The 143,070-nt window shown below is 38.2% G+C and overlaps 10 protein-coding genes and 1 long non-coding RNA gene across 19 annotated transcripts; 5 read left to right on the top strand and 6 right to left on the bottom strand.

Annotated features, from left to right (window-relative positions):
* The first annotated feature begins 16,711 nt into the window (after positions 1 to 16,711).
* On the top strand, positions 16,712 to 18,387 carry LOC116251561 (ethylene-responsive transcription factor 3-like). The gene has a single exon (XM_031625901.2). The coding sequence runs from the start codon at positions 17,414 to 17,416 to the stop codon at positions 18,119 to 18,121; it is 708 nt and encodes a 235-aa protein (XP_031481761.1). The 5' UTR covers positions 16,712 to 17,413; the 3' UTR covers positions 18,122 to 18,387.
* A 16,292-nt stretch (positions 18,388 to 34,679) lies between these two features.
* LOC116249755 (uncharacterized) lies at positions 34,680 to 37,713 on the bottom strand. Its single transcript, XR_004171245.2, has 4 exons — positions 37,338 to 37,713; positions 35,808 to 35,947; positions 35,595 to 35,673; positions 34,680 to 35,162 (listed from the first exon to the last, which is right to left on the bottom strand). It is a non-coding gene; the product is annotated as an uncharacterized LOC116249755 (long non-coding RNA).
* A 13,794-nt stretch (positions 37,714 to 51,507) lies between these two features.
* LOC116249693 (single-stranded DNA-binding protein, mitochondrial-like) lies at positions 51,508 to 56,049 on the top strand. The gene is made up of 5 exons (XM_031622896.2): positions 51,508 to 51,625; positions 51,693 to 51,925; positions 52,007 to 52,233; positions 52,366 to 52,466; positions 55,571 to 56,049. Exons 1-5 carry the CDS (start codon positions 51,571 to 51,573, stop codon positions 55,648 to 55,650), a joined length of 696 nt encoding a protein of 231 aa, XP_031478756.1. The 5' UTR covers positions 51,508 to 51,570; the 3' UTR covers positions 55,651 to 56,049.
* Positions 56,050 to 59,168: 3,119 nt separating this feature from the next.
* On the bottom strand, positions 59,169 to 60,734 carry LOC116249856 (uncharacterized). The gene is made up of 2 exons (XM_031623158.2): positions 60,206 to 60,734; positions 59,169 to 59,588 (listed from the first exon to the last, which is right to left on the bottom strand). The coding sequence occupies exons 1-2, from the start codon at positions 60,281 to 60,283 to the stop codon at positions 59,340 to 59,342; spliced, it is 327 nt and encodes a 108-aa protein (XP_031479018.1). The 5' UTR covers positions 60,284 to 60,734; the 3' UTR covers positions 59,169 to 59,339.
* A 14,034-nt stretch (positions 60,735 to 74,768) lies between these two features.
* LOC116251027 (uncharacterized) lies at positions 74,769 to 76,144 on the top strand. Its single transcript, XM_031625080.2, has 2 exons — positions 74,769 to 75,153; positions 75,269 to 76,144. The coding sequence occupies exons 1-2, from the start codon at positions 75,051 to 75,053 to the stop codon at positions 75,940 to 75,942; spliced, it is 777 nt and encodes a 258-aa protein (XP_031480940.1). The 5' UTR covers positions 74,769 to 75,050; the 3' UTR covers positions 75,943 to 76,144.
* Positions 76,145 to 78,187: 2,043 nt separating this feature from the next.
* Positions 78,188 to 80,958, top strand: LOC116251278 (15-cis-zeta-carotene isomerase, chloroplastic). Its single transcript, XM_031625444.2, has 4 exons — positions 78,188 to 78,700; positions 79,783 to 79,929; positions 80,135 to 80,344; positions 80,454 to 80,958. Exons 1-4 carry the CDS (start codon positions 78,278 to 78,280, stop codon positions 80,787 to 80,789), a joined length of 1,116 nt encoding a protein of 371 aa, XP_031481304.1. The 5' UTR covers positions 78,188 to 78,277; the 3' UTR covers positions 80,790 to 80,958.
* Positions 80,959 to 81,122: 164 nt separating this feature from the next.
* LOC116251277 (class V chitinase-like) lies at positions 81,123 to 83,350 on the bottom strand. Its single transcript, XM_031625443.2, has 2 exons — positions 81,459 to 83,350; positions 81,123 to 81,353 (listed from the first exon to the last, which is right to left on the bottom strand). Exons 1-2 carry the CDS (start codon positions 82,582 to 82,584, stop codon positions 81,139 to 81,141), a joined length of 1,341 nt encoding a protein of 446 aa, XP_031481303.1. The 5' UTR covers positions 82,585 to 83,350; the 3' UTR covers positions 81,123 to 81,138.
* Positions 83,351 to 87,703: 4,353 nt separating this feature from the next.
* LOC116251153 (PLASMODESMATA CALLOSE-BINDING PROTEIN 3-like) lies at positions 87,704 to 90,173 on the bottom strand. Its single transcript, XM_031625253.2, has 3 exons — positions 89,588 to 90,173; positions 89,321 to 89,354; positions 87,704 to 88,081 (listed from the first exon to the last, which is right to left on the bottom strand). Exons 1-3 carry the CDS (start codon positions 89,931 to 89,933, stop codon positions 87,853 to 87,855), a joined length of 609 nt encoding a protein of 202 aa, XP_031481113.1. The 5' UTR covers positions 89,934 to 90,173; the 3' UTR covers positions 87,704 to 87,852.
* Positions 90,174 to 96,089: 5,916 nt separating this feature from the next.
* Positions 96,090 to 100,037, bottom strand: LOC116251033 (uncharacterized). Of its 4 annotated transcripts, none has more exons than XM_031625088.2 (3): positions 99,155 to 99,295; positions 98,167 to 98,345; positions 96,090 to 97,623 (listed from the first exon to the last, which is right to left on the bottom strand). In XM_031625088.2, the coding sequence occupies exon 3, from the start codon at positions 97,569 to 97,571 to the stop codon at positions 96,213 to 96,215; it is 1,359 nt and encodes a 452-aa protein (XP_031480948.1). In that variant the 5' UTR covers positions 97,572 to 97,623; positions 98,167 to 98,345; positions 99,155 to 99,295; the 3' UTR covers positions 96,090 to 96,212. The 4 variants fall into 4 exon arrangements, with proteins under 4 accessions (XP_031480948.1, XP_049932936.1, XP_031480946.1 ...); XM_050076979.1 differs by having other exon boundaries at positions 96,090 to 97,588; XM_031625086.2 differs by lacking the exon at positions 98,167 to 98,345 and having other exon boundaries at positions 99,155 to 100,037.
* A 3,149-nt stretch (positions 100,038 to 103,186) lies between these two features.
* LOC116250645 (FHA domain-containing protein FHA2) lies at positions 103,187 to 110,462 on the top strand. 4 transcript variants are annotated; one of them, XM_031624438.2, is made up of 4 exons: positions 103,187 to 104,101; positions 107,246 to 107,368; positions 108,880 to 109,087; positions 109,767 to 109,906. In XM_031624438.2, the coding sequence occupies exons 1-3, from the start codon at positions 103,468 to 103,470 to the stop codon at positions 109,083 to 109,085; spliced, it is 963 nt and encodes a 320-aa protein (XP_031480298.1). In that variant the 5' UTR covers positions 103,187 to 103,467; the 3' UTR covers positions 109,086 to 109,087; positions 109,767 to 109,906. The 4 variants fall into 4 exon arrangements, with proteins under 4 accessions (XP_031480298.1, XP_031480294.1, XP_031480295.1 ...); XM_031624434.2 differs by having other exon boundaries at positions 103,200 to 104,101; positions 108,880 to 109,040; positions 109,767 to 110,462; XM_031624435.2 differs by having other exon boundaries at positions 103,202 to 104,101; positions 107,261 to 107,368; positions 108,880 to 109,040; positions 109,767 to 110,462.
* Positions 110,463 to 123,298: 12,836 nt separating this feature from the next.
* LOC116250893 (ethylene-responsive transcription factor-like protein At4g13040) lies at positions 123,299 to 132,133 on the bottom strand. Of its 3 annotated transcripts, none has more exons than XM_031624875.2 (7): positions 131,937 to 132,133; positions 130,188 to 130,276; positions 127,161 to 127,291; positions 126,250 to 126,352; positions 125,376 to 125,556; positions 123,749 to 123,870; positions 123,299 to 123,616 (listed from the first exon to the last, which is right to left on the bottom strand). In XM_031624875.2, exons 2-7 carry the CDS (start codon positions 130,228 to 130,230, stop codon positions 123,483 to 123,485), a joined length of 714 nt encoding a protein of 237 aa, XP_031480735.1. In that variant the 5' UTR covers positions 130,231 to 130,276; positions 131,937 to 132,133; the 3' UTR covers positions 123,299 to 123,482. The 3 variants fall into 3 exon arrangements, with proteins under 3 accessions (XP_031480735.1, XP_031480736.1, XP_031480734.1); XM_031624876.2 differs by having other exon boundaries at positions 123,300 to 123,608; positions 125,376 to 125,562; positions 131,937 to 132,132; XM_031624874.2 differs by having other exon boundaries at positions 123,307 to 123,616; positions 125,376 to 125,562; positions 131,937 to 132,131.
* Between the last annotated feature and the right edge of the window lie 10,937 nt (positions 132,134 to 143,070).

The following is a 143,070-nucleotide window of genomic DNA, read 5'->3' as shown; positions in this document are numbered from 1 at the left end:
TGATTGGATTAATCAGATCTAACCTCCCATGGGATTGGACTCAATCAAATTCTTGAATTCAAAAACAAATCCAAATTTTATATTTAAGATCTAAGTAAATGGTATAGTATGGTATCGTCATGCCGATAATGTAAAGCAGGTACTTGGACATACTTGGATACCTTTTATATTAAAACTAATTTAAACTATTTAATTTTACTCTATTTAGTTTGATTCTAACTTTGTTTTCATTCTATTTTTAAAGTTATTGTTTGATAACATGCAATGTTTTATTTGTATCGCTTGTTTATCATAATGTCATTTTTCATTTAATTTTTATGATATATCGTTTATCATATTGTACCTACATGCTCACATTTGTTTAGGATTGAATTGAAACTGGATCAGCATAAGGTCCAACATTTATATCCAATTGGGTTAGATCCTTATTGATGTTCAATTAAGTATTTAAGTCGAATTCGAGTTCTGATGCCAAACTGCAAACCAAATTTAAATATAGACTTAAATGTAAACGGTAGTTTAATATAAATTTGTGTGGTATTGAAAATTGAATAGGCAATCAAACACGATTGTGTCAGTTAACGTCACTAGAAATGTCAATCATTTGAGTGTGACGATGTCATGTGTCTCTTGCAACCCTCAAAACGCACCTCATAATGATGAGAATATATATATATATATATATATAGTTGTGATGCGAAGAAGGTCGCACATGGCTTTTTCTTTTGACCTGCCTGCCTGCCGACGTTTCAACTTATTCTCCTCATAGAAATTTAATAAAATATTCCTAAGAAGAGACCATTGAAGCCATGTGGTTTCTTGATTTCTTTCTCTTCTTCATTCCTTTTCTTGGTGGCATCATGAACGAAAAGAGAGAAGTTAGTTTGAGGCATCTAATGCCTGGCACCAGCTTCCGAAATCTCTCAAGAACAACTCACCACCAGCCAGCCCTTGCCGCTGATCTCCACTCAGGGATGTCAGTGGATTGGACATACTTTTAATGTTCAAATATTCATATTTAAATCCGAACCAAGAAAAATATCATACTATATCTGCATTTAAATCCATATTTACAATCCAAAATCGATCCAACTCCAAAATTTTAACTTAACTAGACAATCCGGTTTTTAAACTAAATCCGGACTTTAGTTCAAGTTGTTTTTAAGACAAACATTGATTGTTGTACTATTAAAAATTTAATGTCACGAGCCATTCAGTTTAGGATTACTGCCAAAACATGCTAAACTCAAAAAACGACTCTTAGCGCATGATTCTTGTCAAAAAATTCCTATGATGCATGGTTAGATTATTTTTTAAAAAAAAGGCTTTAACAATCAATTTAAAACAGTCAGGTTTTATCCCGGACCTAGTGGTCTGGGATTTACCAATTGCTTCAATTGCTTATATATATATATACACACAAAAATTACTTTAACTTCTATCACTAAGAAATAGTGGTTATAGAAGCATTAGTGAATGTTTATGATGTAGTAATGACTCAGGAGACTTTTAGCAATAGTTTTAAGTTTTAGCCATCAACAAGATCCGACATCCGAAGGGTTTGAATCCTTACGCACACACTTAGGTCAGAGACAAAACCAGACCCTTTAATTTTTTACTAAAAAGTTATTTTAAATAAAATAAAAACATCGTAATATATTTCTAAAAACTATTTTGACATAAAACATGTTTTGAATCAAGTTGCTTTTATGAAAAATGTTGATTTTTCTATTGCCAAAATGTTGATGCTATGAGAGCCATTCATTTTTCCTTATTGTAAAAACACAATTAGAACCCAAAAAATGGTCAACTTGATATATATTTTGCATCAACTTAAAATTATTTATATTATCCTTTTGTTGTGCTTATGGTAGGTAACTAAAATATTATAGTTTGATGCATTTCAATAAGGGGCTAATTTTTATAATATTGAGAACAAGATATGGGCTCAACAGAAGTTACATACACTTTCTATAAAACCCATTGTAAGTTTTGGCCATATGCTTTAACCATCAAATCATGTTAGATTTGATCGACCTTCCTTTTCCGAGCAAAAGGAAGTAACTGCATATAAATAACTAAGGAAGAAGACATGTGGAGATTAAGCACTAAAAGTATCTTCTTCTTCTTTTTCCCTAATGGTGCAATAGATAACAAGTCAAATCTAGGCAAACAATGAAGGACAGAGACAAAACAATTCATTCACTTCTTGTATTGTATAAAGAGTACTACTAGGGATGTTAAGAGATCAGATTCGAACCTCATATACCTTTTCGGATATTCACATATTCATATTCAAATACACAAACAAAAATGACATATCCGAATCCAAATTTCAAATCCAATTTTACAATCCCAATCCGATTTTTACATCCATATCCAAATTTGAATCTGAATTGTGAACTGAATCAGGTTGATTTTCAAAATGTAAGAGCATTGAATATATGATATTTATTTAAAACTAAATCCGATCTGAATGTAATTGGGCATTTATGTATATATTAATATGAATTCGATTGGATGCCACTTCTTAAATCTGTAATCTGAAGTTGATCCTATTTCTTAATCCCATTTTAAAATAATTTGGTCAGATATCCGACCAAATTGGATATATTGACATCCCTAAGTACTAGATATGAAGGGGAAAAAAGCCAACCAATTCTTCAAATCCTTACTCAGATCCATGCAATGAATAAGCCCTCAACGACTCTAATTAGTTAATCTGTGTTTGATTGGCCTAATAAATCATATGCAAGGCCTGACATGTCTGCACTGTACAATACTCATTAATTCAAACACAAAACAATAAATCTTACATATAATTTCTAGGTTCAAAAGCACAACGGAAATAGGTTTTCTGGATTTTGTGTCAGCTCTTTCCTTAATATATATAGGAAAGAACTAAGAGCAAGAAAAATATAAGTTAACAAGTTTAGTGGTAGAATAAGGTTGACAATGGTCGCGCTAGAGGGATTGCTTACCAGGATCTCACATATTCAACCGTCATAGGTGCACACGAAAAAGCCCTAAAACTTCCTTGTCAACAACAGCTTCATCCACTTGGCTACGGTCTTCGACTTAAGACTTTTAAGTTGGATTCCAAAAGCCAATAGTTTAATATTGGTGAGTATTTTACCCAAGCACTTACACGCAAATACAGTTTTAATATGGAAAAAAATCTAAGAAGCAACTGCGTTGGATGAATAGGAGGAGTACTTCATTCTACCGACTAACAGGAGAGCCGAAATTCTTGTTGGAATGTGGAACTTGATCTATGCTTTATAGACTTTCCTAACTTCCGCTTTATAAGTGAAAATTTTGTAGGATCTTTTATGTAATTTGCATTTGCCCTAATCTCCATATTTAAGAGTGGCCCAGTGGGGCAGTTAATATTTGTAAAATGACTGAGCATCCTTCAAAGGAAAAGAGTATAAATGTCAAGACTCAAGGAAAGAAGGTGAAATTATTTTAGCCCTAGCGTTTGATTGGAAAGCAAGGTGCTTGAACCAAAGCTAGCCCAAGGCTCGACAAAGCTGGGCTCGCTCAAGGGTAGTCTGCTTAGTTATCAGGCCAAGTCCGACCGTCAACTTCATAGCCGTCGGGTGCTTGGTTCAATGTCTACATAAACCCTTACTATTTTATTTTTTAATATCTGAAAAACCCTCAGCAATGTGGCAAGACTTTCTAATAGAACCATTGGTAACACACAAAGGGTCTCAAAGAGAGATATTGGCCACACACCAAGAGTTTTTAACTAAGCCGCTAGTTGGTTCCCTTTGTGTGTGTGTTTTAAATATATGTATCGGGCCGAACTCGGCTCAAAATACCCAACACGGGTCAGCCCTACCTGGCAAGTTTTTTTTTTTTACCAGGTCGTCATGAATGTCAATTAACCAGCCAAAAAATTATGATATTTTTTTTTCTTTCTAGAAGGCTCTTTTTCCCCTAATTCTCAAGTAAAGGCCTAGACACTCTCCAATTATGTATAGATTTGCAGTTCCCTTGAGAACTACTCAACAAGGATCCGCCATGCATTGTGATTAAACTCATGTTAAGATCGCAAAACCCTAATAAGCCCTCGATGTTGGGAGAGATCTTTTCAACCGCATTATATCCATGGTGTGCTCCTGCAATGTTGGTTGTCGACTCTTCAAGGGCAAGAGCCAAATTTTGGCAACCTGAAGGACTTGAAACAATGAACTAGTGGGAGTTGGTAAGCAGTCAATTTCATTTTTAACACTTATGGGTGTCAACTCTTCGTGCTACAAAAAGGAAAACACTGATATGCAGGTTGAAGTATAGCGAAGACATCACTCCGAAGTACGTACTGAAAGCAGACTTAGTATTCCAGGAGGATGGGGGAAGAGTAGGGGCTTCTGCTCTCAGTTAGGCAATAGAATGAAATACTCTGCATGCTCTTCAGAGAGCCAAATTTTGGCATAATAAAATTGGGTTAAATTGAAGCAATTAACAACGTATGTATCTGTTTTCTTAATTTAAAAAAGGAAAAATTAGCTTGTCCAAGATTATAAAAATGTGCCTAAAAATCAGGCATGCTGCAGCTCACAAAATCTCTTCCAGGAACAGAAATTTTTCAACAAATTAATTTTTCAAAGGGAAGGCCGTGATCTACGACTTGCGTAGTTCACTATTTCTGAATTTGAATAAAATAAAATTCTCAAAATGACTGTTTGAGTGCTTAAAGGAGGCCCTCATCAAACATGAAAGCGTAACAATAAAATCAACAAAAAGTTCCTTTAGAGACCAAGACCATTTGGCACATATTGTTACTTTACTGTCTCATGAATCCATTCCAAAAAGGGTGCAGATTCATAGAACACTTTGTTATATTAATGTTTAATGAATCTATTTCATTTTTTTAGGCATGTTCATGGAAAAGTAACACAATGTCACTATTGACAAATAGCCTCTTATGGGTTGTTTGGACAAACTCACAATTTGTGAGATCTCTGACCGTCGTAATGGTAGAGAAGTCATCAGCCTTGTCCCCTGCCATCCCCTCAGGGAGACGCTGGGCTTCCTCGAAACCCATTTCCATGTCCTCTAAGGAAGGACCCTCCTGTTGGCCCTGGACTAACCTGCCATAGTTAGGTTCTCATCCTCTTTAGTCCTCCTTTCGACCGACTCAGAATTGTCACTCACGGTGGGAGGACTGGTTCGCTTCTTGGCTCCAACAACTTCCTTGTGCTTGAGTGTTCTTTTCTTGGCCTTGTCAGCCAATTGGGCATTGATGGGAGATTTCATGGATTTAGAATGACTCCTTGTATCAGGTAAAGCCTGAGAGGGTCCCTGTATGCTTTTGCTTTCCAGTTGCATTGGGTTTTGTTGAGGACCTGTCGCGCCCTTACTTCTACTCTGTATGTCTTGTGTGCTTGAACGATTACCATCCGTTTCGTTGTTAGCGGCAACCAACTTGCTTGATTCCTGCCCATGATTGTCTTCAGGGGCTGTTCCCCTCTTTTCAGAGCGACGGAGATTCCTTTCCTCAACCTCTGTCCCCTCTGTCCCCTCCACCATATTTGAGAGAGCTTCAAACTTGTTGTGTTCCGGGTGAGAGTCTGGTTTTCCTTTAAAGGATTGGGATCTTCTCTTGGGAGTTCTAACTTGTTGCCAGGCATTAAGGGTGCTCTTGTCCCCTTCCTTGGGAGCCTCTGTCATCACGCAGGAGCCATCAAAGTGGGTTGTGGATCCACATTTATGACAGTACTTGACCTTAGTTTTGTATTCAATAGATTGAACAAAAGTTTTACCACCTGTTACTTCTAGTTCAATTTCTGGTGTTGGCCTAAACCCAAGCGGGATGTCGATTTTTACGTGGGCAAAACCAAACCGGTGGAGGTGCCTAGTATATTCGTCAGCTTCCACGAATGTACCACCTATTAAATCAGCAATATCCGTGAACACCCGAGGATTCCACCATTCCACTGGCAGTTCAGGCAAGCGAATCCAAATTCGGACACGATTGGAATTCTCAATCCGCATAGGCATTCAAGGATGCCATTGGTTAGCAATAAGCAGTCTTCCTCCCACAAACCATCGGCCAGGCGACAAAATGAATTTCAAATTAGCTTCAGAAGTTGTGCGGAGAAGGAACATACCTTTCCCAATGGAGGTGAACTTAAGGTCTGTGATACCAGGCCATAAGCTGCGAAGGCTCGCAAAGATGAAGCTATAGTCGAGCCGACCTTTCCCAGCCCCTCCCGCTAGAGTGGCTATGGCGCTGAAGCGAAACGGCTGGCATTTGACTTCATATGATTGTTGAGAGATAACCAGGCGTTTCTTCCCTGCCACCTCTTTCTTCTCCAGCGGGGGCATGTTCATCTCTGTCTGAAGGCTATCTCCATCCACAATAGCCGCCCACGATTTCCCCATTTTCGGACTGTAAGGAGAGGGCAGATCCTTACCTCTAACAGCACCATCTTCACTATCACCCAAAATCATGGGTTCTCCGCTTTCAGCTGGTTCTCCCATCCTCGGGAGCATCTGCTGGGCCAGAGGCCCGCTGCAGCCAGCAACTCCTCCTTCCAATGTTTCTGGGTCGCCTCTGCCCTGTCTTTGCCTTGAGCCCCCTATGGAGGATATCACCCATTCACCCATAGAAAGTTTATCCGAAAGCTTTACCTTTGCTCCTTGCAATCCTCCAACAATAACATCTGCAGTACCACCCTCATCCATGGGTTCTCCGCTTACATCTGGTTCTCCCATCCTTGGGGGCGTTTGCTGGGCCAGAGGCCCACTGCGGCCGGCAGCTCCTCCCTCCAACGTATCAAGGTCGCCTCTGCCCTAGGAGAGAGAACGTCTCATGAAAAATCGCGGATCGAGTATAAATGTCAAGACTCAAGGAAAGAAGGTGAAATTCTTTTAGCCCTAGCGTTTGATTGGAAAGCAAGGATCTTGAACCTAAGGTTAGGCAGCAGGTCGAGCTGAGCCGAGCTAGCCCAAGGCTCGACAAAGCTGGGCTCGCTCAAGGCTAGTCCGCTTATTTATCAGGCCAGGTTCGACCGTCAACTTCATAGCCATAGGGTGCTTGGTTCAATGTCTACATTTATTTGAAATCTTTACTATTTTATTTTTTTAATATCTTAAAAACCCTCAGCGATGTGGCAAGACTTCTAAGAGAACCATTGGTAACATGCAAAGGGTCTCAAAGAGAGATATTGGCTACACACCAAGAGTTTTTAATTAAGCCACTAGCTGGTGCCCCACACACACGCACACACACACACATATGTGTGTGCGTGGGGGGGGTATGAGTTGTAAATATATGTATGGGGCTGAATTGGGCCCAAAATTCCCAACACGGGCCAGCTCTGCCTGGCAAGTTTTTTTTTCTTTTATCAAGTTTTTTTTTCTTTTATCATGTCTTCCTAGTATCAATTAACCAGCACAAACCCGGCCCATAATGAACCGATGCCCGCCCTTATTTGAACCTACATTGTTAGAAAGTTTTTTTTTTCAGTTTTAAGAAGAGCTTAAGGGTTGAGTTTAAGGGTTATTCCCCAAATTATGCTCACAGTACATGTGATGGCACCAATCTCCATTATTTTGATCATAAGGTTCCTTCTTTTGTACAACGTTACAAGCAAAAGTTAAGAACAACCTCATAAAATTATAATTTTTTTTCTTTCTAGAGGAGACTTTTTTTCCCTAATTCTCAAGTAAAGGCCTAGATACTCTCCAATTATGTATAGATTTGCCGTTCCCTTGAGAACTACTCAACAAGTATCTGCCATGCATTGCGATTAAACTCATGTTAAGATCGCAAAACCCTAATAAACCCTCAATATTGGGAGGGATCTTTTCAACCGCGTTCTATTCATGGTGTGCTCCTGCCATGTTGGTTGTCAACTCTTCAAGGGCAAGAGCCAAATTTGGGCAACCTGAAGGAGTTGGCACAATGAACTGAGTGAGAGTTTGTAAGCCGTCAATTTTTATTTTTAACACTTATGGTGTCAACTCTTTATGCTACAAAAAGGAAGACACTGATATGCAAGTTGAAGTATAGCGGAGACATCACTCCGACGTACTGAAAGCAGACTTGGTATTCCATAAGGATGGGGGAAGAGTAGGGGCTTTCGCTCTCAGTTAGGCAATAGAATGAAATACTCCTCATACTTTTTCGGAGAGCCAAATTTTGGCATAATAAAATTGGTTAAATTGAAGCAATTAACAGACGTGTGTATCTATTTTCTTAATTAAAAAAAAAAAGAAAAATTAGCTTGTCCAAGATTATAAAAATGTGCTTAAAATCAGGCATGCGGCAGCTCACAAATCTCTTCCAAGAACAGAAATTTTTCAACAAATTAATTTTTCAAAGGGAAGGCCGTGATCTACAACTTGCGTAGTTCACTATTTCTGAATTTGAATAAAATAAAATTCTCAAAATGATTGTTTGAGTGCTTAAAGGAGGCCCTCATCCAAACATGAAAGTGTAACAATAAAATCAATGAAAAGTTCCTTTAGAGACCATTTGGCAACAGAAACATATTGTTACTGTCTCATGAATCTATTCCAAAAAGTGGTGCATATTCATATAACACTTTGTTATATTAATGTTTAATGAATCTATTTCATTTTTTTGAGGCATGTTCACAGAAAAGTAACACAATGTCACTGTTGCCAAATAACCTCTTGTGGGTTGTTTGGACAAACTCACAATTTGTGAGATCCTGATAGATATGGCCCAAAAATTAAGGCATATTCTCGAACATTGGGTTTTAGTGTTCTATTAATTTACCTCAATTTTTAAGGGCAGATTCATTAGACACTAACAAATTGTTCCTTTATCCAAATGATTAAATGAAGAGACATAAAAAATGTCATATATCAACAAGGGTGATAAGTCTTTAATTCTGGATATTTATTTTATCCTAGAAGAAATCACTTGTTGGGCAACAAATATGCTCTTGTTTGGCACCCATTGATCAATGTCTTAGTTCTTCATATCTTTCTAGGAAGCAAAGCCAAACTGAGACATCATCAGCCAAAGCCAAAATTGCACCTTAGTTAATCTTCCTTGACCCAAAATCTATGAGTTATTAAAATGGTCCCTGAGTAAGAAGTCCAGCCATCCTATCTTCTTCCTCTTAGAAACCAAATTCTGTGATATAATAAAATTTCCCACTTCATTCCTAGTCCACTGAATATAATAAAATAATATATGATGACTTTACAAAATCATGCACAACTTTTGAAGGATTAACAAAAACATGCTGAAGTATGTATTTCTTATAAAGTTTTATTCAGACGACTACCTTTGCTCATAGTTTAAAATGTAACTCATATGTTTCTTGATGAGCATACATAACTCATAAGAGTTTACTTTCATTATCCTTAAGGATGTTATTGGATGAGATTTTAGTCTGACGTATCCTTCATAATGTCTAACTTATAAATGTTCATGTATTCAAATTCAATTTCATATTCTAATACGAATAAAAAGAAAAGTTGCTTTCTTCAGTCTTCCGTCGGTTTGTGACAATATGTTGTTTTTCCAGTAGGAAACTAGCAAACTAAGTCACATGGGTGCGGGTGCGAATACGAGGATATGAGTACCGACACGGCAATTTTCACAATTCTTGAATACGCGGATACAACAGATATAATATTCTCAAAAATTATAAATGGTCTCTGTTAATAGTGAGTTTACTCTTCAAGTGAACAACAGGGAAAATCATGCAAGTATTCCCTAATTCCACAAGAACTCATTGATATGTGTTGTGCAGTTGTGAAAATCATGCAACAGGAAATCATAACTTCTCATATCAAAAGAAAAACAGAAAAAAACCTCCAAAGAGAACCTCCCCAAATCGACAAATCCAAAAACAAAAACAAAAAAAACCCGCAAATGAAGAACATGAACCCTAACTTATAATATCAAAAAGAAAAAAAAAATAAAACCCACTTACCTGTCCATTGTCGGCTGCCACCAAACATGACCAGACGTCGCCTTGGGTTGCCCGAAGTCGTCACCGTCGCCTGCCATCGCTGAAGATTCTCTGCTGCATAAACTCTAACGAGAGACCTCCTCAGGTGAAAGGGAGAAGAGCTCGATGTAACTTAACATCGGGTTTTCAGACCCAATCCAAAACATATCCATGCCGTATTCGTGTCTGAATTCTCGTATCGACGTATCGATATGCATACATGGGCTTAGCCCATGTATCCGTGTTAACCCATGTATCCGTGTGACTTTACTAGCAAAAAATCCAGTGAAGTCGAGCACAAAATTGTTGTCGGTCAACCGGCCCCTCACTGGAGGCAAAGATTTGTTTTTTTTTTGCTTTTTTTGCTAATAGGTAGTATTGTTAAAATTTTAATTTTTTATGAGACACAATATATATAAATAAGTAAACAATTATAAACATCTACATAAAAATAAAAAATAAATTGTTTTTGGCATGAACAACTGCCCGTGCAAACCCAGAAGCCAGTGCAACTTTTCCAAAAACTTTTAAATTTATTTGATGAAGGTGATTCTGTAATTTAATATATTATTTTAATAGTTTTTTTTTTTGTATGCGGAGCCGTTTTTGAGAATTTCATGGAAAAGCTGATTGCCTGTTCGATGAGTTCAAAAAGGGAGCGGAGTTCAATGTTGGCCCTTTAATTGGGCGAGTTTTTTTTAATATTTTTCATGTTAAAAATAAGGTTGGATCTAGTGGGGTTAGACCGACCCAATGTTTAATAAAGTCGGGCGGTGTAGTTGTCGGTGGCCTAAGCTCATGGCCTAAGCTCAGCCCATTTATTTATCAAGATTGACATCCACTACTTCACCCATATTTAAAACCTTTAATATTTTATATTTTAATATAAAGCTTTTAGCGACTTTTGAAATTTTTAATATTTTATATTTTAATATCTCAAAAACTTTTAGCGACATGCTAAGAGCTTGTAAAAGTGACACATAAAGAATATTTAAGTGAGTCATGCAAATGAATATATATATATATATATATATATATATAACTGTCGAGCCGAACTTCAATGCCCGAATCGAGCCCCTTGATTGGTGAATTTTTTTAATTGTTTTGGCCTAAGTATAAAAAAACCAGCCCAAGCATCGGGTGTTGGGCCCATTGCTGTACCCTTAATTAAAAAATTAAAGTATATTTATTTAATTGATATCTTGGCATATTTTAAATTTCAAAGAAGAAAGTATTATAGTCTTTATCTCCGGAAAAAAATGTGTGCGACCACATCATTCAAAACTCACTCGTTAAAACTCATACTTGGAGAGTTGTATTTTGCAAAATATGTTCTATTTTATGCTCTTGACAGTATTATTGTCGGGATTTTTTATGCTATCGAACGAGCGACAGTTTCCTCGTGACCCAAACTCTCTCTGCAAGGATTATGATTACACCCTATAAGGGTAAAATAGATCGATCGGTAGCTTCTTGTGGCTCTCAAATCTGGGGAGAAAAATAAGAAAAGGAAGCATTTTTTATTGATTCTTTTAAAAACACATATGTAGAGGGTCAATTTTTATGGAAAAAATAAAAGAAAATTGGAATATTATATGAATTTTAGATATAAACGGAACTCACACAATTTGTCACAGGGTAGAAGCAAGGCCTTTTAATTTGGGAGACTATTTCGCTAAAGGCGTGTTTGATTGTCCAAAAACATAAATTGTCCAAAAAAATAAATTGTATTCAATGGTGCTTGTTTTTTTTGTTCATCGACCCCTACCCAAAAGGCGTTACTATCTTGCCTCGAACCCGGAGAAGGAATCCAAGATCAGACAATAGACGTTTGATTAATGAACACTATATCCTCAAGACACACCAACCATCCTAGATAATCGATCTAAGCAATCAAACACACCCTCGAGTTAGGAAAGGTAAGAACCATGCTAAAATATACGGATTATTTTTGTAACAAAGTAAGGACCATTGTGCAAAAATAAACTTTAGAATATATTTATATAAAAGGGCATTCCGAAGATGGGCTTTAAACGCATACGATTGGAGGGGATAGGATGGTCCTTGCATATAAGAATCGAACCTTGCTTCATTATTAAGCCAAAGAACAACAAGGAAAGGAACGCTGCCCTAATTTTCTGCTCCCGATTCCAATGCACTTGGGTCCGAAGGCAGGCTTTTTATTGGGACCCAATTGGCCAGCTTCCTCCTCTAAAGATTCATTTGTCCACCCACCTTTAAAAACCCATCTCCGTTTACTCCAAGTCGGTCGGAGCCGGCCTACACCTAACCTACCCCTTGCACATTGGTTCGAAACCAAAGGCAGACCGACTCCAGCCTATATTCTTGACTAAGGTGGTCTTGCTTCTAATTTCACCCGGTCAGTTGGAATTACTATTCATTAGCATGGGCTTCCTGTTTGCCTGGTTAGGTGGGTGTGCTTTAAGACAATCAAGTTAAAGTGGGACACGAAGCTCGATAAGGGCCTATTTGGCAATAGTAATAAATTGTTGTGATTTTATTAACTTATGCAAAAAATTAGAACGTTGATAAGGGCCTATTTGGTAATAGTAATAAATTGTTGCGGTTTTAACTTATGCAAAAAATTAAAACATATTCATAAAACACTGTATTGATACATGAATGTACCTCATTTTTTAAGAAGGTTAATAGGAAAATAACAATTTGTTACCATTGCCAAACAACATCCAAGCGATGCAGAATCAAACATACTCAAGTGGGATGCGGCTATTAATTTGTTTGGCTGATTGGGTATTTTGCTTAATTGGACAGGTCAAGTCCGAGTCAAATTATCAAAAGTCAAAACCAAATTCAAATTTTTTACTTGTAATTAAATTTGAAACTCTTTTGGGGCAATACCCCAAATTGAATTTGAATTTGAACCGGATTTGAATGTTCTTTTGAAATCTAAATTAATGTATAGTTTGTGCTTAAATTTAAATTTACTGGTGGAGTTAGAAAAAGAGTAAATATCATTTTTTAAAACTTAAATATCAGGCTAAAATAAAATAAAAGTTAATTATACCAAGACCTCTTTTCTTTCTTGTACCTTTAATAAACATGAAAATAATAAAAAAAAAGTCTCATGTTTTTTTTTTTTTTGCAATTTATACGGCGAGAGAAAAGGAAAGAGATGGAAAAGGGCCGGAAGACGTGGCTCTTGTAGCCGCGGTTACGCCTCTCCACAAGGGGAGCTTTCAAAGCGGCGTGTTAGTGGACTAGAGTCCTGGACCCACATCCCGGATCTGGACCATATATCTGGGTCCCATCTGGCCTCGCAACCTTTGAATGGACCTACAGCTGAGTCCAGGTTAGGAGCATATGAGTTGGACCCATGTGATCTGGATCTTACTCATTTGCTTCCAGGTTGGATTAAGTCTTGTTTGCGTCCAGGTTAGGAGAATGTAGGTAAGATAGATCAACATGATCTGGATCTTGCTCATTTTCTTCCGTGTCAAAACCAGTGGACTTATGCATGATCTACTCAGGGTGGATTTAATTGCTAATGGAGTGTTAATGTAATCTGGGTGCGGATGAACCGGATTCGGGCCCCGGGTTTTGCAATTGCTGCTTGTCTGGATCCATGCTAGATTTACTTCCCTCGATATTCCAGACCTGACCTGACCTGGCAGTTTTACATGAGAAAATGTTTCCTAAAAAATAACTTTACTTTCATTGAGTGTTAATCAAAAGCAAAAGACTTTGAGTATCATTTGCAATTCAAGAAAAATGTGCAATGAAGCCATTGAGATGCTTGAAGAAGCCGTAACTTGCCTAGGCTCGTTTGCAGAATTTTTTTTTTATAGGAGCACTCATTCAATATCTTTAATTTGTTTATGGCACTTATATGTATAACAATCAAATATATCAAAACATTAACATGCATATCAAAATAATTTTATGAAGCTGGTGTGGGCAACTGCCCACACCAGCGACCATGTGGCTTTTCGTATCTGACTACCCAAGCAAGAGCTGAACAATTACTTACATGGTATTCACGTCTTGAAACTTACCTTAGGTATCCAACTCTTATAGCTTCCATCAACTAAAAGTCCATAACTTGAACTCCACACATTCAAATTCCCTTTCTCCTTTCTTAAAAAAGATGAGTATTTCAAACTCATGTGCGTTGTATGCTCTCCCCACACTGCAAAACTCCAGGGTTAGTATTTCTTGCAAGGCACTGATTTGAGACTTTGATGGATACCCACTTACACCTAAGCTTGTTTGGAGGTATTTAAACAACGCATGGCTCCAACATAGAGATGTGAAATGAATGAGTGAGCCACATTGAATTAGTTAGATATATGAAAATCAAATTAAATTTGTATTTTGAAAAACTTTTTTTCCATTAGAAATTAGGAAAATTTGTTGTGAAGCTTCGTATTGGATCTGAATTTAATGTTTAATTTTTTATCAGATCTCGATAAATTCGACTGCTTCAACAGAATCCAGATAAACTAAAGATATCTGGATATGATATATTCAGATCCGAAACCGTAAGGGCCACAATGGAAATAAACATACGAGTGCGTCGACCTCTCGAGCCAAGCAAATAAGACTGAAGCCGAGCCGAGTCGAGCCGAGTTGGCCAGGTCATCATCTCCCGCCAAACTCCATTTCCCCCCTTTTCCCGAGTCGGTTGACGTGGGGCCCGATTCCTCGTGCCACGCGATCTGACCTTGCCGTCAGGGAGAGAGAGGGGGACAGGAAGGAGCGCGGGAAAGAGCGTGTGAAAAGGAAAAGGGGAGTGGAGGAAGACCGGGTGGGCGTGTCAGTTAACGGAGACGTAACGGCGTCAACTGCAGGGGCCGACCTTCGCTGCGCCTTTGCCTGCCCTCTCACGCCGTGTCGCATTCTCCCTCCCCTCGACGCAGTATACAACGCATCTTTTCCTTTCTTGACACCTCCTCCCTTGCCCGACCCCCTCTGCCCGGCCTGCCCGTGCTGCCCCACTCCTTCCCTCACCATCCCTCGTTTGGAACTAATATGTTAGACGTCCACATCTTTTAAACTAATTCCAATAGGCGACACACTTCTTGCATTCAAAGTAACCGAGAGAGGGTTTTTTCTTATTTGTGTTCAAGCATGTCGATAGCTTGGATTTGGATAAATATCTTGCTTCTAACAAGTCGGATAGAGAGAAAATTTAACATCCTATCTATCCATAAATTAGATAGGATTCGGACTTGAAAATTACATTCTATTATTTATTTTGATTTACAGTTAGTTTTACATAAAATATCATATTGAATTTGAATTTGGTCTTAAATAAATATCTTGCATTCAATATTCATATGTTCTAAAGGTGAGCCCTTAACATGTCATAATGCGGCTCAGTTTCATTTTTTTATTCACATATGTATATAGACCTTCGTCATTCATAGCCGAATCCTAATATGCATACACATGAAAAGTTGAACATGGTAATATCAAAAGTTCAACATGGTAATATGATCAGTTGACAATCCTATTATTCTTCTGATTGGTCATTTAAGAAACCAAGAACTTGTTGAGATAATTCTAAGTTTCTTTTTTCTCAGGTAACACCCTTTTCGAGTAAAGAGAAGGTTAACAACTCATCATCCCGATCTCTTGCTGACCTTGGGTTTTATAAGAAGCCAGGTGAGGTATGATACACCTATCAACTAGAGTATTATAATTTTACTTTTTATTGTTGAGGGGTATAATAACAATATGAATAAAACAGACGATGTACTTTTTATGCACCTGCCTACCAACTAGCTATGCTACATCCTTTCAAATGTACCCTTTTAAGTGTGCAATTGACAGTTTATTTTAACTCAAAAACTCCAGGTATAAAATTTGAGCTTGTGTATCTTGTTATTAGGGTCTTCAATAACTTAACCAAATAGTTTGGTATTGGAATCTTTAAAATGAAGGAGATCAGTAACTCATTATGTTAATATGGTTGTACTGTATGTTAACAATATAAAAAAAAGGTTAACAAAGCTATTGATATTTTGTATGCAATAAAACAACACTGGACCAAAAGAGAACTTTATTGTTCCACTAATTGAAGAATCTTGAAGTTGAAGTAATCAAACTTAGAGAGACAAAAACTAATTATGGGTAGTGATGCCAATGGATTGGATTCAGATCTAAAATGAAACTTCTTAAACAAGGTGTGACATGAAAGGAAATTTTCACATTCCTTTTAAAAATCAAATCATGCTTGAATTTAAGAAATGACAAGCGGTCAGATTCATATTAAACTAGGTTTTAAATAAATACAAAATCAGTTTTAAATAAATATCCTGCATCAAATATCCATACATTTTGATAGCGGCCTTTTAATATTGCATAATGCAGTTCAGATCCAATAGTCTATTGAAAAGTTAGTTTCAAATTCAATTGTAAAATTAAAATTCGGACTCGATTGAGAATTTAAAAATCAGATTCAATATAACATAGACTTTTATTCACCCGTATTCGAATTGGATTCTAAATCAAAGAAATGAACATCCAAATTGGATATAAAAACGGGTGTATCAGGTCCCAATTAGATCCATTGACATGGTACACCAATGGAGGTGAGATAGCAAAAAAGAAAAACAAAATCGTCTTAAAAAGAATAAGGTAAATAGTAGGGGGTTTTGGAGAAATTTGGAGGAAAGGGGTCTTTTTTGTCATTTAATGTGCGGACGCGCTCCTCCATCCTCATTCCTCCCCCTGCCATCACTCGTTTCTCTCCTTCTTCTGCTTTATTTCCTCCCCCTTTCCCTCCAAACCTCTCCAATAAATCCCTCCCCTCTCCCCTCTCTCTCTCCAAGCCTCTCCTCCTCCTCCTTCCCTCCCTCCAAGCCTGCCCAATAGCGTCCTGCAGCCTCTTCTCTTTCGATCTAGTTTTGTTTCGATCTCTGCACAACGTATTTTCCTGGTTTGGGACAAGAAGAGAGGAAAAGGATAAAGGCTTCTGGTGGAGCGAGCATTTTCCCTTTCTGTCGGTTGTCTTAGTGGGTTCCTTTTTCCTCCCTATTTGGAGGAGAATTCATGGAGTTTTCTCCGATCTAGGCCCTCCAGCAACGCCCTTTTGGTTCTTCCTTCCTTCCCTTTTTTTCCTTTTCCTGATATTAGATCTGTATTTGTCCCGTGTTGCGGAAATCGTTGGCGTTTGATCCTTCTTAAGGGGTTTCCGCTGTTGAGAGAAAAGGGATTTCTATAGATTTGGTTGTATTTTTTGTTGCTCTTTTATGATCCTTTCTTCCCGTTTTTGGGGTTAGATTTGGTTCCTCTCTTTTCTATTATAAGAAAAATTGTTTTCCCACGTTTTGAAGAACTAAAGAAGGGAAGATCGGAGGGTCTGCATCTGTGGCCTCTATTGAAATCGTTGTTTCTGGGTGTTTCTCTATCTGTGAGTTTGGGCGGTATTTGCTCCAAGGATTTTGTTGGATTTATCTGGTATTTCAACACATCCAGACGCAATGATTCCTCAATCAAAGAACGGGTTTAAGGAGGGTGGGGCGCCCCTCACCAAAGACATTCATTTCAGGGGGGTCAGGAAGAGGCCATGGGGAAGATTCGCTGCAGAGATCAGGGACCCGTGGAAGAAGAGCCGCGTCTGGTTGGGAACGTTTGACACGGCGGAGGACGCCGCGCGGGCCTACGATGCGGCCGCCCGGGCTCTCCGGGGGCCGAAGGCGAAGACCAACTTCGCCTACGTCCCCGTTGAGGATCGCAGCACCAGCATGAGCAGCACCGTAGAGTCATGGAGCAGCCCCAGAAGCAATCACCACGCTAAGGCCCCATCTAGCTGTGAGGTCGATCTGAAGATGGATCTGAACCTCGCTGGAGGGCGGCACCGGGGCGGTTCACCGGGCGGCAACTTCGCGAGCGGCGTGGCAAGGAAGCAGAAGGGCACAAAGCGGAGCTGTGCCCCGGATCGGAGGAGCGCTTGGGGATGTGATTGGCCAGGCCGTGGTTTGATGCAGAACGGGTTCATCGGTGGTGGTGGTGGTGGCGTTGATCCGAACGAGTGTCACAGCGATTGTGATTCATCGTCTTCGGTCGTCGATGATGAGGTGACGAGGCCTCCCCTGGCGAGGAGGCCTTTTCTAGATTTGAATTTGCCACCTTGTGGGGATGGCGATGATGACGATGATGAATTTTGCAGCATATCTTTGCGGCTATGAATTTTTATCTTTCAGAATAGGTGAGAAAGAGAAAAAATGCGATTGAAGCGTTCGGTCAAGTTTTGTTCTTGATCTTAGAGATCCTTCAGTCGTTTGGGGATGTTTGGAAGATGACCAATCTCCCCGATGAGAGTGATCAGAAAATTAATTTGTTCATAATATGAAGCAGAAAAAGGATGGCCTTTCTTTTCTTATTGTTTCTGTTTCACCTCACTTTGTAATTTAATCAATCATAATGGTATACAAAATCGTGGATTCGAGAGTTACTTCGTGAATCAGTGTGGTGTTGATTCTTCTTTAGTAGTGCAGGAATTCCAAAAAAGTAAGAAGAATTATGGTGACTATGGTGGGTATTTGGAATCATAATACGGTTCTCCTCTTTATTCTTTTTCCCCTTGTATTGGAATGGTGAATATGAGTGGGTTTGGTCAAAGAGGGATGGCTGTGCTTTTTGATTTCATCCCTTCCTTTCTTTGCTTCGTTCCCGCTTTCTTTGAGTGGTTGGCTTCACTGGTTGGTTCTTTTTAGGTCGTAATTCCTACAAAGAAGGTGGACCGGTATTCTAGGGTAGGAGAAAGAAAGACTTCAATGGCCTATAGCTGTTCACCTATCTAGTTTTGCAATTATTGTCTGAAGTCATTGAAGCTATTTTTCTTCTGTTTGTACCATTCTTCATGGTCTCTTTCTTTCCGTTCCATCTTAATTAATGGAAGTACATATGGATTCTTCTGTATGGAGGACGGATCCTCAATTGATAATTGGCTAATTTAACCCCTTTTTCTAATTTCTGCGCCATTTCTTTCTGGCTATTTGCTCTTTACTGTTTTTTTGTTCTCTTAACAATGGTTAGTTTGTCTTTCGGAATGGCGAAGCTTCCTCTTTAGTTCAGTTTGCTTCCTTGGATCTTCCTTTCTGTTTGTTATTGGGTTTGGACCGACCTGCCAGATAACTTGCCTTGTTGTTCCGTGGAAGATGATTAGATGCCAATCGATAGTAATTGAATGCTATCCTTTCTTTCTTCCTTCTCGATGCCAATCGATAGTAATTGAATGCTATCCCTTTCTTTTCTCCTTCTCTGCTCCTGCCTTTGTCTTTCCTTTTTCTTCCAATTTTGATGCTTGCTTTTCTACGTTTCTTGGTTACTTGGCAAATCATGTTTCAGTTTCATATTCACATTCATTGATAACATGCTCGCGTACAGAATTATAATAGACCCCTAATTGCTTTTTTCTCGAATTTCCGTCGTTTACTCTCTCTCTCTCCCTCCATTTGTGCCCCGAAAACATTTAGATTGACTGAGTTTATTGCGGACCTGTGGCCATCTTTCAAAAGCAATTTTTTTTTCCTCTAACAGCGAACCAAAGGAAAAGAAAAAGCAGACTTTACTTCTTTGAATGTGATTAGTGAGATTACCCCCTTAATCGGTGGGGAGGTGTCATCTCACACGTTGTCTTTCCGTCCCTCCTTTGCTTTTGTTTTCTTGAGATTGTTTTTTGTTTCTCTTTTCGCTTGTGATTCCTTTAAAGCACCGGAAGAAGGAAAAGACTCATCAAGGATCCGCCTTTGATGGCCAGTGTCCCTTAAGTCACAACTTCTTTTTTGGTGATTGGATGCTGAAAAGCAACGTGGTCATATGACCAGATTTATTTGTCTGTACCCTGTGTAGTTTTTAACCATTTCTCACTGGCATTAATCTATGGTCTCATGGTTGATTGTGCAGGAGAGAGAGAGAGAGAGAGAGCCATGTGAGAGAGAGAGAGATGCCATGTGATGGCTCGTTATTTCATCTGTTGGCTCATCTCTGTATGTTTTTAGCCTTTTCCACAGGGGCATTAATTAACTACTATGAGAGACGGGTTGGGGGGGAGGTGGGGAGAGAGAGAGAGGGTGCTGAATTGCCTTGGGAAAGATGGAGAGAAGGGGTGCCGCATTTGACTGTGAATGTGGTAGGGGTAGCTTTCTTAAAAGAATTCAGAAATTATTAATGGGGGCTCATGAATCATCAGGATCCAGAAAGTCTCTAGCACCGCGCTTGTTTGGTTGTGGACGGTTGTGGCCGAGATTTGCTTCTGGTCGCCCACCAAACGCGTCTTGGCAACTTGGTGGGGGTGTTGCAGGCCCTACTTCAGGAATTATGCCCCTTTACAGAGCGAGGGAACAGTGGCAGTTGGTCAAAGAGGCAGGCTCTTAACCTTCCTCCCTTTTCCTTCTTTTTCCTTTTCTTTTCTCGTCTCCTTCGTCCTTCTCAAGGCCGGCCGGCCCCCCGGCCTTTTTCTCTCATGAAAAGAATCGCCAGCCTCTCAATCCTAGTGCGAGCTACACCAGGCATATTCTTTGCTAGAAAGTCGGAAGGAAAGCTGCTTGGAGTCTTCTCCTCCTCCTCTCTCTCTCCCCACCTCTTTCTTTCCATATTGCTAGAAATTGCTTCTTTTTATGGGCTTTGGTTAGTAGCTTTAGACACCACCATGATATATGGTAGGCCACAAATTTTAATTCACTTATGGTATAGGAAGAAGATACGCATACTCATCTTACACCAGTAGTTGGTTGGCTTGAGTTAAAAAAGAAAAAAGTTCGCCGTGTATTTGTGCAGTGAACTGTAAGCAAGCCACGAAAGATGGCCTGATTCATGGGTGGGCATGAGCAGAATTAGCGGATTCTATGCTTTGTGGGCGGCATTGAGTTTTGACCCCACTCTTTCATGACACAAGCCCCCTCGGCCACCAACATCGAACTAGATGTGCTCTCAAATATTCAGTCTTCCCCAGACATCAGCTTGTCAAATTTGAGCTTAGCTGAAGTCATGCATTATCACGCCTGAGCTTGAGACTCAACATCAGCAGTTGAGCTTGGTTAGATGAACAGAAATAGCACACAAGGGGATCATTATTGCCCAAGGGTTGGTATTCGGAGACATTTCAACCTAAGGGCATAAAGGACGAGGGAGGCTCACCATAAAAGAGATCTAAAATCTCGAACTAGAGACCTCTCTTTTTACTATTTTGTTTGAAGGCAATGATGGCAGCATTATATGTTTCAGTTTGGCTACTGCACCGCACACCATTTAAGACACAGAGTCATAGTACCGACCATAATCGAACTAGAGACCTCTCTTTTTACAATCTTAATATAGAAGAAAGATAACTAAATATACTTTTTACATCATTGGCGGTTCCCAATTTTCTCTATTATGTTGTAAGTTAATGTGCCACCCAGATGGTAAACGAATAGAAAAAAATGCATTTTGTTTTCGTAAAAGGCACAACTTCTTTCAATAATGAGGTGTTTTCCATTTGTTTGAAACTCCAAGATGAGGGAACGATCCTGCACGGGTTTGACTGCCCATATATTTCTTTCTGGGTTTAGTTGAGAAGCAAAAGTCTTTGATTCTCAGTCGAATCCCTTAAAGTTCAAAGCAAAATCGCTGCATGTATTAAACCTGAATAAGTTATCCCAAGATTTTTCCGAAGAGTCTTCAAATAGCTCTTGCACGACGCTGACATTTCAGCTTTGCAGACGACTTATCTGAGCAATCAAATTCCAATCCGTGCCTTAGAGATAGAGACGCCTAAACGGTGTGGAGCTTGATCCTTTATGGGCAATGAGCTGCTTACTATGAATTCTATTTGAAATTATTATTAGGGATGTGAAAGGATCAGATTCAAATCAGATGTACCTGTTTCCATGTCCGATCTATCAGTTGTTTAGATATTCAGATTTGCATCCAAATTATACAAATGAAGAAAAGCCTAATACGATATACAAATCTGTTATTCAAACTCACAATCCAAATCCAGCTTTTATGTTCACATCTGAATTGGAGCATGAATTTTAAATGTACAACAGAATCCAAATGCCATTACGATATTGTTAAGAACTGAAGTGCAAAATAAATAGATACTTGGTATATGACCTTAACAGGAACAGAAAAAGAGGAAAAAAAAAATCAGTGTTTATGTGGTTCCACAACAATGTCTCCATCCATAGGAGAGTACTCTCTACCAGAGAGAGAGAGATAGGTTCCATTAATGTCATCCATGATTTACAAGATCTCATCCCATAATATGAGGAACGTTAACAATTTTAGCTGTTACATTATTTTTGAAGTTACAACCCATAGATTTGGTGTTGCCTTTTCTATTGCAATCTCCACACTGATCTCCACTATTTCTTTCTTGAGTGGATGCTTCAACCATAATAGTCATATCTTCAAGATTATTGTCTTTAGGCATTAGCACTAACTGAATAGCATTGTCATCTCTTGCCACAATCTCCCCACACAAACTCAGCGGCCTTTATAGGGTGTTGAGTTTGCGCTGGAGTAGATGAAAACAAAATCTAGAGAGAGGTACGATCATGATGTCTGCAAGTTGATCATTGATATGAATGTGATTGTAACAGTAAAATCTCATCGTTGAATTGATCATGAATAAAGTGCACATCAATTTTGAAGTGTTTAGTGGTGCGGTGCAGTTTTGGTTATACATACAATTTTACAATATAGTTCAATTCAAATCTCTCTTCACATATATAAAATTAAACAACCTGTTGCAATACAAAGTGAAACTACACACCAGTTATACTTTTACCAGATTTCACAAGTGGTGAGTCCAAGTCGAACTTTGACAACAACAATTGAGTATCATGACTTATATAATCAAGACAAGGCGAATCTAAGAAGAATGTAGATAGAACAAACACAAAATTACTCAATTAAAGTGCTTCTATTACACAAAATTAAAATCCCACAAGATGATTCAATGCTCAATGGTGTTGCATGGACTCTTTTGAACTAATACACATGTGTATTTAAAATACAACAAAATTCTAATACAAGAAATTCAAATCTTAAATCTAAAATGGTGGCTCTCTTGAAGATGCGTGATGACTCAATCTTCAATGGCACCTCCAATATCCAACAAGGACAATTTTTCATCCTCCTTGATGCGTCTTGCTTTCCTTTAAGCTGGCTGCAGAATGCATGAATCAAGTTTCAACTGCACAACAAGTTAGAGTATAAAATGGCAGTAATAAAGGCTGCCAAAACATAAAAATAAGACTTCTCATGTATATGCATATGTGTACTAACCGGTTGTTAATGCAGAATACAAACGTCTTTTAGTATCTTTTATGTCAAAAACATCTAGACTTAGTTAATGCCGGCTAACCCAAGTCTAGATTAGTTCGATCGCATTTTATGCATGAACTCAAAATTACACAACCCACTAACCTAGATTTCTAGAATACAAAAATGATCTTAAAGGTAACAACTAAAGACTACGAACTAGAAGTTTGAAAGCATACTAATCTAAACAACTAAACTAGAAGGAGAAATGCACCAAAATAACAAATGTTCAAGCAAACCATGTACTTTCTCTCCCTAGAATAGCTATTATTTAAAAACTAGGTGCATCTACTAATTAAAAACTAATTTTCATCTAAAACTATTTTTTAACAAAACACAACTATTTTTCCTGCTAAATTGCACTATAAACTATAGAAATTACAATAAAAATAAACACCTAATACAAAATTGGATACTTTTTCTATCTAGAGTGTAGAAAATCAACCAGTAGCAATCCGCAAGCTAAAAATAACTATATCCACTAGTTACCAACTAATATTTATCTACAAACTAATTGGAATGAAAGATAATCAAATATACTAGAAAAAGGTGATTTAAACTAAAAAATTACAACTTAGCTACTAAAATTAAATCTACACTAGTAAAACTACCAGCGAGCATTATAATAAGCTAAACTAAACTAAAACATGAATACAAGTTTCTAAAAATCAAATCTACAACTAACCTAGATAACAAGCATTATTACATCAACTAAAACAATGGAAATTAGCATGTTGTTTACTAGGAAACATTAAATGACACTAATTCACCATTAACAAACAATAAATTGAGACAACTACAACTAAAAACAAAAAAAACTGCACGAAATGGGAAAGTACTAGGTGCTGGCCACGTCCAATCCTAAGATCTCCACTTTAACATACCTAAAACAAAGTGAAATGACTAAATTCAAACAAAAAATGACTTATCTATGCTATATCAGTAAAATGTCAATAATTATGCTGTAATTCAAAAGGAATCTAAACAAAATAAAAAGGATCAGTCCTAGTAATAAAATTACTGAAATCACTCCTATTTATACTAATGCACAACACTTAGAGCAATGCAAAACTAGAATTTTACTACATGAACAAATAAAAGTCCAATTTATACCATACACTCTAAAGTATGAATAATAAATTTTAGACTACAACAAATAAAAGTGATTAACAAAAAACAAACAACACCTACCTAAACCAAGATAATCACAGTAAAACATGATTAACCACTAGTTTTTGCTTAAAAACTAATCTAAATAACAAATAATTATCTAATTTACCGACCTATAGCAGGAATTGAAGGAAACGGTGCTAAGGAACAACATAAGACACATATGCATTGCACTCAAACTAAAGAATACAAAGCACAACAGTTTACAGTATTAAATTAGCTACAAATATGGATTAACAACTATTTTATATAAAAACTAATATAATTGAAAGATAACTATTCATCCATTCTACAATAAAAATTGCAGTCAAAACATAATAAGCAACAAACTAATATGCATACACACTGATATAAAATTAGAAAATGCAATAACAGCACACAACTAAATTTAACATGCATCATTGCATCTAACTAGGAATTTATACAACTAAAAAAAGATCTTGAAGTAAACATAACAATTAATTACTATAAATTAATTCTATACTAATTGGAAACCTATAAAAATGACTAGTGAACAATTATAGCAACTAAACATAAAGTAAATGTCATTGACACCTAAACTCTATCGACTTTAACTAGTTAACTAGTGGTATAACTACAGTCGCTACCTAAGACAAGATAAAACACACTAAATTCACGCTTGAGAATTCAAAATTAAAAGATACTACACAAAAGTTATTGTCCAAGACCAACACGCTCCACCTGGCTAAAGAGGCTAGTCTACATAAATGTTAGATCTACTCCAACAAAAAATAGCTAAAAACTAAAGCCTACCTGCTAGAAAACACAAATGGTGGGCAGTACATGATGGAAAAACAACAACTATGATGTATACTTATAAGCTACTCGACCCCTTTGCCAAAAATGCATACACAATCACTGAAATACCAAATGCATATCAATCTAGACAACCCAAACATTGATTTAGCAAAAAAGTAACTAAGAACAAATATTCATTTACTGCAAAAAAGGAAATCCTAAAGCCCTATGACTGAAAATCAAGAAAAAATGTGTAATCTATGACACAACAAGCAAGAAATCATGAAGACCTACCTAAAGCAGGTTTTGAGCTCTTTGAATCCCGGATTGGGCACACCATCCAGCTTTTAGAATCCTTTGTTGGCATCAATCCTTCACCCCACCGAGTTTGGCTACTAGGTTTTGAGAGAAATAAGGCATGGAAGAAGAATGGGTCACGACTAGTTGAGGGTTCTCCACCAAGAGGTGTCACCTAGGTAGTTGGATGGAGCTACTACTAAGACGTCACCAAGGAAGCTCCAAGAGGAGAGCGAGAGGGAACGGGAGCAGTTGCGCCCATCGTAAAATATGAGCTAGAGTTTGCACCCTAGCTCCAACGTTTTGTCATTAATTTTTCAAAATGCGTCTCTCAACTCACTTTTTATAAAAACACTCCTATCTCCTTTATTTTCTACTTGATTCATCTAGTTTCTACATAAACCTAAATTCATTAAAACAAAATGCAAGATCTAAACTTAAATAAGTGTGAAATAAGACTCAAGGGCATAAATTCAATAAAAAATATGGAGTTTTAAGATAGACAAAAATGATTCTACCTTTAGGTGGCAAATTTTCACTTTTTTGCACGTAATTTCTTCGTTTGAGGTCTGATTTCGATCAAATTCAAACCGCAACTCATTGAACCTTACCCAAACACAAACATGAGGATTTAAACATTAAATTACATCAAAATTACATGAAAATAATATTAAAAATTAATGCATTTCATGCATTATGACTTACTTCATTGATAATTAATGAGGTTGACAGACAAACATGCAGCCAGGGGGGGGTGTGTCTAGGTCATGGCCCCATCCCAACTCATTAAAACAAAATACATTACATTAATTGAAATTTTTTTTGTTGCATAATGTATTTTTTGGATTCGAATTTACTTTGGCTACCTAGATATGTTCATTGGACCGTTTGGCCCGCCCTTATAAAAAATCTTCACTTTGCCCCTGCATGTAGCATTGATGTACACAAAGGAATTGTAGAGTGAAATGAGTTGTAAGAGCACAATGTTATGCTTCTATACTAGAATGCACAATAGTAGACAAGATAATGTTCAAGAAAGACAACACAACTACCAGTTGCTTTTTTTACCATCAAGATTCCCAACCTAGTCGGCATGAAAGAATGCAATGAGATAAGACTTAGATGTGGGTCTCAAGTGCACCCATAGTCAATGGTAGAGTTAACATACCATACAATGTGTTTGACAGTAGCACCATGAACATCAATAGGAGAGAGTCAAAGCCCCATGAACAAAGAGTGCATAAATTGGCAGACCTTGTTAACAATGTATGCAAGGTCAGACTTAGTCATTGTGAGGTACTGTACGACTTCCATGATGATTCTTGGTAGGATTGGCCAAAGGGACACCACTAGTTTAGATAAATGAGTACCAATGGCAAGAGATATGGCAGTAGCTTTGACATTTTTCATCCCCATGCATTGAAGAAGATTGATCATATACTACCATTGGCTTATGTGGAGACCATCTAAAGAATACCTCAATTTCAAGAAAGTAGTGTGGGGATCTAAGGTCTTTAAGAGCAAATTCATCGCTAAGTCTAGTCATAACTTCCTCAAGATATCTGTGTGAACTTTTAGTAATGAGAATATTGTCCATATAAATAAACATAAGAATTATATCTTTGCCCTCAAACAACAATAATGACATGTCAATCTTGGAGGAGACAAAAACCAAGCTCAAGAAAAAACTGATTGAAGTGCTGGTACCAAACACATAGTGTCTGCGCAAGCCCATATGAAGACTTTGATAATTTGCAGACATACTAAGAAAATTGAGTGTTGATAAATCCATGCGGCTGATGCATATAGATATCCTATGATAACACTCCATTAGGAAAACACATTGTAAACATCGAGTCGGCAAATAGGGTACCGACAAGAATATAACGATAGTGACAACAAATTATACTTAAAATAAACATCTGCTTCTTATGTGAAATCTCAAACAACTAATTGTGCTTTATATTGCTCCATAGAGCCATTTGAATTCATTTTGATCCTCCAATTGTTGATATTAAGATGGTATGTAGTGGGGTGAGGGTCCAAGTATTATTGTGCATGTGAGTTGAATATTTTTCTTTCCTCGCCTATTGCCAGGGAGCATATTTATTAGCTTGGGTGAGGGATAAATAATCAACACCATGAGGTTTTTGGAATGTGTATAGTGAGAAAAGTTCAAAGTTTCTTCTTTCTAAACTGCAGTGCGTGAGCATTATATGGACATAGATATGGATAACATGCATATCGAAAAGCCGTTAACATTTATAATCTAGATGTGGATCAAAATGTAAGAAATATGGTCATTGCATCTTAGTAACAAGAAAGAGCATTTTATTTAAGTAAAACAAAAAGAAATAGTCTCAAAACTTGTGTCGTATGTATGCATGAGCGAGAAATCAAGGCCGATTTCAACGTTAGTGTTCGGCCTTTCTTGCCTGCCTGTTCATGCGCATGTGGACAAATGATCTTGTATTTTATCCTATTTTCCTTTAAATATGTGACAAGAAACTTATAATCAACAACCAATTGATTTGAACAACCTTTATGTGTCGTTCAAGTTCATTTTCAATCATTGTTTGGAAATATTTAAATATATTCATTCTTCAAACTTATATTTCAGAATGTAAGTCAATCTAAAACAAGATAATCCATCAACAAAGGCAATACATTGATAATGTCCATGCAAAGAAGAGACCAGTCTGAGTCCCCAAACATCAACAAAAATCAAATTTAAAGATTGTTGAACATGTATGAAATTTTGTCAAAAAGTAGAGCATAAGCTTTCCGTAATTGACATGCTTCACATTGTCTATCATCATTGCTTGCACTATTTTGAATGATGAATAAACCTTTCTATCATGCTATCTCTCAAGAGAAGCACACTCACCAACCATAGCATTGGCTGACTGAAGATCACTTATTTGCATTCTATTGAACTGCAATTTGTATGATCTATTTGAACTAGTTCCTTGAGCAACACTTTTCTTGGTGTGGATGTCCTTCACTTAGCAATCATTACGATCCAACTCGAGAAAACACTATTATCTCTTGCAAGCTTTTGAATTGATATCAAGTTTTCATAAGAAAAGTAGAGAGGTTTGAAGAGAAAGAAGAGTTATGAATGCTTCTGATCTTCAAACCTACTCCATTCCCTATCTTCACTTGCTCGCTGTGTGATAAGGCTCATGCATAAATAACTTACTCATTTTAGATGTAACATGATGTGTTTTCCCAAACTTGGGGTATTAGTTGCCATCTCTCATGCTGTCAAAAGCCACATTATATTATTTTGGCATCAAACTTGGGGTGTTCAAGGCCATTCACAAGGAGCCATATTCATACATTGGTAGACAAGCTAATATGTAAGTAATGAATTCATCCTGAACTCACTTTGAGGATAAAGTGAGTTCCTGAGTGATATTTTTAGTTGTACAAAAATATTTTGATATATATTTATTACCCCTCTTTAGTTTTGAAGTAACTCTTTAGTTGTTGCATATATTCATCACCCCCTCTTCAATTCTGAGGTTGCCCTTTTAGTTGTTGCATGTGTGTCGTAGATCATGCTACATACTTCCTCTTCATGACAATCTATACTTCATCTGATGACTTTAATCCAACTATGTGGTTGTGAACTACATCTGCAAGTGAGGACTTGATGCAACTTAATAAAAGTAGATTATGTTGCTGCTTTTTTATATTTTGGACTTTGGATTTTTGTACTATTTGACTTGGAAATCCATTCTTTAAAGCTCTTATTGGAACCATCTACATATCCCATTAGATTATAGTCTTCCAAAAGTGAGATGAATTGACTCCCTATAGAAGGATCAATATCTATCCTATAATAAAAAATATTGAAGATCGTTGGGAAAGAAAGTATAGGAAATTGCACACCTATCTAGGTGTTGAATGAATGTTTCCTTAGAAAGATGCCATGAATGTTGATGCTACTCAGACAAAAAATTGATGTTGTGCAACTACCCAGAATAAAAAGAGAAAAAAAAGACCAACGTTTACATGGTTCAACAATAATGTGAACATCCACTAGAGAGTATACGCAAATAAAGATGTTCTTAATATCATTCATGATTTATAGTGTCTCATCCCATCATATTAGTGTTGTTATCAATTTTATCTTCTTAACTTACGAAGTTACAACCAAATAGATTTGCTACTGTATTTTCTTTTGCTATCTTTATGCTTGCTTTTATGATTTCCTCCTTTAGTAGATCCATCAACCAGTTTATCGACTTTAGGCATTAGCTCCAGCTCGATAGTGTTGTCAACTCTTGCCTTAATAGATATATTAATAGTTATTAATTTGAAATTGAATCAAAATTTGAATTTGATTGAATATTTACTTAAAATGGATTGTAATCAAAATTCAATTAGCCATTAGTTTTGAAATTCAAATTTGATCTCATTTTTTGATCGGACGTTAAACTTTTTCATATCCAAATTTTTTAAAGTATTTTGTTCAAATATTTAATCTGAATATGATCACTTGACACCAAGTACATACTAGTGTAGATTTAATCTAAACTTGTATTGCAGTAGTCGATCAAAAACTTGTGTGGACACCCCAATATGGTATTCATGAGTCTTGGATTGACCAGGATGTCATCAATGTACGCATCAATGTACTTGTACATCTGGTCATGAAGGATGGTGCCCATAGCTCTTTGTTTGGTAGTTCATGCATTCTTTAACTAAAATGACATTATAGTGTAGTAGAAGGTTCCCCAAGGGTAATAACAGAGGTCTTCAGTTGATCCTTGGTTGTCAACTTGATTTGATTATATTTAGAGTAGTTGTCTATATAAGTGAACATTGCATGACTAACCATATTGTCGACAAGTAGGTCTGTATTCAGCAGTGGGTAGTTATTCTTGGGTGTGGCATTATTGAGATCTCTAAAATCTACATAGATTATGACTTTTCAATTCTTGGCACAAACACTATGTTTGTGAGTCATTTCAGATAAGCAATAGCTCTAATGAACTTAGCCTTGAAGTGGTCCTTCATTCATTTTTTACTTTTCCTTTGACCCATGAATCTGGATGTTTTTACTTCTTCTTCACCAGACAACTTATTGGTTTGAAATTGAGTTTTTGTTCTACAAGTTTCGGGTCTAGGCTTAACATGTCCTCGCAAGTTAGGGCGATCACTTCCTTATAATCATTCAATGATTATGCAAGCCTACCTTCTTCTTGTAGGCTCAAGTTTGCTCCAATTTGTATGATTTTTTTGTTCTTTAGTTATTCCAAAATTGACCTCTTTGGTGAGGCTGTTCAATATGTTTGAAGCAAGCCATGATTATACAATTGTGCTTACTCTATGAATTCTGCTAAATTTAATTTTTGCCCTTCATGCTTTACCTCTCTTATGGACTGCTTGGCTCTTACATATCTCTATTCCTTGTTTAGAGCATCATTGACAATAGAAGTTCTACACAACCAGTGTTGTTGTAGGATTTTGGGATTGGACACCAATTTGTAAACGGGTTGGGATGCCATCGTGATTATGTGAATATAATGATGAGAAAAAGAGAAATTGGGCTAAAAAAACTTGACTTTATCAATTTAAGAGAAAATGACTCAAGAACCCTATTGTCTCTACAATACTAGAGAAATAAAACAAGACAAGTTGGTAATAACAAACATTTTAGGACTCTAAGGGCTTTTCGATTGAACATTAAACCTCCATGTGGCTGATAGCCTAGCATGATCATCATACAGAAGCCCTTCAGTTGCTCAAAAAATCTTTGGTACAATGAGTGGTCCTTGATGGCTGCTTCCTTGATTCTGCTATCCAACTTGAGGAAAGTAGGGCCCTTTCACTCTATTGTGTTAGCCTGTTCAACTGTTTTTTCCAGTCACAAGCACTTGAGGCTATCACTTAAAGTCACCTCCCTTGACTGTTTGATGTTGGGGACCAGAACAATATATACCACTCAGGCTTCTCAACTAAATTTTTAGCTAGGACAGTGGTGAGTATTCATTCACAGCTCCATTTGTTACAAAATTGATGCAATGTTGAGGAAACAATGTTGGCTTCATGGATCAACGGCCACATGAAGAGCAAGTTATAGGATAAGAACATGCCAGTGTGCACCCTCCCAAGCAATTGTCCTAGGCTCAGCATACTCTGTCGTTGATCTCTCGCACCTGACTAAGAAGAAAACACCGGGTCTGAATAAAAACTCTCATATATGTGTTCCAGAAGAAGGATGTCAGTTCTCTAGGAAAACATGTATTGCTCCTTTTGCTCTTTCCTAGAAAAGTAGTTCCAGACTACTTGTTCCTTTGTTATATTATCCATCATCTGCCTGTACGTACATAGTGATAGATGTTGTCCCTTAAAGGTTTGAAAACTGTATTCTTACTGAACAACATGTCGATAGAACCACTTATGTAGAAACCATGCGCAGTTTTTTAAGTATGACTGAATCATGCATAGTGAACTGCATGAGTCCTCTGTACAGGAAGGCTAGGCCAGCCACTGCAAGAAAGTGACATCGATTTTTGAAGCTACCCCACATCTTGAAAAGCAGTAAAGTGCGAAGACCGTGTGCCTCGTTTATTGGCCAAGATCATGAGTCCAACAATACACTGTCATCACCTCGCTTGTCATGTGCTGAGCCTTCTAAGTCGAACTCTTATCTTATCTGCAGTGTCTTCAAAATGCACATAAAAATTTACCAAATGGATGTGATGACTGTCTCCCTCCTTCTTCAAGTACCAACTCCTTATGTCAGTCAGGTGGAACAACATGTCCTTGTGGTTGCATGCACTCGTGCTAATCACAAACCGTTTAATCATGGGTTCTCTAAGCCGGCTTGGGAAGAGCAAGGATGTCTATGAAGTCATCCATGAGTAGTGCCGCCTATCCCCATGGGAACCAAAAGTTGGAGGTAAATGGGATCCACTGCTCTGTGAAGGTTTGAATAAGGTTGTCGTTCACCACCTCACAAGGTGACAGAGCCATGGTTTCCAACCCACAATTGTCTAGGCGATGGGGAAACACCAGCAAGAACTTCTCTAGCCAGTTCACGTACCACTCTGGCAGAATGGACCTAGTCAGTGGGTCTCCATGACGTGGTGGCCCAAAGTCTTGTAAGGATGAGAATGATACTAATTGAGATAGTTTTTAGACAAGTCTTAGAGTTTTGAAGGTTTTCTAAAGTTAAGCGTCTAAGACTCTAAAATATAAAATTGGGGGCAAAATGGTCATTTGGCAAGATGATGACACCTAGTGTACTCTAATTTCCTAGGCTTTAAATGTTGCGTGTCTAAATGACATGGTTTTGACCCTAGTTCAAGTGGACGGCCCTACGTTTAAATGTCTTCAGAAAGTTAGCCCAAAAATCACATTGTGAAGGGGTAAAATGGTCATTTTGGCCAAACCAAAAGTTTGAGGTAAAATAGGGCATCCCTGGCATAATTGTGAATTTTCAGAAGAATGCAAAAAAATTTTATTTTACTAAAAATTGTGTTTTGATGCATCTTTCTATTTGATCAACAAACACGAGCTAAATCGATCTTGCCGAATCGATCCGGTTGAAGGTAGGTGTTTGACGTGTAACCCGTTCTTGGCGGCAATGCCAACTTAAATTTATGGCGTGTCAAAGAACTTGACTCAGTCATGGGTCAACCCACAGCCCAACTTGGAGCCTTCTCTAGCAAAATCTGGAGGCTCATGACCAAAGTCAGAGTTAACAGACCAAGTCAAGCAGTTGTTTGGATCGGGTCCAACCAAGAATAACTAGGTCCAGTCCACAAGGAGGCGATGGTTGGCAAATATTCTGTGGCGATGATGCTTGATCATTGTCATCATCATCATCCTTGTCAATCATCATGTGGCTGTCGTTCAGCCAATCAAAAAGGGGAGCCAATTAGAACTTAGAAGACCATCTATTTAATTGCTTGTACCAGTACCTTATCAAAAGCATCTAAGTACTAAAAAAAAATCATCTATTGAGGAGCTCTCATGCACTGGTCGTGACTCATGCTTCAATTATTGGATGCATCACATTCTTCCGAATGTATCACACACAGATATAACACACACACATATATATATATAACCCAAATTTCAAGTAAATATGAGTATCTCAGTGTCTTGGAAGAATTTTTTCAGTATAATTTTGATGGATTCCGTCATTTCGCCATAAACCTTCAAGATTCAAAATTGAGATTTTTATGGACATGGTCTAAAAGACTAGTTTCATCAAATAAAATATGCTAAATGCATATTTATAAGGTCTAATCGCAATAATGCGGTCATGTGATCTTTGTATATACTTCCACAATACGAGTGTATGTATTTCGAGAGCAATATTATATAGCTAAAGTAGTAAAGTCCATGCACACTAACTCTGCTGCAGCTGCCCGACCCCCACACAACAATACGAGTGTATGTATTTCGAGAGCAATATTATATAGCTAAAGTAGTAAAGTCCATGCACACTAACTCTGCTGCAGCTGCCCGGCCCCCACACAACAATACGAGTGTATGTATTTCGAGAGCAATATTATATAGCCAAAGTAGTAAAGTCCATGCACACTAACTCTGCTGCAGCTGCCCGGCCCCCACACAACAATACGAGTGTATGTATTTCGAGAGCAATATTATATAGTTAAAGTAGTAAAGTCCATGCACACTAACTCACTAACTCTGCTGCAGCTGCCCGGCCCCCACACAACAATACGAGTGTATGTATTTCGTGAGCAATATTATATAGCTAAAGTAGTAAAGTCCATGCACACTAACTCTGCTGCAGCTGCCCGGCCCCCACACAACAATACGAGTGTATGTATTTCGAGAGCAATATTATATAGCTAAAGTAGTAAAGTCCATGCACACTAACTCACTAACTCTGCTGCAGCTGCCCGGCCCCCACACATGCACATACTTAGCTCCGCTGCTGGTTACAAGATCCCCTTGGATTTTCAAAAATTTTGAAGCCTACTTATTTTTTCAGAAAATTTTTAGTTGTAGTAAATATGAGTTTCCAGCCCTTCTAAACAAACGATTTGGCATCTTTCACAACTCCATGTTCGGAACAGCAAGGCACGCACACCGCCTGTGTAAAATATGGGTGTCCGACCTGCTGCATGCAAAGAAACACACGCTAGGAAAAATATCTGTGGCTGCGGCACTTCTATGTTCTGTTCTGCAATTTTCTGAAGAATGTAAAGAAAGTAAAGAAGGAAGATAATTGTATAGCTAGAAAACTAAGTATAGTGGGAAGGACGCTGGTACAAGTTCCTCTTGCAGCAAGAAAATATAATGGCTTGAGTTCTTCAGATTGTAACAGTTTTCTCTTTATCAAGGTGCTTTTAACCCCCTATCGTCTGTGTCTCTTTCCTTCCCAAACATTTCTTCCTGAGGCTTTGTCATGAAGACCCAATTGTATTCCAGGTACAAATTCTGGAAAAGAGATTGAATGTAAATCTCATTGTACTTGCAGACGTGGAGTCCAACGCACAGCTGAACTAAACGAACAGTGAGTTGCATGATTTTGCAGGCAAATTCCCATAAAAGCTTCCATGCCCAATTGTTCGGCTAGGACAAGGAAGAGATCTTTCATTTTCTAGTGCGCTACAGAACCTGTTCTCTGATCAAACATATAGATCCTCTCTTGCCCAAATTTTCTGGTTTTGCCTACATTGCTCATTTGTCCACCTGCCATCAATCAGCTTTTAGATGTCAGTGCCTAATTCTGAACAGAAAGAATTACATTGAAAATTTTCTCTCTAAGCAAACTAGGGGAATTGAGACTAAATGTTCCAAAGTTTGTGAGCAGATCGTAGATCAGGTCATTGGGCATTGTCACTTGTGAATGCAGAGGACCAACAGAGTCACATAATTCATGGAATATTGAAAAGTACACGACAATTATATATGTGCATGTGGTACATGTTGCATGAAGCACCAGGTGACTTGATCTCAATTTACAGCTGTAAAATGTGCAAAAGAAGTAATTCTCATGGAAAAAAACACCAAATACACTCAACAGATATCCTAAAACTTGACTACTCTATATAGTTATTACTGGGTACACTAATCACATTTATGTGCTCAACATCTAGCAGAGTTCACAAGTGAATTAAGTACCGCGCAGAGGCACAATGTTGACAAAGCGTGCTATCCTGCTGGTCACTTCTTGGAAAGGAAGCATACAAGTTCCAGTTCCCTGCATCAAAGAGGCAAGATTACCTTTAGGGAATGCTATACCATTTTGTTCATTATGAAAATGTATCTACACAAGAGAGTGCTTTTTCTTCACTAGTAGGAAAATCAAATCTTTTTCTGGCTTAGAATACTCACTATGTCCTTGAGGATTAGAAATGCAATGAAGAACAACAACAAGAAAAGAATTTCAAACTCTGCCCATCTAGCAAATGCAGAAGCTGAATATATTGCTCTTGTAGCCCTTCCGCGCATTGTTCTACAGATTTGAGATGGTCCTGTTCAAATGAAAAGCACAAGAAGATTCTGCTCAGAGATCCCTCTGGAGTGGAAAGATCAGATAAAGATCATAGGTGATCCTCAGCAGCTAATAGCTTTAAGAAGATGCCAAACACATGATGTGAACTATGACCTACATGTTCAACCGAAGCATATACAGCAAACATTGGGACACGATTTGGGGAGACTATGACCTTAGCAGTAATCTGTTATGAACCTTCCACGGCAACAATGCCATTGTATATTATATACACCCGATCTAAACCATGACTAGTATCTCTCAACATTAATTTGTTTCTTTTGACAAAAAGAAGAAAAGGAAGAATTTTGTTCTTCCAAATTAAACCAAGTGAAACTATAGAAGCACAGGAAAACTGAAATTTGAAATATCAAAGATGCAGGAAAACGTCTGACCAATGATTCTTCATCAACGATCTCAATATGATCATACCATTCACTTCCACATCAAGGAACAAGAAGATGGTAGTAAGTGTTTTACTGCAAAATGCTATTTTTAATATTTTCCAAGGAGAGCATAGACCACAATCAGCAATTAATGTTGGAAAATAAAGAAGATTCTTCTTTTTTTGTTTTTCTTCCTCTGCAAATTACAGAAAACAAAACCACCCTCTGTCAGATTCAGCTTGATCATGGTTGACCTGAAACTGAAATTGGAGCTGTATGTTCACATAAAATCGGATCACAACCGAAGCATTCTCTAACGTAAATGCCACTAAAAATGAATAGATCTGACACTGTGTGTATAAATCTGATAAAGACAATATTAATCCCATTCTGATACGATCAACTTCTAGTTAGACAAATTTCATGTGGCTCAGAGCTGTTAAGGGGACCGGTTACTTGAACCCATCACGGTGCACCGAAACTGTCCCAGAAAAATACATTGGTTCCTGCTAAGTGAAATATCTGGAACATAGTAGTAGGAGTTTAGGTGAAACAACAGAACATTGGGGTAATCAGTAGAAGTCCGTCAAGTTCATCACTATGTGGTCTCAAGGCAAATCACCTAATTTCATTGCTTAAATGATGCGCACTACCAGAATATCTGGGAATGTTCAATTAAAGGCATGTAGCAGCAGAAAAGGTTAAAACTAACAAGCGGAAAAATAGAAGAACATATTAGTCTCATCTGAAATTGATGATAGAAGAAGCCATTCTGTTCCGAGCCATAACAAGGAAGACAATAATAGGAAAACTTTAAATGTCTCCCATTGTGTCCACGAAAGCCGGGGATTACTACAACGACGCAATTCGTTGTTCCATGTTTCCTCTTTAACAAGGGAAAAATAAACAACCAAACAAGTAAATGAATAAATAAAAATTACATGTGAACATAAATGGCAGGAGAAAAGAGGGAGATGCAAGAACCTTATGCTCTTCAGAAACCACATGGAGGAACAACAATGCTGTAGCAGATTGGAGCTGGTTTGGATTTCCTGTGTGCGCAAGTGATTTGGAGATTCAAGGGGAGTGAGTTAAAAGAGCAGGGAATTAGATAGCCGTCTAGTAGTCAACATGAGGTTCAAAGAAGCTTGAATGGTAAGTAGGGGATGACAATCGAACTACCCACTTGGGGTTTGGTAGCAATTCTCTGATCCAAACATCCACCTCGAAAAGTTACATCACCCTTTCCTTCTTTAGCCAGATCGGCCAGACAAGTGTTAACTTTCAGGCGATTCTGGTCGTGGAGAATGCCAAATGGAAAGGTAGCTTAAGTGAGCAACGTGACTTCGAGAGGCATAGCAGCTCCCACCTACCGACACCACATATGTTGCCGATAAACGTTTGCTGAAGAGGCAGCAAAAAAAAAAAAAAAAAAAAAAAAAACAAAAAAAAATTCCGAAGTTTGTGGATGACCAAGTCCAACCTCAATCGTCGTTTCATTTCATGTGGTTTAATAACTAGTGGCTAAGATAGAGCAAACCCTCATTCACTTTTTTAAGACCTAACGTAAATCCTGAAATATAATGCACCGTGAAGCTAAAATTGTGGGAACTAATTGTTCGGAGAACTCTAACTTGTGAACCTATTCGCTCTCTTTCCACATTGGATATTCGACAAAAAGAACGATAATTGCAAGACTAAAGTCATAGAGATGGTAGCTAGATCGGTCTGAGATTTCCCGTCGGGATGAGTCGGATCTGGAGCGCCTGAGCAGATAAGCTCAACGCATTGTCCCAAACATGACAAATAGGACCGTGTTGTCAAACAAGAAATTGGTGGGTGCTCCTATCAAGTTAAAGAGCTAGATATGGTTTGGAAATTTTTATTTTATTTTAACTGTAATGGTGATTTTGAACTTTTGATTTTGTGCTTCTTACGAAGGATATACAGTGCATCATATCGGCTGCAAAGGAGAAACATGTTGGCAAATTCCGAGGTTGAAAATATCAGTTTTTTGGTTTTCATAAAAACTTTAAAATATATATTAATTGTTTTTTCAAATAAAACTAGGAAATATCATGAAATAGATGGGTTTGGACGATGGATAGCGGTCAAAATGCATCTCTTGGATAAGCAGAAAGAATATTTTATCCTACCACCCAAGAAAGTAAGCAAAGCCTCCACCTAACCATTCGTCCCCCTTAGGTGCCACTCTTATCATGCTTAAACTTCTATGTTGGTGCCCATCCCTTTTTTACAACATAGAGCGTTGACACCTTGAGAATTCGAAAATGTCATCTCGATCAACAAATGTATGCAAATGTATGCAATGCACCTGTTCATACTGACAGGACCATGCATTTTATTCCACAAGAACTCCAAATCATTCAACTAATGTTAAATGATCCGTTTGTCTCAAAATGACCCTACAAATCATTCAACTAATGTTAAATGATCCGTTTGTCTCAAAATGACCCTACTCAATAGGGACGTTCCAATTTATTGGACCTTTTAATGAACATCAAATTGATTGCCCTGCGGGCACCGTAGTATAGGAGCCCAAAATATGTGACTGAATTAAGAGTAAGAGGTGCAATTTCTAGTCGTAGTTTGGATATACATGGGAATCTTCATGGAATCACTTAGTTGATTCATATTTAAAGGGCATTTTTCGGTGCCTCTTTTTAAGAGGTTTGGAGGTGATTTGAAATCTACAAATCACGTCCTTTTTTCCAACAGAGATTATAATCAAATTTGAAACCCATGCATCTATTAATGGATGTACATGAATTCATGAATAATGGATGATGAGAATTGTCTCTAAAGGGTTGACGCAACAGTCTAGGCAAGAGCTGATAAACTGCCAATTCTCATTTTGAATCTATCGGGGTTCAACCCCTTGTGTTGCAAAAAGATTCACTAAATACAAGTTGAAGTGTGGTGAGTACGATACCCTAACACACGGGATGTAGGTCCTGCAACCTGATGGAACATGAGGTCAGTTGAGTGCTTTACTGTTTTAGCACTTTTTTGGGTGGTAGGATGAAATACTCATTTTTACCTCGAAAAAGAATGATGAGAATCATAATTAATTGGTGTGAAGTATGAGTTGACATGAAGAGTTCATCAAACCCGTATCAAGACTTAGAATGCAACAAATATGGATTTGAAAAATGCATCAAACTGCCTTGGTAATTTCCAGTTAATTTGCATGGCTTAGTCACTTATTTATATTCTTATCGATAGGAAATCAATCCAATTAAAGATTTGAAAGTCCTATATGGCCACAGATGGTGGCAAGAGTAATGTGCAAAAGTTCTAAGAAGATGTTCTATAGGGTTCAAATCTTTCGTCGCATCACAAGGCAAGATGGTCCGGGTTTTACTTCAAAAATTTCCTTTCAAAAGACAAAATTTCTGTTAAATATTTCCGTCATAAAAATAACTAATTAGTTATAAGAATGGACTAATTAAATGAGCCTTTTGATAAGATGTTAAGGAGTAGGCCAACCATCTTAATGTTATAAAAAATTGAAAGAGAATGTACTACAAAAAAAGGATCTCGTGTCAAGATAAGAGCATTACATGAAGGTAGCTATGGGATCCCAAATTAAATGGACCAAACTAAACAATGACATAAGTAAGTAAAAATTCTGCATGCCAAGGAAAAAGGTGGCCAGATAGCCCAGATCCAGCTACATGGGCAGCACGGTTGGAGGCCAGGAAGGAGCCTTCCCAAAGTGAGAGGGTAAGTAAAAGCCATGTTTCTATGGCTAGTCGAGCTGATCAAGATGCTCCTTACTTGGGTCGTCTATGCACTCTTAGCATATCATCAAACTAGGAATAACTGGGATTTCCCTTTTTGTTTGATAGTAGTCAACAAGGTTGGAGAATTGACATTTGTGGCTTTGAGCTCATCATTCTTTGCAGCCTTACCAAGGTTTTTTTTTTTTTCTCTTGAAATAGTTGTCCTCCTCATGTTTAAGCCTCTTGCACACCCTAGAGTCAGACATTTCTGCTGATTCCTTGCACTAATCAACATGACTTAAGAGGCCAAGGGGATAAAGAGCCAAGTGGTGGGGCAACCTTCTAGGAACCTTTCACAGTCCCCTCTTACAGACCACTATGATAAGATTAACTTCGTAGGGATATGAGGGTGGAAATGATCCTTAGCTAAACCATTGGTGGGCTTGCTTGACCAACATCCATGATGGATTCGGATATAGTTGAACAAATGTGAGGCATACATAAGAGTGCCAACATGGGAAGGGAACCTTGCTTTGAGATTTGAAGGGCTTCGAAATCAGCAACTTGAATCTACTGGATTAGTTAGGCTTCACCTTCATAGATCTTACCTAGGCACTCCTTCTTCTTCTTCTAAGCATTTTAACCAGAATCCAACCATTGGTTGTACGTTTATCAGTTTAATCCTTTCTAGTAGTTACCTCACATCACTCCACTGTTAGGCCATTACTTGACTGGTCATATTCTATGATTTGAACCAATCTTTTCCACTTGAAACCACAGCTCTGCAATAAATGGGAAATTGTAAAACTTTGATTTGTAATTCTGAAAATCCTAGTATGTGTATCTCTTGGTATGAGAGTTTCCCTCTATAAATATAGTTCCAATAAGAGAGGCGAGGTATGTGAAGACCTTGCTATTCCAAAACTCAACAAGAAGGTTCGACAACATGATCTGGATTTTCGATAGATTAGAGGCTTTCACTTTTAATAGTCCTCTTAGACACCATCCATTTCTCAGCTAGAAGACATCTTGTAATCTTTGTCTTCCTAGATTTATGATAATAACAAATTCTGCCTCCCATGAAATTTTAATAAGGAAATGTCTCTTCCCAATTACCATGAACCTTAAGTTGTGAATTTCAACCCACAGCTTCAAGGCAAGCTTACCTCAAGTTGTTCCTCCCCCAAATCGATGATAGCCATGAAGCCAACAATACGCTTGTCTAGGCCTGTGTTTGGATGAATATTTGTCTTCAACAAACTACCTCATTGGTTTAGAGGATCAAGCTAGATAAATCACTAGGAACCCCATGCCCTTTCACCATCACTACCTAAGATTAGCAACTCTTATTTGCCAATATCAACACTGAGCATGACCTATCCTGAATCCCCTTATAGATACCAGCAAAGTGGCCGATTGTGTTCACCGCTATTGTAAAGAGAATGAGTTTGAATGATGACCATTCAACCTTGGGTGCCTCCTTTCCCCTGTCCTTGCCAACCCAAGCAAATGATGCAAGTCGTGGACATCTTTTCCATTGGAAATTGACACGATGAATTTTGAGAATTTGTTAGTGCCATATCTTGAGCTTGCTCCCATGAGGGAGAACCCTTGCCAAGCCCCATTAAGTTTATTAGATAACACCTGTAATACATTAGGATTCAACATTCCACCGCCAAAAGCATCTAATGCTTCCTTTGTCGCCATGTTTCTACACTACCTAAGATTAGAATCCATGACCTCTCTTTGGTTAGACCATGTTAAATGTGAAGATCTTTGCCATCACCTTATCTTTCTGGCTCCCATTAAGCACACCTGCTTCACCAGCAGCCATCACATTGCTTTTACCCTTCCCCTAGATGGGCACCACTTTTCCTTTGTGGGTCATGCACTTTTCCAGTCACCTGATGCTTGTTTAAGGCTAGGCGTCGGGCTAAGCACTACAACTAAAATAAGATTCATCAACACCATTTTCACATTGGAGTCCAAGTTGTTTCCACAATCCTTGGTGCTAAAGTTATTGAGCTTGACTTGGCTGAATAATTTGATGGCCGGGTTGGGCTTGGTCATGGGGGTCAGCTTAATAAGTTCAAAAAACTAGAAATCCTAAAAATTTTAAAATATAGCACATATCCTATAGTTCATCGTCTTCCTTTTTTCCCTATCCTCATCTTTCCCAGTTCTTTGAAGTGCCTAATCCCAAAGAGTTTCCTCCTCCCACTTCTCTTCATCTTCTGCATTGTTTTCTCTCTCAGTAATGACAGCAAGGCTGGTGGACCTATGGCGAGAACAAGGACAAAATCTTCAACAAACGGAGTGCTTAAGTTTTTGGAGCTCTAGGAACTTACCGAAGTAGTAGATGACCACTAAAAAAACCAAAAGGTCCTTTTTTAGACACACACAAAAAAATATATATATAGTCCAACAAGTTATTGGAAACTTACAACATTAGTAAACAGAAAAAAAAAACAACCTAGTAAATTGGATGAGCTAACAAGCCAATTGCTTGCAATCATACAAATAAGATAGATCAAGCATGATGCCAAAAGCCATTTTGTTGACATCCAATTGTTTTCCTCATATACAATGTCATTCCAAGTGAGCCAAATGATACACCGTCTGGTGAATAATCAACATTTCCATAACTGATACTCTTGTTTATTGTGCAATTCAGTGGGAGAAAAGATTATATTTTGAAAAAGTGATATGATCGATTTTCAACATGTTCCATGTCCTTATAAAGATTAACTATGATGAGACATTCCTAAAATAAGTGAGTAACATCTTATTTCGTGACAAGTACCTTGTCATATGAAGCCTAATTCTTTTTAAATTAACTACTATATGTTTTTATTCTCTGTTGAAAAATCAACCATGCAATATATTTAGTCACATGAAACTTATAAGCAGCCATAAATAGATGTAAAGAAGCTCTCCATGGTGGAGCCTGATGAGGATGTTCATCGGAAGAGGCCTGATTGGAAAAGGAGGGGATAATGATGCCTGGATGTTTAGCACCTATAGAGCATAAACTCTGATGTTATGAATGAAGGCTCAAACCTCTTCTGCATCATAAAAGAAGCCTCAATTAATATCTCATGACAGATACCTCCCCAATGCTAAAAGATGGTTCTCCATAAATGTAACCGAAGGATAAGCCTACACTTGAAAACTGCATAAAATATATAATATTCGATATAAGAACTTCCTTTAAAGCTATCAAGTTAGTTTCAGTGTCTGCATGATGAGAAAATCCCCAACAATGGAAGGTTGCGCTATTCCACATGGCACTATCTTCTATATCAATGTTAAAATAGAAGATGACTCAAACATCTCTTCAGAACTTTAACACCACCTGATATATATATATATATATATATATATATATATATATATATATATATATATATATATATATATATATATATATATATATATATCACCTCATTTCACCAAAGATGCATCTCATAGACTCTTAAAAACCGCACTGTTGAAAAACTTCTTTGTCAGATTACATGCACCTCACAGGATTTTGTATAGGTCATAATGAGGGAAATTGTGTACTGGATGAAGAAGGTAAATAGGTGAGTTGGGTTTAGATGGGTGTGGGTAGTGTATACATCCTAACCTTGCCATCCACTTAATTTTTTGGCTTAGCTTAGAATTGAACAGGTTGGCTATCGGGCAGGTTTCAAGCCTATATGGGTCATTTGTGCCTTCATGCAATTGACGAGGCTGGTCCAACACGATGTTTGACTCTAAATTGCCTACCACTCCACCTCATTTCCCTCCACCAAATCACCAAAATGTAGATTTGCTACTGGTTTTTACCAAAAAAACATTGTGATTTGGTCAATAGGAATGTGGTGAATGTGGTAACCAATTTCTTTACAATAAACTAAATTGTAAAGAAGCTGAATAGATCGAAAATGCTCTTCAGTCAAATGCATGAGGACCTTAGGAATGAAAGGGGTTGGGGCCCACTGCCACAACTCATTGTACAAGTTCATCACTAAGCTTATCGTGGACATGATGAAGGAAGGCATACGAAGAATTTTAGGGTACGAACGAATGGTTTTTTTTTTTTTTTGCTCGGGTAGTCCTTTTATGATAACATGTTTTTTAGGAATGAGATAATGCACTATTTGGAGGAGTTAAACAGTCCATCAATGTGTTTAGAAATTGATATCTCTTAGGCATAGGATATTATTACTAAGATTTTCTTTGGAAGGCTCTTCTTAATTGATGATACTTAATTCTTTTCTGAGACATTATGCCTCAATTAGTAGGGTCAAAAGGGTGGTGAAAGAAATGCCCATGTATTTAGGTTTGCATGTTAATGAGTCAAAATCATTCTTGATGTATCTTCATTAAGTGAAAAGAATGCAAGAAAATGTTGCAAATAAAATTGGATGGTCTTTTAAAAAACTCAGATTAAATATCTAGGTTTGTTTCTCTTTCAAAGTAATTTTAAAGTGGAATGGTATGAAGAACTGGTCTTTAAGGTGGAAAGATATTGACTTGAATGGAGGATTTCCTCCTCTTAATAGCAGGTGAATTGTATTTGAAATTTGTTATTATGAACCCATTGGATTTTGGAATTATGTTTTCAAGCTCTCTTGTATAAGTGATTGCATTCTTTCCTAGCTAAGTACCTAGGAGAAGGAGGGTAGAGACAGTTGGAAAATGCATCCTATTGTTTGGAGGAATAGTTGTAGGCTTGTTCTAGAGAACATAATGGGAATCCCTAAGAACTTGGGCTAAGTATGTTGGTAAATTGGCTCTTAAAGTTTCTTATAAAGAGCACGTTTGGACTTCTTCTATGAAGAAGAAATACTTATTGATTTTTCAAGGGTTCTAGACAAGAGTAGGGGGAAGTTGCATATGAAGTTCGGTGGTATATCGTTGAGGGTAAGCTGAAATTTTAGCAAGAAAGTGCATCCAACTGCCCTCTGGTTGGCCTGTTGAAGGCAAAGAAAGAGGCCTACTCTAATATAGCCTCATGTTCACTTTTAGGGAGATTGTAGAGTCTAACATCATTCTTGACCCATTTTTATAACCTTATTGTCATGTTCGAAATTGAACACCCGCAACTTAAGGATGGTCCGACCATATTGTGGCTCATGTATGAAGATTTGGATAAGGTTCGCTTATGTAAAGTATGAGATGTTTTCAAGCATAAAACGTTGGAAAAGATGGACTGGGTGCAACAAAGTGAACTCGAGAGTACATTAAATGTTGAAATTGCTAAAATTCTAATTAGATTGAGTGGCTAAAATGTTTGAGGACTCAATTGGAAGGAAGGAAGTCTTGTTGAATAGGTCTGCTTGGGTTTATATGTTTTTGTCGAACATGAGGATATCTAGTGTAGTGTCGGCCATTGAAGTTGTTTCCTTTTCAAGTTCTTTTCTATATGTTTCTCCTTTTTTTTTTCTTTCTGATTTTTTCAATGTAAATACCTCACCTCTTCTAATAAAGTGGAGAGAGCCATAGCCTCTGGTAGGTTTGCTTTAGAAATGTTGTATTTTAAAATTTAAATTAACTACATAAAAAATGAATGTGTTATTTTATTTAAATATATAATAAATTTATGTACATTATTTTAATTCTAATCAAAGTGCGATGAGAGATAGCCTCCCTACTTTTTATTAACAACAAATGATATTTTACAGAAAAGAACAACAAATGATATATTGTGCAGCAAGACCAACATAAAAGAAAAAAACAACCTAATCTAGGAGCTACAAGGAAAAAAGAATCTCAATGCAATAGCTGGAAATAAACAACCAGACAAAATGACCTAAAAGAATGGATATAACTTGAAACAAATAAATTATCCACATTCATTTCTACAGTCGGCAACTTTGTAGTTTCTTAAGGCTCTTCCTACCTGAACAAGGATATCCTTCTGTTTTGTTCTTTTCTAATTCTATCATTTTATTTACCAATCTAATGCCACTTAGGATGGCAATTTCTCTACCTATGAGCATTCTTTTAAGTGTGCTTTTCCGTCTCTTATGGTTCGAAATAACTGACACAAAAAATTCCTTTGTCTCTACAGTCCATTTTCATCAATTCAAGTTTAGTAGCATTCCTACCCCTATTGTTATTATCCTTATTATCAAATGAAACATGTCATTCCCCTCTAGTCTTAGAACAACTCCCACATATCTCCTTATATCATTCAAATAAACCACAATTGCAAGCAAATTAAACTGCTAGAATTCTGTAATTGCTAGAACCAGTTCTATTAGATGCACATGCATCACTTGTGATGCTTGCACATCTACCGCATTAACCCCCTAAACACACTAAAAAGGGGGTTTGATGCATCCTCACCTTGTTGTATGTGCATCACCATGCACATGGTTCATGCCTGATGCGCACGCATCAACCACAAATGTTTTTAATTTTATTTTATTTTTACATACGTTCATCATTATTTTCATGACTTCAACATTATTAGGTTTCTCTTTTCTTCAATGTTAAGAGGTTTCTTCCTTTCTCTCATATTGCCTCAAAATTTCATGGCCGGTTGTTTGTGAAATCTTCCATCATTACCACTCAGCCACCATTGCCAGCTAGCTGTCATGCAATCAGGATCTGCATCTTGATCTACAAGTTGATCAAGTAGAAGAACTATGTAGGTTCTTCATGTTCCTCCTCTTCCTATATGCCCATCCTGCTTGATCTCAATCGTATTCTAAAGGCACACCCATTCATCTCTTCTTCTTTTCTTAATGTAATCGAGACGTGTTTCCTTTTAATGTTATAACTGACTGCTTTTACAATGTTTGCCATTGAGATTTACCTTGTTGATCATGGTGTCTTGGGAAGTTTGATGTTTTTGATATTGACTTTTTGTGATCAGTGGTGCTGGGAATTTTGTTCCAAATTTTCTCATCTTTACCTCACGTGCTTGATGAAATGGTTAAGTGAACCACCATACTACAAAGACCAAGTATTGAAGTGCACATGCACATAGGTACATATCAAAATCAAAGTTCATACACTTGAACGACTGCTAAGATGTGGGAGAATGACCACCTCAAGCTGCAAATCAAGATTCCAAGATTTGCCACAAAACAAGAATTACTCCAAGCCAAAAGTTTACCATGTTAATCAAGAAACAACAAGCAAATAATCAAGTCATGTTTTTTTTTTGAGAATGTAGGCTCATGAAGTTGTTTTTGTGGTTAAGGTCCATCATCTCTTGTGCACATTAATTGTTGGTTTCATTTGTTTGACATTGATGATGGATGTTGTTTATGTTTTGCGTTAAAAACATTACTTGTCTTAAAAGCTAAATACTATAAGATCACTGATTTTTCAAAATTTAATTGTTCATATAAGTATGTTCATTTATTTATTTTGATTATTGTTTTTCACTTTTGACATTATTTTTGTTGATATTATATACTTGTCATTTTTTTGTGTTGATGCTTATGCAACATTATGCATCACTTCACATGTTTAGTGCATCGCTTCACATAAATGCATTTAACAACATTGCCAGAATACACGATACATATAAACAGCTATCACTCAACTCTACATTTCTTTGTAACACTATTACTATATTGACAACTCTATCATACAAGCATGATAATTGATTTTACATCCATATTCCCTTTATTACCTTGAGTCATTATATAGGTTTCTAATTCACCATAGTTTATAGTATACTACATGGAAAGTAATTTGCCATCATCGATCATTTTTTTAAATTTAGTCTTTAGCTAGGCTTTAATTTCTTCTCTCATCCCCATCCATGGGATCCTACTTCTCCCAAACTATGATAATGTAGTGTCACACTATAACTGCTTTTTTACAGATGACTAACACATGGTGGTTATTTCTTGTTACTTCCATACCCAACACCAATTAGCCAAACTCACCCTCTACTTCTAAATTCTATCCACTGTTGGCAGCCTTGCATGACAAACTATGTAGACATCAACATGCTCTCGATGGTGCCTTATCATACCATATGTCTTCTCTCCATTTTTTAAAGCTCCTTAATAGGGACCATGAGTAGATCTCATACATGTAGTTTTTTGACAGTTGTGTCGTCCCATTCCAATATATCCAGCTCAACACTGAATGACATATTTTGCAGCCGTTGAATTGGTTATAGTACACTAGTCAGATCAGGGTAGTGCTTTCTTTTAGGTTGCACCAAATTAACAAGTTGATATTCAGATAGACTTGCTTGCAGCCTTTGTGTCCTAGTAGGTCAATAAGAGCAGGCCAATACCAATGGTCTAGCCAAATCTAATCTTGTCTCCTCTTTTCACCTTCCACTTCATTTTCTTTAACCAAGGACCAGCCATCCAAGGCTATGCCAGCCCTATGACCCATTCCACAACTTTCTAAATTACCATAGTTACCTCCCTTTGCATAAACATGTTTTTGCATCCACTACTAAACCATTGTGTTGGTGTTTATTAAGTGACAAAATCTACTGAGAAGTAATGCATGATTTCACTTCTCCAATGGTCTAATGCCAACTCTACCATTCTTTAGGTCTATATAAAAATTTCCAAGCTATAAAATGTTGTTTCTTCTTTCCAATGATATTAGATGTCTCTGAAGACAACAGTTGTTTCTTCTTACCATATGTCTCCTTTGGCATAAGAACTTCGGCGCCTTCCTTTCTTTTTTTTTCTTGACTAAATAAGGAAACATGATAGCTTCTGTTTAGAAATTGGCAAGAAAGGTTATGTTATTTTATCAAACATAATCTACCATTGTATGAAAGAAGATATGTTTTACAAGCATTTAGTTTTTTTTTTTTCCAAATCTCACTGGTAGAGGAACCATTCTCCATTATATTCCCCATGGGTAGGGGCAATCTTAGGTACATCCTTCTCAAATATGTTGTACCCCATTCCAGCAACTTAGCTAACTCATTGGTCTTTGCTTTTGTGGTAGCAACACTTACTAGTTGAGAATTAGCTTTGTTAGCTTTTAAGCCTACTTTCTTCTCCATATTTTGCTAGAATTCTTTACTGCACTTGAGACTTTTTCAAGACTTACGATTGTATCATTTGAATATATTATGATTCTTTCACACTTTTGATCATTGGGAACTCTAGGGGTCTTTATTTTTCTATCTCAAGTTTAAGCTTCATTTGAAGCCTGGTAATAGCTTCCATAACAATTATGAGTAAGTAGGGAAAGAGGGGGGCCTTGCTTTATACCGTCTGATCTTTACATGTTCTACTTTCTTCCCCATTAATTAGGATAGAATAGGAGGCTAAGCTCACACATTTCATTATTCTTTTAGTCCATGCTTCATGGCATCCCAGCTCAAACATACTAGCTTCAAGGAATTTCCAAGACATGTGATTGTATGCTTTTGAGAGACCTATATTTAAGCAAGCCACTTCTTGCTTTCCTTTGCTGAACCAATCTATAAGCTTTTGAGACATAAAAAATTAGTCATGGATGAGTTTATCTTTTCACAAGGCCCATTGGTTTCCATCCATTATTCTAATTAGGATTTCACTTATTCCAAGCACCATGATTTTTGAGATGATTTGGTATATACGATGGCATATAGTACTTGGATGAAAATCCTGCATTTTTCCACCCCTCCAAAAGCAAGATGCTATTGTTGTTTATATTGTTCACAAGGCTGCCTTAGCTAAAGAAGTTGTTGATAGCATCGAAAACTTCCAAGCCAATCACATTTACAATGTGCTGGAAAGAAAAAATTAAGGAAACCATCAGGTCCTGCAAAGGTCCTGCAACATTTTCCTAGTCTAAAGTGAAAATTGCATTTTTAACTTCTCCATTGGAAACCACCTTAAACATCACATTGTTTTCTTGATATCTTGCCATTGGTCCCCTAGCCATCTTGTCAAAGAGTATGCCTATGGACTCATTATTACTTAAAAGAAGGTCAATGTATTGAGATGCAACCAGCAGCATATCGTCCACTTTATCAGAACATCTGCCACCACTTCCAGCTTTTCAATTCTACTCTTCTTAAATTTAGCTTTCGCAACTACTTGAAGATAGGAGCATTTTTGTATCCCCAACAAAGTGATCTATCTCAGCCTTATTTCTCCACAAGATCCTTATCATGTCAAGCTTTTTGCAAATCTGATCTGTTTACTCCTCAATGTCTCGCTCAATTTCTTCAAGCTTTTTGAAAAGCAGCTAAATTCTGTTGAAAATCTTGCAAAAAATGTTTTATTTCAATCCTAGAGCCTTTTTCTCAACATAACAAAGTTTGATTAGCAGTCTTATCGTTGGGCAGCCCCTATAGCTTCTTCTCCACTTGTTTTCTCAACCTTTTTAGCCTCTGGTGCCATTATATACGCTACACCAAACCCAAAATCCGCGACTATGCTGATCTCCTAAGTGCTGCTTAAAAATCTCCAGCGCTATTGCTTTATGACCAAATGCCTGTCCAGGGAAGGCCTCCATATGGAACCTGAACTCATTAGCCTCCTCTCACACCTTACGTACAAAAGCTCAATCCAATTTGCATTTTCCTTATATCATGTATATTTTCAATTTGGGTTTGCCATCTCCTTCAGATTGCAGCATAAATGAACTCATTGAACATCCTACAACATTAGCTGTTAGGGTGAAAGCCAAAAGCCACTTCTATCTATTGTGCTTCTCATGGCATATACATGCGATGGGGTCTCTATGGCTATTAAGCAGTTCCTGTAACTGAAGCAAACATCCACATCCCTCTTTCAGTCGGCATACATACGTTTGTTGGCCCTTCTTTAGATTTTTAGAAAATCAAAAGTTTATTTGTAAATTTTAAAAAGTTTAGTTTAACGTATAAAAAGTTTGAAAAATTATATTTCCATCAAAATTTTAGTTTAACATATAAAAAGTTTGAAAAATTATATTTTGAACATGTTAGAAATTTAAAACTGTAGTTTCAAAATTTTAAAGGAGGCCCAAATATAAATTGTCAATATATATATATATATATATATATATTCAACTAAATTTTTTTGATTTATATATAAAATTTTAAAGTTTTTAAAATCTAATAAAGGGCCAACGGCCTTACTTGCCACCCCTTCCCTCCGTCCTTCTGCCCCCACATGCCTGTCTAGAACAGACATGAAAAGTCTACCAAACTAACCAAGCATAAGATCTTCTCTTCTCTAATTTCAAGACTTCATTCAAAGTATTCAACTCTTATCTATTGTTTTGTTACAATTTGCATTTAAGAAAATTCTAAAACATACGGTTAAGTGCACGATTTTTTATCAGATAACTGCGTAGAAATCATTTATACAATCAAAGCAAATAATTGTGGATGCCATGTGTCATTTTATTTGAGAAATAATTTAAGAACTATTTTTAAAAAGTTAAATAAAATAAAAAATACTTCTTTCTAAAGGGCCGATACGACACGAAAACGACCGTCTTGGAGGGTTTTGGAAGGGTTTAAGCACGAGAGGGAGTGAGAGAGCGCGAGCAAGGGAGAGGCCATGGCGTCCTTCACTACACTGTCTCGTCTGACCCGTTCCCTCTTCAGAATCTCAGGTAACCCTGTCATCTTTCTCCCTCTCTACCCCTAAAAGGGTTACTGTTGATGGCGGTTGGTTTCCAGAGTGGTCGACGCGTCCTGCGTCGCATTGGCGGAATCTCTGCACTTCTCGTTCCGGCGATGAAGAAACCGAGGAAAGAAGCGGCTCATCATCGGACTCTTCGGAAAGTGACTCCGACGTCCCGGAAAACGCCATCGAGGAACAATCAGCGTCCCCTTCTCCGCCCACCACTGGTTTGAACCAAAGGGGGTTTCCTTACCTTCTCGACAACGGCATGGACGCCGGTATCTACAAGGTACTTTCATCCATGGGAGGCTTTGTATTTTCCCTTTTTCTGTGAGGAATGCTTAGGGTTCACAGATGGTGGGAATGGCAGGCGATCTTGGTGGGGCAGGTTGGGCAGTCGCCGGTGCAGAAGAAGCTGAAGAACGGGCGGACAGTGACTCTTTTCTCGGTTGGAACGGGAGGGATCAGAAACAATCGCCGGCCATTTGATAATGAAGATCCAAAGGAATACGCGGGGCGATGTGCGGTGCAGTGGCACCGTACCTGCATCTACCCGGAGCCATTGGGCAGAGTCGCAATGGAGCACGTGAAATTAGGGTCAGCTCCGCCCGTTCCGGTTCTCCTTCAAACATCTTGATCGCGCGTTTTGGAACTTTTGGACTTATCTCACTTTTTGCTTGATTAGGAGTCGTTGGACCTTCTGGAAGATGAGAATTTTTCTTTTTGTAGGTCAATTCTGTATATTGAAGGGAATTTGGAGACTAAGGTGTTTACTGATCCCATAACGGGTCTTCCCAGGCGTCTGCGAGAAATTGCCATTCGTGCGGATGGTATGATCTTCGCTTCGCTTTGTTCTCCCAATTTGTTTTAGTTTTTGTCTGCATGTAGAGCTCTCATGGAATCCTAAACATGGATAAGTATCTGCGAAATGGTCATGGCCAAAGCTAACTTATGTCATTATCAATAGATTCATAGGTGACAACTGTTTTCGCTTTGATTCTATTTCTTCCACACTCTGGAGTTTCTTGTAGAGAAAAGTTTTATTACGAATGCTTACTCTGACCACATTTTTTTCTGGATGTTAATCTTATCTTATTTTATCAAGTAGGTGACGTTTCTTTCTTCTTCCATGAATTATCAAGTTTAACATTCATTTTCTATATTCCAGATTTTCCTCTCTGATTTTGGTGCATACCCCATGGCTATTCTATCTGTGTTCATATTCTTGTGCTCGATTTAGAAATTGTGATCATTCTCTTCTTGGTACGCATAGTCGAGTGCAAACTCATGCATGTTTGTGTTCTTGACTATGTTGGCTAATCAGTAAAAAACCATTTGTAGACTTTATTACTTCCTTTATAAATTGGTAGTCGTAATTCTGTTGATAAACCATTTTGGTCCTAAAAAAAATGTCTGATTAGTCATTTGAAGTCTGAAGTCTGTACCTGGTTTCACTTATTACCGTGAGTATTGATGCTGCTCTCTGATGCCCCTTATCTCCTTTGCATTGCCTCTCTTCAGATGACTATCTGAGGATGAGCTATTTTTAAGAGGTAAGTGATATCTTATATCAACATCTATAAATTTGCATTTCAAAATTTTCAACTCCTATATTCCCATTTTTTTGTTAATATATTCTAGTGACTTTTGCTGCTCTCTTTTGCAAATGAAAAGAAAGTTTTCTTTTTGGTCTCAAAAGTTCTAGGAAGTTTATTTTCTTTTTTGTGGTCTAAAAGGACGTTTTGACTTGCTCAAGCATGGGGTCTTCACACTGATAGAATGTGTATCATTGAAGACTGAAATGCTAAGTATCAGTGAGAAAAATATTGGGAAACTGGCAAACATAAATATTCTATGGCGAATATTTGGTACAACTGAAAAGATGAACACTGATGTCGTATAGTGACTAATTGTACCCAGATAAACATGAAGATTATGTTTTTTATTTAAGTAGAATGGAAACAGGGATTAACAACATCAGATGTGATCGAATGGTTAAAGGCAAAGTATGGGCTTGCTACTTGCTGGAGGAAAGGCAAGGGATGAGCTTGCTATTTGCTGGAGATGACATGCCAAAATGTAGAGCTTTCATGTTGTTGCTTTGAATAGATGTGTAGAGCGAAAAGAATGTTTTAACAGTCAAATTGTTCTCATGTTCATAGTTCCTTTCTTATGCTGCACTAGCTAGAGTTCTGAAGCTGCTGTTGATATGCATGCTGATGGTACTAAAAAAAAATTCACATACCACGGTTTAATCTGAACTGCAAAACTATTTGCAGGTGATTTAATATGACTTCTTGTATGTGTATGTACTATGTAGGAAATATACAACCAAACATCGTAATCAATGGGAATATATTCATTTAGGGTAAGACTTTGAGTTTCTGCTATGGCTTTGGATAGACCATTGTTTCGTCTCAAAGGGTCTCATATGATCCTGGCTCCTTGGTTTATTGGATTGTCAACTCTTGTCATTTCCAAGCACTTTCACAGATTCTGAAATCCAGATTCAGAAATGGCATACTTAGATTGACTTGCTTTTTTTTTCTGTTTTGTACTTAAAGTACATGGTATATTATTTAGTAAAGGAACTTTGTTTATCAAAGTTCTTATATACAAAATCATTCAAATTGGCTCATAGATGCTATATAACAAGTATATGGTGAACTACACACCCGATAGGAAAATATAGCGAGTACGTGGAATTTCTAAAAGCAACTTTTTGAAGATCCCTTGCATACTGTCATTCACATAGCAGCATATTTGGTATGGCTCCACTGTGGTGCAATCTGTTAAGGCAGTTACTTATTTTCTTTACTCCATGTTATATAGCCATGTATGTGATGTTTTCTTTATGCAGCTTAAATATCTGTGAATAAATTTTCTCAGGTTAAGAGGGATTAGTCTTCATCGATGAAACATGGTACGTCTGTTTAAGCAGTGACCCTTGTTGACATGGGTTTGGGTATGGGTACAGTCTTGGACACAGCCCGGACACAGTCCAAGCAATGTCGGCTATGGTCTACATGCCCAAGCCTGTATCCATCCAAATCTGGACTCGGTCAACTTAGGCAGAGTCCATTTCAGTCAAAAAATTAAGTCTTTTTTTTTTTTTTTTACTGTCTTTACTATGGTGAACAACAGTCTTCGTTCAGATGAAGGCTGCTGTTCTTTGTTGGGTTCCTTGTGCGGCATTGGACTTCTCCACCGTCTGGCGAGTCGGCGACTTTTTCCGATGGGCTGTGCTATTTCTGGAAATCTTAATGAATGTAATTTTCCAGCCTATTTGTGTATAAATATATATACACGTATCCCTGTACCCATGATTTTTTAACTTGGTCTGCACCTGTGCCTAAACCGGCACCCATACCCGAACCCACAATCTGTACCCATGTGACATAGGTCTTCATAATTGTAGACCTTGTGATTGGTAGCCTGGATACCTTAGATATCTATTAGAAACTGTGCTGTAGGTTCATGTGGTGTAGTTATAACTTTAAGTCATTTGATATTCGACTTTACACTTTTGTTAGAGAAATGTTTTAGTAAGAGTGGCTTTTATATCGTCAGGCTTGTCCTTTTCTGCTGAAACATGGAAATGTATGATTAGTGTAAGTCCTCCTACTGTCATAATAAATTAGAACTGAAACTTTGTGACATTAGAAGGTGCACTGTTATTGCAGTCGCCTGGCAGGCTGCCAAACTTTTGTGTGACGTTTCCAGCATTTCGTGCAATCACCTTCAACACCATATTATGTAGATTCATGACCACTCGCTAGTGACCTCATCCCCAGGTTGATATGTAGTTATGTACTGTTGCCCCTGGCTTGCTGGGTTGCACAATTGCACTTATGAATATCTGCTATATTTGGTTACATTTAATTAGTACTTGGAAGTCATGCTTCATTTTGACAGTCAGTGGATTGATGTACAGGTAGATTGGTATTCTTGAGTAAAGAAAGTGATACTGGGGAGCCACCTTCAGCAGTTGTAAGAAACGTAGGCTATTTTTGAAGCTCTTGCTTGTGGCTTTATTGGGATAAGAGGAAAGTTCCGGTTCACTCAATAGTGACTTTATGATAATGGTTTGAACAGTAAAGCCTGGCAGCATGCATGTGGTTCATTCAGCAGTTGTCTAGGATAACGTCTCCAATTGAAAGCTCCTTTTCTTTTTGTGATTTGTACCAGGCAGCAACAGTGTCCTTCACCAGAATAGACACCCAGCAACAGAAAGGGAGGTGTGGCAGGTGGAAATTGTTTCCACTTTTATTCATGATATTCACAAGATTAAGGCTTCTTTTAGCAGTTGGGTCAATTTGAGCTTTATCATTGGTCAAGCGTTTGGCTGTCTTCTACTTTAGTATTGCATTTCCCATATTTATTATCTTATCTTCTACTTTAATTTGCAATTCCCATTATTGTTATCATATACGTAGTTTCACGTCCTTTTGCCACTTAATCTGCATAACTTTGTGAAGGTAGTAAAAGATTGTTGTCAAAACATTCTAATTGTCGGTCACGTCATGTGTCCTTCCGTGTTTCTGCTTGGCACCTTTGGAGGAATGTGATCTTTACTGAGTGCTTTCATGTCCACCCCCACTTAATCTGCATCCCCTTGTGATAAAAGGCGTAAAAATTGATGGCAAAATATTTCAATGATCCGTCGCGTGTCCATGATGCCGTTGGGCATTGTGTTGAGGAGGAATGTGATCCTTATATGTGCTTTCATGTCCTTGACCGCTGGTTCTCGATTTGACATGGCAATATTTTCTTCTTCAAACGTCATTTCATTCTTTTCTAATAACCGTTCAGAGCCTTGCTCCTCAGCGTTCCTGATTTCATAAACTATGTACAGTAGATGCTTCTTTGTTGCAAAATTTTGGGATCCTAAATGAACCATCAGCATCTTTATCAGATCCAAGGGTTTGAGTAACTCTGGGATGATCACTTTACCTCTCATTTTACTGATCACCTTGTACACAGATCTCATGAATGGCGCTGTTAATTGCATTGACTATTGTCAGTTATACCAAACGATTCACAATGCCTTTAGGTTGCGGCAAAATTAGGAATGCTTAATCATTGCTGTTGCCAAAAGCTTAAGTTTGCCATTGCAGAAACCAAATTTCCGAACGGTTATCACGGGAGCTAGTTGTTCCTCATATCTGTATAGAACATGTCAAGGAAATTTAGCATAGGGAGGGCTCTAGAAGATTCTACGAAAACGACGAGCAAGCTTTGGACTTTTTGGAGGCACTTCCTCATCTAGGGACGGTGCCAAAGATCATGATCTTTAAATCAGTTCAGCTCTCAAGTAAACATTTACTAGTCGCTTGATGTTGAGGCACTCCATAGACAGAGAGCCAAGTTGAGAAATCGCATTGGTCTGAGTTCACAGAGCTAGACGTCATGAAAACTCCATGACCAAAGCAAGGGGCTTGCTTTATTGTCAGTAAAGTGGAATGCAACAAGTTTTAGTGCTTTATCGGCCAATTTAATGTGCATTATTATTATGTTTGTTCTCTTGAAGGCCAGCAACTGCATTGCATATCCTTGCTTGTTTTATATCTGAGTCAGGGATACCTATGTTTGCTTGTGTATCTGAAATTCTGGGATATCCAAGTGTATATCCTGGAAATCCATGAGACTTTCCCCCTGAGTAGGCTTGTGATGTGATGCACTCCTGGAAGCAGCATACGTGTGCAATTAGAAGCAAACTCACAGGGAAAAACTTGTTTAACTTATGTGAATTGCATTAGAATTAGAAATTTAAAGAGTTCCAACTAGTTGGTCTTTTACAGAAATCCATTTTCGAAAACGCACGACCTAATTGCCGTAATTACAGCACCATAGTCAATTTCACGGTGCAGGATCCAGATTGAGGAGCATTTTGGTAGCAGAGTGTGCATGGGATACCCAGACGGTAGATTGAAACTACTTGTCAATGGATTTCAAGCGCGATCTCAGCAAGGACTTGTGTCTCCATTTGGTCATCAAAGAACAGAGGAAGGCATGTTTCTGCAATTTTATCCCTTCATAGTGTCCAAGTGATGGAAAAGCCTTTGGGTGTGAAACAGAAGGCGTTAGAACTCGGTAAATGCCACTGCAGTAGCAGCCTTTGTTACAAGATGTAACCATCAAACTCTTTGTCGTTTACATCTGTTGAGGAAACGACGCTTTCATAAGGCAAAGAGAGAGTGGTTTGATGTCACCACTTACAGGCGCCGAAACTGGCATTGTCACCAGATTCACATGGGCAGATTCAATTCAGTTTGACAATACTGTGGCTCATTTTTCCCGAATATTAAGATGCCACTGCCTGCCAGCAAGCAGAACCAGTAAGGCAATAAATTTGAGCCCCAAATGAACAATAGAAATTTTAAATACCACTGCCGCTAGCACCTTTAACAACCCCACCTCTCTCTCTCTCTCTCTCTCTCTCTCTCTTGTACACACACACACACACAGAATTTTAATGGTCAGTTGGAGCATACTGCTAAAGTTGCCAAAATAAAAATTAATAAAAAATTACATTCGTTAGTGGGAATTCCCTCAAAAGAAAAGTTTCCCCTCACCGAAAATCAAGATAAGTGGGCACTCAACTGCACATCCTTGTCCCACGAAATTAATATAACATTGAATCAGTGAGATGCATACGTCCTCAGAGCAGTGCAGTAGATAACTTGAAATAGTGGGCCACATCTTCTAATGAACAATATATATATCTTTTCTTTTTAATAAACAATACTATTGTACATCTATGTCCAATTTACAAACTACTGTAACCAGCAAATTGGTAAGGTGCAATATGGTCTCCGATAAGTCCCGGCAGATGTCCTTAATTTTTAAGCCACATAAGATACCACTTATGCCAGTCGTCCTTTTCAGTAAAACAACAGGGTACCAAGTATACCACTATCTGTATCATTGGCCATCACATCTAAGACAAATACGCCGTCATCACAAGAACCCCAGAATCTGTGGGAGGAGATCTCATAGAAACAAAGAATAACAAGCGAAGAGAGAAGACAGATCCTCTCTCTCAAAAACTTTGGCCATACGGGCACGGGCCTACCATGTTCTGCAAGAATCTACCCTTGGAAACCAACTCATGGTCTGTATCCCTCTTTTTTTCCTGTGGACGAGTGATTGCATTTCACACTCTTACGACACATCCATGCGGTAGAGAAAAAGAAAGTTTCAGAGGAAAATTACAATCTAACAAGTAACAACAACGGCAACCACACAAATAATTGCAGCCAGTTAAGCAACTCTTCAGTGTTTTTAATGCCACACCCAACTACCAACCTGCCACCCACCTTAGTTTCCTTTTACATGCTTCCGCACTGAACAGGCAAGCAATAATAACAAATAAAAGCTTCCAATACACTTGAAAAACACAGGAGGCAAACGGGAGGGTCTTCACACTCCTTGACCAAGAACTGTAGCTCAGAAGTATAATATCTTTTCTTTTTCCTTTTTTGTTGTCAAAATCAGAACGACATTAAACATTCAATAAATACAGTGAGTGATTAACCAGGCCAAGAAGAAATAAATCTTGTATTAAGACTGCAGCAACACAATGCCAACCCTTTATGAATACCAAACAAAGACGAAAAAGAGGATTTCATCAATCGATCCTTACAACAACACCATCACAAATTCCCAAGATCAAAAGGGAGAAGAAAGAGGGGGAGTTGAGATCAAAGACTGCATCCGAAGCAGTTACAGGTTTTGGGGACGAAAGAACAGAACCCAAATGGTCTGTTGGGGATGTTGCAGGTAATCGCGTAGCAGCAAGGAGACACTAAACAGAGGCGCCTTGGCCCATCACAGCATGTACAGAGTGCACAAATCTGAAAACTCCCAAGTCGCCTCCTGCTTTCGTTGAAAAATGGTCTTATTACTTGTCCTCCAATTGGTACAAGGGTTGATGAGACATTTGAATCCACCTTAAACACGACAGAATTTGTCAAATTTTGTTCAGATTCAAGGGCAGTACACCACAAAAGGCAAACTCCACTCAAGGTAAAGATAAGAGGGAGAGTAAAAAAAATCCCCACCAATGTGCTGACCCCAACAAACATCCCAAAAAGAAAAAGAAAAAAAAAACAATTTCAAGAGCCCATCATTGCTTTATCGGAGACCCAATTCTGATTTCAGAGAAAGCAAAATGTTCCTGGTAACAAAAAGTACAAGCAATGGCTTCCTCAATCAAGAATTAATCGACATTCAATCATCTTCAAGCTACAAGGCAAGGGAAACAAAAGCCACTCTCACAAAACCATAATCAAAATCTGGCCCCAAATCACCATCAGCCCACAAGTTCCCACTGACACCGACAAGAAGAAAAAAAATGGAAGAAAAGAAGAGAAAAAGAAAAGGACAACCCAATAAAGCCAAACAAGAAAAGCAAAAGCAACATCAAATCCTCATATGCTCGTCACTATTTACCAAAACAACCAGCAATTTCACTAAGAGAGAGAGAGAGAGAGAGAGAGAGAGAGAGAGAGAGCACCCATCCAAGCAAAAACACACACAAAGTTCAAATCAAACATCTAGAACTCACAGGAGAGCAGCTTCCATGGTTGACAACAGATGCAGCAAGCAGCACCAGCAGCAGGTGTACAAAGACTCCAACGGCCATGGCCTCAACTACAGAAACCACCAATACTACAAAAAAGGGAAAAACAAAAGAACAAATACGCGTTGCTTCTTGGGCTAAACGGCCACAATGGCAGCCTTAGAATGTGGTTGAGAGCAAAGCAAGCGGACAAGGAATGAGAGATGGGAGTGGGAAACGTGGGCTATGAGAGGAGGGACGAAGGAGGTCTCCCCTTGTGGGCTTATTTTTTTATTTTCATGTTGCAGTGGGGACAGCAAAAAGGGATGTCTTCTGGTTGAAGATGGGGAGATGGAGGTGGAGGAGGAGGAGAAAAGCCGCAAAAGAGAGGATCAATCGGTGGCGCTCTGCTGATTGGGCCTGTAAAACCAGATTCCCTCGGCAGGGACTGAGGCCGCAACTCGCGTCAAACGAGCCGACGAGCAGGAAGGCGAGAAGGCAGGCGCCCTGGCCCTCCTCCCTTCCTTCCTTTTATGTGGCTCACGCCACACCTGTGAGGCTTTGCTTCACACGTGCTCGAGAGCATGACAAATCGAGTAGAGCAACTTTTGTTTTTCACAAAGAAAGCAAACGGTATGGATTTGAGCTTTACTACGCAAAATTTGTGTTTTTTTTCTTCTTGTTGCTAGAAAATGGAGATGTTAATAGATCTTAAACTGCTGTAAAAAAGTATGACATGAAAAGAATTTGATGTCGAATTAAGAAATTTTGGATTTAAAAGATGAGATCCAATCAGATTCAGATTTAAGTAAATAGATGACGGGATCTAGTTTTAAACAAATATTCTATATTTAAGGTTCATATATTTCAAAAGTTATATGTGGAGTTTAATTGAAGTCTCCCTTGCTTGGTTCAACTTCATTAACATAAGTGAGCTATTAGAACTAGTGACAAGCCACCTATGAACTACGAGTTCCAGCCGTTGCACCAACCCCCTTCGAAACAAGTTCGGGTCTCTGAACGTTTCTTGACAGGGTTTAATCTGACTCCTTCAGCCATTAACTTAGGTTAGGTCATGAACCTTTGACTGAGTTTAGTTCTTAACTTTTATACGCCTATTTCGAGTAGGCTCTGACGGCTCAGTCTCAATGCTGAGCCCAAGCCCTGGTCAGTCTATGCACAACCTAATTTGGGCCCGGTTCAGTTTTTATCGAATTCAACCATTCTTTTTTTTTTTTTAATTCGTTAATATCTGGATTTACTTTACAAGACCAAATTTGGATAAGTTGATTGAAAAGATTTCTTAACAACCCAAATCAGGTACCGGGCTCTGGTTTTAAAAAAAACTGCAAATTAGATCCAAATCTGGCTTCCTCCTCTTTTGGTTGCTTTGCATGTCGAATATTTTGCAATTCTTTGATTCTTTCTCAATAAAAGAGAGGGACGGTTTTCCCCCAGCAGGTCTGCATCGGAAATCCAAATCTGATTGGTAATTGGATCCATATCTTTTTTTTTTTTTTTGCAAGATTAGACTAAGAGAAATCAAAGTTGTGTCCATGATTGGATATAGATCCCTGCTTTTTATTATATTTAGATTGTGTTAAAGCTTAAAATGGGATTTGGAACTCATTGTTTCCTAAGTGTAAGATTTAAAGAATAGGTCTAATCAGATGGAGTTTCCGAATGAGAAAAATATAAAGAGCTCAATATAACTTAATTTATATTTCACTTTTATGTTCAAATCTTGCCTAAGGCTAAGTTTATCCGGGTTTTCCATATAAGGTCAAGGAGATCAGAAAGCTCATTTATTTTTATAATCAATTATATTATACTTAAACATGTACCAGTACCGAGAAAGATACAAACAACTAAAAACAACAAACTGGAGTGTTTCCAGTAAAAGCCTAGTTAAGGATGTCGATTGATTGGATTTGAATCGAATACACCCTTAACCATATTCACTTTTTAGGATATTCACATACTCGGATTCAAATATGAACAAAGAAAAGTCATATCGGAATTCGAATCTGAAAGCTGATTTCACAATCTGAACATGATCTGAATCTATTCTTTTACATTTGTATCTAAATCCAAACTTAAATTTTGAATTGAATCTGACCGATTTTCAAAATGGACAAGTATTGAATATAGGATGATTATTTAAAAACTAAATCCAATCATATATATATATACATATATATATATGAATCCAAATCTGGTCGGAAGTTGTTTCTTAGATCTAAATCCAATCTGATTTCTTAATCGGATATTAAACTTTTTTCTACATCTAACTTTTTTAGAATGGTTCAATTAGACATCTGAACCAAATAGGTATATTGACATCCTTATGCCTAGTGCATCCTGTGTAGAACACTCTCAAGCCATTCTCAGCATTTTCCTTTTCAATTCATGGTATTTTTTGTTTTCTCAAGTTTTCATCCTTTAAAAAAAAAAAAGAGTACATAAGAAGGTAGTGGGGGTAGAAGCATACCTCGAAGAGGCTAAAGCCCCTCTACCTTTCTTTCTGCTTATAGAATCCAGGCTGTGTTGGGGACCCAGGTGAGGAATGAGACACCTATCAACTAAGCATCAAATAGTTGATGTTTGTTGTTCAGATGAGTAGCGTCTATAAGAATTGAGTTGACAATCAGCTTTTTATCGCTTTACCAGTCCAACCAGCTACATTGTACCCCTCAAGACCATTCTACGAGGAGAAACCAACCGGCTACTTTCGCCAATAGAAAGAGACAAGATATCCTCATCCGCACACCTTCATCGTATCGTCAAGTTCAGATTCCCCCTTCTTAGTCGGACAGCTTTCTTTACAATAGACTGGGAAATTGATATCAACAAAATTGTGGTTGTCCTTACCACTGGTTCCAAACCCTCTATTCCTTAACTACTTGTGAACTTCACCAAGTTGATAGATACAAAATTCCAGCCTTCACTCAAGTCTTCCTATCGTTCCTCAGTGAGCGATCAAGGCGTTCCTAACTTCCTTGTTGACACCTGCAATAAAAAAAAGCTTTATCTGCTACTTGGAGTCTCAGAATCAGCAGTCTCGGTTGCCGATGCGCTTTAAAAAATTCTTTCAACTCGAAACTTGTAAAGAAAATGATAAGTAAAGGTGGCTCTTGCCGAGAATCAGGAGGGGTTTGATTGCTCGAATAATTCGTTTGCCATGAGGATTAGCTTTATGCCGTATAAACACTTAATAGAAATTATCATTGTGTGAAACTTTTTTATTTTTTTGTTTCCGACTTGAAAGAGATTGCCTTGAAAATCCAAAACTTTACGGAAACTTTCCAGTGCTAAGATTCTTAGGTTTTGAGATCAATATATTTAAGATTAGGTCTTTCTCCTTCGATCTTGTGCTGAGAATAGAAAGATAATCCCATAGTTTGATGGAAGACCAAAGCTTTACCAAAGCTTTTTCTTCTGCTATTTATTTTTCTAAGGTTTATAGTTACTTTTAATGCTTTGAGACGCACTATGCTTCAACTTATATATTGGTACTTCATTCCTTCTTCTTTTACAATAATGTCATGAGAATTCGAAATGAATATTGACTACCCATCAACCTCAGACATATCCGTTTCTCCAACCCCTTTGGGGATTCTGCCTCTAATTTTAACTCAACGTTTAATCAAAGCAAAAAACCTAAAATAATGATTTTAAGTGTCGATGTTAGATCTGAGCTAACATCCTCTTTTTGATAAAAGAAAGAAAATTTACAATGAGCCTTTTGCTACATGTCACGTCATGGATTTTAAATCTAAATTAATGAAGAGAACGGGTTTTTTTTTGTCACCCAAAGCCAAGTGCCTAAGAAAACAAACTTGAATAATGCATCTGAACTTAATGTTATCAAAATTAGTTTTTGAATTTGATTTAACAAATTGAACTGGAACCAAAATCATCTATGAAACATGTTGGATAAAAATTGTGTTTTTTAGTTTAAAAATCAGATAAAAATTTAAATGAAAAGATAAAAAGTTAAAGCACAGGACTAAACAACTTTGCTAGAGAAAACAAAATAAATTAAAAATGAAAGGGACAACCCATATTAATTTATAAATTAAGCTTAACCGAAATATGCAAATCTAGTACCTAAATTAAGCATAACAAAAACAACTTTTATCTATACTTAGTTGGAACACTTATAAGTTTTATTTGTAGAAAATAAAATTTGTAAATATCAATTTTATTGCCTTTTTTTAGAAAATCTATAAACACCTAAACAAACCACTATCTTTCTCTCTTAATCGATATACATATATATATATATATATACAAGACCCTCATGCGTTAGACATTGATGGTAATGTCGAGATCACCTTGCAAATGTAAAATCCTAGAAACCAAATTACTTTGAGAAAAAGAGAAAAAGAAAGAAAATAATAAAACAAATGAGTTTCATTAAACTCAACCGGGTGTCTCTTTTGAGAATATTTAAGACTATTCTTTTATATTTGCAAATTCATTACTACCACCTTTTAATCTTTCTAGAATCGATGGCCCCAATGATTCCCATCATTATGGGAGATATATAAGAATTGACCGGTGCTAATGTATGAAAAGTAATTAAGATCTCACAAATGGTTCCCGGGGCCGTCCCATTTCATCTAATCAAACTGCCACGATTGTAAAGTCGAAGAAAGAAAAAACTGTTGGAAGGGGTCTTCGTGCCCCGCTTTCTCTTTGCTGACCTCTGTCTCTCTTCTTCTCCCTCCCTTTCCACTCTTTCCTTCATTCCTCTCTCCGCCAATGACGACCAGCACAGTTGATGGCCTCCTTCTCTGATCTCTCTCTCTCTCTCTCTCTCTCTCTCTCTCTCTGGGCTGCTTCGGCAGCAGCTCTTTTCAGCTTTTTCTTTAGTTTTTTTATGGAATTTAAGGTGCCCATGTAAGCAGCGCCCTTTCTTGCAGGACTGTTCGACCAGCTCCCAGGCTGCTTAGGTAACAGCCCATTTTTCATATATATATATATATATATATATTAGGTGGGCAGGTGAATGAAGGGAGGGGCAAAAAGTAGAGAATGTAGGCACGAGCAGGCCACTGACAATTCACAGCGACTGACGAAATGAGGGATGATGATACCAGTAAGAAGCAGGCCATTGTGGGATGAAGAAAGAGAGAGGGCAGGGGGAGAAGAAGTGGAGCTTCACACAATTGCCAGCATAACAGATGGTTGTCCATTTCATTATTTGAGAGATATGTGGGAACCGATGTTATATATATATATATATATATATATATATATATATAATAGCTTGATAGTATAGCAGGATAAAAAAAATTGTTTCTTTCTGTAAATTTTCTAGGAACAACAACAAATTGGGACAAATGATCTTTACTTCCTATAAATACTTATGTATGTAAAATTTCTAACCAAGGTCTACAAATTGTTTAGAACACGTCTGCACATGTTTCTTGCACTGCTTATTCTTTTCATTATTTTTTTGCATTCTAGTTTGTCTGTGTTTCTGTTTTTATTATTTAGTCGTCAGATAACATCTGAGAGCCAGCTAATTTGAATTATCTTTTTCTATTTATTTCTCTTTACATATAAACATAGTGAAACAAGTAGCAATTAGACCCTCATATACTAGACATTGACCAAAATCATATGGGTTGTTGATTACAAGGATACCAGATGTTGGGATTAAACTACAGTATATTATTTCAAGAGTCTGAAATACTCCTCAAGAGAGACAAGGGGTTTCATCTAAGGGAACTCATTTTCTCCCTCTTTCTCTCTTTCCTCCTTTAAAGGATATTTTAAACTATTGATGAACGGCTTGACTTTTATATTTACAACTTAATCTCTGTTGATCTCATTAGAATCGATGGTCTTGATGATTCCTAAAAAAAAAATCAAGTCTAATATATGAGAGTTTGGTATATATCAGCTATATATCACAAGAATAAATAATCATAGGAACACCAGGAAACCGTTCCTAAATTATGGATGGTCATTCTTAAAACTAATTAAAATAGTTGGGTGATCGTTCTTAATATATTGCTAAAAGTGGTATTCCTAATGATCTTTAGAAAGCAGCATGGCCCCTCTTAATAATGACGCATTAAAAACGGTTATTCACATGTATTTCTAAAAGTTAAATTCTCAATTGCATATTTAATATGCATATAAGAATGGTTATTATGGCCGGTGCTCATGCAATTGCTTTAGGAAAAGTAACCCCTATCTTTCTTAACACCTCATATGAATATATATATATATATATATATATATATATATATATATATAGAGAGAGAGAGAGAGAGAGACGGACTTCATATTTCATCAAAATAAAAAATATTGTGCACAAAGATGTGCAATTCTGCTGGACTTGTAGAGAGATGGGGATGGTCTAATCACATTCTCCCTCTATGCGCAGGTTAATGGGTTGTTCCATTGTACCACAAACCCTTATCACATTCCCTATACAACTAGACTACTTCCTTCTTCCTCCTGACGCCTCTTCCTCCTTCTTCTTTACCTTCATACAACATATTTAAAGCAAAAATGACATCTATTTCTTATATTTATGTTACTTTTTTTTGTACTGCCATACCAAGATTGGCGAAAACGCCATACCCGTACCCGCACCCGCACCTATGTGACATAGACTACTACACATCTGCTGGCATTGCCATCTATCATTTATAGACACTTTGTTGCACATATTGCTACAATGATATGTATTCAATAAATGAAGCTTCGTGCTGCATATTTTCATTATGTTATGAAAAGAGACTATTAGTTTGGATTTCAGAAAACATAGATAAATATTGCTGGAAGCAAACTAAAAACTAGTCCAAAATGATATCAAATGTCAAACAAATCACAAACTAAAGAAAAAATCAAAATACAAATCAGCCTGAAAGTTGTAAACAAAATCCTCTACTTTTACCAAAAAGAAATAGCTTTGGTACATAAATGGACTTGTAACTCAATCCTCAAACCATTATGAAATTCAAAGTCAGACTGTACAATACATCTACACACGGTTGGATGATCACCAACAACTTGGAAAGGCTAAAAAGCCAAACTGGCTTATTTGTAACTATCTACAAATTATTGACTTATTGACTACAAATTGGACTGATGGCAGGCAAGCTTCGTTCCAATGAAAAGAGGAATTATGCATGGAACATGAACCACAATATGGTTTTGCTTTAGAATTGTAGGCAATTACAAAAGCATGTTCAAGAAATTGCAAAGAAAAAAAAGAAAAAGAAAATTATGTCTATTGTTTAGTGAATCATTTATTTTCATTATTCAACAAGTCATAACATGAAAATCTTAAAGAAAAATAAAACTGCTTAAGATAATTTTTAAAAACCATTAATAGATGCATTTTGATGTAGTCTTTGAAATTTTGCTCCATTTAGTTGTAAGCAGGGGAAAAAATATATAGACAAGACACTCAAGCTTTTGTGAGCAAAGAGCAGGAGATAGCCTCTTCAGCACTATGAAAGTAAGAACTCGAACCAACACTGATCACCATGTTATAGATACCCTCACCATGTTATAGATACCCTGAGTTGATATTCTACTGCAACCAAAGTACACCTCTAAAGCACTAAGTGAGAGTACATTAGAAAAGCCAACCAGTGATGTATTAGCAAATGGCAAGAAGTCTAGAAGTATCAATTTTTGAATAAGCTGTTGGTGAGATTATACTCAACTATATTGAATAATTTCAAGACATTATAACGGCCTCATTTAGAGCAAGTTTCTGCAGCACTTACGGTATGCATTGTTTGTCTACCTAAATACACTTTTAAACCCTTGCAAAATTCTATCTATACATATATAGTATGTGATTAAGAGCCAACTCCATTTTTGAACAAGTTCTCCCTTGCCCATTTTGCAATCAATATAAAAAACAAAATGACAAGCACAAATTGTTGTAGCAATATTACCTTTGCATGTATTTTCGTAAACAGGCATATACAATGGGAAGATAAATAAAAAACATAATATATTCATTTGCTTAGAGGAAATAAATGATCTTAGGAAGAGGTGGAACAATCAAGTGGTAGTCACAAGCATAAAAAAAGAATAAATGAATATGTAAAACTATGAACAAGGAGTCCATACTACTCACCTAGCAACTAGTTTGACTTCACATCACTTTGAGGTCCCTCAGATCTTTTACTTGGCATATGTTTGGCTGCTACTTTTATAACTCACAATTTTCCTTCTTTTGATGAAGGGGGAGGTTGAGGGTTTGAAGGGGTTAACAATCTTAATTGTTGATTGTCAGACCTTTCTTTTTTATTCAATGATATGAAGTCTTCAATTTCTAAGATGATTTACTGTGTCAATTTTTGGTCTCATTTTCTCTCATGTCTTCCTTTTTGCGTTGCAAGGCTACAAAAAGACATTTGACTCAAAGGATTGAGAACTTAGATGGTAAATTGGACAAGGAAAAAATCTGACCAAATTATTGAAGCATGAGGTGACCTTAATTGTTTTTGGTATTTTATCTTAATTTAGCAACTATAGAGTAAGATGTTTTTTTCTTTCTCCTTCGCCTATTCTATCTTTTTTGTTTGGTCTATTATATCTTTTTTGATTTACATAAATCAGTTGCCATGTTACTAAAGTGCATCAAGATGTTTCTCAAATAGGCATTGACTTGGATGTTCTACAAACATGGTTTGTGGATTGGTAGGTTCATTTGATAATTTTCATGTAGCTGATTTCCTTAGTTCTGCATCTTCTACATAACCTACTTCATGAATGAAGATATCAAAATTCACCTTTTTATGGCATTATATTTAGCTATACTATAATTTGTTATTATAAGTTATAGAGTTTGCTTTGTATGTGTGAGAAGCATGATTAGCCTTATTATATTTTAAAAGATACGTAGAGCTAGTGCCGTTGGAAATACAAATTTGTGTTTTATAATGAACAGAAGTATAACATGTTTTAGTCGCGCTTTAGAGAATCAACATATAAAATTGTTACAAATCATATCATAAATGCTACTTCTATGTGATTATGGGGTCTGACTGAGCCATATATAATATTTACTTTCTAGCTACTTGTATACTGCTTTCTAGGCCTGCACCTTGTTGTCATTGCCAATAACATCAGGCTTCCTTTAAAATTTCATAGTTGATAGTGAATAACATGAAATTAGGAGAAGCAGTAACAAGCTACTTTCTTGTTTTGTTGTTTCTATAATGTCATTATGTTCACTCAATTTAAATTGGTGTGCAAGATTTTGATGGTGCTAGAGTATGGTACTTGTGCATTTTTGTTGCAGGCACAAAAGACAAAAAAAATGCTAAAATTCCTATAGGTAAGATTACAAGCATGGAAGTTGTTTATTATGCCATTGACATAATTGTGTTGCCTTGCATTTGAGAAAGATTTTCCTCAATTCTTGTATCTACTAGCATGATCGAGGATGCTAGTTGAATTGGTGTGAAAAATTATGATGTGCATATATTTTTATCTCTTGTACAAACATGAAGTGAGCAGACAGAGACTCTCAATCACCTCTGGGGGTATTTAAACATCCTAGTGCCAAGGTTAGCTTCAAACTCATCTCCCAAGCTACACAATTAATACCCTATACTCTTTGCTGCTTGAATAGAAAGTAAAGTGATGAAGCTCCAAAAAGATAAAATTGTATCAATCTATAACTGACACCATGAAGTTAGGGACAAGTGAGAAGTCAAAGACAAATGCAATCTTCCAACATGTACTGAGGGATTGGAGAAGTCAAAAAGCTTGACAGGGTATTGTACTGTACTTCTACTCTTAGGTCGTCGCCTAAAAACCAAACCTGCAAACATTGCTTTCACTCCATTGAATTTGAGAATTTTAATTCTTTCTGTTTTAACTTTTCATTTCAATCAACAAGAAAGAATTTAATTGATTACTTTACTATAAAAAGAAATGGTGACAAAAGGTTTCCTAATGCATACCATTTCCCGAACAAAAAAATAGACATTCACGTCCATTGATCACCATAGCATATGGTACTGTTCTAACACAAACGATTATCCTCTCATTCATTCCCAACCAAAACCCAAAATGGAGAAGCTAGATTGCAAATACCCTCAATGCACCCTATCATATGCTTTAGATATACCTACTTTCATAAGAAGAGATCTCCCTGTATAATGCACAAGGATATTTAGCAATTCATAGTACAATATATTTTGATCTTAAATGACTTGTTTAAGGAAGGAGGAAAGCCCCTTAGTCCATTCTAATTAACTTGGCCAGAACATTCTTCAATCTTCCCACCATAATTTTTTATATTAACTTGTACACAACAATATAATGGAAAATCAAACTGAAGTCAGTCACACAAACTACACCTTAAAACTTGGGAATAAGCACCAGGTGGGTTTGGTTAATTTTCTTCATAGTTTCTCAATTCTAAAGAACTCACTAACCAGCAATGAAATGTCATTTCCCACAATTCTCCAATAGCTTTTGAAAAACTCTAAGATTGAATCTATCGACTATCCAAGCTTGTGCCTTTCTGTTGCTTATTTTAAATAGAGCTTCCTTTACTTCTTCTCCAATTGGTCTGTTAAGTACTCCCTTTCTTCCTGTGCCACTAATAGACCTGCCTTTAGATTACATAACAAGCTATCACTATTGTTTTCTTTGGAGAAAAATTTCCTAAAGAATTCATTGCACAAGTTATGAATTACCTAAAGTTCCTCAGCCTTAACTCCTTTACCTCAATAGTATTCAATCTACTTTTCTAATTCTCATTTTGCACCATCACATGAAAGAAACTTGTATTCTAATCCCCATCTTCAAGCCATTTGTTTCTAAATTTTTATTTCTAGAACACCTCTTCCTTTCTTAAAGTATCTTCCAATCCAATATAATCTTACCATCCTTTCATATTCCAGACCATTTCCATCTACATTTCCATCTACAGTTGAGGGTTTGCACCCTTCTTAGGTCAAGTACATAAGGGTTCTCTTTACAATTTTATAAGGTTTCTAGAAGTGTTGGGTCCATAGTGTTCTTTCATATGGCAGATAATTTGCAAAGTGAGCTTTTGCCAATAGTGGGATGGTTTGAAGTTAATATTCCTCTTGTGTACTTGGGGTTGCTACTTTTCTATGGTAACATGAGTATAGGCTTGTGTGAAGGCTTGGTAAGTAAACTACATAGGCATCTAGCAGTGTGGCAAAGTTGATTACTGAATGATGCTGCACTTTGTTAAACATGTGGTGGAGCAAACTATTGGATATTAGACCTTGACATTTAAGCTCCTAAGAAAAGTAATTTTGTTTATCGAAAGATTATGCCACAGTTTTCTTTGGTGGTCCTTAAAGGACAAGAAAAAAATTCACTTACTAAAGTGGACTTCCTCATGTATGTTGCATTGGAGGAAGGGATTGGTTTCAAGGATTTAGCATCATATAATAAAAGTTTAATGGCATACTTAGCAGTCAAAGCTAGGCTGCTTGACTCAACTTGGGCTAGGATTGCAAGGAGCAAGTATTTGTCGAGGGAAAGTCTTTAGACCTGCAATTTAAAGGCAAGTAATTCATGGAGTTGTAAAGGCATTATTCGAGAATGAAGGAAATTACATTTATAAGGCATTGAAATTTTGGAAATGGAGATAAAAAATCATATTCTGGATAGAGAATTGGGGTTGGGGATTGCTTTGCATTTTAGCTAAAGAGGAAGATTTACTTTACCATCTGCACTCTATCAAGTTATCAGTGAAGTAGCTGCTTTGGCCTCAGGCCAACTTGCTTAAGTTTGCAGCTAGGTCACCTTGGTTGGCTCAAATGGCTAATTGTGCAACTTTGAGCAATCTGAACATATTCTTGCTTGGAAAATAGGGACTACCCTTGCATCCGCATACGATGTAGATCAGTACGGCAACGTAAATGAGAAGAAGAGGTGTTGTCACTGGCTGGTTCGTTCATTAAATTTCCTCCGTCTCTATCTCTCTCTCTCTCTCTCTCTGTGAGAGAACGACAGACAGAGGAAAAAAAAAAACAGGAGAATAAGTTATTCCCTTAGCCATTTGAAGAGAGCAAACTTTTATAAGAAGATTAGGAAGAAAGTGAAAGTTGAGTCATGGTGACTTATGATATGGAGAAACAAAGTAGTTCTAAGCATGCAATGGTGCTTGTTTGTTGTGGTGGTAGAGCATTTGTTAACAATGGACAGACTTTGAAATGATCAAAATAGCATTGGCTAGCTTATCTATTTTCTACAATGCAAAGAAGAAACTAATTCTTACATGTTCATCTATTGTGAAACAATGAAAGAATGTTGGAAAGCTGTTGAATTGAAATTTGGAATGCAAATAATGGAAGAATGGTTGCTAAAGGAGTTGTAGTCTGGTGGAGAACAGGAAATTTTGATGAAATGGTTGAGTAAGATTGGCAAATATGTGTCCCAAGGATGATACAATAAATATGGAAGCTAAAAAATAATATGATTTATAGGAAGGAATCGGATTTCTTCCGAAATCACCTACAATGGCCCCGGCCGCTCTTGTTTGCTCCATAGTGTTGTTGTAAAATTGTGCAAATCAACCTTTATCCTCACTCTTTACTCCTTCACTATTCTCATATGCAATCATGATCTCTATCTGCTTGTGATGAGAAATCAGCCACCTGCCATCTTGGTTCCCCACCTAAAGGCCTCCTGCAACTCCTCTTCTACCATTCTTTATAATTGAAAATTTCAGATCTGCTACCTTCTTCCATTGTATCGGTTGGGGTTTTGACATAGAATGGACTTAGAATGACCCAGTAGATCTAGATTTCCAAGATGCAACTAGGGACTCGTCCCCAATGGGAGCACTAATCGAGAGTGTCGATGTAGATCCGTGTGTGCATCGTTACTCAGGACAGACTAAAGTGCAGGTGGGATGAAAGGATGGAGGCGACATCGGTTTAGTCCTTCATAGGCTTAAGCACCATTTGGAGACTTCAATCACTCACAAACTCACTTGGTCATCTATGTCATTGTTATTTTATTTGGATTTGGATCCTTAGCTCTTTTCTTATTTGGACTTAATCCATTAGACCACATGTTGGTTCTTTTTTGTTTTGAGTCGATGGTTTTGGAGAAAACGGTTTGTTCTTTGTTCTTTATTATTTCATTACTTAGTTCTTCATTAGTTTCCATTCTTTCTTTTTATTGATATTGATAGTGAATTAGAGAAGAAATCATCTCCCTCACTTCATCAACTTTGCTATCAAAGCCTTCTTTTGTATTTCCTGGATTGATTGTGATGGACACACAATCCAAGAAAGAGTTATGAGGACTAGTAAGAAGATGTTGGCAATCAAATATCTTCGTTGGGGGATTTGATCATCACAATGCAGGTGCAGATGACATCAATGTATGATAATTTGCAAGAAAATTGTCTACCATAAAAGAATGCTTCAATGCAAACATCAGATCAATGGAAGAAAGTATGCAATGACTGGTATAATCGGTTGATGAGCTGCACACAAGGTTCCACTAACAAGAATGAGTGTCAAAGAACATGCATAAAGAACATGAAATATGGCTCGTGAGGCTCAAAGAAAATTTTGAAAAAAAGAACCTGCTTGAAGACAATGAAGATACTGCTTTCAAAGCATAGAATAATGGAAAAAGCGTGCTCGTCTGTTCAGTCGGGCTAGGGCTCGACCCTCAAACCGGGTCTGGGCTCAGTTTTTGGGCTAGAACCCAGTTTGGGATCCAATGGTCAGTTTTGAACTTGATTTTGGATATTTTGGGCCCCAATTTGGACCCAAACCACACGAAGCCGAGAGCTAGGAACCAAGACTGGCTCGGAACCATCCTTGAGGCTGAATCGAGACCAAACTCAGATCTATGCTCGGTTCAAATCTATTTTTCTTGTTCAAAAGTATATTCAAATGCCTATAACATGTTGAATCAGACTCGGCAAGAGCCCCACTTTTGTCATGATCCTGGCCAAGAGCAAACTTAAGGTTTTGGATCCCAAGTTGGTCTAGACCAGGCCTATATCATACACAACTTGTTCAAGGAACCCACCTATACCAATCTGGGGCCAATGACTCATTTTGGTCCTAATTCAATCAATTTCAAACTGGATCTAAATCTAAACCATTTATCATGACCACCTAGGCCAGCCCCAGATCTTGGGACTCAAAATTAATCATGATCCCTGTCCCTGTAGATAGTTCCTAAATCCAATACTTAATGAGAATATTAAAGCCATTTTTATGTTTCATGAATCTGCCTTAATCTCTAAGATAGGATTATAAAATACTAATACAATATTCTGGTTATCAGATACTAAATTCATAGGTTTAAGGCTCATTTGTGATGAGCGGCAACCTTTCTGAGATTAAGGTGTAAGAAAGTAAAAGAAAAGGATGAGCGTGGATGAGGGGTTTTTCCCAGTTACATATTGTTACGTACTGTTAAAACTTTACTGTCATTGTTTGTTGTGCAGTTAGATATTGAAAAATACCTGAAAAACTCTGATATTATATGTGTACAGACAGGTTTCTTAGGGAGAGAGTTAAGGAAAAGGCATCGAGAAATTGAGAGGCATAGAAGAATTAATGGAGAATCAAGGAATGCGTACAGATACAAGAAAAAACTGGAGATGCCCTTCACGCAGAGATGGAAGAGAAACAAAGAGTGGTTGATGCCAAAACTCTGGACGAATCAACCTTCTTCCCGAGTCACACGATAGCCCATGTGAGCAGAAGCTATAAAATCCAAGCAGCAGAGACCAGCATGAAGCAGAAACTAAGAGGCCTTCCAGTTCACAAACGATTTACAGAAGAAGCAAGGAGCAGAGAGAGGAAGAAGAAGAGAGAGGTTTCAAGGCTGAATTGGTATGGCTTCCAAGACTGCTGCCGCCGCATCAGATGACTACCAACCCACGTTCGAGTGGATTCAAGACCAAGGAAACCATATTCTTCAAGTCAAGCTGCGCCCAGGTGCTCCTCTCTTTCCTCCTTTGGTTGCCAAATTCTGAACAAGGGTCAGGTTTTGGTCGGTGTAATTCTTCTTGGATTCAACACTACAGAACTATTGCTCTCTTTTTCTCTGCAGAATTCACCAAGGAAGATCTCAAAGTTCAGATAGACACAATGGGGTCGATCAGAGTCGGTGGGGAGCACAAGAAGGACGGGCAGAAGCCGATCGCTTTCCGGAAATCGTTCCGCCTACCCGATAATTCTAAACGCAGCGAGATCAGAGCCAGGTTCCAGGACGGAGTCCTAAAGGTAATCATACCGATGCAGGCACCACCCAAGAAGCAGCCGCCTGTGTCGGAAGAGAACGCACCGGCCGCCGGAGGAACCACAATCGCCAATAAAAAATCCGAGGACGAGTCCCGAGCTGCTGGAGATGCCAAGCCTCCGGCCGGATCCGGTGGAGAAGGTGGGAGACCAGCAGACAAGTCGGAGACCCCTGGAGATAAGGGGACTGCGGAAGAGAGCCGGAAACAATCCCAGGACATGTCCCGAGCCGCCGGAAAGGCCGCTCCTTCGGCCGGTTCCGGTGAAGAAGATGGGAGACCAGCAGACAAGTCGGTGGACCGTGGAGTTCTGGGGACTAAGGACGACCGCTGGAGCAGATCCAAGTACATAAACCGTCTCAGTGTCGGACTAAAGACTCGGAGGAAACAGATCGTATCGGTCGGTATCGGCATTCTTGTGCTGTCTGTGGCGCTAGGTTTCTACGCCGCGTACCGTCTCGGGGAATCGGCGGAAGATGGAAACTAATGAAAATTTATTGTAATAAACCCCGAGGGGGAATATATACTCGCTTTCAATAAATGAAAACGTGGCTATATTTAACCGATACGGTTCGAACAAAGCGAGTCATATGAAAATGAGAGAAACAGTTTGAGTTACACGAGCTGGACTCATTTAAAAACGACTTGGCTTGTATCTTCTATGTTTGTTACTTTATACAGGTATGTCCTTAATTTTATGAACTTTAATGCCCTCATCGTTTTGACCCATCGAAGCTTTGGGTCTTCCTCGCTGCTGCCACCACAGCATGCCATGTTAAAAAACTTAGTTTACATATATATATATATATATATATAAAAGCTTCTCTTATACATAATATATATTTTTTAACGACTGGAAAGGGTGTTAAGTTGATGATCGTTAACATTGATAGTCATCATCTTTGTAATAAGAGTTGAGCTAAATTATTGTCACAAAAAACGGAAACGAGTATTAAACTGCAAGAAAAAAAAAAGAGTATAATACGGCAAAGTTTTATATATCGGGAATAAAACAGGAAAAGTTCAGCAATTTTTTTTTAAAAATTAAACATTTAATACATCTTAAAAATTATAAAAAATAATAATTAATAAAAAACAGTAAAAACGAGAAAATAACGACAAAAAACGGAAAAATAACGTATTATACGAGTATTAAACAGGTATTATACGTGTTTTTTGTTTTTTGATGTTTTAAAAAAAAACAAAAACAATACAGGTATTATACGACAGAACTGTTTTTGACGTTAAATACGCGTTTTTTAAATAAAGAACTCATTGAGTTAAATAAATGCAAAGCTCCAGAACAAAGAAATGAGTATGGCGAAAAGTGCAAAGCTTCAATACTGATTTTTTTTTTTTTTTTTTGGAAGCTAGTAATCCTTTTGGTCTTAATTTCAGTCGTTGTAGCAGGTGGATTTTTCACCTTTCTTTTCACGTTAAAATTAGAAATCCAGGAAAAAAAAAAAAAGACGGAAGAGAATTCATGTTTGAACCAGAACACCATTTGACTGTGTTTCTTATTCTCATCTGTCAGGTTGTTGTATGATTAATGCAACAAATAGTTAATGCCATTTCACTTGATCATGCAATTAAATCTCTTCCTGGGGCTCAACATCCAGAAGAAGCAGGTTTCTTCTGCAAATAGTTAATGCCATTTCACTTGATCATGCAATTAAATCTCTTCCTGGGGCTCAACATCCAGAAGAAGCAGGTTTCTTCTGGATTATCCAGACCAGGTTTCAAAGAGGATTATCAAAGGTTTCTCATTAAAATCACAGGGAATCACTCCTTGCATAAGGTTTGAATTTGGGAACAAATTGAAGTCTGTGTTTTCCTTTGAACTCATATAGTAGAAAGCCTAGTTGTTGGTTCTTTACACAAAGGCACAGTCAAATTCTCATGCAAAAAGAATATCAAACAAGTTGTAATCTATGGCCAGAATGGTAGAAATCCATGGTGTAATACCACAAATTTCACATTAAGATTCATTTGTGAAAGGTAACATTAATACCTCAGCTTGTAAAGGTTTATTATCAATATTTCGCTGAAGCCTTCAAACACTTTCTCAACCAAAAGCTGTTCACAATTTTTTTCTCAACTTTTTTGCAATTTATTTTGTTTTCTTATGTTTCGTTTATTTCTGTTTAGGCAATACATGTTATGTTACTGGTTGATGATGGGCATCCCTTGTCCCTCTTGATTTATCACAGTCACCTTTGTAACTTTTTTGCTTCAATTATATGAGATTTTGTTCTATCTTTGTTTGGGCATCAAATCTAACTTGGTTTCTCCCACATGCTGCTAACTTAGTTTAAGAAGGCAAACACAACATGTCTTTTGTAAAGGATGTTGATGCCAATGAAAAGGAATTCATCATTCTAAGCTATCTCTCAATTCCAAGATTTTCATTCCATTTTTATGAAACAAGGAATTTTCTATTATGAAATTATCATTCGAAGCTATCAAACACAAATATAAATTGGAATTGGAATTGGATGGAATGGGAATCTGAAAATTCCAATTTCATTTTTAGGTAGAATTTTGATTGTGGAATGAATGAAAAATTCTAGACCAATCAAATGCCCCATAACATATAAAATTAAAGCATGTTTATTATATTATATTCTATTCTACAAAAATGAAGAAGCAAGTCAGTCGTCCTAGTGGAGCTCAAGAGATAAGCACCCTTGTCTTGTTAAGTTCGAACAGGGATTCGCCCAAGTCCGACCCGTTTCAAGGCACCGGAATTATCCGCACTCGCATTCCGTGGCACTCCTTTTATTGTTCTGCTCTCTGTCTCTTGTCGCTCTGTGCAGAGGGCGATGGCGGCATCCCTTCTCCTCTGCCGTCCCGCCATCCCTTTATTCGCGGCTAAAATCTCAAATCAATCTCCTCTTTTCTCCTTCAGTACCCCCAAAACCCTGAGACCGTTGCCGGAGTACCGGACATGTCGCTGTCCGACGACTGTCTCCTTATTCAGGCCGGAAAAATTTCGCGGTTACTGGTGGAGGCGACCGGCGGGAACTTCTCTCGGCGAGGCGGAAGAGAAGGAGACATCAGCTGCCATCATCGGCGAGGATTCCGCTGACTTTGAACTGGACCAACAGAAGCTGTCGTCCTGGGTCGCTTTCACTGTGATTCTGGGGGTTGTCCTCGCCGCTCTGAATGTCCTCTGGATTGACCCTTCGAGCGGGTTCGGCAAGTACTTCATTAGTGCCGTATCTCGGATTTCGGAGAGTGATGAGGTATGACGACGAAGAAAAAATAAAAGTTGGTATTGTTCTTTTCCTTTTTTCGTGAGTTTCTATTTCTTCTGAATATGAGTTTCTTGCAAAAGAATATGCATATGATGGTGCTTTTATTCTCTTCTTAAAGGAATCATTGGAATTTGAAATGGAAATGGTGAAGTTCTCCAGAATTTTAGGGCAAATATGTGTTTCGGTTTAATCTGGTTCTGGTCTTCGCCTTGGGAATTTCGGGCACCGAAATATGTTTCATTAACTTTCAAGGATTTTTGGTGCTTGTTTGCGCTTGATTTGAAGTCCTTGTGGAATGTAGGTTCTAGAACGTCCTTGAATTATGGAAAAGAAAAGTATGCAGATTTTAATATGGTGAAGGTGGGACTTGCTTGGGCTGCTTACTGCTAAGATAAAATTTCTGAAATCACGAGCAGTATGTAGTTTGCTGAAGATGCACATTAGCTAGCTGAGTTGTAATTTCCAAATTTTCAACCAATTGGTGTATGCAGACGAGAGTTTCAGTTTGAATTGTTTTAGCAGAGGATTTCTCCTTAAGATTGGTGAACCACACCAGCCACTGGCGAGCAAAACAACTCAATGTTGTCAATGGTGATCATGTCATTTAGCCGAAGGTTGCTCCTGGAGACCTGTATACTACGAAAAAATTCATGAGTTACATGGTGTTGTCATTTTGCGCTTGCAATAAGAAAACGATCCATAATTGCTACAAGGTGCATCGCTTTTTGGTAGATTGTAGAAAGTGAGAGCTACGGTAGAGCACCCAAAGCAACCGCATTTTGGATGAAAGTGGGAGATTCCAATCTATCAACTCACCCTTCCAAATAACTGGGAGTCTCTTCCTAAGTGAGTACGTTCTGTACCTGAGCCTATGGTTTGTGTAGTCAGTTGGCAGTGACAATGGACGATTTAGTAGTCGTAATTTCTCGTTGTACCTGATCATTATTACTCTGAATACCATCTATAAACCTCACTGCTGCCTGTGAAAATGGAAATTTGTGTGCTTTGTATTGCTAGATTCTTGGTTATTTTGTCCAGTCCTTCACCAATCCCTTCTGCCCAAATTGCAGGTCGTAATGCTGCTTCTGGTTTTCATTTTTGCTGCTGTCCACAGTGGAATGGCAAGCTTCCGAGATGCAGGCGAGAAGCTCATAGGAGAGCGTAGTTATCGCGTTCTGTTTGCAGGAATTTCTCTTCCCTTGGCAGTTAGCACAGTTGTAAGCAGATTGTACTTTTTTTTTTCCTTTTAAGGACGAGCAGCGCCTTTCATTTCATTCGGGAGTCATGTCTGCCTGATATGTTGAAAATTGTATGGGCTACATAGATTTTTTTTGTCAGAGATGTTGCTTTCTATGTTCAGGCTTTCATTTGCCTGATAGGGAACACTAGATTCTTCCTAATTTGGACCTTTGGGAAATGCAGGTATACTTCATCAACCATAGATATGATGGAGTGCAGTTGTGGAATGTTCAGAGTATCCCTGGCGTCCATCAGTTAGTATGGTTGTCATCTTTCCTGTCGTTTTTCTTTCTTTACCCTTCAACTTTTAATCTATTGGAAGTGGCAGCAGTTGATAAGCCAAAAATGCATCTGTGGGAAACTGGGATTATGCGAATCACCAGGCATCCTCAGGTATGTGCTGCACCTTTGAATTCTTCACCTTTTTTCGTGTTTGCAACGTCGTGGAGACAAAAGTCTTGAATTCTTAGTCTGATCATATCTGAAACTGATATCCCTACAGATGGTAGGGCAAGTGGTCTGGTGCATGGCGCACACACTGTGGATTGGAAACTCGGTGGCCTTGGCTGCTTCGGTAGGATTAATTGCTCACCATCTGTTTGGTGTCTGGAATGGTGATAGAAGATTGGCTGCACGGTATGGTGAAGCTTTTGATGTTGTGAAAAGCCGCACCAGCATCCTCCCTTTTGCTGCAATAGTAGATGGCCGCCAAAAGCTGCCAAAAGATTACTACAAGGAGTTTCTTAGGTTGCCATACTTGACACTTACTGCAGTAACATTGGGTGCCTATTTTGCTCATCCTCTTATGCAGGCAGCAAGTTTTGGGCTTCATTGGTAGCTTAATATAGGGACTAGGGTTGAACGCGTTATTCCTGGTACAAATCTTACGGAGCATAAACAAGAAGGTTACAGTTTAACCATTCCATAGGTTGGCAAACACGTGCACCTGCTTGTAGCTACTAATTTTTAGAACTTGATGTAATCAATTATTGAAATTGTATTTGTCATGAATTGAATTACATAGCAGGTTCTGAACTTGAAGGTGCAAACCTTATTCCAGAAAGAACGAAGAGAGACTTACTGATACAATCCTTTCTTTTTGGGTAGTGGACTCCGAGTCTGCCATCTTAATCCTCTGTAATGAGTAATCGCTTGGGATTTTGTAAGTGTTTATGCCGATATTTATCTCAAAGGTTAAAGATCAATATGAAGGATAATAGCAGGAGTAGATGGAGGTAGCAGTTGAAATGAAAAATGAAACTCTCTGAGCTGCTCTCCGTTACACCCACTAGGGATAATAAGCTTGGGGGAGAAGCTCTTCTTGGCAACTCAGAGGGAGCTGGGGCAGGTTCGTCTAGATCTGTGTTTGTTGTGGGAGAACTGGTCGTCCAAGAATGTGAAGCTGAAAGCAAAAACTCAGGTTAGGTTAAAGAAATTTGACCAACCTTCTCTTTCTGGTTTAACTTCACGAGTGGAAAAGTCATGCTTGAGTCTGGAAGGAGCTAACCTGTCATTGACAACGAATAATTAGAGTCGAAGGTTATTGGCCACAGGAAGTACCCAATAAGTCTGTTCTGCTTAGCGAAGCTGATCTTTTCCGCTACAACCCGTTGACTATCGAAGCTGACCCACAGATCACCAGCATAGCCATAAGCGGAAACAGTAGAATTATCATACATCAAGGTTGCGTCTTTGTCCTGCAAGAACTTTTGAATCTCGGAGTAAGCCATGACACCGGTTTGGTTACTCAACCTCTGCCTTGGTCCGAATGCCACTGCGGCCGCTCCAATCCCATTCTTCTCTTTGTTCTTGAGGATCCAAGACCTGCCATAAAGAGGTATGCCCATGACTAGCTTGTTAGAAGGCAGACCCGCGTCCATCCATGAATCGATGCCATAGCTGGTAGAAAGTTGGCTGTTGGGATTAAATAATGCAGCATGGGTTTTCGTGTGGTCTTGCTCCTCTCTGTTACTCCCTTGGTAGTCGAAGCACATTGCATTGACCCAATCTACACTCTGCGCCATGGCTTCCACTGGGTAGTAAAGATTTGATGTCGGAGCAGCAAGGAGGTGGTTGGAGAAGTAAACAGTGGCCGTAAGCAGCAATGGCGACCACAACGGCGGACTGTTCTGTGCCTCCTCTTCAATTTCTCTTTTCCATTCATTTAGCAGAACACCCAAGTTGTCCATGTCCTCTGGTGATGCTGGGAATTCCCAAGCGAAGTCCAGACCATCAAAACCATGTGCTCTGGCCAAGGCTATGGCGGAATCGATGAATGCCTTTCTTTGGTTTCTGTCTGCGGCCACCGCTGAGAACTCGGTAGAGTTAGACAGCAAACCCCCTATAGAAAGCAGTGTCTTGATTGATGGATTCTTTGTTTTTAACGTGGTGGAGAAGGTGGTGAGAAGCGGAAGCTCTTCCCTGGAGACTGTGAAGTTGGTGTCGATGCTCTTGGTGCCAAGGAAGGCGTAGAAGATGTGGGTGTACACAGATGTGTCGATCGAAGAAGGAGGTGCATACGAATTGGAGAATGGTGGCCAGAACCCGGCTCGGATTTCTTTCGTTGCAGAGGTGGCTGAACTGAAGAAGAAGAAGAAGAAGAAGAGAAGAATCAAGGAATGGGAAACTCTCATGTTGGTGCTCTGGTCCTGATGGTGCTACAGGAGACTGGCGTCGTCGCTTCACTTCTGTAGAATCAATAACTCAGTGGAGTGTATACGGCAGGGAAGTGGTTGGGTATTGCATGTGAAGGATGGCAAAAGCCTGACAGTTGGGGAGTAATGGCATGTGCTTTCCCGGTCTATATGCTTATGGAACTTTCTGCGCCATAAGAAAAGACAAGATTACGTACTGTATTTTTCTCAAAAGATTCATTTTTCGATGTCTAGCCTCTCTTTTTAGAGAGAGAGAATGGGAGAAGTGGGGGATGTGCTGGAGTGAAAAACAGTATTGCTTTTTTAGCTGGAAAGTGTATGACTGTTTTGAACAGTCGCTACTGCGTGTCTCCAAGGGCAGTGGCCAATTGGGGGAAGCATGTTTTGGGAGTGGCAGTGGGAGGAAATGCATTGTCTGTAAGTTGAAACCAGTTCTCGTCGTTATTAATGGTGCTTGTCTGTCGCTTTGCATGTTTGTCCTAAACAAGGTAAAAAGATGCCTTCCGGGCCTGTGATCATTGGTCATTCTTTTTGGAGCTCGTCATCAATCATATGCTTCATGGCAACAAATGATCAATTGGCTTCATCAATGGAGAATATGACCCATCTTTCTGTTGTACTTGGGGGAGGAAGACTGGTTCCCACAATCTGCCTCCAATGTGGGCAAGAAGAAATACGAATGCCTACTTTGGGTGGTTATCTTTTACACCTTTGATATTTCTTATGAAGTACGACAGATGGTGCAAGTGCTAAGAAGGGAGTGTGAGCGGTGTCATAAGTTGAAGGCTTTTATTCAAGTTGCTATCCTGCATAAGGTTATGCATTACATTCAACAATAGTTGTAACAACTCGACCCACTCTTAAGCTCGGGCCTTTGGTTCGATGAATCCCAACCCGCCCCATAGCAGTTTCGGTTTCAATCCTAAAAAGGCTACGAACTATGACAATTTTCTCATCAATGACCCCCTTTATAAACCCTTGAAGATTCCTCACAATCTTCGATATGAGACTAAACATTTGGGGCATTACAATCCACCCTCCTTAAGGCACACGCGTCCGCGCGTGTGGGATCCCAGGTCCGAGTGTTGAAACTGTTCTGATACCTCTATAACAACCCAGCCCACTCCTGAGCTCGGGCTCCTGGTTCGACGGATCTCAACCCACCCTCTAGCAGTTTCTGTTCTAATCCTAAAAAAGTTAGAAACCAAGACAATCTTCTCATCAATAACCTCTTTTATAAACCCTTGAAGATTCTTCACAATCTTCGATATGGGACTAAACATTTGGAGCATTACAATAGTTAAGATAGGGTTAAATCCCAATTTTTTTGTGTAATAAAGGTGGATCATTGTCAGATTCCAATTTGAATCAGGATTTGGATATGTAACTGGTATGCTAAGTCCAAGTTCAGTTCTAATTGGGGATCTTCAGACCAAATGGATCACATTTTGGATCACATTTTAGGCCAGTAATCCGACCTTGCCAACTCATTTAGATCTCTACTTACAGCTCTTTTCCATTCCATGAAACTAACGCCATGGTCAGTTTGGTTTGGGCAAGATTATCACACATTGGTTCTGCAAGGTTTCATTTAGGGGATTCATGAGGGAGTTACAAATGACATAGCAAAACTGATAAGTGACAGCAAATTATATTAACTATGTATAGGAAACATGAACCCTGACTCTAGGGTGCTAAGTGGGCAATTGGACAGCCCATCAGGGCCGTCCGGTCACACGATCGAATGGCCCTGACTCTCCAACTTCTTTTTTTTTTTCCTTTCGTATACCAAGATCAACATGAAAATAATTCTTTCTGATTATAAAAACAACTATTTTTAAAGGTTTTAATATTTTATTTCGAAAAGACTATTAGTTGTATCTATACACATAACGATGAGTATTTATAACGGTTTTAATCTCTTCCTTTTGAAAGTATTCTCTACTTATTAGTTGTGTCTATACACCAGAAAATGCATGATTGTTACATCGATTTCCATCTTTTGCACATGGTGATCATAGTCATGTCGCTTGGTCATGTACTTGTTTCAATGGTTGCAGAAATTTGCCTTTTCTTCCTCCCAAGTTGTCACATTGTATTCATGTTTTTAGGAAACATGGTGTGTTTGTACGCCTCAGCTTAGTTCTGGAAAGGATTTGCTAATGTATAAGAGTATATTTAATTCGTTGTTTGTGGAACAGGCACAGCCCCATATCAAAAGAAACAACATTTACTTTGAAAAATCTGATTGGGAAGGGAAAGGTTTTCATGCCAAAACATCATGTTCTCAAGAATGTCAACGGATCGGATTAGAATCGATAAACCCTTAAGTATACCCACTTTTTTGATACTCACATATTCAGATTCGAACACAAACAACAAAAGTTCATATCCGAATCTGAATCCAAAATTTGATTTCACAATCCGAATCCAATGGTTACATTCATATCCGAATCTAAATCCAAAGTTTGATTTGAATCTAGCTGATTTCCAAAATGTGAGAGCATTGGATATAGGATAATTATTTAAAACTAAATCTGATGTGAATAGGATCAGATATTTATGCATATCTGAATTTGAACCTGAAAACAGTCGGATGTCATTTGTTAAATCTGAATCTAATCGGATTTCTTAATGGGATATTTTTTTTTTTTTTCATATCCGAGTTTTCTGGAACGGTTTGGTCCGATATCGGTTTCAAATCAGATATATAGCCATTCTAGTTTTGTCAAGTTGGGGCTACACAAACTCAGTTTCAACTATCACCCAAACACACCTTAAATATTGTTTTGAAGGCCAAACAATATTTTTGCCTCTGCAACCAATACACGCGCTTAGGCTTTCATTTTTCTTTTAATTAAGTACGAAAGGTGGCAAGCAAATGCTAAGAAAGGAGCTTGAGAGGTGTTATAAGTTGAAAGACTTTGAATCCAGTTCTAATCCGACCATTGATAAGTAAGTTGAAAGACTTCGAATCAAGTTCTAATCCGGCCATTGTGCAGTATGACAAGGTTATGTACTATATTCAACAAGAGGTAAGAAATGGTAAATCCCAATTTCTTGTATAGTTGGATTTAATTTGTCAGGTGGTGTTTGGCAGCACCAAAATTGAAATCCGGAGATGAAAATCCCAAGATTTTCATCCTGGAATCAGTAGAATGGGGATTTGCATCCCCATTCCAAAATGTAAGCGTGTTTGATGAACTCGGATTATAATCTACTGGATTTCCATCCAGTGTTTGCCTGCAGCATGGAAAGAAATTTGGAATATGGTATCATGCAACCTTCTCAAATCTTTGATCTTCTTTATAACAATGTACAAGGACGTTGGAAAGTCGACAGTATCACAGAGCACGCATTACAGAGAGATTTATTCCTCTTTCAAACAGTATAATACTGATTCAAAATCTTAAAATTCGAGCAATTTGGTATTGCAGCAATATACGACAAGCACGAGGATACTTCATGGTCTCTAGTCAATCTGCTAAGAGAATTAAAAACAGAGAAACTTATTAACGAACAATCTGATACAATACTGTGTAAGGAAATTCCAAGGTGTCTGCAATTAAAGATGCGTCTCCTTGGGAGCCGAGCAACTCACTTTACTTACAAAGAAGAAATCTGTTTAACAGAAGCGTAGAGGAAGGCACAAACAGGAAATCCATAATTTTATCGAATTTTCTTCACGTTTGTTACGCTCAGTCTGAAGGCCGTATCTTCCTCGCCAAAGCGGTGCCTTTCATGACCGACCTCCCAAACTTCAGACTTTGTTTGATTCTTCGACCCATTTCACTGAGGCGACAGAAGCAGTTGAAAAATACTCCTCAAGAACAGAAGGGGTGGCGATTTTAGTGTCTTCATTTGACCATGTACAAGGACACGTAGAGCACCTACGTTTGATCGCCTGACCGGCGTCCATTTCTCACAAGCCACTAAAACCCTCACGAATGGCGGTCGTCTTCAACCGGCTGAACGGACGTGGCTGCGACGAGCGAGGAGGGTCTTCAACGGGCTGTGGAGTGAGGCAGCGGCAGAAGAAGATGAAGATAGGAAGAAGACGAAGCCCTGAGGGGCAGCTTTTTTTTTTTGCAACGATTTCGGTCCTACCCCTCTGGGGTGGACCAAAATCCATGGATCGTAATCCCGGATTTGGTCCAAAAATCTAGGATTACGATCCCGTGTTTGCTGGAATGGACTCAAAATTTAAAAATAGTGTTGAGGATCCCACTTCTACAGTAGAATCCTTGCCAGCCAAACACGCCCAGATCTAAATCTGAATTGGGATTTGGATGAGTAGCTGCCATGCCAAGTTCAATTCCAGGTCTAATTGGGGATCTTTTGCCTTATTGAAACCGACTGAATGGATCCATCTCACACTAATGCCATGGTCAATTTGAGAAAGATCATCATACACTTGTTGTGCGAGGTTTCATTGACTGGTTCATGAAGAAGCTATATATATGCCATCTCAAGAGTTATAAGAATATTTATAGAAAGTAAAGAATATATATATATATAGAGAGAGAGAGAGAGAGTTAGGGAACTAATGCATTAGATGTATGGCAGTTTGATACAATTTGTCCAGGGCTTATTATGTATGACTAGCTCATTAACAAAGGGCTTGAGATAAGACCCATCTCTACCAACAACGGTAAGTGAATGTTTTAACTGTTGAAAACAGTTATTTATAACTGTTTTTCTCTCATTTCCTCTCTTTTAACCATCAAAGACCAATAAATTTCACCAGGTGAAATTCTCAAACACACTTCATTTTCTGGTGAGGTGAAATTTCACCTCTAAACCAAGGGAAATAAACAAACGCCCCCTTTAGCTATAAATTTCCACCCCCGCGACCATCTGTGCTTCTGGTTTCAAATAGGCAGAACCAGACGTCCTCATCTTGAGTAATAATGCAAGTGTCCTTTGAGATACTTCATATGTTCCAGTTCATTCTCGACCATGCTAAAAGAAGAAGAAGGATGGACTGTATGTTCTGTGCTTTGTCCATGAAGTTCAGTTGAGGAAAACCAAGAAATCGTTTCTTCTTGACATCATATAGATATAGCAGTAGAGAGAGAGAGAGAGAGAGAGAGAGCACTACAAAATTTTGATTTGAATTTGCACAAAATGTCCAAAGGGATCATGAAATTGCATGGACATCCTTTCTCTGTCCCATTTCATCTAAATGCCGGCAGAAAATCGAACTGAAAATAGCCTTTACATTCCTCTCTCCATATTGTATATATGTCAAACCACAAGGAAGAACACAGAGACCGCTACAACACAGAGGAAGGCAGCAACTGGGTTTCTAGTGCCAGTTATGGCACTGGAATCCTCTGGAGTGTTGAGCCCAGGAGGACTGAGTCCTCCCCCCACGGTCTCTGGCGTAGTGCTAGTTGGGTTGGTTGTGGGCGTGGTCGTGGTCGTAGTTGTCGGTGTCGTCGCCGGTGTTCCTGGGCTAGCCCCTCCAGCTGCACTGCACAACTCAAACCACAGCCATTAACAACACTATCTTAGCATCCTAATCAGGGCGGAGTCAAGGTAGGGCCCCCATGGACTCTGGCCCACCTAAAAACAAATATAAGATTTACATGTAAATTTTAAAAATTTTGCTTATTTTATATAAAAATTTTAAAAAATAATATTTCAATTTTAATAAAAATTTATAAACTTTAATTCGGCCCGACTGGCTCAACCCTTGATCCCAACCATGCTAGAAAGAAATAAGAAATAGAGTAGCGAAGATAACACCAAATTGCAGCATTAGAACTTGGCTCGGCTCAAGTAACTGAGCCTGAGCTTGCAAGTGATTCGGACCTAAGGTCAGCTAAATGGATGAAGCACGGAACGTGTTGTCCACGTTCGAGGGAGCCCCTCAAAAAGCTGAAGAACAGAGCTTCCTATCTGTCATTAGCCGTGTTTGTTCTCCCTGTTCTTAGGACGTGGGGAACGGGCTAGCATTGATGTTTAGAATAAAAATCAAACACTCAATTTTGGTTTAGAGCGCACTCGATAAGAGTTCCTGGGACAGGAAGAACTGGGACGTCCGGTTCTCTATACGTTATGTATCATGTCCCAGTGGACACAACAGTGAATCTGTCAGCCGGTTGATGAAATTAGGAGCGATCGTGAATAACAAGATATATATATATATATATAATGAATTAAATCAGTTTTCATTTGAGACCGGTTTTTTTCAGTCAAATGTTTTTCCTTAAAATCTCCGAAATGTAGGCCGTAGGGAGAAAGATAAAATAAGTGAAAAGGAAAAGTTTTGAGTGAAAAACTGCTTTTATTTTAAACCGGATCTATAATTAAGATTTGGGATTTTTTTTTCTTAGAATCATAAAAACAATCAACTATTACTTTATGAACTGGATTTTCATTAATTTTAGAAACCAAAAAAGTTAGCTGCAATATTTATCAATATAATTCCTCTCTATCATTAACTCACATTTTCAAGTATCTCACTTGTTAATTTTGCCAAAAAATGTGAATTTCATAAAGAAAATTAAACATGGTCGGTTTTAACTAAATTAAAGTATAGCACGAAAATTTACCATTGTATGCAAGACAATATAAGATACATTAAGATTTTATAAACGATTTTTTTCTCTGCATTAGACCTGCATCTAAAGATCTGACTCTGAAATCACCATATCAAAACGCAGAAAGAAGGAAAAAAAAAAAAGTAAGTTTATGACTATCTTCTTACCTCACTGATGCGGGATAAACACACGACCCATAACCTGCAGCAGAAATGGCGCCACAACAATGCAACAGAAGATGAATGAGGTTAAAGGAGGAAAAGAAAAAAAGAACAAATAGAAGAAGAAGGTCGAGCTAAACAGTGAACAGCTCGGTTGATCGCTGCAGAAGAGTTTGATTTTTGAAAAGAGAAAAAAGAAAGAGAAGTTGTTCCAAAACTAAAAGGAAGGAAGGTGGAGGAGGAAGACAAGGGGGGGGGAAGGCGAAGACGCACTTGGGTCGGTGGTGGCAACGACGGCGGTGCCGGCGAAGTCGCAGGAGCCGGGGGCCCTGGCCTTGCGCTGGTAGTAGCTGTTCATGGCGTAGGAGGCGTGGGCCTGGACGGTGTTGGGCAGGTAGCAGAGGCCGTTGCTCTGGATCGGCGCGCAGTCGGCGCCCGCCCCGCACGCGTAGTCCAGCGCGATCTGCAGCGTCGCGTCCACCGTGTTGCTTCTTGCTATGCACCACGTAGTGCCGTCCGCCGCAACACCCACCATCACCAGCCCCCTTCTTCCGCCGCCTCCGCCGGATACTAAGAACAATAGCAGCAGCGGCAGGGCTGCCGCCGGAAAGGAGCGCATTGACGCCGGCGGTGACTCGCCGAGCCAGGAACGCAAGGGAGAGAGCGAGCGGCAAAAGGAGGGCGAGAAAGGAAAAGAGAAGTAAATAAAGAGTGACAGATTCAGAGGTAAAGAAGGAAGAATTGGTGGAAAAAGCAGAAGGACGATCTGAACGAATGCGAAAGAAGGAGAGAGGAAAAGGAGAAAAGATGGAGAGAGAAGAAGAGAAGAAATCAGAAGAAGAAGAAGGAGGTGAGAGAGAATGCTCTGGGTCCAGTAGACCACTCTGTTTTGCTGTTTTTCTGCAATTTCCGGAATTTCAGAGGCTTTTTCTTCTTCGTGCTGTAACGAATACTGACGGATCGGATCAGTGAATCGGGGTTCTCTTGTAACTGCGTCTCAGTTTTCGACTGCTTTTAAATTTTGACTAAATGTTGAGGAATTTATGGATATGTTCAACTTTTGCAATTTTACAATAAGCGTTTAAAGTTTAATTAATGTAAACAGCTACTTATGCTTTGAATAGAGGTGTTAAAATATATTTAAGAAGACTATTTATTTCAAATATAATTACGCCTAGAGGAAAAGTGAAATGGTTGGGATCCATGTGGATTGTGAAAAACTATCAAATCATTTTTTAACAAGAGTAAAATATCTTTTCAAAGTATATTTTGAAATATACTTAGTCCAGTCATATGTAACTATAAAGAGAGAGACATAAATCTGAATTTGAGATTAAATCCAAATATTCTCAAAACAAAAAAAAAAATCCAACTTGTTTATATGGACACCCTCGAGTAGTTGATCAATGATCAGGACCAAGCTTGGGCATCCGGTTTAGGTACTCAACGGGTACCCGGTACTCAATCTGGTTGAGCTGGTTTGGGTCTTCGATTTGATTTATTTTTTATATTATATTTATTTAATATATTTTATTAATTGTATTTAAAATTTTTTATCTTATATTTAAAAATTTATTTTTTATTTTAGCCAGACTGGTCCAGTTCAGGCCAGAATTCGGATGTCAGGTATCGAGTCGGGCCTGACTCAATTTTTGGGTGTTGGCCCTGTTGGGCCGAGCCGACCTGGACCTACTCACTACTTAGGACTTGGTTTCAGTTGGGGGGTCAGGTCCGAGTCGCACTTGGTTTAAGTCGGGCGTCATGGCCGAGTTGCACGTTTATAGGATTCTTTTGGATTTTTGGAAAAGAGCAAGGGTCACATAGGTAATTAGCAAAACCACTGCATTTGACCAGACCTATCAGTGCTTTTAGACAAGGGAAAACGTGCAGGAAGATTTTGGCACTTACCCCAAAGAAAGTGTCTCACTGTCCCTCCTTTCTTTTAATTTTCGTTATACCCAGATTACCCCTTAAGCGCGCTAAATTCACGGGAGGTACATACGTGTCTGAACCACGGGCTGTCCTGGACAGGCGGCCTCAAACCAGCGAAGGCCCGTGAATTGGCCATCGGGCCCGGGCCGATATTGGGCCGAGCCGGATCCGGTTGGGCCTAATAAATTATATTAGTATTTTATTTTTATATTTATATACAACGCCAATTTTTAATTTAAAAAAAAAAAAACTTATCAGATTCAAATTCTAATTGGGATTTAGAGAGTGTTTAGATGAGACCCATACTCACCCAAGTCCAATTACATTACATGATTCAAAAATGAATACATGAGCTTATGACTGTATTATTTTTTTTTTTTTGCTACAATAAAAGCGCTACACTTTAATTCATAGGTATACCGTTTGCTCACCCAATTATATGAAATCATATAAAAAATAAATGATAGTTTTTGAATAAAATGTAAGATGGGTGCTGTAAGCTTTTAAAAAAAAAAACTATTTGATTTTTGTATTTATGTAAAAATCTTATGAGCACATCGAAAGTATAAATTTTTAACATATTGCTAATATTGATTATACGAAGATCCAATACTGCAGAAAATGGTATCGCGTTGTATCGGTTTGCTCACAAATACAGCAATATCGGCCGATTATGTATCTGTATGCATCAGCAGGTAACACATTATTCCTCATTTTATAGAATTTAAAAATATTTAAAGTATTTTAAAGGGATTTTAAAACAATAAAAACAAAATTGTATAATGTCTATTCTTCAGCTAAAAAAAAAATAAAAATACTTTTCAAAAATCAATAGATGTCATCTAAATATTAAAAAAATTAAAACAGCCGACAAATCATGCTCTTGAATCGGCCAATACAATAATACTGTTTCTATTATTTTAGTTCTCTGCATATTTGGTACACTTATCAAACGCGCTCTTTTAAAGAGTTAAAGCAGCGTGGAAGGACAAGATGCATTGTGGTAGTACACTTATCAAGCGCCCTGCCAAGAGCAAAATGAAAGGACAAGATGAGAGGAACATGCTGCCCTAAGTAAAAATTAGGAATCAATCAACTGTTCTATCTTTCATATTCCTTATCATGCTCCAAAAGAAAACAGTTTTTATGAAATTATTCTTGTAGGGATCCAATGGACCACTTCCGATTTAATTTTTTTAGAAGTCTTCACCCTTAACCATATTTTTCTTAGAAGAGAACAATATCTTTGATTAATTTCATTGCATGTGGAACCAGGGGCGGAGGCAAGGTAGGGCCTGCATGGGCCTGACCCCACCTCAATTTAAAAAAAAAAAAAAAATACATGTAAATTTAAAAAATTTTATTTATTTTATATAAAATTTTTGAAAAATAATATTTCGCCCTTAGTCAAAAATTTAGAAACTTTAATTTGGACCCCCTCATGAAAAATTTCTAGCTCTGCACTGTGGCACCTTTTTTTTTACATACGACTATCCCTTAAATTTGTAATTTAAAACTAAGGGCACCCTTAGTCGGAATTTTCTGGCCCTTAAATTTGTAATTTAAAAGTAAGGGCACCCTTAGTCGGAATTTTCTGGCTTTGCAACGCCAATGAGTATTAACTAATACATTTGTCTGCATCATTGCCATGGTGAAGTTGATGCCCATGTTACTCGAACCAGTGACCGGCTGCCTACCCGTCATTGGCCCAAGCCAGTGTGCCAAACCCTTTTGAAGCTATGTTTCATTAATTTCATGAGGATGCAGCTGACTTAATATTTAAGCTTTTCAAAACCCTAATACAACTGGAAAACTTTGGTCAGATACCCACTCTGAGGAATTTCCTCTTTTGCCTGTGATTCTTCTGCCTTCCATGAGCTTCACTTTTGAACTGACATCCTCAAAGATGAACCTTGATGCTTTACAAGGATTGATGCTAAGCCCTTTACAGCTATTGAGAGTTAAAATGTGTGTTTGCTTTGTCTATTGCACAAAGATGAACTTGTACTTTTCAAATATTCCTTGTGAAAGTTGAGAACCCTTTCAAAAGTTTGTGATGATGATTAGTTTTAGAGTTAATTAATTGTATTTGTGATTGTTTAATTAGTGAAGGGAACAAATAGGTTATGTAGTTGCAGGTCTTTGATCCGTGGCCGATACAAATTTTGATCCGCAAAGAGAGCTCAGGAGTAACGGATTTTCTGGTTCGGACTCATTGGAGAATAACTGAGAGCTGTGGTCTAAGTGGTTGAAAACTTGGTCCACCTCGACCTTATTTTGCGTAGACTTGAAGAGCGTTTGGTAATAGTAACATATTGTTATTGTCTCGTGACTTGCGACTTGCTCAATAAAATGTGATAGATTTATAGAACAGTGTGTTATAATATTCAAAAAATGTGCATTATTTTCTAGGGTAGATTCATGCGACAATAAAAGTGTATTACTATTGTCAGAAAACCCCCAAGTTCAGCAAGTTAGGTTATTGACATTTGAGTTCTTTCAAGATAAAAAAAACTTCCTTTTCTTTAACTAATTAGTTGGGTTGCAAATGTGCTGGGCCCTGGCCTAAACAAACTCAGACCCACCTTCACAGTATCGGACTGAGCTCGAGCCAATCCAGTGAACATTGAGCCGAACTGGGCTCATGAGTGCAGGTGGGTTGCTGCCGACCAAAGCCAGCTTATGTTGGTTCATTGAAAATGTAAAGTTCATATATTATCATCATTATATGTTTCTTTTAGGATTTAATAAAATTTAACTTAAGGGACTTAGATGAGGAATATGGGTCAGGATCTGTAAACATGTATGTTCTTCCAGGTTGTGTCATGGACCCTTTGACCGAGTTCGCCTTTTAGTCACAGGCTAAGGTCTGGCCATGCCTGGTGGATCCTAACGCTTAAGCCCTAACGCTTAAGCCCTAGTTAGCAGGGCTAGAAATTTTTTATGAGAGGGATCAAATTAAAATTTCTAAATTTTGATTAGAACCGAAATATTATTTTTAAACATTTTTATATAGAACAAGTGAAATTTTATAAAATTTACATATAATTTTTTTTAAAAAAAAAAGTGAGATTGGGCCAAGGCCCAATTGGGCCCTACTTTGGCTCCGTCCTTGCTAGTCAGGCAATGATTTGGTTTGGATTCCCTTATTATGTGTTCAGCATAAATCAAGCTAGAAAAGGTAAAGGAGAAGTTCCAGCAAGATTTGGATCATGCCTGGTTGGACATGGACCCAGACCTATTGGACCCAGCCAACTATGGGTACAGGCTAGCTTGCAGCAAGCCAACCTACAGTATGGTCTCTCACTAACATCAGTGTCTTGTTGAGAAAAAGAAGGCTTATTTTCCACATCTTAGTGCTTGCTGATATATGAGAAGTATCTTTCGTAAAATCAACTTGTGGTTACTCCTTAAATTTACAGTGGCAGTTGGATTCTATTTAACTTTCGTTAGTTTGTTTTTGTTAGTTCAAGTGTGTTGAGTTTCATTATTTCGGATTGGCTTGGGAATCGCTCGAGTCAGTTCGAATCACTCAAAAACCTGGCCATGAGTCAAGGTTGACCCAGCTCACCCTTGACTCGGCCCGACTCGCAGCCCAACTTGGTCAAGACTTGACCCCAAGGATATTCCCTCGACCGAGGATCATAGCATGCATGAGCAACACGCATAAGCAAAAGCAAGAGATTGACAGCCACATAACTTGGATGGAATGACTGGTTGCATAAGAAAATTCTATGAACATTTGATAGGAAGTATTCCAGCAATCCCCACAATTCGACTCCAGCTTGTTGGAAAAGGTTTGGAGTTCCAACCAGATTACAAAAATCTTGGACATTATTTATCTAATGAAGAAGGAGCGCACTTTGAAATCATCCAATTTCCCAACTTGGAGTACATTTTCAACAAGAACTCTGTGTGATCGAAACCATAATGATAAATATTGTTCACAAAACGACAAGGTTTTTCTGGAGTATTTTTTAGCAAAACTGCACATCTCATGAAATTCTTAGCAAAAATTGGGCCGTTTTTTGGAAAAGAAAGATTTTAAAAATTAAGAAAAGGAAAAATAAATGAGAAACTAACAAGAAAACATAAAAAAAATAACTTGATAAAATGATGATTTAGTTATGAAGTTAAAAAATTTAAGTATTAAACTTTAAAGGAAAATAATGGGAAAAATACGATAAAAAGGTGAAAACAACTCAACAAAAAAAAATCATTTTTGACCTTTTTTCCAAAAAAAGTTGAAAAAGGAGAGTTTTTTTGGCTACAATATATGTTTCGATTTGGCTGTCTATAACTTCACATTTTTTTTTTTTTTTTACATCTGTCTAGTTGCATCTGTCGGGTAAATATTGAACACCGGATGTCAGAAATTTTGCAAAAGTTCACAAGATGCCAGTACAATTGTAGCTGACCTTGTTGTTTCATTACATCTTTTACGAAATTAGAATAACGGAAGATTTAAAGTTAGGTATACAGACTACAGTTTGAGGAGGAAATTACAGAGAAATGGGATAGGAAACTGTAGAACGATTCAGTTATATTAATATATTGCTTTAATGATGCTTTACTTTGTGTAGGGATGCAAAAACTTCTGGTTTAGATAATCTAATTACATAAGAAATCAGACTCAAATAAATTTGGTACATTAAGAATTAAGATAAATAAACTATACCCTCCTATATGTATGTTATCAATTTTGAATCATGGTCCATTCATTCAGGGAAGAACAGAAGACGACCACTCTACGTCCAAGATGAGCACAAACCCACCACCATATCTGTGCTGTTCGAATAAAATCGTCAACAAGAAGTGATCTTTCTACTCACAGTCATCTGACTGGTATTTAACATATCAAGCCTTGAATTAATAGCCATGAACCATAAACAGTTGACATTCTCAGGATGTACAGTGTGTATGTTAATGATTAATTTGATTTCTATTTCACCTATGAAGCAACATCTTAAAACATCCATCTTGGAGACAGCTGAGCACCACCAGATCGCGCTCTGCTTTTCTGCTGCTCAGCATTGTTCCTCTTCTTCATGATGGAAGAAACGGTTGGGCTAAAGAAATCATGTGTCCTGCTAGAAGAGAATTTCCTTCCGGATAATAGGCTCTGCTGCCTCTCCACAGTTAGCCCATGGCTGGAAAAAGATTTCCTTCGGTCATTACTCCAGCGGCCATGACTCCCACAGCTCTGGCTCCGGCGAACTTGAGGCAACTTCACCTCCCTTGGGCTGCTGTAATTTCTGCTCTCCATTGTCTCAGCTGAATACATTGTCTCAGCATCACTTGTATATTCATCATGAAACCTGATACGTATCTTATGTTGTGCTGAAAACTCCCCAGGAGAACTTGATTGGACTTCACTTTGGGCATCATTCACAAAATTAATGTTGGAAACATCTGCCTCTGCATCCAAGGCAGAAAATGTAGCCTCTGATAATGGTTTTTCAACCATGTTTGATCGGCAGTCAGATGCAACTTCCTCTGCATGATTGCCATCATGATGGCTTGTGATCAACTGTCTAGGAATGCTTGCTTGGGTTGATCTCCCTCTGATCAAAAGTGGAAGGACTACAGCTTCCGAATTCTTGTGTGGAAAGTTGATATCTGAGATCTGAACCTGAGGATTTTCAGTTTTACTAATACAACCTGCGGCCAACATTGGGGACTCGTAAATCACTGGCGTTGGGATGCCCTGCTTATGAACTGCACGGGTTCGTTCTCCACGTGCTGTAGAAGTGGCTAATCCACTTGATGCATGGTGATTTACATGCTTAGAACAAATGTGAGAAGACAGAGTATCAACTTCCTCCTCCGATTTAAAAATTCTACGACGGGTGAAAGAAGCACTTGAAGGTTCACTCTTTTGTCCTGTAGACACCAAATGTATGAGTGGCAACCTGGGCTTGCTAAGCTCATCCAAGGTGCCCTCCCAATGTTGGTTCAGCCACTGACATATGATTGGAATGGGAATGCCAAATTGTGTGGAATGGTCCTTCATGGACGAGGTTGATGAGGCCGTTGACGAAGATCTTGTGGCTGGAGATGAAGCTAGCTTCATTGGATCGCAGACCATGAAAGCCAGGTTTCCCTGGGCATCAAAACCAGCAGATCCAGGAGTCCATTTTACTCCATCGGTAGCTATTTTTATCAGATTGTCAGTTGCAATCACCACCTTCCCATCACCAACTGTTAAATCCTTCTTGTTTGTACGACCTAGGAGGTAAACCATACTGCCCAATTCAAGGCATGGATGAGAACATGTCTTCAAATGATGAGGCTGCTGGACATGGCTCATGCTACAGGTTTCCATGATATCAAATCCAACCACTGTCAAATCGAGAACGGAACTGGTAATAAAAAATCTGCAGAATCATTACAAGAACATAAGGAGAAAGCTTATAATATAAAACCCAATATTGCAGAGAAGTAGATAAGAAGAAGTGACCAATTATTGCAAGAAAAGATGGAAAAGGAAAAAAATATCCATATTTACACAGTCAAAGTACTTCGGGGAGTTGTAGTCCCTTTTTTTCATTTATTGAATCAAATTGAATGTGCAAGAGAAAAGTCTCTTGAAATTTGATAACGTCAGAGGATTTACTACCTAGTAAGCATTAAAGAGTCATAGGAGTTTTGCAAAAGAATTTTCCGACCTTTACCAAGAACATCTAGCAGCAAAACCAACATAGGTTGTGTTCTTGGATGAGAACTTTGAAAAGCAGCATTGAGACTGGCAATTGGAGTCATGATGAGAACTCCACCAGGCTCGCAGCATCTGGTTGAAACACACTCTTCAGATTAAAACATCAGAATAAGAAAAAATAGTGTGCAACACCAATAACACCCAGCCTTTAAGATGGAAAAGGAAAAAGAAAAAAGAACATGTAGAGAGGAATGGGAAATACTTTATATCTGGAAGCTGATAGAGGCATTATCGGCAGAAAATATGTTTTTCTCAGTAGTCAGTAGAACAGATCAGCATTTGGGCACCTTTAAATATGTTCAAGTATAATGCTTCTGGACCTAGAGTTGAAACCCAGCATTTCAAATGCACGAGTTCATAGTCGATGAATGGTTTACTTAGCTGCACAAAGGAAATCACCTTACATCTCATCAGCATTCAGTGAAGATCAACTAAATGAGGCTTTAACAAAACAATCTTTAAAGGACTAACAAAAAGGCCAGCTAAATGAATATTTAAAGGAACCTTTTAAAAGGATCAAAAGATATACTTTTATCTCTTATGTTTTTTTGTTTTTCGTAGCAACTCTGGCGTTATACAGGGACAGTTCCATTGCAACTGAAATGTTTCTTTTATTCATCTTATAAACCATTTCTGTAAGAAAATGGTTAACCGGACACCACGAGCATCGGTTGCCAAATTTGACAGCTGGTGCTCAGCATTCCACATAAGTAAATGTCAATGGAGGGTAACCAAATTGCATACATTAAACTAGAACCCTATATTTTGTATGAGGAATGCATAGCAATTCATCTTAACCACCCATAAATCTAATTTCCGCCTGTGGGAAATATGAAAAGGGAGAAGAAGGCCTCAAACGCCATAGGTTGTTGAATGTAAGAAAGACAAACGCTCCTGTAACCATTTTATGTCATTCAACAGAGGAAGAAAAGAAAAATTAGAAATATTCATGTCCCAAGATTTCTGTTCAGTAAAGGCTGACTTTAGATAATAAAAACGACCAATTTATGTGTCACAGCATCCTGCTTACAGATTCAGTATCTCTTTAAATTTTAATTCACAATGAACCAACTCCACCAACCTAATGCCATCATATGTTCCAGTTGCACCTACCAAAATCAATGAACGATACCAAGACGGAGAGGATATAACAAGGACCAGGATGGAGGTAAAGTCTTAATGGAACTAACCTATGAGGCATCAGCTTGGCAGAACTCTGGCACTGCAGTTGGATATCCACACCCTCTGCAGCCGAGACAGACGGAAGGTTGCTGTGGGTTGTTAGCAGTAGAGCCCTGTGTATGAAGAACCCCGTCCCCCCACAAACATTCGCCATTGCTGGTCCTTTGCTACAGAAAATGCTGCCTTTCATCCTCTCTGACTTCCCAACACCAGAACAAAAACACAAACGGTGCATACCCATTCTGGAGTTCCGCCAAAAGGGGAGCAACCGACTTCTTTTTCTTACGCTTGGACCCCAAAAGTATCTCCTAAGCCATTGGGACTATGTTCCCGTTACAACATCTGGGGACGTCATTTATGGGCAGGGGGCATTCATGGGTAGAGAGATCCGCTGAGGAAATGAGAGGAAGCTCGTGAAGAAATAATGAGTGAATTAATGGGAGAGGTGAGTAGAAACCAGAAAGCCCTGCAGTGAGAGAGATGAGCAAAGGAAGATGTTATTTCGGTGAGAGGGAAAAGTGGAAAAGACCAGTCTATGCGAAGAAGAAGGCCGGCGAAGATGCGTACTTTATTTTATTGCTTGGGGGTGTGTTTTGAAATCTTTGGCTTGGTGGCTCTCCGCGGAAAATGCAAACGGAGAGGGGTTTTGAAATGGGAGTCGGTGTTGGGGCAAGTGCATGCCTCCCACGACCCTGAAACTTAAATTTTATTTCTTTTCCCTCAGCCTCATGCCAGAGATCCTGCGGGCTCTAGAGATTTGACCAGCTTTAAAGTCTCAACCTCAAGCAGTTGATCCAATGGCAGAGCTCGAGTTCAAGGATCTGATGCAAGTTTCATGGTTGCGGTGAGAAATGGCCATGGAAGTTGAGTTTGCTTTCCTTGGGGAATGCTTTTTTAGCTCTCTGAACATGGAACTGGAAGCTGTGGAAGTACCAATTTCCGGATCAATACGACTGCACCTGAGCTTATTTATGACAGGTTTTGTTCAAAGAAAATTAGTTGCGGTAAAGGCGGCGAAAGTGCAAATCAGACAAGAAGAGATATTCTAATAAAAAAAAAAAATTGACTCGTTCTCCGGATTTTGCTTCTAACTTTTCTGCAACTGTTTGAACTGTATGTGCAATTGAGAGACGCCTGCTGCAGTTCCGATTGGTTGGATTCACTTTTTACAATTCGATTTAATTGGATTCAGATTTAGACTCGGAATCAAACTTTGTTTTTTAAAACCAAATTAGAAACCCGACTAGCATAAGATCTGAGGTTTATATATAATTGGTCAGATCTTTGTCTGATCCTTATTAAATATTAGATTCAGATTCAGTTACAAAACTAAATACCAAATTCAAAGCCGATTAGCAATCAAATCCGAATCTCTTTACCAAGTATAACTAAACACATTCAAGACCATTTCCGTAATGGAATATATCTAATCCATTTAGATTATCAAGCTAATCAACCTTCAACTATATTAGTTGATATCAACTATGTTAAACAAGTTGAAGAAACACACACACACACACTCACACTCACTCATATCTAAACGAGAGAAGGTGCAAGAAATCAAGTTGTATAGGTTACTATTTGGCCAATTTGCACGTGCTAGTCTGTAACAAACAATTTTCTGTTTTTTATTTATAAATTGATCCATAAATAATTGAAATTGTTTATATAAAATAGGAATTTGCCAATTTTATATATCATATATCTGCCAACATCATTTGGGTATGTGGCCGAGCAAAAGTGACAAGGTTGGCGTGTGCAGGAGAATGATTGTGGAAGGGCTCCTTTTCCTATTTGGACAGGAAAGAAAGCTGAGGAAAAGAAGCATTGAGAACCTTCTAAATAAAATACGTGGGAAAGAAAGCCTGTACTACACCCTTTTAGGGGTCGTTTGAATGACACAGGCAAACACCCCAAGGATAGAAATTCATTGATTTTCATTTCACGGATGAAAAGTCTATGGACCAGAAATAGTTCATCCATGTGTGATTTACACTGACATCTGTCGATGGTAATCTCTCATCTGTTTGATACAGCATGGGAAAAAGTATTCATGACAAAAAAATATTGACCGTTGTATCCCACCAATAACTGCGGTCATATGAGAGCCAAAATACAGCAACTGTTGCATCCCGCCTAACAAGAGAGACAAAAACTCGAGTTGAATAGAGAAAATGAAATAAAAAGCCATGACTTAGACACCCTTTTATTAATCAAAGAATTCGTGAATGAAGAAATCAAACAAATGGAGGATGCCCTTAAGAGAGCCTACTAAAGGCGACGGAGATCATCCAAAAAAACCAAAGAAAGAGGGAACTAAGAAGACACCACTTTGCAGAGTATACAGGAATGGAGGAGAACTCTCGACAGACAGCATTCCTGCCCACTGCCCAACTCGAAAAGACTCCCATTCCTTCCATTTTACCAGATTTAATAACTTTTTCTTTATCATGTTCCTCCACACAGTAAGACTCAAGATGAAGCACAATCTTTGGTTTAGAGACGTAATCTGGCTAATGGTATAACCTGCAAATTCCTCAGCAGACTAGCCAAGGGAGTGATCTGAGAGGCGCAAACCAAGTCTACCTCTGCCCTACTCTTCTTTTCGAAGCCGTTCCTGAAAGAGAAGTTAAGTTAGACTCACTCTATGTCACAAAGACTCTTCAAAACAGGGGCCACACTTTCCATGGACTGTTAAAAAAAGGGGCCGCACTCCCGTCGACACGACGCTGGTGCTAGTGTTGGTGCTGGTGGAGTTCCGACACACACCCCAATCGTGTTCTTTGTTCAAAATATTTTTCTTCTTCTTGTCCCTTTTTTTATGTATAATAACAAAAGCAAAAAGAAATAACAGAAATAAGCTAAAATTATATATATTATGAACACATATATTTATATGTATATAAAATAAATATATTATATATATACACCCTCACCACTGGGCACCAAACTACCACAATGGAAATCTAGCATGAACTAGAAGGAGGTAAGTCACTGTTTCTGAAAGTCAGCAGCATGTCTCGCACATTCCATCTCAGAAAGTGATCATGATGTCTGTTATGTCTAAAAAGAATGCTCATCCCAAAAGAATGCTCATCCCCAATTATCAAATCAGAAATTCATTTGATTACCATCGCCCAAATTCCAGCTCCAAGACACAACTCACCCAGTCTTTAGAAAAAATTTAAGTGCAGGAGAGTTGTTCTTAGAAAATACCATTCCACTCTATCCTCGCCCTTCCTTAATGAGTCCAGCTTCATAACAAGATAACCTTCATCATGCCATCCCTGAATAATGTAATCCTTGATAGCAAGAAGAGAATGCGTTAAAGTCTACTGGGGATGTTCTTGTTCTTTGTTATGCTTTGTTGACTAATTGTTGTTACAACATCTCCTGTAAATATCATACATTACCATTTTTTAGGAATAAATCGTAGGCGGAGCCAAGCTAATGGGTATTGTTATTTTAAATTTCAAAATAAATTTAAGGGCACTCATATATAAAAAAGTAAAAACTAATGAAGTATATATATGTGAATATAAAACAACTTATGTAGGCTGGTGTGGGCAATTGTCCACAGCAGCCTGGCTCGCCACAGTGCGACTTCCGAACGGAAAAGAAACATGGTGCTCCTGAAATATGTGTTCTAAGAATCACATCTCAAATGCTTAATGTTCTTCTTACTGGGTACTCCTTCAAGTTTTAATACCTAAGTTGGATTTCCTCTTCTGGAACTCTGTAATATGGATGCACCCAAATAAACACTTGAGCAATCCCATACAGGTCAGGGTTACAAATACAATCTTCTAACTTACTCACTGGAACAACAACAAAAACCAATTTTGATCGTACCAGAATTTTCTTCATCCCACATTTTGTTTATTTTCTCAATTGTTTTTGTTCTTTTTTATTATGAAAACGTCATCTGGGCAAGGCTTTTTTTCCGGTATAATCTTTAACCAAATTAAAGGCTATCAAATTAGAGGTACATATTTTCAACTATTAGTTTTTTTTTCTTTTGATTTGAAGATGATTCCCGAGGGCAGCTTCAGAGCAAAAAATTGTCTCAAAAAATTTAAATCTGACATCGCATAATGATTCCTTTAAATCCCAAGAACCGTTTTTCACAATGTATTTTGGTATGAATGAAATCTTACAGTCTCCAATGATTCCATTAAATTTGCAGTTCCATTTTCCTTGTTTGCTTTCATCGTCATTTCTAAGCATTGAGACTCTCTCCGTCCCTCCCTCTGTATGAGAGAGGAGGCATAAATTTGGGGAAGGGACGAGGGGGGAGAAGGAAGGAGGGAAGAGGAGAGAGATGGGGGATGTGGAGGCAGGGTTCGCAAAGCTGCAGGGGGAGGACTTCGAGTACTACATGCAGACCTACTCCATCGTCCTCGGACGCAACAGCAAGAAATCGGTCGTCGACGTCGACCTCACCAGTCTTGGCGGCGGCATGAACATCTCCCGCCACCACGCCCGCATCTTCTACGACTTCCAGCGCCGCCGCTTCGCTCTTGACGTTATCGGCAAGAATGGGTGCCTCGTCGAGGGAGTCCTCCACCTCCCCGGCAACCCACCCGTCAAGCTCGACTCCCAGGACCTACTCCAGATCGGCGACAAAAAGTTCTACTTCCTCCTTCCCGTCCGCGGTATTCTCCACCCTTCCCTCCTCCGCTCCCGTCCCCCTCCTCCTCCTCCACCACCAATTCCCGTCCCGCCGTCGCACGCCCTACCCGTCACCCCGCCACCGTCCATCGCCCCTTCTGCCCTCTTGGGGAGCGGGAAGAAGGGCCATGGCCGCCTCAAGCTGCCCCCTCCCCAGCCTGATTATGACCCTATGGGCAAGCGGCCCAGGAAGGGCGACCCGGACACGGCCCTGGGGTTCGGTAGCAGCAGCGGTAGTGGCGGCAGCTCCGTGGCAAAGGCCTCCGGCGTCGGAATGCAGTTAGGTTGGTTTCCGTCTTCTTCTTCTTATTTTTTGCCTTTTCCCCTTTCCCCTCCTCTCTGATCGTTTCCTTTGTTCTGTTGATGGAATTGCAAAGCATTTCGATTTCTCATGTGGTTCGACGCATTTTTTTTCCCAATTTTTTTCTCGCTTCCAAGAACTTCATGCCATGTATTTTATGGTAATTTGCGGTGGTTTGACTTTCCTTGCTTTTCTCTCAACTTCTCCGGTTGTCAGGGGAGGGGATATCGTGGAAATTGAGCATGGTTAGTGCAAATAACAAAGGGTTTCTCGTTCAGTGATCTGGTTCTCATAATGCTTTGCACAGCAGGACCAAGTTTTAGTAAATGTGAATTATGATAGACGGAATGAATCATAATGCTGGTTTTGATGTTTCATGATTTGGGAATTAGTGCATGTGTAAGGCGTTCTTGTTTGTAATTGGAGGTTCAATGCTGATATGGAGAAATCCAAATCCTTGATATTTTTTTGGGTATTAGCTGGTGTAACCATAAAGGCTATGCTACTGGCCGAACGGTTTGAAGTGCATGGATTTTCTCACAAGGATTGTGGTGTTTTTATTTTCTGCCTTGGTCCTATTTGATTAACCCATCTGCAACCTGTTCGTTGTCTGTGCAATTTTAGATTCAGCAGCAGGGAATGGTTTAGATCATCAGAGGGAAAGATGGCAAGCTGGAGGCACTGGGTGACTAACTCATATAGTAATATGAACTCTATCGTGTAACTTCATTTACAAGTGAAATTCTTTTTATGGAAAACTATGCCACAGATAAAATGATTGAGCAAGACGTATTGGACCTGGCACGAAAGAGATATGACTGACTTCTGAGCTTGAACTTGGATTTTAAGTTCATTCCAAGTTGGATAATTGCTTTTCCTTTTCTCAATTCGATCTGTTGTGGATCAACAGATAATGACTGTTTCTTATTTTGACATACCTACTATAACTTAAAATTTAATATTGCCTAATGTAAAATGTATCAAGATAAGCAGAATGAAGGAAAAAGGTATTCCACAACTTCTCAAAGCAAAGGAAAAATCATATTTCAGTTATAATTCACCCCCGGCAAAAGAGTCGAAGCCCTCCTTTGCCCTTGCCTCCGTGGTCCATGTCTGTCTTGGTGCCTAGTGAGGAGACAAAGTACCTTCATCTTGGTACCGTGTTCCATCCATATGGTGCTGGAGGATGAAACGGGTGATGTGTTCATCCATGCATGACCAACCCGACCAGCTATGCGATGTCCCTTGAGGCTATTTCAAATGTACCTTATTTCCAGGATTGGCAATTTTTGTTACTATTTTTTTTTCTAGGTTCTACATTTTTTTTGGCCATTGACATGATAACGTCCTATCTTCTTGTAGGTGAAATAGATGCTTCTATAATTCTACTGATTGCATGAACCTGTAAGATGATGATGTTCTGATGTAGAAGTTGAAATTTCAGATGGTTAATAAACAACTGATATTAATAAATGTTTTCTTGCTAAGATGAACTTGCATATAGTTTGAGTGTTAGGTGGTTTTTAAGATGACAATGGACAATAGTGCAGGAGTCTATATTGGTAGAAAAGAACTCTGACAGACGTGCAGTTTTTTTTTTAAGGAAGAGGTTGCTGGAATGATAAAACTCTGACTGGGGGAACCATAACTGAGAGTGATATTTAGAACTTGGGCATCTAACGACTATTTACTGATGCCTTCTACCTGCATTTATACCTTCCGCTGTTTGGAAGCATGGATTTCGCCGTCAAAAATGGTATTTTTTTGGAAACGAGAGCGAAGAATGGAGATAAGTCGATAAGACAAAACAGGAAGTTCATGTGTCTTAAAAACTTAGGTTCTGCATCCAATGAATTATTAGAAACACCAAACTAACAATGCTGCAGGCTTTGGTATCCTACTGTCAATTCGATTGGAATCTAGTTTAGAACTTGTTTGCCATTGTTTCGGGGCATGGAGAAACAGGTTATTGCAGTATCTCTATGCATGTCCATTGTGTGGGATGTGCACATGAATGCTTATATGTTACCACTTCTGTCCATAGATACCGGGTCAAATGCATGCATACATAAACTGTGATGAACATGTATGCATATCAAGTAGCCTGTTTATGAACATGCATATGCACACAGATTTGCACCCACACACATACGTTGTACATTCTGGCAAATGCACAGATCTATACTAATGGATATACACGTATACACACTGGGTTGAAGCGACTTTTGTTCCCTTTCATATTGTATCTACCATAGTTGCTAATTTTCATAGCCAGCTGGCAAGATGTAAGGGGTATCTATGTGGTTTTTAACAGGCAAACATACTATTTTAGCAAACATTCTGCCCTGTGCATCAACCAAATGAAAAGTGAGCAATCTCTCTCTAGGTAATTCTCTGATTCATACAATCATAGCTAAGAACTGGGAAAGGTTTTAGCGCTTTTTGAGTCAAAAACTTCCATTCCTGGATTTCCAATTCATAGAAAGATCAGCCTATAAGATCTGTAGATGTGTTTCATGTGAAGATATGTTCTTTGCAGTTTCAGATAGATTTAGTGGAATAACTGATATGGCATCTCTACATGTAAGCTTGTAGCATATGATGGTCTGACACCCCAGGCAATTCACTGGATCAGCAAGGAAAGATATATCAAGGCCCAGACCTATGTCACATAGGTGGTGCAAGGTGCAAATGCGGGTATGGGTGTGGCTCTTTTCAGAAAATCATGGGCGGTGGTTCTGTGATCCGATGGAGAAATCCACAAATCCCATACATACATACATACATACATACATACATATATATATATATATATATATATATATATATATATATATATATATATATATATATATATTTGTCAACAAACAATAAATTTTTCACAAGCAATAAAAATAACATTAACAAACTTTGGTTTTATCAATGATTCAACGAAAAGAAAGCAATTCGTTTGTTGCCGCATCCAAGCAGCAACCAAGCTACACTAGACATGACTCCAGCGCGGCAACCTTTTTGAATAGTTAGTGTTGCTCAAGCCCAAACAAGCACCTTATGTTGGCCTATATTGCATTGGTATGGACAGAAAATGGAGATGTAACATTTCCTATTATGTTTTACATTGTGTTAGTATATAATGGGGCAGGTAGTAGACTGGAGCACTCGTATGATGATAATGATCTTACTCAGGAAGGATTTCTACGACAATTACGTCCTCAAGTGCATTTGAGGTTCAGCAAGAGGTCAATAAGGGGTGAGAATTGCAAGTGTCTCTTAATGTGTTGTGGTGATTGTATAGTAGGGTTAGCTTTAGAAATGATATAAGATAAGCCTAAGTTGAGTTCAGCTTGCAGAAATCTGATTGTGCAAATAAGGAGGAAACATGAAAATTTTCTTCTTTAAAATTGTAAAGAACCTGCTGCACATGTGTGGGTTTAGCACTTTGGCATGAAAATTTTGTTTCGTCTGGTTAGCCCCATATATTACCAATGCAGATATAGATATGGAGGCCTTTGTAGTCAATATCCTCCTTTGTGTATGCCTAGGTTATTTAACTGTGCAAGCTTGGATCCTATGCATAGGGGTTGTAGGTGCTCAAAATAATTTGTGCGGCTTGGCCCTCTTCTAATGTTCCTAGCCATTCCTGGGTGGATTCATGTGTAGGCGTGGTGATACAAAAGTGTTTTTGGCTAAGACAATAAAAGCATGGTGGAAACCCCCTTGACTTCTTCAGTTCTTCTGACCCCCTCTCTCCTGCTGTCACCTTCCCCTCTCATTTTTCTTTTCTATTTATTTAACCTGTACTTTCCCCCCCTCTTGTTTGTAAGGACATTGCCACCTCTTTTTTTCCTTTTTGATGTTTGTCTTTTCCCTCTCCCCTTTATTTTTTGCTATATGCCCATTTTTTCTTGTTTGATGTTGCATTTCTTGTCTACTTGCTGTCATAACAATTATGTTCAACCATCTTTCAATATTAGTTATGGTAATTTCTTAACATAATATACTGGTAACAATTTGTATCCTTAGTGTATTTATTAGTTTTGTTTTGTTGTTGTTAATACATGTTATGGAGTTTTATATTGTGCAATGTGCATATTCTTTTGTAATGTTTTAAATGTGTATATACATATTAGTGTTTAATCTTCGTTTACTTTCCCTTTTAGGTTAGTCATTAGTGTTAGTAGGTACCATGTTTTTAGGCCATTCCTTAGTTTTGTTGAACTGGTGTTGTATATTTTCCATAGTATATGTTTGTTAATGATTTTAGCATCTAATCATTGATTTTCTGTTTATCTTTTTTGTTTTCTTTTCTTGAATGGTCCTGCCTAATTCCTAGGCGAGCACTACCATGTATAATCTGTTTTAACACTTTTGGTGACATAGATGGACAAGTGCAAGAAGTAACCGAGTTTCTTTTAGTTGCACAGCATCTTGTTACTTCTCATGTGTCTGTAGCCATCTTAGATGCGAGTGTGTCCTGTGTAAGAAGTAACTCACAGCACCCAGCTTAGACATGGATGCAGATGCGTAGATCTTAGATGCTGTGCAACTAGATGCTTGTCATATCCTATGGGTGTTGCTTGGCTAAATGTTGTGCATTCATTTCAATATATTTAATATGGAATGTTCTACCAGTTACACGCCTGAGGGATTTATCTTTCTACCTAACTTAATTGAGATATAGATGAATGAACCCACTTCATTTATAACTTTTGAAGGCTCTAGGGTATCCTAATGTCTCTTGACAATTTTCTCCTGTCCCAGAGAGAAAGGGAGAAGAAGCAAGAGCAAGGACAGATAGAGAAGCTGAGAATCATCAATTCATGCAACAAGAAGAGAAAGATGTTGTATCATCGGTAGCTATAGTTCTTTCTGATCTCTGTGGCCCAGGAGAATGGATGCCAATGGAAAAGCTGCATGCTGAGGTTAGTCATGACTCATCTACATCAAAGCGTACATGTCTGGTATAATGGTGAGAATCAACGAGGTCCTGATGACTGTTGACTGTTCATCCTATATTTTGCTGACATCTGTATGTGCACCTGGTTACAGTTTGTTTCCTTTCTAATGTACTTTACCATATCTGTTGATGAAATGGTGTTACTTGTTTGACATTTTATCCAAATATTTGCTTCATTTGACATGCTTGCTTGTTCTATAATTGTCCAACCCCTTTCCTTCTTTGATCTATGATCACATTGTTGGTGTATGTTCCATTATACATCTAATAGCGTGATGTAAGTCTTGTTATTGATCTACTTCTAAGAGTTTATCCGCCTTTTTCGCCATATTTGGATCTCATCGCAAAACTTATATAGTTGTATGTAGATAAAATACTGTTTACTGCTCATAAAACACAAGCGGGAAAAGAGCTTTCCTGTTGTGTTGCATTATGTCACAATATTCATATTATTGAGAATTTGTGCGCTGATTTGATCAGATCCAGTTTATGATACTAATGATTGAGCTGTTTTTCTACTTGTATTGGTCAGATGCAAACTGTTTGTTTTAAAACTCATATTTGCCATGGCCCATTTATGCTGGTTGTGCTTTTCAGTGTTTTGTTGTTTGTTTTTTTTTTTTCACGTGTAGTAAGCGGTTATCAGGACCTTCTCATTTTCTCCTTTTCTTTTCTTTTTCGGCCTGTTCAGCTTATTGAGCAATACAATGGAGTGTGGCCCCACAGTAGGGTAAGGAGGTATCTCACATCGGATGACTGGCCTATTCTTGAAGCTAAAGGAAGACCTTGGTTTGGCCTGCTCACTTTGCTCAGAAAGTACCCGGAGCACTTTGTTATCAATACAAGGTCCAGAGGAAGGGTGACTTCAGAATTTGTTTCTCTAGTCTCCTTGCTTTCATGAAAGCTCGGTTTTGTGTTACAGGAGGACCAAGATGTTGGGAACTGTTATGAGCGTCTATATGCTTATTAAGTTGGAGTATAGTTATTAAGGTAACTTTTACAGCTAACTGATCGTGGTGGAGGGTGCATCCTCATGAAGAATCGCATGTCTCGGCTACAATGTTGGTACTGGTAGGCTTCAGCAAATAGCAAGATGATGTCTTTGTAAAAAATGTATTCTGTTCCATGGTTTCTGTGTCATGTAGTTTTCTGAATTTGATTATCTTTTCCTTTTCTGTTGTTTCTCTAAGGTGACTGGGAGTTTTTAGGCTGTGTTGCAATGGGAACAAGATTTTTCATGTATGTACTGGTTATGCAAGGATTTGTGACATTGTAAATCCCACAAGTTGTTTGGGGTCACTTTTTTGGTTTTGAGGCGGTTATGGTAATTGGTGGTACCTGGAAGTGACATGTCTTGCTTTTTCAGCAAATTTGATATTTTAAAGAATTGATGATGTTTCCAAAATCTACACAAGCTTTCCAGCCGAAACCAATGGGATGCATTGAATTCTGGTTTCAATGATAGAGGGGCATTGTCAACACTCTGCAATGCAATCCATTAACACTAGTCTGTCCAACATTGCAGGCCATTGGGAAAGAAAACCAGTTGCACCTGCCGTTGCCAATGTACACGGAGTGCCTCGGGTTGATTTCTGAGATGTTTGTTTCCAGTGGGTTAATCTAGAAGCGAAAGTTTTGGATTTTCAGTCAGTCTACTTCCCAACAAAAAGTTCAGAAAACCTGTAAATTGCACAATTTGGAGAGGCTATGCAGGATATTCGTTGACAACATTTGAATGGCTCTTTGGGTGCAAACTCCTCTTCCTTTGGGACAAGTTATCTAAGCAATCAAACATAGCTCTTGTATGGCACAGGCACCTCGACTTGATGGACATACTTTCCAAGTAACCAAACTTGCTTTTGACGACAAATAAGTGTCTCCCTATGCAATGCCTGCATGGGGTATACCCCTTGCCTTTATTGAACAAAAAATATATGTACAATTAAATAAAACAAATCCCACCCATGCGATGATGACTTCACTATCTGTTTTCGGTACGAGAGCCTTTGGCTAGCCTTCTAGAGCCAACATCATTTAAACTAACAGTAAGAAGGAAGCACGCCTCGAAAGACAGTAGGAAGAGAGGATGTCACAGCTCAAAACAAGCAGGGCCATAGAAGATCTCCTTGCTTCAGGATTAATTTCCTTCGTCACTATCAACTGGCAGAGACGTAGGTACTGTTGAAATACAAAGCATCAAATTTTGAATCAAAACCTCATCAAATTTAAGGCAAAATAAGGCTTTTTTAAGAAAGGTCCAGTTTATATGATCATAGGCCCTAGGTTCATTTTGAAGCATATTGACTTGCTACTCCGTAACTGCATTGGATGAAACATTTCATGCCCTAGTTAGAAATTTCCACGACTCTAATGACTAACAAAAAGGCATTTTGGTTAGGAGAAATTATGCTATAGAAGATGGTTGCATCTAATTTATCATAATCCTACTGATAAACTTAATAATTATATTAGATGGTGAGATTGGGGTGTGAAGTTCAAGTTTCACTTTGCGCTTTCAAAATACCAAAATATGAGTCATATTAACATTTCGAACCAACCTTCCCTTAATAAATAAATCTCTGATTGCTCTACTAATGTCATCTCTACCAGTTCCCACTATTCATAAAGAATTTGTTGGAAAGTTCATCTAGTCTGGGACTAAATTCCTATCAGTCTCCATCACAATGCACTTGATTTCCTTTGAAATGGGCCTTAGCGATAATTATTTTTCATTTGTAGACACTGTAGCACCATCCAGCAGTCTTGCCAGGAAGATTCCAAAAGCGTGATCCACTTTTAGAAACACTTTTAAAGTATCTAATGCGAAAATCTACTTGGCAGATCATGAAAATTTTGTTTCTTCTTTTCGTTTCTTCTGCTTTGGACAGCATCATGAAAGGACTTGGTGTTGACATCTCCGTTTTGAAGTCATCTTATCCTTGATTTCTACTTTTTAGTTTTCTTGCTCAAGAAGTAAAAGCATCCAAGTCTTCTTTCCACTCTCTCTCTCCCTCTCTTTTCATTGTTATCACACTCCCACTTTTTGTCTCCTTTTTTGTCTCCTCTTGATTCCTCTTTAAATTGTCCTTGACCTTCTTAATTTGCTCTTACATAATGCCAAGCCCTTGCCTAGTTATAGTGCTTAATCCCTCAAACCAATTCTAGTTTACCAACACCTTAATGGTGGACACCAACAACCTTTCTCTTCCATCTTCCCTCTGTCAACTTCACATGGTTTTTCATTTGAAGCTAGTGTTGATGACTTACTTAAGACATCTGCCCAACCAACTCATCATGTAAATTAGGAGAACTTACATGATCGATCTGCGATCTCCACAAGCCATCATTTGTAAGATTAGCCTAAGCTAAAACACCCCTAGTAGTTGTAGCTCTCCCAATCTTTTAAAGCCATTCATTACTAAATTGAAATCTCCCAATGAATGGGTCTTTTTTTTTTTTAAGTAGAATCACCATTACCTTTTCATAAAATTGAAGTCTAAATATTCCCCAACCACATTGAAGGTACTAGCAAGTTGAGGTATACATAGATTTCACCACATAGTATGGACACAGCTTTGGACCCTGGGGCCGAGGGTAAGGAAGGGAGCTTCAACTCTCGCCCCAGCGGTGGGATAACCCTCTCATTCACCCAAAAAGAAACTATCGAAGTGGCTCTGTTTCTCTCTCCTTAGATAAGGATTCTTTTTCCCGCTCTTTAAAGGGACACTGATATGCGAAGGTCCTTCCATTCTACTGTCTCCACTCCATTGGTTTCTTCCCTTGGGTCATTACTTACTCGTTCAGCATTTCATTTGCTACTAAGCCATTTGTTTACTTGAAATAGTTGTAGGACGTTGTTAACTGCAATTTCCAATATGGCTTCCTTCTTCGAGTAACTCTTGCTCTTTTTTCAAAGATACGGGCCTGCTTCCTCCAAAAAATCCTGATATTCTTTGCCTTACCATAACAACTAGAAGCATTGTGGCTACAATGGCAATATTTTCCTTCTCCAAATCCTGACATGGGGTGCTCATCCATCCTTTCATTGATCCCAGCACAATGAGAGTGGCCCTCCTTCGAACCAATGTGCTCTATCAACATAACCTTCGTTGAATGATCTCTAATCAATACCTTCACACCTCCTCTCCCTCTCGATTGCCTTCTTTCTGCCTTTTAATTTCACGTTGCCTACAAATAAGATCATGAATTGGCGGGGGACGACCTTGGCTCCAGCTCATCCTCTTCTTCTTCTTCTTCTTCTTCTTCTTCTTCTTCTTCTTCTACTTCTATAACCTCGGGCATGTTAGCCTGCCCCAAGACTCCTAGATTGGAAGCTTCCATGCCCTTCTTCAAATTTAGTTACAGCAATTCATCTTTTCCAATGTTACCTTTTCTATTTGAGCCTTCAATATCTACAATTAAATATCAAATGACTCAGAGAGAGATCACTTTGCTTCAAGGGCAAATGACGAAGCTACACTTTTCAAAACATTTTAACAGGTAAAACTTTATTTTCCAAAATTTTAGGGGGGCCATGGCCACCGCCAGCCCCCTCTTTCCTCTACCCTGGAGTACTCGTACATCCTTCACTTCAAACTGTAGCTCAACAATAGGCGAAAATCGGAAACTTGATCATGATGAGCCAATTAAATGGCAACAAATTTTTCCCAGCCAAATCCTTGAAATTGAATGTTCACCCACGATATTCTTAGAGAATAAAAAATGAAAGGTTAATCGAAGTGATTCTTAGCATTTTCTCCGGCAGTTACCACCGCAATGGCTGAAAAATTGATGCCTCATCATCTGCTGGAAAAAAGATTTGAGGAAGAAAAGCCTGCATCCCTTGTCTACTTTTCAAAACTCTAAACTCCGGAATCTTACAGCTCCAAGATATCTCTATTTTATCTTCCCTAAACCTCCATTCCCAAAAGGCCAAGGGAAACTCTCCCAACAGAACCTTTTCCTTTCTTCCTTTGCTTGAGTCCTCACCTAGAATTGCCTCCACCACCATTGGCTCACTATCTCCTCTCCAACCCTCGTTGTTAGAACCACACCCCCCCCCCCCCCCCCCCCCAAAGGACCCCCCAACCCCTAACAGAACTCTATCTCTCTCAGTGAAACCCTCAAGTCAAAATCTTGTCTGTCAAATCTGGGTTTAGGCAACTCACAGATCTGCGCCATACCCCAGTAAGTTTTTCTTTGGCTAAAACAGGAGAGACATCTACAAGAAAAATGCACATGGTGCTCTATTTTTACTGAACACTGACAAATTCAAAGAAATGGGATGACAGGTACTGTTAGGGAGAACATGGAACACTTTCAACTACTTCCTAAAAGATGTTAATGCAAGTCACTCTCAGTTTCATATCCAGTCTTGTCTTTCAACTTTGGCTCTCAAAGGAACGGTGGTTCTTCTAATGGGATGACAGGTAGTTAGAGAGAGAAAGAGAGGCGAGAGTTTTTAAATCCTTCGTAGAAAGATATCTGCAAATGTCTCAGTTTCATTTGCAGTCTTGTGTTTCAAATTTGGCTTTCCAACAGAACTGTGGTATTTCGAAAGACGGAGATATATTCAAGCACCACGGTAAATGTTCTAAGAATACGCCAAACTCCGCCCTCACCAAACAGGAGAAAGAAATGTAACGATAAAGAAGCCTGACCTTGGAACCAACAGAAGCCCCTGAACCATTCCTCCAGCCACAGAACTGAAAAGTTATTTATCTTACATTTCCTGGTAATGAAGAATCTCCCAAGGACCATGTCAATTAATTTATGCCCCTACTTGGCTTTTAACCAAATAGTGGTTCCATGTCAGCAGACAAACTTTGATCTCCTTGGGCCATGAAAAGTAAAGTTCTTCTGAGCTGTCAGAAATGGGGTTCACCAACAATGGAAGTGAAAAGGGTCCTCCTTTCTGCTACGAGGGAGAAGCATAAAAACGCAAGCAGAAGGCACCGGCCATATTGGACAGTAAACAGGTTACTATGGTCTGTCTCAAGTTCCAACCTGAAGACGACGGTTCCGTCAACTTCCAAGTTCATGTCTTGGATCTCACTGTGCTCCGCTTTTCTTAAAAGTGGAAACTCTATTCCCTTGGCATATGGAGTTTCGATAAAGAAACTACGCCATTTCAGATAGACTATGTCGAATGCTTTCAAGAAACTAAGGAAGATAATTTATTCTGCTGAAAACTTCACAAGCTTCTGTAAAGATCACAGAAGCACATGTAATGATTTGGCTTCCGAAAGGTAAAAAAATTGAAACTCGCAATCCTTAAAAAGTAAAGGTTTTGTTTCTCATATGTGGTGCTAAAAAGCACTTAGTCCACGAGACAGTTTTGGTCAACAGAGGCTTTGAATTAGCAAATTTCAAAGAACCCATTGTTGAGGAAACAAAGCGTTGTGGAACTTACCCTAGTCCGGTTGACAAGAGGCATATCTGAACACACCTTAGGAGATTCAGAATCAAACTTTCTCGAAAAACATTCCCAAGTTTTGGTGATATAACAAAAACATACTTCAAAATTTTAATTTCCTTCATTTAATTCTGTTACTGAAAGAAGCCAAAACCTAAGCAGGTTCTATATAAAAATTTTAATCCAGACATGCCACTAGAAAATTTTTCTTCCATACTCAGCATATTAACTACAAAAATTATCATCGTAATGCCAAATTAACGCAATCGTGAAGTTTCCTAAAGAATAAAAAGAATTCCATAATCAAAATTTGTAAAAGAGTGAAAAATACATGCCAAATCAGCATAGTACAGCTTTCTTCCTTGCGACTTCCATCCTGTTCGATGACAATGATAAAGCAACATTGCTTACAAATATGATACTTAAAAGCTGGAATAAGTGAATGTGTAAGGAATAAGAAGGACATTCCGGGGTCGTTTGGCAATGGGACAGCAACATATTGTTCCATGAATCTGCTCCAATCTCAATGAGAACAGTGACATTATGGAATAATCTGCCCTAAAGATTGGGGCAGATTCATGGAACAATATGCTAGTGTTCCCATTGTCAAGCAACCCTTCAGGGCTGAGTCTGGTATGGACAAGTAGTCATAATGTGATGCTTCTAGCACCAGGGTAAAAGGAATTGTCTGCAACTGCAGGCCATGTCAAGCTATGAGTTCATGACATGAGAAAAGAATATCCGAGTTTCATCTTTTTCCCTAGATGTATGAGAATTCACCATTTGTAGAGTCTTGTATCATGTTACTTTGTATTATTCATGCAGATGAGAGGCAGTGATCCTTCATCCTGTTAAATTCTGCAAACAGGGATACTCTTCCTTGTATCCATGCCTTCCGTTTGCATTACCAGGTGAAAGATCTGAATGCTTCTTCTGACGCTTTAAGCTGCAGTCACGCTATTCAGGCTTAGCTATATAAAGGAAGTTTGACAGCATGCCAGAGGATTTTCTGTAAGAACTTCAACATTTTTCAGAACCTTGGAAAATACAAAAAATGTTAAAAAGTATGTTTAAAAAATAATTTTTGAAAAAGCATCAAAAGAAGCTAAATTTCTCAAAATGTACTTGACAGATATCAGATATAACATGTAGCTGTAGCCTTGTAGCTCAACACCAATTAACGTACTCGATTTCTAATGTTATTCGCGAACCCTTTCATCATTATCTCACTCTGCTGTACAGTGATTAAATTCCTAACTGATTCTGTTGAATAAAGCAGGCCTTCTTTAGATTTAGAAAACTGCAACCACAATAACCCTAAGGAACATCCAAATACTTGTAGATAACAAGCTTTTGTCATACCTATTAAGTTAAAGACTTGGATAGATAGGCGAAATTTTTTTCTGTATACACAAGTCTAATGTCTCCTTCATTAAGTGACATAGGCCTCATGAAATGAAGGCATCTTCTGTAGATGATGGAACCTCAGGGTCCAGAAAGCACTTACAGCGTTGATGTCAAATGATGACAATCAGGAAGAGAAGACAAATTACTTAGCATGTCCCACATTACTATATTCACACCTTTTCTTGAAAATGATCTGCTCTTTTAAAGTGGTACTTCTGCTGTTCTGCAAGTTTAATATATGTTTCCTTCGTATAAAAGCTTGGCAGGGAAAGAAGTTACTGAGCATACAGGTGCTCACATTTTTGTCAGACGGTTGAGAACTCCTTTCGGATAGGTAGACCAAATTAGACTATATATCAACAAGACATCCAAAAATGGGGCTTGTATCAGCATTACAAAACCTATCAGTGTTTCATGAATAAAGAAGCATCATGATTTGTTACAGAAAAGATAATATGCAGCTTCCATGCACTACTAAATGTGTAAAGGAAAACCAAAGGTACATTTTGTATTGAAAGAAATCACAGGAGAACTGGAATTGTAGAAAAGGAGAAAAGAACACATGGAAAAGTAAGGTGCAATCGACCAATCAGACACATCGATATTCAACATTTCAATTGACCAATCAGACCAATCAGACACATCAATCAGACACTTTTTATTAAGTTTAAGCCTTAATAACGTTTCTCAGTGATGCTCGATTACTGATCAGACACATCGATATCCAACATTTTTCTCCGAAAGAATATTAGGCACCCACAGGAAAGGAGATTCATTTCTTGTTCAGCATTATGAAACAAAGAACTTTAGAGGCAACATCACTAAAGAGAACCAAGAGATGCTGAAAAAGAAAAAGACTTCTTTTTATTCAGCATTACATATCATATGGAACAAAAAAACGTTCAGACAACATATCAAGGTGAATGATGCGCTCACTTTTTTCTGGAAAACTTCCCCTATGAATTGTTGAAGAAAAATATAGCAGGATCCATATGTAGGACATGGCTCAAATAACCATAACTGGAGTAGAGTACACATGAGTTGCAGAATGCAGCAGCTGTCATTCAGCATTGTTCTACTGTCGTGACTGCTTCATTAGCACCAGCCTTTTTCTTGTATCACACGACTTAAGCACTATGAAACTGAAGAAACAAAGGTCAAGCATCAACGATGAAGTGATCATCATGGTTGTCACCATCGATCCTACTTTCACCGGGAACAATCCCATTGACATGATGCAAATTCTGAACCATCTGAGAGAGATAAGGATTACCAGCACTGGTATGATCGTGCAAGCCAGTGGAATGCCCAGTCCACTGTGAGAGAAGGCCAAGCAATTGGTTCATAACATTTTGCTGATCCTGCATTATCCGGGCCTGAAGTTGCTCCATCTCAGCACGATGTTGCCTCAACATATCATCCATCCTCTTCTTCCACTCCTCCCTCCTTTTCTCCAGCTTTTCTTCCCACTCCCTCTCCTTGAGCATGTCTTCTTCTCTCCTCCTCCTCTCTCTTTCTGCGCTCTCCATCTCCATCGTGCCCCAGTCTCGAACTCTCTCTTGACTTGATCTCTCCCAGTTTTGGTCCCTCTGCCCTCTCCCCTTCTCCCGTCCTTCCAAACGCCTCTTCCCTTCCGCACCCCTGAATTGCTCCCTCTTCTCCCTCTCATAGTGCCGGCCCTCTAGCCGCGCCTCCCGCTCCCTCAACTGCGCAATTTGGTTAACCAAGAACTCCCACAACCTCTGTTCAACCATGCGACCATTCTTCACCAACCTCTTTCTCTTCTTCCCCACCTCAGCCGCCTCTGAGTTCTCGAATTCGAACGCGTCACCGTCCTCCTTCAACTGGTTCTCATCATCCCCGTCTTCTCCGTCATAGTCAGACTCTAACGCTAACCCCAATAAATCACTCCCACCATCAATACCCCTGATACCGTCCCGCAACAAATCGGCATCCAAAGACGAACCTAAAGCATCCATATGCGAGCTAGCAAGCGGCCGAATCCCATCACCCATTCCACTACAGCCTCTGGGATCCTCCCCGCTAAAAGAATCATCAGCCTCTGAAACCACATCACCGAAAACATCCTTGTACCTAAGAAAATTGGACCATCGGCTCAGACCTTCTACCCAATCATAATCTTCATGCCCAGGATCACCTCCGGGGGCGGCGCCGCCGCTCTGCTCAGGAGCCACCACGCTCTTCTTGATTTTCTGTTTAACACCCAAATACTGATGCCTCATGTTCTGTACCTTGGTGGATACGTCCTTCCACGTCCATTGCCAAGGAAAGGCAACTGGGTCACGTTCATGGTGCATCATGTCGACATAGGCGGCTATTGGCTTGAACCTTTTCTCTCTGGTTTTCAACTTCGAGAGGGTGCCATCCGCCAGCATGACAGCATACTTATCGATGAGGGTCCGTTCTTCCTCCTCACTCCATTTCTTCCTTCTCAGAGGCATAATGGAAGGATGGCATTCATTGATCTTGGCTACCCACAAATGAACAAGAGCAAATAGGCGTGGAACAGCAGGAGGGGTAAAGAAGAGAAGGATTTGAAACCTTCTGAGAAAAGTCGATCGCCTGTAAAGCAGACAGTGGGGCTACTATTCTGCTACGGATTTGGCAGCAGAAATCTCCTCAACGACGCGGATCCAGAGCAAAGAGCCATTCACCCTGCGTGGAGAATCGATCGCCAGGATGCCTATCGGAAAAACTACACAGAGATTTGTAAACGGCAGACACAAATTTTCTCCTCCACTTACTCCCTCCTTAAATTATTTTGTTCGATTTCAACATTAGGGTCTTCTTTAATTCGTCCAAACTTACTCGCAGACCTGTGAACTTCTGACATATTGTGAAAACCATTCTTTTGTTATTCGAAGCATGGTTAACCGCATACCACAGGTTGAACAATATTTGTATCATTTTATTAGCTGATTCGTTTCCACGATTACATGTATCATTTCACAGAAAAAAAAAAAACAATTTTAGTTGATAGATTTATCCTTAGAGATCACCTTTGCAATAGATAATACAGTAACTTCAAGTCTATCCTTACAAAATTATCAGCCAATGGGTGGCTTGCATAAAGGGGAGCCAAAATTATGAGAGCCTTCAACAGAACCAAAGCAAGATTTAGTCATTAAATAACCCTTCAATTTTATATGCCTCCTTAACCTTAAAACATCAGATCGGGATGGTATGTGGCAGCTTGACTGTCAGATGAAGTTGAAAGTGATCCTCATCTGGTTTAGTGCTTTTGTCCATGTCTAGTGCACTAGATTCGATTCTGGGCTTTTGCTGAATCGGACTGAATCCGATCCATTTGCAACCATAGTTTCAGGTGCTTTAGTTGGTGGAATCCTTTTATTTTTCATATGTTCTTGTTCATTGGATACCAAATTCAAACTTTCTTTTAGGTAGCACCATCAATGCACTTTAAATGGATCCCTTTCTGAACTTTTTCTTTACCCAGAAAGTTAGTTTTGATGGGTGCAGACCGTAAATGTATGATATTTTAGTTAATAGGTGTCTTGCACCCCACCTAAATCCTAAAACAGACCTAGACTTCGGAAAGAATAAGGGGCTTAGGCTTTTTATGGATACCTCCCCTTTATAAACACATCCACATAATTTACTTGAATGTGTGCCACAAAATTGCAGGTATTATTAATATTATTGCAGGTGTTATGTACGTGAAGCTGATCGATGGAATACCCAGACTTGCATGAATTAGAGAAACCTGCTCAGCTCATTGCCATATGCAATTCAACCTTTTAGGGAAACTATTATCAAATGCCTGCTTTTTTAAGATTGTTTCACAGATTTGCTCCTAGAACATGTGATTGATTCTCTCTCTCTCGCTCGCTCGCTTTAGCAAAGAACTGGTTGATTAAGAAAGTCATTCTTTTTTGTTTCTTCTTTGTAAACAGAGAAGGAAAGCAGTTACGTTTACCAACTAAAAAGGCAACCCTTCATAACACCATAAGAAGGAGAAGAGCTCACTAATTAAGGAATAGGTTACAAATTCTTTGCTAGAAGTTAGTTGACACATTTTTTTCTAATTCACTCATACAACCTTTTAGATGGTTCAGCTGTAAAACCACCACAAACAAGTGGTAAGAAAGGAATCTTATTTCAAATCTTTAAATCCTGAAATCTGTGGATTTAAAATCAGACACCCTATCTCTGTCTTAGACCAGACCTTTAGGCAGTTTGAAAGAACAAAGTGAGGGTAGGAAATGTGGTCATTTGACTACTTTGGTCTTGAAACTTATGCTTCAATGCCTCAGCTTTATGCCTTGCCTCATGATTAAGACTGTACAACTGGTGTACCCAACTTCAGTTTTGACTCAAACTCACTCGGTTATAAATGAGTCGAGCTCGAGCTTACAAATGAGTCAATTTTGAGTTACATGAACTCGACCCTAAAACTCGATTAAGTTCATTAATCTAGGTTATCTTTTTTTTTATATATAATTTTCAAACTTAAAACCAAGGAAAAAGATCAAAGAGTTAGTAAACGAGCTTAAATGAATTGAGCTCGATGGGGACTCAATCTATTGAGTTGAGCTCGATCTGACGTTATACATGTTCACATAGTCACATTAATGAGGCTTACATGGAGAAATGTAACAATGAGAGTTAGTATTACATGGAGTTTCTGCTGACTGGTAGCTAAGGATCAAGGGAATAGAGATTCCGACCCATCAAACTATTTTAAAATGTGCGTGTGTGTGTGTATATATTATACACATATAGTGTCTCAATTATTTACTAGCGTCAATCGTATCAAACAATCCTCAACTAACATGTGTGATGGAGATGGTCTCAGAAAAAGAAAAAAGAAAAATTTTCTACTTAATCTATTGATATTGCCTTTTTTTAATCTAGAAAAAGTTTTTAATTTTTTTAAAATAATTTAAAAAAAAAATCATAGTCACTTATATGGCCCCTTGGTGCGTATGTTGATATCAGAAGACGCTGACTGGTATGCTCCAATTCGAATAGCGCTGGTCCACATTTGAGATCCACCTGGAAGGCGAAAGGGTCGTTGATGAGCCTGTCGTTTGAAGAGGGTTTCCTCGTTAACGGGATTAATAAGATGAAAGGAAAATGCACTTGATTTTTTTTAAACGGCGAAACAAGCATCAGTTCATGTTAAAAATTAACCTAAAACAAGCATGCTTTTGACGTGAAACCATAAGTTACACAAACTCTCGGCTGAATTTGCTGCGCCGACACGACTTGGCAATGCAGGTGCGGGTGCAGCAACTTGTTATATATATATATATAGCAACTTGTTATTTTTGTTGCCGCTTATATAGTATATATATATATATATATATATATATATATATATATATATATATATATATCAGTTTGCTATTTTTATGGTCGAATAGTTTCTTTTATTTTGTGTCATTAAAAACCAAGGTACATTTTAAAAACCGTCCTCAAACAACCAACATCGCCAATGCATCCTTTGCGACGGTTTTTAACAATGCAAAATGAAGAAAAAGGAAATAAATTCGCCCAACCTACACATGAAACCGTATGAACCATCATTTGAGAAAAAAATAAAAAAGAAAAATATTACATGACAAAATTCTCTTTTTCTCAACTACCCATTACAATGGCTCAACCGCACGGTCCGCACCCACATGTTCTCTCCTTAGAAAAGCCATACCATATTGGTACTTGAGCAACTCAAACATGAAGTTACCATGCTTTAGTAAATAATAAGCAACACCTCTCTCTCTCTCTCTCTCTCTCTCTCTCTTTCATAGATAATAATGGAGAATCCCATCAGAGGCTTGCCAAGTTGTCATATAATTTGACGTCATGAAGGAGGCTACCATTAGAGTCCTCTCTCTAAGATAAGTTTTACGTGACGAAGCAGGAGTTTCGGATATTCAAATTTTACTATAGTGGAAATTGCACATTGGTGGGCGTGGAAAGACTTGGTTATCTCGCTCGCCTTGTAGCCACACCTCTACCAAGGTACCACGTTTATTCACTAGAACGAGCATCAAGAGAAGAGAGAGAGAGAAGGCTAATCTCAGTGCAACTTTTGTTTTTGTATTTTCATTTTACAGATACTTTTATTTGTTTTATTCTTATTTTACACATCTTTTTCACACACACAAGCTACGCATTTTGCCGTGCACTTTTTTCTCTACAAAGTAACTTCCGGTCACCTGACTTCCCCTCATACAGCACATAAATAGAAGAAACCTGGATTACACTTCCTACCAAATTATGCAGCACACTTGAACTTGGATAGTCCAAGTCCAAACTCTTCGCTAGTAGAAGTTTGGTATCAGCAAGCAGCCTTTTCACAGATAGATAGATATCAGGAACTACTGACTCCTGCTGGGGAACAAAGATGGAGATGATTTCGACTTTTTACAGCTTTACAAGGCATTAAGAAACTTTATTGCACTAGAAGCAAGATCAGATTATATTAATTAATGAATGTTGACATGGTTAACAACCACTTTGCCCTAAATAGGGGCCTTTATAAGAACGAATTAACAATAAGGCATGAAGGATGACCTGACCTCAAACTCGTCAAAACAGTCAAGAGTTGGAAGTTTCACCCTCCACTTCTGAGGCTGCCAAACCGACTACTACTTGGTTCGGTTTATTGTCAACTGAGTTTGTCTGACTGCTCGTCCTCTTCCGCCTTCCGGCTTCCACCCTTTTCTGGTGCTCTAAAATTAGGCAAAGTTCAGTCCGACTTTTTAAGTATAAACCTTGGAAATTAGATGCAAATTTAGGAAACAACTACTTGCATCTAACCTACTTGTCATGAAAAGGAAAGAAAGAGGAAAACAGTTGCTTACTTTTGTTGGTGATGGCACTCCTTGTCATTGCTAGAAACCCTTCCCAATCAAAAGTGCGCAGTTCTTTCTTCTCTTCCTCTGGAAGCTCAAAATTAGGCTCCCTTCCACACATAAATGCTGCCCTGAAATGAATATTTTTGTTGTAAATCTTAAAGAAAGTAGATTTTTAAGTAATTCATAAATATCTTGATAGAGAAGCTGGAGAATAACTTCAATGTGATTTGAACTCGACATTCTCGTTGAAGCAGTGTAATGTAACCAACCAATGATAACATAGACTAAATGTCTAGCAAGTTCTTAAGAAACAGCAGCTTGGTTGGATGACGCCACAATCAGACAAAAAAAGGTGCAAATGGGTACAGAAATATCCATGTGTTGGTTGCAATGCATTAGACAATACAAATTATGAAGGACTTTTTTTGGACAGTGAAAAAGCATATGCAGATTTATTTGGAAAGACTAATAATAAACTTTGAACAATGAAACACCATAACCAAAAAGGCTTGAGTTCTCAAAAGATCTCTACAAACATGATAATGTAGATTACCATGAAAAGTTGCACCTCCAAAATAACATGATAGTGTTCCTTTTGAGAGGACATTTGAGAAGAACAAAATTATTGATATATTTCCTTACGGAGAGCAGATTTCACAGTCCACAAAGTAAGATACAGATAGATATTGTTGTCACCAACTACCATGTGAGCCCTTGGTTCATAAGATCATGCAACACAATTCATACTCGATAAGCTAAGAAACAGTGCCACCCAAAAGCAATTTGGACTCTCTCTCTCTCTCTCTCTCTCTCTCTTTTGTATTGTAGATTCCACCACGTACAGTGTCTGGATTTTCTGAATTGGCATCTGCACCCGTTACATCCAAGTCTTTTAATTCTCATAAGTTGTGGTTTACAGTCTACCTAAAACCATATCCACAAATACCATTCCCGGAATTTTTAACAGCGTGGTTTTATCGGGTATTTTCAGCAAAGTTGTTTTTCTCAGGCAAATTTCAGAAAAATGAAGAAAATCCTAAAAATTAGGTTAATGTAAAACAAATGAAAGACTATTAAGATTTAAGAAGACACCCAAAAACTAGCTAAATGATGACACAAAATGTCTCAATCTGATAACAATGATAGTAAATAATTTAATTTAAGTTTAAAGGCGAATCCTTGATGTCACTAACTATAAAAAAGACAAACAAGAAAAAAAAGAAAACGCCAGGAAAGAACATGAAAAAATGCAATAATATATTTTCACGTTTTTTCCAAAAAAATGTGTTTTTTCCGTTTAGTTTCAGTTTTTGTCTTTTATCGCTTTTCTCATCAATATTGTGATGTCTTTGAAAATATCACGATATTTGAGGCCATGCGTAAAACTCTCCCTTTCCATAAGTCCCTCTTTATACTGAAATAGAAGTCGCCCTTGCTTTATCTTCTATTATCAACAACCAGAAAATCACAAATTCCACCCATTGACAATTGCCAAGCTGGAAAGTTAGCTAGATATTTGTCAGCATGATTGTCTTCCATAAAGCTTCCATTTTTCCTCAATTCAGAAATCACAAGTACAAAACTTTATGCACTTCAAATAGGCTGTTTATCTAAAACAGAAGCTTAGATGTACCTGTCATACAGATGAGCAGCTTCTTCCTGCGATCCAACAGTACCCAAGTGAATTTGTTTTTTATCAACTTTTATTGCAGCCTGCCACTTCATGTTCTTAAAATAAACACCTCTCATAACACATGGTTCCTGATCTTCAAAATATTTTCTCCTCTGCCGCTTTCTACGTTTGATTTCTGCCCCTGCCACTACAAAAGATAGTCTGCATTGTTTTAGTTAATGTGCTTCAAAAAGAAATCAATTATCTGTGAGGTGATGTAGATGATTATTGCAAAAACACCTAAGAAACAACGGTAGACAAAATCAATATTAAAGCAAACTCCAAAAGGTAACTTTGGACGGGAAATCCATCTTATGTACGTTAGATAAATCAAATTTCCCTAGGATACAGACAAACTTTATTCATCGTCAGTCAGACAAGAAGATTTCCCCTATCAGCCATGATGGTATAAAAATATCAATGATTAGACCAACAACAGTAATTAGCATCAGTCTGCTATCGCTGATGCCTTTAATGCTCCAGGCAAAGGGCAGCACTATTACTATGATTGTTGTTACTGTTGCTATTTCTATTGCTAGCACCACATCTTTGCAACGTATAAAGTATAAACCTCTATATTTATAAGCACGTATATAGAGAATGTGACTGAGGCGATTGCAGGGTAATCAGCAAAATAGCTTTAGGTTCACGGTGCATATGCAAAGACAAAAAAAAAACAAGGAATCCTGATGGCCACCAATTGATTGTTCACTTGGTAACTGCTAAATTAATTCAGTTCAAAGAATCTAACATTTGCTAAGCATTTGTAATCCAGAACTGGAAGAGTGATTTTTCCGGTTGATACAGTATTACAGTGATATGCAGGCATGAGCACCTTGATTGATGCTATTTAGAGAACTTCGGTGATTGTGTTTCTCTTTTGATGAACTGCAGCCTGATACATTTGAAGAACCAGGACAAGCTTCCAGAAGCGTAATCTGCAGAAGAACCACCACAATATCTTAGCTGCAATAACAAAATTTTGCATGCATACTGAAGGTGACAAACATTACGAAGCACCAAAGAAGCCAGTCCAGATGGAGAAACCGTGGCAAATTAGAACCTTTGTGGAAAAGAGATTGACCACACTAATACACATCATTTCTTGTGGTGACATGCAATAGCCACATTCAACCAGGTCCAGAAATAACCATGAAGAAGAACCAACACTAGGCCTCATATGTGGTTGTTCAGTGCACTCTCTAGTTACCTTCCATATGACTCATCATGCAGATGCGAGCATTAGTTCCCAAATTCCCAAATACAATCCTCCTTTTAGTTTTAGATGCAAAAGAAGAAGTTTCTGATGTATCAACGAGATAAAAGACAAACCAAGACTGGAAAAATAACTCAAACGTCCTAGTCAAATGATTTCAAAAGTTGTATACTACTGGCAGGGGTGAATCCAAAGATACAGACATAGAAATGTATGCACTGGTTTACAAAGTAACATGCACATTGTTGCTATTTTCTTATCAAGGGCAACAAGAATACACTGAACAAAGCGAAACAAGACAAATAATGGAATAGATACTAGATTTTTCACTAGGCATAAAGTACAAAACATGTCCAGCAAAAGGAGTGACACCATGCTCATTGAACTGATAATTCCTTCCACCAGATCGTTAGGGGATGCAGGTCTTCAATTAGCAAAAAACGGGGAAGAAATAACCAGGAGAAATTAAAAAAAAAATAAAGATAATGACTGTTACTGTTAAATAAGAAAGTCGGATACATAATTTTCACCTCCTTCTTTTGGCTCAAGTCGATTGAAGGAGTGGAACTATTATCAAATGACTTTATGCTTTTGGCAGGATCTCCAGAATCGTTTGTGATCTCATTGTACCTTGGAAGTTGAACAAGGTATGTATTGTTTCCTGCAAAATCAATATAGCTTGCATTTAATTTGTAACTCAGAAATCAACAGAAACAACTTTAATGCATTCAGTATTCATGTGAAAAGCAAAGAAAAAGAAAATATGGCAGTTTCCCAAATAATACACACTTAATAACACATGCAAAGCAAGAATTGAATCTCCTTTCAAAATTCGGAAAGGAAAAACATAATAGCAGGGCAGTGTTAGACCAACTTGATTTTTTTTTTTTTTTATTTCGAGCTATTGAGGAAAGCTGTTAAATATTTTGTTTGGCTTATCTTCTTGTTTTCACCACATACAAGAAACTTGGGATAGGGTGGTATAACAAGACCATTTCCCTCATGATCACCTTTAAAATCCTACAGTTACTGTTCATGCCGAATGAGAGAAAAAGTTTAGCTGTAAAAAGTTTCATGAAATTGCATTTTACCAGTTACTTCTCTCTCTCACACACACACATAGACATGCCCCAAAATCCTTTAAACCACATTTGCTTACAGTGGAAATGAGATCCGCTGATCTCAGCTTAGCATGGATCTGAGATCCATGCTGGGGGGAGAAGCTAAAATCCAAGGCTTCCCATAGCTTTGCCAACATAATGGTTGTCTGTATTTACTGTCAACCATTAACTGGCAACCGTGCGCTGATTCCCCCTGTTTATGGGTTTTCTAAATTACGACTTGTCATTTATTAACTTCTAACTGCTTGAATTTTTTCCAGTAAGTTTTTTCTTTCCTTTCTTTCATACTATGTCACAAGGGTACAGCTGCAGGGCAGACACAAGAACAGAATATGAAAACCATGACAACCACTTAGTCTCTAATCAATCTTACGAGCCAACACATAGATTGCCAAATCAAGAACAACCTTTCAAAAACACAGACAACAATTATGAGTTTAACTTTGGCTCTGATATGGCAATGTATGAGGCATTCTGTTTATATTGAACAGATGAACCAGTTCATCCTTACAAGTTCTTCTATTTAGAGCCCTTGAAAATTGAAATGTGTGTGTGTGTGAGACAGGGATGTGAAAATGGCAAGCGTGCCTGTCAAGGCACAGATGCAAAACAAAGCCTTGTAGAAGTCCCTATCTCACAGATCTTCCACTTACCACCAAGACCAATCTTAAACCCAGTGTAAAGATTATCTTTTGCTTTATATAATGTGGTGAACTTTTACTATTTGTTAACTTAACCCTAGAATCCAGTTAAACGATTACCTTTCAATTGCTAAATTTGCTTTGTTCTTGCAAGCCACAACTTGAAAATCCAATTGAATTTTCCTTGAATTGCTGTTTTTTACTTTCCTGTTCATACCTTGACATTTGTTGATTCTACTTGTGATCAACAGAAAGAGGAAGAAATTAGTTTTTTGTAATCACTAAATAAAGGAAAAATCCATTCTTAATATCGGCAGGTATCAACCTGTATCAGCAGATATGCATCATATAGAGAGGTTGACGCTGCTACGGGGGCCAATACAAACAATGCCCCCCTAAAAAGTTGACTGATATTTATATGAGGATGAACAGGCCCATATCAGCCAACGAGCAATCTAAGTCACATGGGTGTGGTGCGGGTATGGCAGTGCCGATGTTGATACGACATTCTTAGAAAAGTGGGTATCGCAAGGTGGGTGGTGCATGTGTGTGTGCGTGTCTATATATATATATATATATATATATATATATATATACTACTTATGTTTAATAATGTGAAACAAGTAATTTATATATTTCTAATAAAGGGTCAAGGAGTCTATCCTCTTATCAGTTAAAACCGTCTCGACTCTCTCAAGCCTTGAAGCCCTCTTGCCTACATTGCCACCACTGCAGTCTCTCTGTCTCTCTTTTTCTATCTCTCTGGTGACTCGCCAGCAGTACAGGAGAGCTTAGGTTTGTAGTAAGGAGGCTCCTAACACCCTCACCGACAGTGAGGAGGCTAAGCCTTCCATTTGTTCTGCTGCTTGTTTTTCTTCATGCCATGCTACTTGTTGTGTTGACCACTATGCCGCTATGTCTCATCAACATCAAAGAGACAGCCCTATATTCAGGCTTCAATTTCACTTAAATACACGAAAAAATCCATTAAGCCCCAACTAGGTCTGGGTTAGCTGGTTGTTTCCACCTTGCAAGTTCTTGCTACTCACTAGTCTTCCTTATAATTGAAAGTATGGCAATCTTATGAAGGAAGAAGGATTCTAGAATACCTCGAGTGCAATTCCTTATTAGTTATTACTGGATCTTCTACCCAAACAAGCAAAATTGAACCCAGCAGAAAAGGCTTTCAGATTCAAAGTTCTAGCAAGACATTCAAGAAACAGATGTTGATAAGGTATAACAAGAGGGACAGCATTTAGAGAAGGGCCCCAAAAGAGGAACCACTACAATCGTCTTGAATTTTCCAAAACTCATTCTGTTAATATGACAAATAAGGCAGTGCCTAATTGTGAAAAACAATGTGAAAAACTACTTGACAAGAAACATATGCCCTTTCAACCTTGAAAGGAACAAGGAGGATGTAGAACAATCCAGACAAACTTTTCCTTTTGGTTCAACACTTTTCTTACACAAATGATGGCTGGATCAGTTATAATTAGGTGACCATGAGCAACAAGAATGACTGTAACATTCAACAGTTTGTGAATATTCAGCTGCATTCAAGAACAGGCACAAAGCCTTGACAAACTTTCCTCTGGACCACCAACAATTTAAACACAATAAATAGAAATTCCACTATTTGTAAAAGTAGAAGATGACATCCAATATCATTTCTTCCAAATACAAAAGTACCACATGTAAGCATATGTAATTTTATCTGCTTCATTCATAGCCATGTCCCCATTTTAATTAGCAGAGATGTTTATAAATAAGGCCACTGGAATGTGCAAGTTACCTGGACCCATGCCCAAATGTTTCCGTCGACGTATGCTCACCATGGCTGGAAGCAGACTTTAAAAGGAAAAACAGCGAATAGGAAAGCCCCTAAAAATCACAAACCCAATGACATCCAATTATCCATCTACTAATAAAGGATTGCAAATCACAAATAAGTGCATGAAGAGCAGAAAAAAGGGTCCAAAAACTAGCTAATAATAGTCAAGTATGAGTAGGCAGGAAACAATCAAGATGGCCACCTGGCTTCACACCTTGGCGATGAAAAGAACTATTGCAAGCATACTGAAGGCGAATGGCTGCTAAACCGTCATATGCAAGTAGCACCAAGAAATAGAACAGAAAAACACTTGTTCCATTCCCAATTGACTATTCCTTTTGAGCAACAGCACCAACGAAAATAGTGGAACTGTATGCATCTGATTATACGAGGAAGTGATGTGTATTGAACAGTTAGGAGCACTACAGTCATTCTACCTAAAGACACTGATGTTCTTGCACAACCGGACTAACTGCCAGCAACACTATCCTGCGTCTTAGTATAATCTGAACCAAAGACCTCCTTAAATCTAATTGGTTGACACAAGAAACACTTGTCTGTTCTCGAAAGAACCACTATGCAAGACAGATGCATGACCATGACCACACCATTTTCAGGCCACAGAGTGTTGCTGTCGCCAACATTAAGAAGAAAGACAAGTCACTCCAACTACCTGCAGCAGCTTGTTTTAAAGAATCTGCCCTTTTTATTTTTGTCAAGTTATATGCAATTGATGCCAAACGTCGACTAATGCCTTCTTATGGAACCATAGACATTGCACAATACTAACATCAGAAACACCAGTTTGCAGACTGGAAACAAAAGACAAGCTCGATAAGAGAAATTGCGCACAAGGTTGGACGTGAAACCACCTTCTCGCCATGTGAAACTACGATCTTACTCCACCAACCTTATCACCGTGGTACAAGCAAGACTCAGACTAGTGAAAGAAAAGGGGCATTCAACAAATGACAACACCCAATCTTCTCCACAGGTTGTCTTGCGACAAGAAAGGGAAAGCTACAAAGGCTAACAAGGAGTCACTCCCTTAAACCATCCACAAGTCCCAACATAGCAGAGAGGCCCTCGGCCCTTACCGCCCGCATCCTCCTCCTTGAACCCCTACCACCACCTAAGACCACACCATCGACAAGAAGGTTCAAAAGCCACGGTGCGAACTCTTACAAGGACGGAAATCAAGTCGAAAAGAAGACACGCGTCGGAAACGCAGCTCGCTTACAACGATCTCTGCTGCAACCATCAAAAACCACAGAACTCACCGACTCGGACTCACGCCCAACCCCCCCCAACCCTCACCACCCAACTACCGCCGCCGCCACCCCCATCCCGCCACCATCACCACCAACACCAGTTAGTTCCAATACCCACCACCAACGTTCACAGAAACCTCACCGGAGCGAAGAAAAAGATGGAAACAACTCGGCCACCTCCAAAAAACAAGTCAGCTCAGCCGCATGGTAGATACTACAACAGACCAAGAACAAAAAAAAGAAAAAGAGAACAACCACCAAGGCCGTTCGGGGAGTCTACCAACCACGGCCATCCACAGCAAAACTCGGCACTACCCTAATGCCTGAACAACTAGGACCGCATAAAGGCCATCACCACACCAAGAAGCATGAACGTGCACGTGAAGGAGAGTGAAGAGAAGGAAGACCAAATGTCCAGGAAAGCAGAGGGGGGTCGTACCTTGGGCCGCAGCAAACTCCTTCTCTCGCAGTCAGCAGGCGCCAAGGCAAGCAGCGCCGGCGAGGATTGGGAAGAATCCGGCGAGGAGAGGGTGGTTTCTGTTATAGAAGGAAGGGGCTGGAAGGTGGCGAGGGTTATGATATGAAGGGAGGGCGGGGGCGTTGTGCATCTACCACCTTTTTTTTTTTTTTTTTTTTTTTTCTTCTTCTTCGCTTCTTCCCTCTCTTTCTTCGCTTCTGTCTTGTGTGGGGTGTGGTAGGGCGTGGGGGAACGCATGTTTACGTTTCTTTCTAGAGAAATGACCAAAAGGGCCACCGATCATCTCCAGATTAACAACGATGGCATCACCTTTGGCGTTGACCCCATATATACCTTTGGATTAATGAAATGACAACACTGCCCAGCGCCTATGGAGAGAAGAAATTAAAAGCCCTACGATTATATTTCCTCTCTTGAATTTAATGAGTTAAGCTATAAAAAGAGAAAAGCAATTTTAGGATTTGTAGTTTCATGTTCCATTAGCTTTGATTTTTTTGAAAAAGAAAAAATAATTTAATATTTTCTTTTATGTTTGAGAAAAGAAAAAGAATTGTAAGTCATTGTGCTTCTATGTTATCTTCAAAGTCTTTTTTCAGACTGCTTTCAACGAAAAAAACCTCTAGACCTAATGGTGGAGCTCGAAAACTTTTTTTTTTTTTAAATACACTTTATGTTATATTTGAAAAGACATTTATATACATAACAAATTGAATATTTAAAAATATTAATTAAAAATAAAAAAGTCTTAAGAAGTCGGCATGGATTACACACCATATATGTGGCTCCGCCTTAGGCTGGACCCAATGGCGAGAGAAAAGAGTAATTTTTTTCATTTTTAAATTTATCTTTTTTTTTTTCTTTCAATAGGGTGTGTCATTGAAAGGAAATGAAGGGGGGCAAGTTGAGCGAAGGACAAAGAGGTAGAGGCCGTTAGTTGAAGGGTGGATTAGGGGCAGTTTGGGAATTGAAGAAGGACGAGGGGTCGTGGTAATTTATGTGTACGTATGTTAATTCGTACGGGTGAGTGGGGCTGCGTCGGTCGGAGAGGAGCTTTGCGCGCTCAGCCACGCGGGCGAGCCGCCGGGCGGTCTTCTGCTCGACGCGCGCCCGCGCCACTTCACCCAGCCTACACGGTTGGCTTGTCCAATCCACCGAGCCCACCTGACCTTCACCAAGACCCAGCCAAGCTTCTGCTACTGTGCCGGCCACTTAGTCCATATCATTTCGATCTCGATCTCCATTAAAAAAAAAACTAGTTTTCTCGTCCTTGGTCTTATATATATATATATATAATATACAAAATTAAGTTAGGAATAAAAAACACCTCCTTAAAATTGATTGTTAAACCTTCTTTTTCTTCTTCTTAGCAATATAACGATCTTAAGACTGTTTGATGGGGGACATATAGTAAGTTAGTTATTGTTTGAGCTTAATGATGTTCTTATAAGATTAAATACATAACGACCTGACAACGTTGAATTTCATAAAAACAACTTGAATTAAGACATTTTTATATTAAATTAGCGTTTATAAAATATTTTCAGCAAGAATTTAAGAAGTATATATATATATATACATATATTAAACGAAAAGAACAACTTCGGCTCTTAATTTTTTTTTCAAATGCGCGGTTGAGAAAAAAACAAAGAAAATAATTGGTTGGACATTTTTGTTATGTAGTATTAGTTTACATTTTTTCTTCATGTTTCTCTCTCAATTGTTAATCTGAAAAACATAAAGAGCTGAAATTGTTCCATATCCATATAAAATATAAATGTTTAGCACCTACCAATTTATATATATAAAAAGTAAAATCCTTTGACCACCTAAATCTCCATCCAATCATGTCGGCCTAAACCAAACAAGTATGCTGTGAGAGGCTGGAAGATTTTTCTATCCAAATTTAGGTGTAAAAATAGAGGAATGTTATATATGTAGACAGACTTACCTTAATAATCAAATTTGGGTACAAGTAGACGAGAGTCGGTGGTCTCCTCTTTTCTCTTTTGGCTTTTGAGGGAAACTTTACCCGATAACTTTTTTCTGTCTATTTTATCATAAATTTTTATCAAGAATATGCAGGATAAAGCACTCAACTTGTGGTCAGAAGTGTCTCAAAGTAATTAAAAATAAAAGAAACATTGCCATTACATTTTATGAGTGTTGTATGAACCAAGATTGAGCTGGCTCATTGCTTCCTAACAATGCATCCTTTTTTAAGGCACCAAATAATGAATAAAAAATTTACTCTTAATCACGATCAGCAAAGCTCGAGTTCAAATCAGTTTTTTATATGCGAAGACAAGCACTTTGAACAAGTTATTTACACAGCTAGTTTTACCTGATAAATGCATTTAAAATGTATTTACTATTAAAGCTAACTTGTATATTGGAGTTGATCAATTTGACTCTTAAAGCTCGTTTGGCAAATCAATGAAATAATCTGTTACTGTTCTATAAATCTGCCAATTTTTTTTTTTTTAAAGTGTTTCATACTCTGCTTTAATTTTTTGGTCATATTTATAGCGCAATTAGATAATGTTCTGTTTGCTAAACATAATTTTTTTTTTTTTTTGTTTCTTATACATAGCAAACCACACTAAGGCCTGAGAGATTTAGTCCCTTATCCAAGGTGGTATCCCACTCTCTTTAGCTTCTGAAAAGGTTGACGGTTACTAGAATCTAACTAATGACTAAGCTTCTACCAGCTACCGGCCACACCAGCTATGCCAAACCCCAGGAGCACTCCCTTAATTATTGTTTTACTAAAGTTTATTCATTGGGTGAAAAATTGTTGGACCTTCTTCTGTCCACTTTTTTTTTGTCGTATTTTAAGTATAAAAAACATATAATAATGAAGGAAGCCTAGACTTCCTAACCATATCTCAAAATATCATTTACGTATGTAAAATGAAGCTTATTCGTGCAAGCAAACATGCCCTATGCTCACCGCTTATAAAAAAGCCACATCATCTTGAAGAAATTGAAGTACATATGGATGAACTGATCATGATGACATCCCTTACATCAATCCTCGAATCATAATTTTTCAACCTAAAGAAAGTTGATAATCTTAATTTTTCTTACAGCCATCTATTTTCTTTTGTACATAGCAAACTAGACATAAACGATTGAAATATGTCAACAATCTAGATATATATGTCGATTCAAATAAACCACCGCAAAATCATCTATATACTCTAATTTTCGGGTGAGTAGGGGAAGCCCACTGCCCTGCTAAAGTCAACCCCTCATCCTCCTAAAGTATAAGTCTTGGTTTCGGTGTCTCATGAACCATCCATACTGTGCTCCAACTTGCGCATTAGTGTACCCCTTTTTACATCATAGCAAATTGGCGTTGTTGTAGTTTTCAAAACGAAAACTAGCTGCTTACTAATCCTCGTTCCATCCATTGTACCAACTCCCTTGAGCAATAAGTATTTCAATTTGGTTGAAGGTATATATATATATATATATATATATATATATATATATATATATATATGCAAAATATGATTGTGAAATCAATGCCAATTTAAGGATTATATATATATATATATATTATATCCAACTTTGGTATTTCAGACTTTGAAGTTTGAGCCATCTATTGAAATTGAAATCATGCCACCACATTTACGGGTTACTCGATAACTTAAGCCATATATTTAATCTAGCGACCAGGCACATGTAACCCAGTGGTCGAGTCAGAAATTTGTGACTAAACCGCACCAATATAAGAAATCTTATATGTGAGGGGCACCAATATATAATAAACTAAACTATATGAAGAAACCAACTGTCAACACAAATCCATACTTATCGCTGCACTGATTTATCATGTGATAGCTGCCAATGTACTTATAATAATATATGACAGTTAAGCAAAAAAAAATCTTCAGATTGAGCGATTTAATGAAATGAAACAGGTGGCAACCTGACATCCCATATCCACTTCAATAATAAAAATGCCCTTATTTATGTTGCAGCCTATACTTTATTGAAGTTTCTAAATGAATATGAAATAAACAAAGTATAAAATACTTGAAAGATATAGGCCATTGATGTATATTTTATACTATGTAAACATTTACACTTACATATTCTTATTATTAATTACTACTATTATATTATTATTATTATCGTCGTTGTTGTTGCTATAATTGTCGTTGTTGCTGTTGTTGTTAAATGAGATCAGAAACCGCTTTAAAGCGACATCTTAAAGAAAAACAAGGGTGTGATTTGCTTTTTGCATGAGCCAACTCATTTTCAGAGTGTGACTCATTTACGTGAACCAATGCTCAAGTTTAATTTGCCTTAACACGAGATATTAGTGCAAAATTAAGCCCAAAAAAGGCTTGTTTGGTTCCTTTCACTCGTTTGCTAATCAGCCCTAAATATCCACCACCTGGTAAAGGCATTTCTAGATTTTTTTGACATCACAAGAAATGGTTGGAAATCTTTATTGAGCCCAGTAGGTGAAAGGAGCAATTATCACATGATGTGGGCCATCAGATCTCAAAATCCGACCGCCCTGATTTTGTAAGCTTCCTCTGTAATTTTTTCCCGTTGGAGTCATATTCCTCTTGTCTGATCTGCGACCAAATTTGTCCCAAGGCAAAGCTGAAGGACCATCTAGAAGATGATGGGTGGACCGATCAGGAAGGCACATAATCAATTGTCTCATGCTATTTATCACCACTCTGGGCGTTGATGTACTTACTAATGTTGGCGATTTTGTTCTTTACCATCACAAAGTATGATTTCAATCAGTGCATGATTGCAATCATCCAAAACAAGAAAATGTACCATATTTAAAGGACTGCTAGATATATACATCTATGAACAGTCAAATTTAGCCAAACATTGGTTAATAGTCCGACTTAAGTCCGGATGTCAATGGATTTGATTCAAACCGAACGTATCTTTTATTGTCATATCCTATTTATTTGATGTTTACATATTTGGATTCAAATTCAGATTCAAATAAGAAGAAAAAGTAATATACCATATTGGAATCCAATTTTTAAATTCATAATTCAAATTTGATATGAATTGAACATCTGTTTTCACATCCAAGGCCTAATCTAACTTTTGGATACGCAGCCGAATCCGAACTGCATTATGGTATGATAGGTACTGACTTTCAGTACGTAAAATATTGAATATATGATACTTATATGTTCTTTTTTGAAATCTGAATCTGATTCAATTTCTATCGGATGTTAATCTTGTTCCATATCTTTTTTTTCTTTAAAGTTGTTTGATCATATATTTGATTCAAATCCTAACCATTGACATCTCTAACCGGACTCCTCGACAAGTTCAAACTTAGATGTTAGATGCATCTAGTAGATATCTTTATGTCTAATCAATGTGTTTATGTTTACGATTGGGTTCAAATGAGACAAAAGCTAATGGCTGGACTGAGTTGGTTTGTCCAGTTTCCTTAAGAGTATGATTTGGAATAGAATATTGAATACCATTATATATTAGTGGCGAAATACCATGTGTTCTTAAAAAACTCACTCTAACTCTATCAGGGTTTTGACATGAAGAGCATTGCATTTTTCCTACACATGTCTATAAAGCACATGTTAAAAAAGCCATCACGTTCTGGTTTCAAGAAACATTGCATGATTAAACATTGCCTGATTGCATCTGCCATTTCATTATTAGATCTAAAAACAACACCAGGCAATGGCATTATGGGTTTTGGAAGAACACATGATATTTAATATCATTTATTTCAAAAACATTAAGTTTTTCTTATGTGAGCAAAAGTATTTCGTTTTATCGCTTAGAAGAGAGTCAAAGCTTCCACTCAACTCTTTGTTCCCTTTAGGGTACAGGTGCTTGCTTTTACTGCATCGGGGTGCTGCCTCTCCCACACTTTTAAGTTCATATCTGTGAGCCTCGTTTTGCAGGAGGTTGAGAGCCCAAGAAAACAAGAACTAAAACTTTGATTTTGAACACAGGTGTGACATCATGGCTTTCTGATAAAAAAATGAAGAAAAGAAAAGCTAAATAATTAGTTTATGATCATCAGCAGATTTATTGGTGAGTGATCCACCATCCCATGTTTGCATGTGTTAGTACATTCACCCACAGATCTGTCCGTTTTGCTTTCATGGATAATCATGCCAACGACGCTATTAGTAAAGATGTCCATTTTGAGTTGATTATTAGGTTTTCATACACGAAGATTACAACTATTTAAGTTAATTTTGCCCAAAAATCCTTGTGGATGAGTGCAGGAGCCCCGCTAGCTGGCCGACAACTGAAGTTCCATTAACCCTTTTTGCCCATAAAGTACAAGGCCTACTTTCGGTACTTCAAGGTATTGCCTCCATCATGCATCAATTTACGCATTGATAACCTTTTTTATCGTGCATCAATTTACGCATTGATAACCTTTTTTTGCAGCACGGAGAGTTGATACTAGAGAACTTAAAATGAAGGTATCACTTTATCTCCAATATTGTTCACTCTTTCATAACGAAACCTTGCTGGACATCGTATTGATTCCGAATCCAATTCAGAAAAATCCAAGCAATACTAATCAGACCCTTTGTTTTAAAGTACCACTAAATTATCATAAAATTTGAATTGGACCCAAACTGTTACTGAACCATTATTGCAAATTTTAGGAACGATTTTGGAGAAGACAAAGCTACTGTTTGATCCCGTCACTTGGCTGGGTTTTCATTTGTGGGTTTTCATTTGGGCTCTTGTTATCTTGCTACTAGGGCTAAGGGAGCAACTCAAACTTAGGTGCTTCTTAGTTCAAGATCAACTCATACTAAACTGCTCTTTTTCTAGAGCTAAAAGAAAAAACAAAATTTGCAGATCGCTTTTTGCTTTTTCTTCTAATAAAGGTTATGCTTTTCTAAAAAGTTGTCAAATAAGCTAGGCCTTTAAGTAAACAAAGTAGGCCTTAGAAAGTTGAAAGAAAAAGGTTATTATAACAGTTATAACCAGTAGTGAGCTACTGTGTGATTGACATGGACGACTGCGCACGCCAGCCCCTGAAATGTGATCTTAGGCTTAGCTAGGTCCAGCCGCATGTGGTGCCCACACCAGAGACTTGAGTCAGTGCCTTACAATCACTCATTTTTTTAAGTGACAAACAAAGCAAACCTGGCCTTCCTGGCCTGCCATGCCCTCTCTACTGATTCTTCTTGAGGTTGATTGATCATGGAGAAGTAAATCAAGAATAGCAGTATTTGGGATTTTAAGTGTTGTGGAAAGCAGGCCTCAGCCTCCAGGAAGAGAATCATCTAGGCGTGGGCTGGCATTAAAGAACTTGTGAAATGGAAAAGTTGCAGATGGTTTGGAAAGGGAGAGGATTGGACAGTTTTCATTGCTTTGCTTGGCTGGCTACCTCTGGACCTTTTTTTTCTTTTGCAGAGACGCCGGGTTTAGTTCAGCGTCAAGATGCTACTTATGCCATTTGGTATCTGAGGAGGAAAACCATTAAAATTTTCATTTCTCGGTGGTCTGGCCCATCTGGAAGCAGATATTTGGCTGGTTTGGCAAGAAGCCCGTAATCTTAGATATAGCCTAGCTCATGGTTTCCACTCGTGGTTTAACCAAAAGCACCTTGACGAATGCTGGAAGGACAGCTTTCACTTGGCCTTATGGTTCATACGAAAATAATCTCCTTTCTTTTACTTCTTGTTGAAAATTGCATAATCGGGTGAAACATGATAGAAAGGAGTAGGGGCGGAGCAGGCCGATTAAAGTTTTTAAATTTTGACACCGGCCGAAATATCATTTTTCTAAAATTTACATATAATTTTTTTTTTTTTTTTTGAGGTGGGCCAAAGTCCGTGTGGGTCTCCCCTTGACTCCGCCCCTGGATAGGAGTGTCTTTCTAGAGCTAACAAGCAATCTTGGAGCCGATAGGGAGAGCATCTTCTATTTTGTAAATGGCATCCCACTAACCGCATCAAAGCTCACAATTGGCTGCAAACTGGCATCAGATGGGGACAATGGAGCAAAGGCCATGACATCTAGCTGAATATTCACATTACTACTGAGTTCAAGAAGGATAAAACTGAAGTCTCAGGCCTGGTGAGACATCACTCAAAATCATTTTATTTATGCTGAATGTGCATGGCAATGTCGCAGCCATGATTTTCTTGAGTTGGAGATCTCACTGAATTGCTTTTTCTCTTTGGAATTTAGTAGTTAAGACGAAAGGGTGGTCATAGTTAAGCCAAATAATGGCAATTGGAAGGATGACTTGCTAGAATGGATCCATGGATGCCAGTCTAACCTTATTCCCAGCCTTAACGTAGCCAGGCTGTTTGGGAGAATCCAGCTTAGAAGAGGATGGCCAGCTACTGAAACTGTCATCTTCTCCTCTCCACAATCTGACAGTGTTAGATCCAAAAGGTGGACGAGCCCCAACCAAGGTTGCGACCCTTTTTGTGTTTAAGACGTTCTGATCTAGGGTGGTGACTCCCCCATTTTTTTGCTGTGTATATACCCCATTTGAGCTACCCACTCAGTAATAGGTCATTTCTTCCTACCCTCAAGCATCATCTTCCATCTGTTATCAGTAACCACTAGAAGCGTCCCTCCTACCTAAAGCCTCTCATACCCCATCGAAGTAACTCGACTTCTGCTGCATCCTTTCCTTCTCCCACTTCCTTCCTCATGATCTGTGTACACTGAAACCATCCTTCATTAATGCTTTCCCATCATATCACACAATTAACTGCATTACTTGGAAGTATTGTCACAAAAAATACCGTTTTTTTTTTTAAAAATGAGTATTTAATGCTGAAAACAGTTCTGTCGTATAATATCCGTACTATTCCCATTTTTTTTAAAAAATGTCAAAAAACAAAAAACGCGTATAATACCCGCTTAATACCCATATAATACCCGTATTATACCTTATTTCTCATTTTTGTCGTTATTTTCTCGTTTTTTGCCATTTTTTTATTAATTATTATTTTTTATAATTTTTAAGATGTATTAAATGTTTAATTTTTTAAAAAAATTTGCCGAACTTTTCCCGTTTTATTCCCAATATATTAGACTTCGCCGTATTATACCTGTTTTTTTCGTCGCCGTTTAATACCCGTCCCCATTTTTTGTGACAATGCTTGGAACATCAATTCACTCGGATCGTCTGAGCAAACCACTTTCAAGGACAGCCATAAATCTACCAATTCTTTCCCTCTCCTTTCATTTATTATATAGACCTAAACTCCTCCATATAGGACTGCAAGACCACCTTTTCTAACATCTTAGGAGCCAGCTCTTTCATTGATCATAAACGTAAGTCACACAGGTATGTTTGATCTGCCCAAGTACCTATATTAGTATGTGGGTATGGTGACACAGGTATGCGGGGTATGGCTATATTTTAAAAATTAAAAAATTTATATTTTCAAACTTAATTTTTTTGTTTAGTTATGTTTTTTCTGTTCCACCAAGATTATATATTTTCTTTTATTTTTCTTTAATTTTGAGAATTCATATAGATTATTATATAATATAATATATATATTTACATATACACTCTTTTGTACTTCATATTTCAAAAGTTCTTGTACACGTACCCATTTCACCATTCCCATACCCATGTGAATTCGTCGTAAACTAACATGTTTCATGCAGCCCAACCATAACTTCCAGCAAAGTATGCAGAAAGTTATCTTCTGATACTCAGTTAGCCACTCTTGTTTCAATTTGACACCTTTCCATGCTTGAAATCCCCTTCCATATCTTTCCACGAGATTCTTTTCCTTCCAAACAACTTGACTTCACTCCATGCACAATATGTGAGCACTGCCCTCTTGTTTGTCTTTCTTGCACATTCTATCCTATTTGGCAAATGCTATCCCTGCCTTTGAATTTTATTCCACATAGGAAACTTACCTTCACAGACAATGCATACATAGCAGCAAGAGAAAGATCTCACTAGGGCTCTATTTCTTCATATCTCCTTCCTCCATCTCCCTTTTGTGGTTGCTTTTAGAATTTCAACCCGATGCAAATCACAAAGGGGGATGGAGGAAGGAGATGGTTGCCATGTACTGCCACCGTGCATGATGACATCAAACAATGTTCTTGTTCTTAAGCCCAACCGTACTGAAAAAGCCATTGCTTCAGCAGCTGCTGCAATATGAACTCCAACAAGAAGTTGATTTACCATCTTCACACGACTAAAGGAAACGATAACGTATAATAAGTTCCTTGAACGTAAGTACTAGTAAATCAAAACAACCATCTATTTAAGAACTTAGTACGAACTCGATTCCTCCCTTCCATGACATTTTGTCCTTGATTAGAGACTACTCCTAGCCCAAGCTGCACCAAATTTAGAACCCTTCCCACATATTCTCTTTTGAATATTTTCTATTTGGCTTTTGAGGAGAACTTATAAGTAGATGTTATCTATATTCTTTTGCTTACTCGGTAACTTTTCTCTACCAATTTTGTGATCAAATGTCATAAAGACTGTGTTAATCTAAATGTTCAAGTTGTGGTTACAAGTGTTTTTAAAGTAAGTGAAAGAAAAAAACATGCCAATAAATCACTACAAAAGACCTAGGTTTGGCGGACGGGCAAAAAGAAAGTGCATTAGTAAAAATCAATTTTTTGCTGACAGGAGCATGATGCTCATAGTAAAGACCCTATTACTGACGACCAGACAAAATTGTAAGGATCACTTTGCGTTCACTGACTTGCGTGAAGAGCACACATTTACTGATAGTGAGAAACATCATCAGTATTAATTTGATTATCAATGACAGTATATTCGCATATATCAGTAAGGATTCATTGTTTACTAACAGTTTGATAATGTACCAATATTTATTTGATTATCACTGAAATTGTGTCTTCCATGTCAATGTATGTGTCATTCCAGTGACGTGAGCTTTCCATGTTAGTAATGCATGCCCTTCCCATAAGTAGCATAAGAATAGTTTTACTAACGTATTTTGGGTATGTAAGTAAGGACTAGCCATTTATTGAGGGCTTGGAATGAACGTCAGTATTTATTAATTATGACTAATGTGAGCTTTTCATGTTAGTAATGTCTCTTGCATAAGGCAGAGTTTTACTAATGGGGTTT

The sequence above is a fragment of the Nymphaea colorata genome, chromosome 3 (genome assembly GCF_008831285.2).
Source record: "Nymphaea colorata isolate Beijing-Zhang1983 chromosome 3, ASM883128v2, whole genome shotgun sequence".
Classification (NCBI taxonomy): Eukaryota; Viridiplantae; Streptophyta; class Magnoliopsida; order Nymphaeales; family Nymphaeaceae; genus Nymphaea; species Nymphaea colorata.
This window is presented reverse-complemented; position numbering and strand designations above follow the sequence as displayed.

Excerpts from the sequence above, each read along its gene's own strand:
- LOC116251561 (XM_031625901.2), top strand. The coding sequence starts at position 17,414 with ATGATTCCTCAATCAAAGAACGGGTTTAAGGAGGGTGGGGCGCCCCTC.
- LOC116249693 (XM_031622896.2), top strand. The coding sequence starts at position 51,571 with ATGGCGTCCTTCACTACACTGTCTCGTCTGACCCGTTCCCTCTTCAGA. Across the intron at positions 51,626-51,692 it reads TTCCCTCTTCAGAATCTCAG|AGTGGTCGACGCGTCCTGCG; the intron begins GTAACCCTGTCA and ends GTTGGTTTCCAG. Across the intron at positions 51,926-52,006 it reads TGGACGCCGGTATCTACAAG|GCGATCTTGGTGGGGCAGGT; the intron begins GTACTTTCATCC and ends TGGGAATGGCAG.
- LOC116249856 (XM_031623158.2), bottom strand. The coding sequence starts at position 60,283 with ATGGCCGTTGGAGTCTTTGTACACCTGCTGCTGGTGCTGCTTGCTGCA. Across the intron at positions 59,589-60,205 it reads ACCATGGAAGCTGCTCTCCT|GTGGATTCAAATGTCTCATC; the intron begins GTGAGTTCTAGA and ends GTCGTGTTTAAG.
- LOC116251027 (XM_031625080.2), top strand. The coding sequence starts at position 75,051 with ATGGCTTCCAAGACTGCTGCCGCCGCATCAGATGACTACCAACCCACG. Across the intron at positions 75,154-75,268 it reads TCAAGTCAAGCTGCGCCCAG|AATTCACCAAGGAAGATCTC; the intron begins GTGCTCCTCTCT and ends TTTTCTCTGCAG.
- LOC116251278 (XM_031625444.2), top strand. The coding sequence starts at position 78,278 with ATGGCGGCATCCCTTCTCCTCTGCCGTCCCGCCATCCCTTTATTCGCG. Across the intron at positions 78,701-79,782 it reads GGATTTCGGAGAGTGATGAG|GTCGTAATGCTGCTTCTGGT; the intron begins GTATGACGACGA and ends CCCAAATTGCAG. Across the intron at positions 80,345-80,453 it reads GAATCACCAGGCATCCTCAG|ATGGTAGGGCAAGTGGTCTG; the intron begins GTATGTGCTGCA and ends ATATCCCTACAG.
- LOC116251277 (XM_031625443.2), bottom strand. The coding sequence starts at position 82,584 with ATGAGAGTTTCCCATTCCTTGATTCTTCTCTTCTTCTTCTTCTTCTTC. Across the intron at positions 81,354-81,458 it reads TTATTCGTTGTCAATGACAG|CTTCACATTCTTGGACGACC; the intron begins GTTAGCTCCTTC and ends TTTTGCTTTCAG.
- LOC116251153 (XM_031625253.2), bottom strand. The coding sequence starts at position 89,933 with ATGCGCTCCTTTCCGGCGGCAGCCCTGCCGCTGCTGCTATTGTTCTTA. Across the intron at positions 89,355-89,587 it reads CGTTGCCACCACCGACCCAA|GTTATGGGTCGTGTGTTTAT; the intron begins GTGCGTCTTCGC and ends TTTCTGCTGCAG. Across the intron at positions 88,082-89,320 it reads GTTTATCCCGCATCAGTGAG|TGCAGCTGGAGGGGCTAGCC; the intron begins GTAAGAAGATAG and ends TGAGTTGTGCAG.
- LOC116251033 (XM_031625086.2), bottom strand. The coding sequence starts at position 99,387 with ATGGGTATGCACCGTTTGTGTTTTTGTTCTGGTGTTGGGAAGTCAGAG. Across the intron at positions 97,624-99,154 it reads GCCAAGCTGATGCCTCATAG|ATTTTTTATTACCAGTTCCG; the intron begins GTTAGTTCCATT and ends ATGATTCTGCAG.
- LOC116250645 (XM_031624434.2), top strand. The coding sequence starts at position 103,468 with ATGGGGGATGTGGAGGCAGGGTTCGCAAAGCTGCAGGGGGAGGACTTC. Across the intron at positions 107,369-108,879 it reads CAGCAAGAGGTCAATAAGGG|AGAGAAAGGGAGAAGAAGCA; the intron begins GTGAGAATTGCA and ends CTCCTGTCCCAG. Across the intron at positions 109,041-109,766 it reads TGGAAAAGCTGCATGCTGAG|CTTATTGAGCAATACAATGG; the intron begins GTTAGTCATGAC and ends CGGCCTGTTCAG.
- LOC116250893 (XM_031624874.2), bottom strand. The coding sequence starts at position 130,230 with ATGGTGAGCATACGTCGACGGAAACATTTGGGCATGGGTCCAG. Across the intron at positions 127,292-130,187 it reads ACATTTGGGCATGGGTCCAG|GAAACAATACATACCTTGTT; the intron begins GTAACTTGCACA and ends TTGATTTTGCAG. Across the intron at positions 125,563-126,249 it reads TCTAAATAGCATCAATCAAG|TGGCAGGGGCAGAAATCAAA; the intron begins GTGCTCATGCCT and ends TATCTTTTGTAG.